The 144,179-nt window shown below is 45.7% G+C and overlaps 1 protein-coding gene and 1 long non-coding RNA gene across 13 annotated transcripts; one reads left to right on the top strand and one right to left on the bottom strand.

Annotated features, from left to right (window-relative positions):
- Positions 1 to 70,055: 70,055 nt before the first annotated feature.
- LOC140196514 (uncharacterized) lies at positions 70,056 to 83,432 on the bottom strand. 8 transcript variants are annotated; one of them, XR_011885733.1, is made up of 5 exons: positions 79,277 to 80,851; positions 77,437 to 77,632; positions 75,376 to 75,460; positions 74,034 to 74,382; positions 70,056 to 70,949 (listed from the first exon to the last, which is right to left on the bottom strand). It is a non-coding gene; the product is annotated as an uncharacterized lncRNA (long non-coding RNA). The 8 variants fall into 8 exon arrangements; XR_011885735.1 differs by lacking the exon at positions 70,056 to 70,949 and adding an exon at positions 70,956 to 71,493; XR_011885738.1 differs by lacking the exons at positions 74,034 to 74,382; positions 79,277 to 80,851 and adding an exon at positions 83,226 to 83,432.
- amotl2a (angiomotin like 2a) lies at positions 83,077 to 130,185 on the top strand. 5 transcript variants are annotated; one of them, XM_072255835.1, is made up of 12 exons: positions 83,079 to 83,200; positions 88,440 to 89,254; positions 95,597 to 95,837; positions 99,658 to 99,802; positions 100,648 to 100,740; positions 119,151 to 119,296; positions 119,400 to 119,549; positions 122,528 to 122,718; positions 123,896 to 124,033; positions 124,797 to 124,990; positions 127,463 to 127,666; positions 127,974 to 130,185. In XM_072255835.1, the coding sequence occupies exons 2-12, from the start codon at positions 88,464 to 88,466 to the stop codon at positions 128,060 to 128,062; spliced, it is 2,382 nt and encodes a 793-aa protein (XP_072111936.1). In that variant the 5' UTR covers positions 83,079 to 83,200; positions 88,440 to 88,463; the 3' UTR covers positions 128,063 to 130,185. The 5 variants fall into 5 exon arrangements, with proteins under 5 accessions (XP_072111941.1, XP_072111936.1, XP_072111938.1 ...); XM_072255837.1 differs by having other exon boundaries at positions 83,079 to 83,317; XM_072255836.1 differs by having other exon boundaries at positions 83,079 to 83,639.
- The last annotated feature ends 13,994 nt before the right edge of the window (positions 130,186 to 144,179 follow it).

The raw sequence follows: 144,179 nt of genomic DNA, 5'->3' as shown, positions 1-144,179 counted from the left end.
CACAATGTCAAGTTCTTCTTCAGTTGCCTCTATCTCCAAGCCCTCTTTTTTGGCAAGGATTCTCCCATCTTCAACCCTCCTCCTCTTCTTGGAAACCCCTCTCTGGTTCTCTGCCTGCTTGGGATCTTTTCTTAATAGACAATAGACAATAGACAATAGGTGCAGGAGTAGGCCATATGGCCCTTCGAGCCAGCACCGCCATTCACTGTGAACGTGTCTGATCATCCACTATCAGTATCCAGTTCCTGCCTTATCCCCATAACGCTATCTTTAAGAGCTCTATCCATCTCTTTTTTGAAAGCATCCAGAGACTTGGCCTCCACAGGCTTCTGGGGCAGAGCATTCCATATATCCACCACTCTCAGGGTGAAAAGGTTTTTCCTCAACTCCGTTCTAAATGGCCTACCCCTAATTCTTAAACTGTGGCCTCTGGTTCTGGACTCACCCATCAGCAGGAACATGCTTCCTGCCTGCAGCGTGTCCAATCCCTTAATAATCTTATATGTTTCAATAAGATGCACTCTCAGCCTTCTAAATTGCAGAGTATACAAGCCCAGTCGCTCCAATCTTTCGACATACGACAGTCCCACCATCCCGGGAATTAACGTTGTGAACCTACACTGCACTCCCTCAATAGCATGAATGTCCTTCCTCAAATTTGGAGACCAAAACTGCACACAGTACTCCAGGTGTGGTCTCACCAGGGCCCTGTACAGCTGCAGAAGGACCTCTTTGCTCTTATACTCAATTCACCTTGTTATGAAGGCCAGCATACCATTAGCTTTCTTCACAGCCTGCTGTACTTGCATGCTTGCTTTCAGTGACTGATGTACAAAAACACCTAGATCTCGTTGTGCTTCCCCTTTTCCTAACTTGACTTCATTTAGATAATAATCTGCCTTCCTGTTTTTACCACTAAAGTGGATAACCTCACATTTATCCACATTAATCTGCAGCTGCCATGCATCTGCCCACTCACCCAGCCTGTCCAAGTCACCCTGCATTCTCATAATATCCTCCTCACATTTCACACTGCCACCCAGCTTTGTGTCATCGGCAAATTTGCTAACGTTACTTTTAATTCCCTCATCTAAATCATTAATATATATTGTAAACAGCTGTGGTCCCAGTACTGAACCCTGCGGTAACCCACTGGTCACCGCCTATCATTCTGAAAGGGACCCGTTAATCACTACTCTTTGTTTTCTGTCAGCCAGCCAATTTTCAATCCACGTCAGTACTTGGCCCCTAATAGCATGTGCCCTAATTTTGTCCACTAATCTCCAAGTGGGACTTTATCAAAGGCTTTCTGAAAGTCCAGGTACACTACATCGACTGTCTCTCCCTTGTCCATTTTCATAGTTACATCCTCAAAAAATTCCAGAAGATTAGTCAAGCACAATTTCTCCTTCGTAAATCCATGCTGACTCAGACCAATCCTGTTACTACTATCCAGATGTGTCGTAATTTCATCTTTTGTAATTGACTCCAGCATCTTTCCCACCACCGACGTCAGGCTAACCGGTCTACAATTCCCTGTTTTCTCTCTTCCTCCCTTCTTGAAGAGAGGGACAACACTAGCCACCCTCCAATCCACAGGAACTGATCCTGAATCTATAGAACATTGGAAAATGATTACCAATGCGTCCACCTCCTTAAGTACTCTGGGATGCAGACCATCAGGTCCCGGGGACTTATCAGCCTTCAGACCCAACAGCCTATCCAACACCATTTACTGCCTAGTATAAATTTCCTTCAATTCATCCATTACCCTAGGTCCTTTGGCCACTATTACATCTGGGAAATTGTTTGTGTCTTCCCTAGTGAAGACAGATCCAAAGTACCTGTTCAACTCGTCTGCCATTTCCTTGTTCCCCATAATAAATTCACCCGCTTCTGTCTCCAAGGGCCCAATTTTGGTCTTAACTATTTTTTTCTTTTTCACATACCTAAAGAAGCTTTTACTATCCTCCCTTATATTCTTGGCTAGTTTACCTAGATTTTTTCTCCGCGTATTGCCTTTTTAGCTACCTTCTGTTGCTCTTTAAAAGTTTCCCAATCCTCCGGCTTCCCACTCGTCTTTGCTAAGTTGTACTTCTTCTCTTTTTTTTATACTGTCCATTACTTCCCTTGTCAGCCATGGCCTCCCCTTACTCCCCTTAGGACCTTTCTTCCTCTTTGGAACGAACTGATCCTGCACCTTCCCCATTATTCCCAGAAACACTTGCCATTGCTGTTCCACTGTCATCCCTGCTAGGGTATTGTTCCATTGAACTTTGGCCAGCTCCTCCCTCATAGCACCATAGTTCCCCTTGTTCAACTGTAATACTGACACTTCCGAGTTTCCCTTCTCCCTCTCAAATTGTAGATTAAAACTTATCATATTATGGTCACTACCTCCTCATGGCTCCTTTACCTCGAGGTCCCTGATCAAATCCGGTTCATTACACAACACTAAATCTAGAATTGCGTTCTCTCTGGTTCGCTCCAGTACAAGCTGTTCTAAGAATCCATCTCGGAGGGACTCCACAAACTCCCTTTCTTGGGGTCCAGTACCAACCTGATTCCTCCAGTGTACCTGCATGTTGAAGTCCCCCATAACAACTGTAGCATTACCTTTGTGACATACCAATTTTAACTCCTGATTCAACTTACACCCTACATCCAGACTTCTGTTTGGGGGCCTGTAGATAACTCCCATAAGGGTCTTTCTACCCTTAGAATTTCTCAGTTCTATCCATACTGACTCTACGTCTCCTGATTCTATGTTCCCCCTCGCAAGGGACTGAATATCATTCCTCACCAACAGAGCCACCCCATCCCCTCTGCCCATCAGTCTGTCCTTTCGATAGGACGTATACTCTTGAATATTCATTTCCCAGGCCCTGTCTACTTGAAGCCATGTCTCTGTTATTCCAAAACAACATACTTACCAATTTCCAGCTTTGCCTCAAGCTCATCTACTTTATTTCTTATACTCCGTGCATTCATATATAGTACTTTTAATTCATTGCTCCCCTCACCTCCCATATCAATTCCTATTTCACTTGGCCATACTGTACGATCCCTTCTTGAGCTTTCTGCTCTGTTGATTCTGCTGTCATTCTTAACTTTTCTTATTCTCACTTTCCCTTTATCTCCATCCTTATGTTTCCAGTTCGTCCCCTCCCCCCCCCCACTACTTAGTTTAAACACACCCGTGTTGCAGAGGCAAACCTGCCTGCCAGAATGCTGGTGCCCCACTTATTAAGGTGCAACCCGTCCCTTTTGTACAATTCATCCTCACCAATTTGAGATTCAATCTTCGCAAATTGCAAATGAGATCAACCTGCTCAACTTCAGTACTCCTCTCTCCTCCTTGAAATTTAATCCTGTGACCCCACCGCCCTCCAAACCATCCACATCTATCCCAACCTTACCACCAAACCCATAGACACAAAGGGTGCTGTTGTAATGAGGCCAGGCCACCTCCTTACCCTAACCCTTGTAGACCCCACTCGAGACTATCCAAAAACTGTCACCAACATCATCACTGACCTCATCAATACTGGAGAACTACCATCCACTGCCACCAAGCTTATAGTTCCCTTATCCCACACCGTTCGCTTCTACCTCCTACCCAAGGTTCAAAAGCCAGACTGTTCGGGGAGGCCCATTGTCCCTGCCTGCTCCTGCCCAACTAAACACATGTCATCAAACCTCAACACCAACCTATCCCCCTTCCCACCTACATCAACAACTCTTATGATGCTCTTGATTTCCTCAGTAACTTTCAATTCCCTGGCCCTGTCTTCCTCATTCTCACCATGGATGTTCATGCCCTATACACTTCTATCCCCCATCAAGAAGGCCTCAATGTTCTCCACTTCTTTCTCAATAAAAGAACCAACCAGTTCCCCTCCACCACCACCCTCCTTCATCTGGTAGAACTGGTCCTCTCCCTCAACAATTTTTCTTTCAATTCCTCCCAGTCGAGGGGCAGCTCCATTCAGGGTCCCAAACAGTCCTTCCAGGTGAGGTAGCACTTCACTTGCAAATCTATTGTGTCCAGTGCTCCCACTCCATCCACAACAAGCAGAGCTTCCAAGAGGCCAAACACTTTAATTCAGATTCATATTCCCATTCTGACATGTCAGTCTATGGCCTCCTCTTTTGCCACGATGGGTGGAAGAATGACACCTTATATTCCGCCTGGGTAGCCTCCAACCTGATAGAATGAATATCAATTTTTCCTTCCAGGATAAAAGGTTCCCCCCTCTCTCTATTCCCCATGCTGACCTTTTACCTCTTCTCACCAGCGTATCACTTTCCCCAGGTCCCCCCCTCGTTCCCTTTCTCCTATTGTCCACCTTCCTCTCCTATCAGATTCCTTCCTCTACATCCCTACACCCCCCCCCCCGCAACTTTTTATTCTGGTGTCTTCCTCCTTCCTCCTCAGTCCTGAAGAAGGCTCTCGGCCCAAAATGTTGACTGTTTATTCATTTCCATAGATGCTGCCTGACCTGCTGAGTTCCTCCAGAATTCTGCGTACATTGTAGCCATTAGTTAGACTTGGTTGTAGGGGGGGCAGGACTGGCAGCTCAATGTTCCAGGGTTCTGTTGTTTTAGATGTGATAGAGCAAGAAGGATTAAAGAAGTACCATTACTAGTCAGGGAAAATGTCACGGCAATATTCAGTCAGGGCAGGCTGAGGGCTCATCTAGTGAGCTTTTATGGGTAGAAATGAGAATAAGAAAGGTATGAACACATGAACAGGATTATATTACAGGCCTCCTGCAGTCCGCGAGATTTGGAGGAGCAAATTTGTAGAGAATCTGCAGACTATTGCACCTATCACCTTCCACCTTGTACTTCCAGCTGGGAAAATGGGCTGAAAACTGGCAGATGGAATTCAATGCAGACAAGTGCAAGGAGGACCAACCAGGATAGGTCTTACACAGTGAACAGTAGAGTACTGAGGAGAGTACTACTACTCTCTTGTGTCTCCATTTTGCCAACACAGTTCCTCTCCACTCAGACAACAAAAAATTTCAGCAACCCCCATCTCCACCAGAACCTTGCTACTCAGTCCTTGACCTGGGTGTGACCTCCAGCAACTTCACACACAGTACATCGTGGCATTGACTTTATCCTTCAGGCACTGTCTGTTTCCTTAGCATTCTGGTCTCTGCTCCTGAACTCACAGTTTGCTGATCTCTGCTGCATAAAGGAGGTAACCAATCCCTCTACTCAGGGAGAGGAGACCTTATCCACCTCCAGCCCACAGAAGCAGTCACAGTCAACACAGCCATATCTTGTGTAGTAGCTTCCCCCCTAATGCAGGTGTTCAAAGACTGTTCTCAGAGTCCTAGTCCACCCTGGCAACCCTTTGGAGTGGTCCATGGCAGCAAACAGGCTGTGTCATTAGTGATATGTCACATTGAATTGTCCGCTGTTTCCAAGATGTTATGTAGCCCAGGTCTTTGTGATCTTTTGATCCATTCCTGTGGAGTTCACTCTCTCGCACTGTTTCTCCACCAATGTTTTATGGCTGTTAAGTTCACTTGATCTGTCTCACTTCATGGCCTGACATTGCCAGACCATCCGTGGCCACGATTTGCAATGTGCAGGCAGCTCCCCCATTTAAACCAATTTCCGTGACTTCAAAGAGCACTGAGATCAGACCTGAATAACTGAGGCCAGGACAGTAGTAGAATAAAGTAATCCAATTTCAACTGGGCCACCTTGGGAAAATGCACCTTCCTCATCAATCAGGACACCCAGAGATCTGGCTGTTGGCGGCACGCCTCCCTCTCGACATCACACATGCACACACTATAATACAGACCTTAAAACTGCATCATTTTGTGTTCAACATTTTCTTATTACTGGTGTAAAACTGGATACAAGTTACCACCTTTTAATTCATTAAAAATGTTTTAAACATAGAAAACCTACAGCACAATACAGGCCCTTCGGCCCACAAAGTCCCAGGACCTTACTGTTTGGTATACATATTAATGATTTGGTTATGAATGTCAGAGGTCTGATCAGTAATCTTGCAGGTGATCTTAATCCCAAGGAAGATAGTTGAATCAGGGATTAATACAGCACGGAAACAAACCACTGAGTCTCTGACAACCAGCAAGCACCAGTTTACACTCAATCCATCTTACACTCCTCCACATTGCCAACAACTACCTGGAAATTCAGATAAAAGGTCAGCGGGAGGAGGTGATAGCAGCGCGCCGCGCGTGCGCAACCCTCCGGTGAAAAATGATATCATATCTGTTAAATAGGGGCCGTGGACAATTCTGATTTGATGGAGAGGGACATGAAAGCACAGAGGAACATCTGGAGAAATTTCTGAAACGCTCGTTCACAGCTGTCATTACTGCGTGGTCGGGAATCTTCCGGAGAGTAGGCCTCAAAATCCCTGGCTTTGCCTGCTGTTGGCGACCCAGATTGAGGTCGAATCGTTCGGACAGAGATGGCGCTCAGTACTCGGTGTTGGAGAGCTGATTCGGAGGCTCGAAGTTTTTGGATGACTCAGAGATGGATTGTGGTAGGACATGGCAGGGAGAGTTTTTCTTCCTTCTCCCGTCTGTGTGAGATGTGGGACATTTGAGAGACTTTGAACTTTTACTGTACTCACGGACTTCTTCATCAAGTTATGGTATTGTTGCTCTGTTGTAACTATATGTTATAATTATGTGGTTTTGTCAGTTTTTTCAGTCTTGGTCTGTCCTGTGTTTTATGATATCACACTGGAGGAAATATTGTATCGTTTCTTAATGCATGCATTACTAAATGACAATAAAAGAGGACTGCGTGTCTTCATAATCTAAAAATTTACCGCAGTCAGTAAACTTACCAGCCCTCTTGTGGGAGAAACCGGATCAACCAGAGGAAATGCGTGCAGGGACAGGGAGAACATGCCATCAGCATTGGAGGCCAGGACTGAACACAGGTTACTGGAGCTGTTAAGCAGCATGCTGTCCTCATGTGAAACTCATCATTAGCACAACTATTGTAGATGGAATTTAAACCAGATAAGTATGAAGAGCTGCACTTCGAGAGAACTGATAGGAGTAGGACATTCACAAGGAGTGATAGAGTCTTGGAGTACACTGAGGGCAAAGGGATGTCAATGTACAAGTCAGCACATACAGTAGAGAAGATGAGCAAAAATGGTGTTAGCAATATCTGCCTTCATTAGCTTGGCCACCAAATGTAAGAACAGTATCATTATGGTACAGCTCTCTAGGACCATAGATAGGATGCAGCTGCTTAACACAACGATGTGATTGAATTGGAGAAGAGGCAGAGAAGATTCATCAAGATGTTGTCTAGGCTAGAGCACTTCAGTTATGAGGAGAGACTAGAAAAGCTGGTACTGTTATCCCTGGAGCAAGGCAGGCTGAGGAGGAACCTGATTGAGTTGTACAAAATTTTAAAGGCATAGATAAGGTAAATTATTAAAAACCTTACCCCATTGCAGAGGTGTCTAAACTGGAAGGCATAGCTTTACAGTAAGGGGCAAAAGGTTTGAGGGCAACTGAGAAAGAACTTTTTCACCCAAGGAGTGGTTGGAATCTCTGACAGACTTGAGAGATTCAAGGATTCTCACATTATTCAAGAAGTATCTGGACAGACACTTGAATTGCCATGTTACAGAAGCCAGGAGCGGTAAATGAGATTAGTATAGATGGGCACTTGAAAATTGGCAAGGATACAGTGGTTGAACTGCCTTTTTCAATGTTGATTGACTCTCTGACTGCTCACTCATGCTCAAAGGCTGTAACTGGTTTTGTGGCAGGTTTTTCACACTGATTTCTATCGCAGTGTGATTATCCAAGTGCTGGTTTATGTTGGGTTTTTCACACTGATTTCTACCGCAGTGTGCCTAGTAGGAAGTTGTCAGAAAATCTAAACTGGGGACTGACCTCCACAGACTCACATCGTGCTGGCAGTTCCTGCCTAAGGGACTCAGCTTCAAACATCAGCTGTACTCTTTTCCATAAATGTTGTCTGGTCTGCTGAGTTACTCCAACATAGAAAACAAAGAAAACCTTCAGCACAATACAGGCCCTTCGGCCCACAAAGCTATGCCGAACATGTCCTTACTTTAGAAATTACCTGGGGTTACCCATAGCCCTTTATTTTTCTGAGCTCCATGCACCTGTCCAGGAGTCTCGTAAAAGGCCCTATCATTTCTGCCTCCACCACTGTCACCGGCAGCCCACTCCATGCATTCATCACTCTCTGCATAAAAATCTTACCCCGACATCTCCTCTGTACCTACTTCCAAGCATCTTAAAACTGTGTCCTCTCATGCTAGCCATTTCGGCGCTGGGAAAAAACCTCTGATTATCCACACGATCAATGCCTCTCATCATCTTATACACCTCTATCAGGTCACCTCTTATCCTCTGTCGCTCCAAGGAAATAAGACCGAGTTCACTCAACCTATTCCCATAAGGCATGCTCCCCAATCCAGGAAACATCCTTGTAAGTCTTCTCTGCACGCTTTCTATGGTTTCCATATCCTTCCTGTAGTGAGCACAGTACTCCAAGTGGGGTCTGAGCAGGGTCCTATATAGCTGTAACGTTACCTCTCGGCTTCTAAACTCAATCCCACGATTGATGAAGACCAATGCATTGCATGCTTTCTTAACCACAGAGTCAACCTGCGCAGTAGCTTTGAGTATCCTATGGACTCTGACCCCAAGATCCCTCTGATCCTCCACACTGCTAAGAGTCTTACTATTGATACTATACTCTGTCATCATATTTGACCTACCAAAATGAACCACCTCACACTTATCTGGGTTGAACTCCATCTGCCACTTCTCATCCCAGTTTTGCATCCTATCAATGTCCCACTGTAACCTCTGACAGCCCTTCACACTATTCACAACACCCCCAACCTTTGTATCATCAGCAAATTTACTAACCCATCCCTCCACTTCTTCATCCAGGTCATTTATAAAAATCACAAAGAGTAGGAGTCTCAGAACAGATCCCTGAGGAACACCACTGGTCACTGACCTCCGTGCAGAATATGACCCATCTACAACCACTCTTTGCCTTCTGTGGGCAAGCCAGTTCTGGATCCACAAAGCAATGTCCCCTTGGATCCCATGCCTCCTTACTTTCTCAATAAGCCTTGCATGGGGTACCATATCAAATGTCTTGCTGAAATCCATATACCCTACATCTACCGCTCTACCTTCATCAATGTGTTTAGTCACATCCTCAAACAATTCAATCAGGCTCGTGTGGCACGATCTGCCTTTCACAAAGCCATGCTGACTATTCCTAATCATATTATGCCTCTCATTATTCCTAAACATGTTATGTGTGTTGCTCAGATTTCCAGCATCTGCAGATTTTCTCTTGTTTATGTGAGTCTTACCGAAGGGTTTCAACCTGATAAGTAGACTGTACTCTTTTCCTAGATGCTGCCTGGTGCTGAATTCCTCCAGCATTTTGTGTGTGTTGCTCAGATTTCCCACATCTGTAGATTTTCTCTTGTTTGTGTTGCTAGCAGTCCCTGTTTCTTTCCCACATATATGCGGATTTAGTTCCCATTTGGGAAACCTGTCCATGATATGTTGAAAACTAAATAATTCTCTGAGATTCTGTTATGAATCAGCTGACCATATTGCTTGGAGAGATAATAAACTGCACTCTTTCTTAATCCTTCCCCCACAGTAATATACATATGCCTTTGTTTGTTTGAGTAAGAAAATCAAACAAGTAGCAACTTTTCCATTAGAGCAAGATCATTAGATCTCTGGAACATTTTGACCTTTGGAACAGCAGCTCAACAGTACTGAGTATGTACTTGTCTCATTGCCAAGGTAAACAATTCAACTCTCTCTTGATTTACCAGTAAACAAAGCAGCAAGAATGTGCAGCTTATCGCTGTCAGTGAAAGGAATTGCACCTTGCCGAAACAGGAGCCGCTCTGGAGAATGGGTCTCACGTATAAAGCAAGTGAAGCTGGAAAGTCAGCCACATGAGGCTCATCATTTCTGCAAGGTGAAGAACCAGGAAGAGTTGTCCCTCATCCTGATGAAGTAATCAGGATTGAGGGTGACTTGCACCTCCGGGCCCTGAGGTGACTGATGAGGGTAATGTGAGCAGCACAGGCTTCTTCAGAGGAGAGACAGTTGGGGGTCAAGCAGCTGGTGTTGGTGAGGTTGTTCACCATTTCACTGTCAACTTGGGTGGCTCCCAATACCAGCCCATGTGTTACTCGTCCACTGCAAGCAGTCATGGACCAGAGATTCTCAGAAGAATGGAGATAGTACCTTTTCATGAAGGCTTTGAGCATTTTTAAAAATCGTTTTCTCTGACTGCTTGGTTAAACTTTCCCATGATAGAGCTCAGAACAGACTGCCTGTTCAGGATTCATGAAGCACAGAACCAGTCCCTTTGACCCACTTGGTCTGAGCTGTACTAATCTCTTTGACCCAGACGTGGACCATAACCCTCCCACCTACATACTCATCCAAATTCTCTTCAGTGTTGAATACACCAGTTCTGCTGCTAGTTCATTCCATACTCGCACCACCTTCTGAGGTCAAATTTCAAAGTAAAATTTATTATCAGACTACATACATGTCACCTCATACAACCCCGAGGTTCTGTTCCTGCAGGCATACTTAGCAAATATATAGAACAGTAACTGTAAATTATAAACATCAGGAACTGTTAACTGTAAATAAACTGTGCAAATGCAGATATAAATAAATAGCAATAAATAACAACCATGAAATAACAATATAACAGAGTCCTTAAATGAGTGTAGTTATCTCCTTTTGTTCAAGGGCCTGATGATAGTAACTGTTCTTGAACCTGGTGGTGTGAGTCCTGAGGCTCTTGTACCTTCTACCTGATGGCAGCAGTGAGAAAAGAGCATGGGCTGAGTGGTGAGGATCTTTGATGATGGCTGCTGCTTTTCTACGGCAATGTTTCATGTAGATGTGCTCAATGGTTAGGAGGGTTTTACCTGTGAGGAACTGGCCTGTATCCACTACTTTTTGTAGGATTTGCCACTCCAAGGCATTGGTGTTCCTATACCAGACCATAATGCAGACAGTCAGCACACATCTTATAGAAGTTTGCCTAGGTTTTTGATGACATGCCAGATCTCCGCAGACTCCTGAGGAAGTAGAGGCGCTGTCATGCTTCCTTTGCAATAATATTTATATGATGGATCCAGGACCAGTCCTCTGAGATAGTGACATCCAGGAATTTAAAGTTACTGACCCTCTCCACCTCTGATCCTCTGATGGGTATCGGCTCATGGACCTCTAGTTTCCCTCTCCTGAAGTTTACTATCATTTCCTTGGTCTTATTGACATTGAGTGAGAGGTTCTTGTTATTACACCACTCAGCCAAGTTTTCAGTCTCTTTCCTGTATATTGATTCATCACCCCTTTTGGTACAGCCCACAACAGTGGCGTTGTCAGCAAACTTGTATATGGTGTTGGATCTGTACAGTCATAGGTGTAAAGCGAGTAGAGTAGGGTGCTAAGTACACAGCCCTGTGGTGCACCTGTGTTGATGGAGATTGTGGAGGAGATTTTTTTGCCAATCCGAGCTGACTGGGGTCTGCAGTGAGGAAATCAGGATCCAATTGCACAAGTGGGTACTGAGGCTTGGAGTCTTGGAGTTTTCTGATTAGCAATGAAGGGATGATTGTATTAAATGCTGAGCTGTATTCGATAATGAGCACCCAGATGTATGTATCTTTGCTGTCCAGATGTTCGAGAGTTGTATGAAGAGCCAAAGAAACTAGCATCTGCTGTAGGCCTGTTGCCTGTAGGTGAATTAGAGTGGATCCAAGGCACCACTCAGACAGGAGCTGATACTCACCCCCTTTAATATGACACCAAATCATCACTGGTGTAGCCAATTGAATTTAGAAGTCACATAATTAGTTAAATGGAGATCATCTGTGTACAGTCAAAGTGTTTTAATTGATTGTGGTAAAAATACACCTGTATCTGGAAGGTGCAACTGCTGGTGAGTCAGTATCCTGGCAAAAACTACACCATGAAGACAAAAGAACACTCCAAGAGACTTCACAAAAAAGTTATTGAAAAGCACAAGTCAGGAGATGAATGCAAGAAAATTTCCAAGTCACTGATTATCCCTTGGAGTACAGTTAAGTCAATCATCAAGAAATGGAAAGAATATGACACAGTTGTAAACTGCCTACAGCAGTTTTGGAGAGAAGAATGGTGAAAAACTGAAGTGTCCAGATGTGCAAAGCTGATAGAGACCTATCCACGCAGACTCAAGGCTGTAATTGCTCCTAAAGGTGCATCTACAAAATACTGACTTGAAGGGGGTGAACATTTATGCAATCAATTGTTTTATGTTTTGTATTTGTAATTAATTTGGATCACTTTGTAGAGATCTATTTTCAGTTTGGCACAAAAAAGTCTTCTTCTGTTGATCAGAGTCCTAAAGAAAAGCCAAGTTAAATCCACTGTGATTCAAAACAATAAACCATGAAAACTTCTTATACTTTTTATGGGCATTATATGTCACCATATACAATCCTGAGATTCATTTTCTTGTAGGAATACAGTACACAGTAAATCTAAGAATCATAATAGAAAGACAGTACCCACCAGGACAGACAATGAAAGTGAGTCAATGAAAGTGAAGGTTGTGGGAACAGTTCAGTGGTAGGCGAGTGAAGTTATCCCACCTGGTTCAAGAACCTGATGGTTGAGGAGCCTTAACTGTTTATAAACCTGTTGGTGTGAGTTCTGCATCTCCTGTACCTTCTTCCTTTCAAGGAATTATGGATTTGTATTCCCAGATCCCTCTGTTCTAATGCACTCCACAGTGCCCTACCGTTCACAGTGTAAGTCTTGTCCTGGTTTGTCATCCAAAGATGCAACATCTCACACGGTATCATCAGCAAATTTACTCATCCACATCATTAATACAGATAACAAACAAATGTGACGATCCTGCAGCTCACTACTACTCATTAATATAGAGACAAACAACAGCAGTGATCCGGCAGCTCATCACTACTCATTAATATAGAGACAAACAATATCAGCGATCCTGCAGCTCACTACTACTCATTAATATAGAGACAAACAATATCAGCGATCCTGCAGCTCACTACTACTCATTAATATAGATGACAAACAATATCAGCGATCCTGCAGCTCACTACTACTCATTAATATAGAGACAAACAACAGCAGTGATCCGGCAGCACATCACTACTCATTAATATAGAGACAAACAACAGCAGTGATCCGGCAGCTCATCACTACTCATTAATATAGAGACAAACAATATCAGCGATCCTGCAGCTCACCACTACTCATTAATATAGATGACAAACAACAGCAACGATCCTGCAGCTCACCACTACTCATTAATATAGATGACAAACAACAGCAACGATCCTGCAGCTCACTACTACTCATTAATATAGAGACAAACAACAGTAGTGATCCGGCAGCTCATCACTACTCGTTAATATAGATCAGGGGTCCCCAACTTTTTTTGCACTGCGGACTGGTTTAATATTGACAATATTCTTGCAGGCCGGTTGACCGGGGGCTGGGGTTGGGGGTGGTGTTAATCTCGCCAAAATATAAATGATAAGTCAACTATAAGTCACTTATAAATGGCTAATATATTCAATTTCATTTCTAAAAGGGTTTATCTAACAAATTTAATATTAAACACACAGCGCATATTTTCCTCGCATGAATATAGTGATAAGGGACTTATAATTCAGTGGTCCCCAACTTCCGGGTCACGAACTGATACATTGCCGCGAAGAATGCAGTGGTGCAATCTGATCTGGGCCGACATTTACGTGCCGGGCGGCACCTAATTAATTAGCTTGTTGATTTCGGCTTTTTTCTTAAAGATGTGCAGCATTCATTCCGGCCACCGCTGCACCGCTGCATTCTTCGCGACAATGTATCGGTCCGCAGCCCGGAGGTTGGGGACCACTGAATAATAAGTCACTTATAAGTCAATAGCACCATAACATTTTAAGTAATGTTTGGCTATTAAACACACAGCGCATATTTTCCCCGTATGAACATATAAAATCATTGCAACACACCAATATCGCTGAATTGGGAGCCCTGGGCTTGTTTCCCTGCAACAAGACAGTCCCATCGAGGGGTGATGGGAGACAGTGATACTCGAAGGGGATTCCTTGTGTCCAGTCTATTCCGCAATTTAGTTTTCGTTGCATTATTTGCAGAATATTCCGCTTCACAGCGATATAATGTTGGAAATGGAAGCAACGTTTTCAGTGCTTTCGTGGCTATCTCAGAATATTCAGCCTTGACTTTGGTCCAGAATGCCGGCAGAGATGTTATGTCAAACATAATTTTCAGCCCACCGTCATTTGTAAGCTCAAGGAGTTGATCTTCTTCCCACGCTGACATGGATGATTCACCGGGGACACTCACAATGGGTCACGGACCCATTCCTTTGCATGTCTTGGGTCACTGATGACCTCACGTGCGTTCAAGTTCAACAGTGGGCATGACAGGGAATGAGGAAAGGTGCAGCTGACTCACATCGCCAAATCGTATTGTTTCCTCACAGCCTGGTAGCACATGCTTTGCGGCCCGGCACTGGTCCATGGCCCGGTGGTTGGGGACCACTGATATAGATGACAAACAACAACAACGATCCTGCAGTGCACCACTACTCATGAGGTTCCAGGCAAGGAGGCAACCCTCTGCTGTCACTCTCTGGCTTTTGCCACTAAGCCAATGTTGAATCCAAATTATTACTTCATCCTGAATGCCAAGCAATTAAACCTTCTGGGCCGGTCTCCCATGTGGGACTTCAGCACAGGCCTTGCTGAAGTCCGCATAGACAACATCCATTGCCTTTCCTTCAAAACGCAAACAACCTGCGAATGGAGCGAGTTCAGTATGATAAGCTGCCCTCCAAGACACACAGCATTCTGACTCAAAAATGTAAATCTGTTTCTCCACCATCACTAGGTCTAAACCCTGGAACTCACTCCCTAACAACATGGTTGTACCCACATCTCAAGGACTGTAGCAGTTCAAGAGGCATCTCAAGGGAAACTCAGGATGTGCAATTGAATGTTAGCTCACCCCACATTCCTTGAATGAACATATATAAAAAGTAAGGAGCTATGTGTACCTCAATCAGGTCACACCCTTAACCCAGAGAATAAAATCTTTGTCTCTGCAGCCACTCTGTCTAACTTGAGTCCTTAAGTCCAAACAACATCATGGTAAATCCTTTTCACACTCTTTTTAATTTAATGACATCTTTCCCATATCAGGATGACCAACACTGTGCACAGTACTCCAAGTGCACCATTAGGCACATCTAAAGGAGCACTGCCACAAAAGAGCAACATATGTCATCAAGGACCCCACCATCCAGGCCATGCTCCCTTCAGCAAGCAGGTGCGGCAGTCTTAGGTCCCACACCAACAGGTTCAGGAACAGCTATTACCCTTCAAACATAAGACTCCTGAACCAGCATGCATAACTTCACTTTCTTCAACACTGAACTGATTCCACAACTTTTGCACTCACATTTTGTTCTCAATTAATTAAAAAATTCCTGAAAGAAAAAGAATCTCAGGATAGTATGTGGTGACATATATGTACTTTGATAATAAATTTACTTCGAACTTTGAACTTTGAAGTGCAGACTCACCAGCATCTTATACACTGCAACAGAAATTCCCACTGTTATGCTCACTGTCCTGAGTAATGAAGACCAGCATGTTAGAGAGTTTCTTCACCACCCTATCTATCTGTGATGCCACTTTTAGCGAACTATACTCTTGCACTCTTACCTCCCTCTGTTCGGTAACACTCTACTGGACCTCTCATTCACTATGTGAAGTCCTACCCTGGTATAGTCTCCCAAAATGCAGTACCTCACATTCATCTGGATTCAAAGCCATTTGCCGTTCCTCAGCCTACCTACCCAGGTGATCAAAAGCCCATGCCTTCTGCACTGTCGACTGCACCTCCATCTGCACCTCCAGTGGCAAATGAAAGGGCAAGCTTAGCAGAAAAAATTGAAGTCCTTCCAATATGTCGATCTCATTCACACACTGATAGAAGTCTTCCTGACTGAGAGGCGTGTCAAAGTTATTTCTTGTGCAACTCTCGTTGTGTCTAAGAGGCCAGGGTGGAGCCCTGGTACCTGGGCTAGTGAAGTGGTAACTCTGAATTGTGAGCTTCCCTTTCTCACTGGCTCAGTTCCATATTTTACTCATAGTTTTTAAAACATTTGACAGTGGCCACCAATTCCTAGAACTCCAGTGACATGACTCATGTAGTCAGCAAGGCTGATTCCATCCTGACTGCCAGACAGGCAGAGGAATGCAAATACATGACACATAAAGCAAACCAGGTCTGCTCACTATCCCAGAGACCTTGCATCAGGAAGCAGGATGTTAAAAAGCAGCTCTTCATGTGGAACCCCCTGAGAAACTGGAGAAGTTGGCGTCTGCTGCATCATTCATTCACGTCGAGTGGATCGTTTCTCTCAGGACCTTTCTCCTCCACCCATCCCATATCTCTTGATTCTTTTCAAGTGTTGAAATCTATCAACCTCTGTTTTGAATGTACTCCTGAGCATCCTAGAGTAGAGAATTATTTACTGCTTCTGGGAGAAGGAGAAAACATCCAACAGGTCCTGTAGCTCCTGTGAGAAGAGGTTGCACAAATTTAGATTGATTTCTGTGGAGCATCGAAGGCTAAGAGAAGACCTGATGGAAGTTTATAAAATTATGAGAGGCAATAATAGACTGCCGATATCTTTGTTTCACAGAGTGGAAGTGTCCAATATTTGAGGGCATAGAATTAAGGTGAGAGTGAGGAAGGTCACATGACAATAGTTTATACAGTGAGTGAGAGGTACCTGGTATGTGCTGTGGCAGGAAGTGGAGAAAACAGATACGACAACAAAATTTAAGAAGCATTTATAGAGGCACACACACAGGCAGAGAATGGAAGGATATAGACCATTTGTGAGCAGAGATGCAGTTTGAATTAGTGTCATGGTCAACAGAGACATTGTGAAACTGTGCTGTTCTATGTTCTATTTTCCAACCACATCCTAAAGGTATGGAAGTTGTTCAGTTAATAGCCTGCAGGAAAACTGTCCTTCATGTATAGGTGAGTGGTAGAGTCTGGGTAGTCGTGATGATTATCTCCTCCTTCTAAAAGTTGTATCATTCGGCAAGCTGGACCAACAATAAAGTAATAATCTTTCCTGATCATAATTGGCCATTAACATTTCATAAGGATCTTTTTCTCAGCTTCAAGGCTGCATCACTTGTGACTCTCGACTTCCTGATTGTGGACCCATCACACAGAGCTGACTGAAAACTCCCAAGAGGTGGATCCTCGGGCCTGCTGTACCTGGCTGAGCTGTACATATTAGCACTGGTTATTCTGGCAAAGCCAGTAGTCTGATTCTGAGCAGATCTACAGGTAAATTCCAGATAGAGTTATTGCTTTGCCTCTGTTGAAAACTAATAGAAGGTGATGATGAGCAGTGATGTAAGCACAGATCATAAACAAAATAAAAGGTGTGTTTGCTGCAGAAAATTCTTCTCTGGTAAAATCACATCATCTGTGATTGTAGGACAACTGCTAATCCCTTGATTTTAGAACATAAACATGATCATTGAAAGATCCTCTGGAACAATGCAGTGAGAATGAGGAGCTGGTACATTGACACAATGAATGTTTCTGAAAAATTGCTGACGATGGTATGTAGTTAAAGATTTACCCCATACTTTATATTTCTAATCCGTGTTCAGGGAATGGTTGGCAGAATGCCTTGAATCCTAAAGATAGCTTTGTATTTCATGACATATTTTGTGTTCCAGTTACCATGGATAGCCTTTGGCATTCATAGACTATAAATCAAAGGAAAAGTTTTTTTCTTCCCCAAAGTAACAGCAGAGTGGAATGTGGCTGTTCCTGTCTGATCTAAATTACACATGTCGTTATGACTCAAGCACCAGTTGTAAATGGGTGTATTCGAAGGAACATTTCAATAATGCTTTCATTGTCTGACATTTAAGATGGATGGCTGGCAGGAGAGGTAACTGCTGTTATGAGTTGTGACAGAATATGTCCCATACTCAAGCTGACACGATAAGGTGAGGAGGGCAGTGGTAATATTAAACCTTACCTACAAACTATTTTTTGTACTTTTTTCACAACCCTCAGCAAAGTGGTGGAATGTGTCAGAAAGCAGCACTTACCCATTAATGTCCTCTCTGGGTATCACCAATGTCAAAATCAAAGTCAAAATAAAATATATTCTCAAAGTACGTATATGTTTATTAATACCACCTCTTGATTCATTACCTGGCAGGCAAATAAAGAAATACAATAGAATTTATGAAAAACTATATATAAAGATTCATAAGCAAATGATGTACAGAAAAAAGACAATCTGTGAAAATAAAAAAAAACTGAGAATTCTTAGAAGTTTGCAAAGATTCAGCATGTCGTCTAAAACTTTGACAAATTTCCATAGATGCGCAGTGGGGAGTATACTGACTGGTTGTATCATGTCCCAGTATGGAAATACCAACACCCTTGAAAGGAAAAGCCTACAAAATGTAATGCATACAACCCAGTCCATCACGAGTAAAGCCCTCCTCACCAGCGAGCATATCATGCACCTTTTCTTCATTATACATGTTTCATCATGCACCTTTCATCATGCATCTTTCACTATGCATTTTCTTCTTTCAACTTTAATTATGAATCTTTCATCATGCACCTTTCAACATGCAACTTCCATCATCCTTCTTTTATCACGCATCTTTCTTTCAACCTGCATCTTTCATCGTGCATTTTTCATCATGCCTCTTTCATTTTCCATCTATCATCGTTTCTTTCCTTCATCCTGCATCTTTCATCATGTATCTTTCTTTCATCATACATCTTACCTTTATCATGCCTCTTTCTTTCATCATACATCTCAAACAGATAAATAGAGGGATAGCTCAAGCAAAGCGGCCAGTGCGTGAGTGGGCCAGTGAAGGAGTGGAGCTTTAAGGCTTTGACTCGAGAGATTCCGGCAGTTTTGGCAGTTGGTCTGTGCAATCAAGTCAATCAAGATTTGAATAGATCAGCAGAAAGCCGTTGATTAGACAATCAAGATTTGAATAGCTCAGACTCAGCAGAAAGCAGCTGATTGGGCAGTCGAGGTCAGGTGACCAAACATTTTGAAAAGCTCAAACAGATAAATAGAGGGATAGCTCAAGCGAAGCGGCCAGTGCGTGAGTGGGCCAGTGAAGGAGTGGAGCTTTGAGGCTTTGACTCGAAGAGGCGGAGGACAAGCTAGCTCGCAGTTAGTTTTTACAATGTCTCCTGAGACGGTGATGTGCCTCTCATGTGAGATGTGGCAGTCTCGGGGGAACTCCCCTCTCCCGCAGAGTCACATCTGCCAGAAGTGCATACGGCTGGGCGATCTGGAAGACCGTGTAAGGAATCTGGAGCAGCAGCTGGATGACCTTCGACTCATAAGGGAGAAAGAGACAGTCATAGATGAGAGCTACAGGAAGGTAGTCACACCTAGGCTGTCGGAAGCAGGTCATTGGGTGACAGTCAGAGGGGGGAAAGCAAAGGTGAGCAGACAGGTAGTGCAGAGTACCCCTGTAGCCATTCCCCTGAATAATAAGTTTACCGTCCTGGATACTGTTGGCGGGGATGACAGACCAGGTGTGAGCCACGGTGGCAGGGCCTCCGGCACTGAGTCTGACCCTGTGGTGCAGAAGAGTGGGACGGGGAAGAGGAGAGCTGTCATCATTGGGGACTCTATAGTCAGGGGAACAGACAGGAGATTTTGTGGACGCGAGAAGGACACCCGCATGGTTTGTTGCCTCCCGGGTGCCAGGGTCCAGGATGTCTCTGACCAGGTGCACGACATCTTGGTACGAGAGGGGAAGCAACCAGAAGTCGTGATACATGTTGGGACCAACGACATAGGCAGGAAGAGGGATAAGGTCCTGAGGTGTGAGTTTCGGGAATTAGGCAGAAGGCTGAAGAACAGGACCTCAAGGGAGACGTTCTCAGGATTGCTGCCAGTGCTACGTGACAGAGATGGTAAGAATTGGAGGAGATGGCAGTTGAATGCGTGGCTGAGGAGTTGGTGCAGGGAACAGGGTTTTAGATTTTTAGATCATTGGGATCTCTTCTGGGGAAGGTGGAACCTGTACAGATTGGATGGGTTGCACCTGAACTCGAGGGGGAGTAATTACTAGGTAATGAACCAGGTCAGGTCACAGATCTCTCAGTGGGTGAGCATCTGGGGGACAGTGACCACCGCTCCCTGGCCTTTATAATTATCATGGAAACTGATAGAATCAAAGAGGACAGGAAAATTTTTAATTGGGAAAAGGCAAATTATGAGGCTATAAGGCTAGAACTTGCGGGTGTGAATTGGGATGATGTTTTTGCAGGGAAATGTACTATGGACATGTGGTCAATGTTTAGAGATCTCTTGCGGGATGTAAGGGATAAATTTGTCCCGGTGAGGAAGATAAAGAATGGTAGGGTGAAGGAACCATGGGTGACAAGTGAGGTGGAAAATCTAGTCAGGTGGAAGAAGGTAGCATACATGAGGTTTAGGAAGCAAGGATCAGATGGGTCTATTGAGGAATATAGGGAAGCAAGAAAGGAGCTTAAGAAGGGGCTGAGAAGAGCAAGAAGGGGGCATGAGAAGGCCTTGGCGAGTAGGGTAGAGGAAAACCCCAAGGCATTCTTCAATTACGTGAAGAAAAAAAGGATGACAGGAGTGAAGGTAGGACCGATTAGAGATAAAGGTGGGAAGATGTGCCTAGAGGCTGTGGAAGTGAGCGAGGTCCTCAATGAATACTTCTCTTTGGTATTCACCAATGAGAGGGAACTTGATGATGGTGAGGACAATATGAGTGAGGTTGATGTTCTGGAGCATGTTGCTATTAAGGGAGAGGAGGTGATGGAGTTGTTAAAATACATTAGGACAGATAAGTCCCCGGGGCCTGATGGAATATTTCCCAGGCTGCTCCACGAGGCGAGGGAAGAGATTGCTGAGCCTCTGGCTAGGATCTTTATGTCCTCGTTGTCCACGGGAATTGTACCGGAGGATTGGAGGGAGGCAAATGTTGTTCCCTTGTTCAAAAAAGGTAGTAGGGATAGTCTGGGTAATTATAGACCAGTGAGCCTTACGTCTGTGGTGGGAAAGCTGTTGGAAAAGATTCTTAGAGATAGAATCTATAGGCATTTAGAGAATCATGGTCTGATCAGGGACAGTCAGCATGGCTTTGTGAAGGGCAGATCATATCTAACAAGCCTGATAGAGTTCTTTGAGGAGGTGACCAGGCATATAGATGAGGGTAGTGCAGTGGATGTGATCTATATGGATTTTAGTAAGGCATTTGACAAGGTTCCACACGGTAGGCTTATTCAGAAAGTTAGAAGACATGGGATCCAGGGAAGTTTGGCCAGGTGGATTCAGAATTGGCTTGCCTGCAGAAGGCAGAGGGTGGTGGTGGAGGGAGTACATTCAGATTGGAGGATTGTGACTAGTGGTGTCCCACAAGGATCTGTTCTGGGACCTCTGCTTTTCGTGATTTTTATTAACGACCTGGATGTGGGGGTAGCAGGATGGGTTGGCAAGTTTGCAGATGACACAAAGGTTGGTGGTGTTGTAGATAGTGTAGAGGATTGTCAAAGATTGCAGAGAGACATTGATAGGATGCAGAAGTGGGCTGAGAAGTGGCAGATGGAGTTCAACCTGGAGAAGTGTGAGGTGGTACACTTTGGAAGGACAAACTCCAAGGCAGAGTACAAAGTAAATGACAGGATACTTGGTTCTGTGGAGGAGCAGAGGGATCTTGGGGTACATGCCCACAGATCCCTGAAAGTTGCCTTACAGGTGGATAGGGTAGTTAAGAAAGCTTATGGGGTGTTAGCTTTCATAAGTCAAGGGATAGAGTTTAAGAGTCGCGATGTAATGATGCAGCTCTATGAAACTCTGGTTAGACCACACTTGGAGTACTGTGTCCAGTTCTGGTCACCTCACTATAGGAAGGATGTGGAAGCATTGGAAAGGGTGCAGAGGAGATTTACCAGGATGCTGCCTGGTTTAGAGAGTATGCATTATGATCAGAGATTAAGGGAGCTAGGGCTTTACTCTTTGGAGAGAAGGAGGATGAGAGGAGACATGATAGAGGTGTAAAAGATAATAAGAGGAATAGATAGAGTGGATAGCCAGCGCCTCTTCCCCAGGGCACCACTGCTCAATACAAGAGGACATGGCTTTAAGGTAAGGGGTGGGAAGTTCAAGGGGAATATTAGAGGAAGGTTTTTTACTCAGAGAGTGGTTGGTGCGTGGAATGCACTGCCTGAGTCAGTGGTGGAGGCAGATACGCTCGTGAAGTTTAAGAGACTACTAGACAGGTATATGGAGGAATCTAAGGTGGGGCTTATATGGGAGGCAGGGTTTGAGGGTCGGCACAACATTGTGTGCCGAAGGGCCTGTACTGTGCTGTACTATTCTATGTTCTATGTTCTATGTTCTATGTTCTATCTTACCTTTATCATGCCTCTTTCATCTTGTATCTATCATCATGCACCTTTGTTTCATCATGCATTATTCTTTCACTATGAATCATTCATCATACCTCTTTCATCTTGCATCAATCACCATTCATCTTCCATCATACACCTTTCCTTCGTTATGCATCTTTCATTCTGCACCTTTCATCATGCATCTTTCTTTCAACCTGCATCTTTCATAATGCATTGTTTTTCATCATGCACTTCTGATCATGCCTCTTTCATCTACCGTCTATCTTCATGTTTCTTTCCTTCATCTTTCTTTTATCATACATCTTACCTTCATCATGCCTCTTTCATCTTGCATCTATCATCATGCATCTTTCTTTCATCATGCATCATTCTTTCATTATGAATCATTCATCATGCATCTTTCATCAAGATGAACGAATTAGTTGTTGATTTCAGAAGGAGTAGCAGACCGCACAACCCCATTTATATCGGTGGTGCCCAAGTGGAACAGGGAACATCTTTTTAACAGCTTTTTAATTGTTAACAGCTTTAAGTTCCTCAGGGTCAATATCACAAATGACCTGACTTGGTCCAACCAAGCAGAGTCCACTGCCAAGAAGGTCCACCAGCGCCTTTACTTCCTGAGAAAACTAAAGAAATTTGGCCTCACTAATTTTTTTAGATGCACCATAGAAAGCATTCTTCTAGGGTGCATCACAACCTGGTATGGAAGTTGTTCTGTCCAAGACCAGAAGAAGCTGCAGAAGATCGTGAACACGGCGCAGCACATCACACAAACCAATCTTCCATCCTTGCACTCACTTCACACTTCACGCTGTCGGAGCAGTGCTGCCAGGATAATCAAGGACACGACCCACCCAGCCAACACACTATTCGTTCCTCTTCCCTCCGGGAGAAGGCTCAGGAGCTTAAAGACTCTTACGGCCAGATTTGGGAACAGCTTTTTTCCAACTGTGATAAGACTGCTGAACGGATCCTGACCCGATCTGGCCATACCCTCCAAATATCCGGACCTGCCTCTCGGTTTTTTTTGTACTACCTTACTTTCCATTTTTCTATTTTCTATTTATGATTTATAATTTAAATTTTTAATATTTACTATCGATTTGTACTCCAGGGAGCAGGAAGCGCAGAATCAAATATCGCTGTGATGACTGTACGTTCTAGTATCAATTGTTTGGTGACAATAAAGTATAAAGTAAAGTAAAGGTCATCTTGCATCTTTCTTTAAACCTGCTTCTTTCATCATGCAAGCAACACAACACACATCAAAGTTGCTGGAGAACGCAGCAGGCCAGGCAAAATCTCTAGGAAGAGGTACAGTCGACGTTTTGGGCCAAGACCCTTCGTCAGGACTAACTGAAGAAAGAGTTAGTAAGAGATTTGAAAGTGGGAGGGGGAGGGGGAGATCCAAAATGATAGGAGAAGACAGGAGGGGGAGGGATGGAGCCAAGAGCTGGACAGGTGATTGGTAAAAAGGATATGAGAGGATCATGGGACAGGAGGCCCAGGGAGAAGGAAAAGGGGGAGGATGGTAAAAACCCAGAGGATGAGCAAGGGGTATAGTCAGAGGGACAGAGGGACAAAAAGGAGAGAGAGAGAAAGAATGTGTGTATATAAATAAATAACGGATGGGGTACGAGGGGGAGGTGGGGCAATAGCGGAAGTTAGAGAAGTCAGTGTTCATGCCATCAGGTTGGAGGCTACTCAGACGGAATACAAGGTGTTGTTCCTCCAACCTGAGTGTGGTTTCATCTTCACAGTAGAGGAGGCCGTGGATAGATATATCAGAATGGGAATGAGATGTGAAATTAAAATGTGTGGCCACTGGGAGATCCTGCTTTCTCTGGCGGACAGATCGTTTCAGCAAAACGACCTCCCAGTCTGCTTCAGGTCTCGCCAATATATAGAAGGCCACACCGGGAGCACGGGACGCAGTATATTACCCCAGCCGACTCACAGGTGAAGTGTCGCCTCACCTGGAAGGACTGTCTGGGGCCCTGAATGGTGGTAAGGGAGGAAGTGTAAGGGCATATGTAGCACTTGTTCCACTTACAAGGGTAAGTGCCAGGAGGGAGATCGGTGGGAAGGGATGGGGGGGAACGAATGGACAAGGGAATCGCGTAGGGAGCGATCCCTGTGGAAAGCAGGCGGGGGAGGGAAAGATGTGCTTAGTGGTGGGATCCCGTTGGAGGTGGCGGAAGTTACGGAGAGTAATATGTTGGACCTGGAGGCTGGTGGGGTGGCAGGTGAGGACCAGGGGATCCCTATTCCTAGTGGGGTGACGGGTGGATGGAGTGAGAGCAGATGTGCATGAAATGGGGGAGATGCATTTGAGGGCAGAGTTGATGGTGGAGAAGCCACACTCAGGTTGGAGGAACAACACCTTATATTCCGTCTGGGTAGCCTCCAACCTGATGGCATGAACATTGACTTCTCTTACTTCCGCTAATGCCCCACCTCCCCCTCGTACTCCATCCATTATTTATTTATATACACACATTCTTTCCTCTCTCTCCTTTTTCTCCCTCTGTCCCTCTGACTATACCCCTTGCCCATCCTCTAGGTTCCCCCCCCCCCCCACTTTCCTTCTCCCTGGGCCTCCTGTCCCATGATCCTCTCATATCCCTTTTGCCAATCTCCGGTCCAGCTCTTGGCTCCATCCCTCCAACTCCTGTCTTCTCCTATCATTTTGGATCTCCCCCTCCCCCTCCCACTTTCAAATCTCTCACTAGCTCTTCCTTCAGTTAGTCCTGACGAAGGGTCTCAGCCCAAAACGTCGACTGTACCTCTTCCTAGAGATGCTGCCTGGTCTGTTGCGTTCACCAGCATCTTTGATGTGTGTTGCTTGAATTTCCAGCATCTGCAGAATTCCTCGTGTTTACGTCTTTCATCATGCATCTTTCTTTCAAAGGTTTCAAAGGTACATTTAATATCAGAGAAATGTATACAATATACATCCTGAAATTCTTTTCCTTCACAGACCTCCACAAAAACAGAGGAGTGCCCCAAAGAATGAATGACAGTTAAACCCTAAAGCCCACCTCACCTCCCCCTCCCACGCACAAGCAGCAGCAAGCAACGACCCCCTCTCCCCAGCGAAAAAGCATCAGCACTCTCCACCAAGCATTCAAGTGTGCAGCAAAGCATCAATAAAGACACAGACTTGCAGTACCCCAAAGACTACTCATTCACCCGATAATTCAACATACCACAGTCTCTCTCTCTCCCTAATGAGGGAAAAAGAGGTGTCCCCATTTCACAGTGAGAGGGGAGACATAACAAACAACTCACTGATTTACCATGTTAAAAATCTGTTGCGTCGCTTATTCCTAGCTCTGCACCAAAGAACCTGGGTCTCTGGGCACACAGCTAGCAGCCAGCTTGCTGCTTTTGATCTTCCATCTCCTACATTATACCAGTTTCCTGCAGCGGCACCGTCCTCAAGTCTACCTACCTCCAGAGCCACGAAATCCCAGAAACCTGGAGGTGTGCTAGTCTTCTAGGCCGTGTCCTTGGCATATTGAAAAGCGGCCAGTCATGAGACCCCAAGAGCAGGTCCCATTTACGCAAAAACCAGAAGTCAGCGTGTTCTCAGAAGAACCTTGAAAGGGAAAAATAGAGATATTAAAGATAGAAAGAGCTGTTTCTGAAGATACAAGCAAAGGAGTCGCTGCATCTTGCATCTTTCATCATGCCTCCTTCATCTTGCTTTTATCATCATGCATCATTATTTGATGAAAGATGAATAATGAGAAATGCAGGATGAAAGATGCATAATGAAAGATTCATTACGAAAGATGCAATGAAAAGTGTATGTTGAAATGTGCATGGTGAAAGATGCATGATGCATCATTATTTCATTATGAAACATTCATTATGCATCTTTCTCCTTGCTTCTTTCATCATGCATATGTAACACCCTGGGAAAGGTTCCAATGCTAATGTAGTGGTTTCCCTATAGCAGCCGTGTGTTTGGCTTATGACTAGTGATAATGGGGGCTTTGGAATGTGCAGTGTGCAATGCGGGGAGTGTTTTTCTTTCTTGTGTGCCCGAGAGCGAGGGACTTGTGGGCTTCTGTTCGGCGGAAGATGGAGACAGAAGAGGCCAGAATGGAGAGGTCGTAGACTGCAGGACAGAGTGGACTTGGAATGGGGTCAGGAGTCGACGATGCCCGGGAGGAAATTGATGGAGAACAAATGAACGGGAAAACTGTGAGCTCCAAAATGTACATTAGACCAGGGGTCCCCAACCTTTTTTTGCACTGTGGACCGGTTTAATATTGACAATATTCTTGCGGACCGGCCAACCCAGGGGTGGGGGTGGGGGGGTTAGGGCTGCCAACGGACAAAAGTAGCAGTCAAATACGTTGTGTTTACCCCAAGAAAGACTACAATGACCATGAAGCCTTGCGTGGGCACCAGTGCGCATGTGTGTACCTGCCGATTTTTTTCTACAAATCGTTTTTGGCGATTCTGTTCGGTGGGGGGGGGGGTGTTAATCATGACCGGAATATAGCTGATAAATGGCTAATACACTCAATTTCATTTCTCAAAGAGTTTATCTTACAAATTTAATATTAAGCACACAGCACATATTTTCCTTGCATGAATATAGGGGAGGACAGGGGAGCTTGAAGTAAGTGTTGAACGAACTTCCAGTAGAAGTGGCAGAGGCAGATTCGATGTTATCATTTAAAGAAAAATTGGATAGGTATATGGACAGGAAACGAATGGAGGGTTATGGGCTTAGTACAGGTCGATGGGACTAGGTGAGAGTAGCATTCGGCACGGACTAGAAGGGCCGAGATCACCTGTTTCCGTGCTGTAATTGTTATATAGTTATATAAGTCACTTATCAGTCAATAGCATCATAACATTTTAAGTAACATTTGGATATTAAACACACAGCGCATATTTTCCCTGTATGAACATATAAAATCATTGAAACGCACCAATATCGCTGAATCAGTGGGAGCCCTGGGCTTGTTTCCCTGCAACGAGACAGGCTTATCGAGGGGCGATGGGAGACAGCGATACTCAAAGGGAGTTCCTTATGTCCAGTCTATTCTGCAATTTAATTTTCATTGTATTCATTGCAGAGATATGTTGCAAATGGAAGCAACGTTTTCAGTGCTTTCATGGCTATCTCAGGATATTTAGCCTTGACTTTGATCCAGAATGCCGGCAGAGATGTTATGTCAAACATATTTTTCAGCCCGCCGTCATTTGCAAGCTCGAGGAATTGATCTCCTTCCCGCACTGACATGGATGACGCGCGGGTAATGACTTCGCGTGCATTGAAGCTCAACAGTACACATGATAGTGAATGAGGAGAGGTACAGCTGACTCATATCCCCAAATCACATTGTTTCCTCGTGGCCCGGTAGCGCATGCTCTGCGGCCCAGTACCTGTCCGCTGCCCGGTGGTTGGGGATTGCTGCATTAGACTTTTTCCTTAAAATGGGCCTTTTCTTTTTGTTTTTCTTTACTAACCCTATAGTCAAATTAAGATTTATAAAGCTTAGTTGGTTAATTGTACTGTTTGTTATTTCATGATACTGATTTGTAACTGGGGAAAATATTATGCAGCATCCATACAAATGAAATTTCACATGTTTAGCGGAGCCAGAGACTGTCTTCACTAGACTAACGTCGCAGTTGAACCTGAGGGTTACAATTGTGGGGGTTTGTCCCGGATTGATTTTATTGGATGCTATGTGATTGCCCTGAGCATTGAACCAGTGGGTTGTGTGTTTTAAGTCTGGGCTAGCATGGATGCTGCCAGGGTGGAGCCTTGGTGTTCATCTACGGGTGTTACCAGTAACTGATGCATGTGTATTGACTGGGGTAGGTATTTGTAGTCTGGATGAATTGTTAAGTTGCCTGTTAAGTACTGTTAAAGTTGTTGGCAAGGTTACGATTGTGTGGTGAAGGTTTCATAAAATGGCGGCCACAACTCTCGTATTTATGCAGACTAGCGCTGATGTAGCAGCCACAGAGTGGGCCATATCACAAGTTGAGTTTCCTGTAGCTGGGGGTGGAGACTTCAAAGACAGGGTTCTATCATGTCTGAGGAGTGAGGGGAAGGGTGGTCTGATTTTGGATGTCTAATTAGTCCCCATCCCCCAAGGAAGAGTGAGAATTCTGAGGTAGTATCCACCCTTAGCTCTCTGGCAAATAAATGGTAAAATGCCCAGGTCAAAAGTCCCTGCTATGGTAGGCTCCACCCATTCTCTGGAATAATGCACACCCCTAAAGGGGAGGAGGAATATGAGACTTGGACAGAGCTCTCAGTTGTTAGATGAGTGGCAGTGTTCTGATGACGTAAAGCAACAGTGATTGGTTGAAAGTTTGAGGGGACGGATTGCTGATGTTGTGAGAGTCATGAGGTTCCACTACCCCCTAGCTAAAGCTGTCAATTACATTGGAGCATTGGAATATGCATTTGGCATGACAGGGAGCCCAATGGAGCTCATGGCGGGATTTCAGAAGATGCATCAGGAGAAGGGGGAGAAGCTTTCTGCCTACATCTTTCAGCTAGAGAGGCAGCTAAATTGCTTGAGCTGCAGAGGGGCCAATCAGGCAGCTGAGGTGGATCAGTTAAGAAAGGACCAGATAGCAAAGGGTGCCCAGTCCCAGGACCTGATCACTTGGGGTCTCCAACTGTCTCGGAAGACGTATCCCTCTCCTTTGTATGTTGAGCTGATCAGAGAAGTACAAGATGAGGAGAATGCATCAGAGGTGCTGGAGGCCCCCGTCAGCAGGGTACAATCCTCGGCAGTGGTCCCTGCAGTGAAGTGACCATGGATAGCCTGCCCGGAGAGTGGTAGAGGAGATTGTGGCAGTGTTGAGAACTGAGATGTCTTGGTTGTTATCAGCGGGTGTGACTCCCCCATATGATGGAGCTGATAGGGAGGTGGATCTTCTAAGGGGACGGACCATGCAGAGGGCTGTTAGCAAGTGGTGTCACGCGAGAAGGGGAGCAGTCGGTATTGTCTGTTATAACGGTGGTGAAGAGGGACACCAGATGGGAGTGTGAATGATGGGAAAACCTTCGGAAAGTGAACCCCTGGGTACCTCAGCAAAGAGAGTCGTGGGGAAAACTTAAAAGAGACCCAGTGAAGGGATGCCTGGTGTATTGGGTGGAACACATTCCCAGCAATATATCAAGGAACACCCCAAAGCAAAAAACCCTATTCCTGACGGCTTAGTAGGGCCAAGCTCCAGTGTATTGCCCTAGATAGAGGGTACTTATGCTCAAGCCATACTTAACACAGATCGCAGGTCGCTTTGCTGAACCATTCATTTTACAACCAGTATTTGACGTATTTACCATTGACACCACTCAGTGCACTAGAGATCTGGCGTCTAAGTGCGGGTGATTATCCGTATGATGGTTATTTGTCAGTGAAGCTGGAGTCTTTGGAGGCCGATGGGGAATGGCTGAAGCCCTTGATACATTAGCACTAGTTTGTCCGGACCCCATTGAGAGGGGTGGAGTTTCAATTCTTGTGGGGACAAATACTCCTATTGTGAGGAGGCTCATGGGAGCTTGCAAGGAGAAAACTGGAGAGAGCTTTCTGAAAACATTGTCTGTTCACCCGGTGTTTCAAGCTGCTTTTGAGGAAGTGTGTGGCTGCATTGGGCCGGATAACGAGTTTAGGCAAAGGACTGTGTGGTTCACCCAGTTCAAGCCAATCATGTTACAGCCTAGGGAAGTAGCGAGAGTGATGGGAAACCCCAAATTTCCTGGAATGCCCGAGGGTGAAGCCCCCTTGGTGGATTCTCTGGAAGACCATGAAGAGGAGTCGGGAGTGCCCGCTGGGGTACTGGTGAGGCCTGAATTGCAGAAGCCCTCGGTTGTGCAGATGAACAGGAAGGCGGTGATTGTCAGGAACACTACAAAGAGGGAGGTCACCTTCAAGTGGGGGATGGCCCTGGCGCATCTATTCCCAGTGACGGTAATGTCTAGTGCCCCTGTGAGACAAGTCAGGGAGAAACTATTGGAAAAGCGGGGAAGCTGCTGCTGAGTCATTCAACTTCAGGGACTCCCCGGTTCCTGTGGGTTGGAAAAGAAGGCTGGTAGAGAAGTTGTTGAAGCTGGAAGGTGTCTTTTCCATTGATGGATTTGATGTGGCTTGTTCCAAGAGCATGTGTCACACTATCCGGGTGACTGAGGATACCTTGTTCGGAGAAAGGGAGCAGCAACTGGCCCCTGCAGAGGTGGAGGACACTCGGCAGCACTTGTGTAAATTGAAGGAAGCTGGGATCATTGCTGAGTCCCGAAGCTCCTATGCGTTCCCAGTAGTAGTAGCCCAGTAGATGTACCTTCTTGCAGAGGGATCTGGACCAACTGGAAAAATGGGCCAGAAAATGGCAGATGGAATTTAATGCAGACAAGTGTGAGGTGCTGCATTTTGGAAGGACAAATCAAGGGAGGACATACACAGTAAATGGTAGGGCACTGAGGAGTGTGGGAACAAAGGGATCTGGAGTTCAGATACATAATTCCCTGAAGGTGGCATCACAGGTAGACAGGGTTGAAAAGAAGGCTTTTGGCATCCTGACATTCATAAATCAAAGTATTGAGTATAGGAGTTGGGATGTTATGGTGAGGTTGTCTAAGACATTGGTGAGGCCAAATTTGGAGTATTGTGTGCAATTCTGGTCACCTAACTGTAGGAAGGATATCAGTAAAATTGAAAGAATGCAGAGAAGATTTACTAGGATGTTGCTAGATCTTCAGGAGTTGAGTTACAGGGAAAGATTGAACAAGTTAGGACTTTATTCCTTGGAGCGTTGAAGAATAAGGGGAGATTTGATAGAGGTTTACAAAATTATGAGGGGTATAGACAGAGTAAATGCGAGTAGGCTCTTTCCACTTAGATTAGGAGAGATAAATACAAGAGGACATGGCTTTAGGGTGAAAGGGGAATGGTTTACAGGGAATATTAGGGGAACTTCTCCACGAAGAGAGTGGTGGGAGTGTGGAACGAGCTGCCATCTGACGTGATAAATGCGGGCTCACTCTTAAGTTTTAAGAATAAATTGGATAGATACATGGATGGGAAAGGTCTGGAGGGTTATGGACTGGGTGCGGGTCAATGGGACTAGTGGAATAAAGTTTCGGCACAGACTAGAAGGGCCGAATGGCCTGCTTTCTGTGCTGTAGTGTTCTATGGTTCTATGGTTCTATGTGTGTGGACTATAGGACTCTGAACAGGCGTACCATCCCCGACCAATATATGGTCCCAAGGATCGAAGACACACTGGCCTGCCTCAGTCATGCAAAGTGTGCTGGACTTGAGGAGTGGATATTACCAGATCCCCATAATATGTCCACTGGGATTTTTCCAGTTCGAAAGGATGCCCCAGGGCATATCAGGAGCCCCTACAACCTTCCAGCGTGTCACGGAGAAAACCATGGGGGATATGAACTTGCTTGAGGTTTTGGTGTATTTGGATGACCTCATAATGTGGGGTCCACCTTGGAAGAACATGAAATGAGGCTACTGAAGATGCTGGGCCACCTGAAAGCTGAAGGTTTAAAACTTTCCCTGGACAAGTACCAGTTCTGCAAGACGTCTGTTAGCTATGTTGGGTACATAGTCTCATGGAATGGAGTAGCTCCGATTCGTCTAAGATAGAAACATGGACCACATGGCCAAGGCCCCAGACTCTGAGCGCTCTGTGCTCGGTCCTCGGGTTCTGTGGTTACTATCGGAGGTTCATGAAGGGCTACGTGAAAGTGAGTCACTCATTGAATCAGCTTCTGTGTGGTTATCCTCCCTTGGGGAAGAGATGGGGAGAAAAGGAGAGGAGAGTAAAGAGTATCTTAGACCTCAGAACCTTTTGGAGCAAGGTGGGATGTGAAATGTGAAAAGACCCTTCAGTAGCTGAAGGAGCTGCTGACAAAAGCACCTGTGTTGGTTTTTGCAGACCCTCGATTGCCATATGTACTGCATACAGATGCCAGCAGAGAGGGCTTAGGGGGTGTCCTGTTTCAGGATCAGGGCACTGGGTTGTGAGCCATTGTGTTTGTCAGCTGGAGTCTGTCGCCCTCTGTGAAAAACTATCCCATGCACAAGTTGGAATTTCTGGCGTTGAAATGGGCTGTGGTGGATAAGCTGAGTGACCACCTCTATGGTGGCAAGTTTGAGGTGAGGATGGACAACTTGGAGTATTGTGCTCATTTCTGGTCGCCTCAGGACAGGAAGGATGTGGAAACCATAGAAAGGGTGCAGAGGAGATTTACAAGAATGTTGCCTGGATTGGGGAGCATGCCTGCCTTATGAAAACAGGTTGAGTGAACTCTGCCTTTTCTCCTTGGAGCAACGGAGGATGAGAGGTGACCTGATAGAGGTGTATAAGATGGTGAGAAGCATTGATTGTGTGGATAGTCAGAGGTTTTTTCCCAGCCTTGAAATGGCTGCCACAAGAGGGCACATGTTTAAGGTGCTGGGGAGTAGGTACAGAGGAAATGTCAGGGGTAAGTCTTTTACTCAGAGGGTGGTGAGTGCGTGGAATGGGCTGCCGGCAATGGTGGTAGAGGCGAATACAATAGGGTCTTTTAAGAGATTTTTGAATAGGTACATGGAGAAGAATAGAGGGCTATGGGTAACCCTGGTAATTTCTAAGGTAGGGACATGTTCAATACAACTTTGTGGACCGAAGGACCTGTATTGTGCTGTAGGTTTTCTATGTTTCTATGTTTCTAACAATCCCCTAATTTATATCCTGACCTTGGCGAAATTGGATGCCACAGGCCATCACAGGTGGCGTTGTCTACCTATGGTTTCAGCCTGAAGTAAGAACATTGATGCTGATGCTTTGTCCCAACATGCGCATGAGGGACTAAGAGTGGGAGAGCGTTCCTGCCCCGAGGGTGAAGGCCATGTGTCAGTGTGCCATCACGGTGAAGGCAGACGGAAAGCAAGGGCAGAATCGAGTGGTAGAACAATTGGGATCTTCAGATGACACCATTCCACAAGTTTACTGTAACCAGATTACTCTAAAGACAAACCAACTACTGGAATTGAGTTCTGGGGAAGTGGCAGCTGCTCAGCGAGACAACCTGGGCATCGGTACCATTTGGTCAGCGGTCAAAAATGGAGACATGGCCCAAGCTGAGATGAAACATGCGTCAGTGCCTCCATTTCTGAGAGAATGGCCCAGGTTGGAGTTGACAAACCAGATCCTATATTGGGTCATGTCACCTACAGACTGACCTCGGCGTTCCCAGCTGGTCCTGCCAGAGAAGTATCGAAGGATTGTACTGAAGTCACTTCATGATTATTCTGGACATTTGGGGGTTGAAAAGACGTATGGATTGTTCAGAGATTGGTTCTACTTGCCTCAAATGAAGCTGGACATCAAAGAATTCTGCAAGTTGTGCATTTGATGCATATGGAGGAAGACGCTGCCTACGAGGGCCACTCCCTTGTCCCACTTGTAGAGTGCGGGACCCCTGGACCTGGTGTGTATGGATTTCCTGTCAATAGAACCTGATGCCAGCAACATGGTGAATGGCTTAGTCATCATGTATCACTACACCAGATATGCACAAGCTTTCCCTACCAAGGACCAGAGGGCGTCCACGGCAGCCAAAGTGTTAAGAGAGAAGTATTTCATTTATTATGGCCTTCCCAGGCAGATACATGGTGATCAGGGACGAGATTTCAAGAGTAGGCTCATACATGAGCATGCTCGGAGTCGAGAAGTCAAGGACTACTCCTTATCACCCGCAAGGTGATCCCTAGCTCGAGAGATTTAATCGGACTTTGTTAGACATGCTCGGAACCTTGGAGATCAGCTAGAAGAGCAGGTGGAGTCAACATATTGGACATCTGGTCCACTGTTACAACTGTACCCGAAATGAAGCTACTGGGTACTCACCATATTATGTGATGTTTGGGCACGAGGCGAGGTTGCCCATCGACCTTTGTTTGGGGACCGACAAGGACAACCTACCACCGAAGACTCATCTGAAGTATGTGTCTGATATGAGAAGGGAGCTGAAAAGGGCTTATGAGTTAGCTGAGGTCGTGGCTGCCAAGCAGAATCAAGGAAATAAGAGGAGGTATGATCAAAAGGTGAGGTTCCCCCAACTCCTGCCAGGAGACCAGGTCCTCATAAGGCATTTGGGGCTACCTAGGAAGCATAAGTTGGTGGACCGCTGGGTGGCTACACCCTATGTGGTGGAGAGTCAGATGCCAAACGTACCAATTTTCCAGGTGAAACCAGAGGATGGGAATGGGCCTGTATGTCCTTCAACTTGTTACAATGTTACAACACTCACCCAACCGCACCAGCTTCCAGAGTTTAGATACTCTAACTCTCCAGAATATGGGTAGCTGACATGGTCCTTTAAGGATTCAGGACCATCTCACTAATTGGCAGCTATGTTTTGGAGCCAAGATTTCAATACTTAAGGAGCACCTGTATGGAGGTTCCATGCTCAGCCATCGGCTCTACTTGGATTATCGTCTAGTGCAGTGATTCTCAACCGTTTTTTGTCCACGGCCCCCTTAGGAGCTCTTCTCAGGTTCCGGGGCCCCGCCTTCAAAGCGTCCAGAAGTCTTCATCATTTTCTTCACACAGCTGCTGGAAAAGATGATCCTGAAGGATTTGATGAAGTTTACAGCCTTTCTGACAACTGAAAACGAAAGACTGAGACGTCCTAAGTATTTAGCTACTAGGTGCTCCCTGTGAATGACGTAATGAATAGTAAAGACAGAAGGTATAACTCTTTTTAGATGGGCGATGTATCCTCTGTATCGACCAACCATAGCAGTGGCACCATCAGTTGCACAAGCAATTATATTCTCCAGTGGAATATTGTTCTCACTTAGGTAACTTTTGACTTTTTCAAAAATGCAGTCCCGTAGTATCTGTCTTAATCTTCCTGGCAAACAACATCTCTTCCATCAGTTCGTTTCTGTTCCAGAATCTCACATAAGCCATGAGAAGAGCGTTGTTATCTTGTAAAGTAGTTTCATCTAATTGTAAAGACAATTCCTTGGATTTTTATGAACTGACCAATCCCTTTTCAATGTCCCGTGCCATCTCATGGATTCTTCTGGCAACAGTAGAATTACTCAAAGGAATTGCCTGAATTGTTTCTTTGGTACTCAAATTCATGACAGTGTAGCGATGTGCTACACACAGAGCTAGAAATAACGACACACAGTCTATAAGTTGCACTCAAGACTAGTTTGTTCAAACTTCGCGAGACTGGCTTTTACGCAGTTCCGTTCCTGCCCTCTCTGGGCGGAAATGGAGTCAGAAGTGCATCACCAAAGTCTCTTCCCGCACGTGGGCTTTCTCCCCTTGCTGGTGAAGAAGAAGGCCCAACGCCATTTTGGGGCTGGCCTCTCTGCCGACGCCCGCGCCATTTTGTGAGTCGGTTCGCCTGCGTAGAAAGTGGGTCGCCACATAAACCCCCCTCCCAGAACCGGCGATACAACCCCCCAATGTCCACAGTCTGGATTAGTCTCTGTTTTGGGTGGTCTGCCTCTGCGCCGCGGTGCCTGAACCTCGGCCGGCTGTGCCAAGTCCACATGGGCCGGTTTGAGTCGGTCCATCGTAAAAACCTCCTCTTTCCCCCCAATGTCCAGAACGTACGTGGACCCATTGTTCCTGATCACCTTGAATGGCTCCTCGTACAGCCGCTGTAGCGGTGCCCGGTGCGCTTCTTCGTACAAATACAAACTTACAGTTCTGCAGGTCTTTGGGTACGTGGGTCGGGATCTGTCCGTGCTGTGAAGTCGGTACGGGGGCCAGGTTGCCGAGCCTTTCGCGTAGTCTGTCCAGGACTGCTGCGGGTTCTTCCTCTTGCCCCCTTGGGGCTGGTATGAGCTCTCCTGGGACGATCAGGGGTGCGCCATACACCAGCTCGGCCAACGAGGTGTGCAGATCCTCTTTGGGTGCTGTGCGGATTCCAAGCAGGACCCAGGGAAGCTTGTCCACCCAGTTAGACCCTTTCAGGCGGGCAATGAGAGCCGACTTTAAGTGACGGTGGAAGCGTTCCACTAGTCCGTTCGACTGTGGGTGGTAGGCAGTTGTCTGGTGTAGCTGTGTTCCCAACAGGCTGGCCACAGGAGACCACAGGCTGGAGGTGAACTGGACGCTTCTGTCGGAGGTAATGTGGGCCGGTATCCCGAAGCATGCTACCCAGGTTGCAATCAGAACTCGGGCGCAGGAATGGGCGGTGGTGTCGGTGAGCGGGACCACCTCTGGCCATCTCGTGAACCAGTCTACCATAGTTAGGAGGTACCGCGCTCCTTGCAACACTGGCAGGGGCCCCACGATATCCACATGAATGTGGTCGAACCTCCGGTGGGTGGGTTCGAACTGCTGCAGCGGGGCTTTGGTGTGCCAATGCACCTTGGCTGTTTGGCACTGCGTGCGCGTTTTGGCCCATTTGCTGACCTGTTCGTGAAGTCCGTGCCACACGAACTTGCTGGAGACCATCCGGATGGTTGTCCTGATAGATGGGTGCGCCAAGCCGTGTATGGAGTTGAAAACTCGCCACCGCCAGGCTGCCGGGATGATGGGGCGAGGTTGGCCGGTAGCCACGTCACACAGGAGGGTCCTCTCACTTGGGCCTACGAGGAAGTTTTACAGCTGCAAACCCGAGACTACGGTTCTGTAGCTGGGCATCTCATCATCCGCCTGCTGAGCCTCTGCCAGTGCTGCATAGTCCATCCCCTGGGACAGGACCTGGATAGCTGGTCTGGAGAGTGTGTCCGCCACAATGTTGTCCTTTCCCGAGACATGCTGGATGTCTGTCGTGTACTCGGAGACTTCGTGAATGTGAAGATCAATAGTTTGTGGTCCGTGAACTCGGTGAACGCGCCTTCTAAGAAGTTCCTGAAATGCTGAATTGCCAGATATAGTGCCAACAGCTCCCGGTCGAAGGCACTGTACTTGAATTTGGGTGGCCGTAGGTGCCTGCTGAAGAACGCCAGGGGTTGCCAGCGCCCCTCGATGAGTTGCTCCAGCACCCCACTGACTGCAGTGTTGGATGTGTTGTTGGAACGTCCGTTCTGGGGTGCAAGAGCATTGCGGCGTCTGCCAAGGCTTCCTTGGCTTTAACGAAAGTGGCCGCGGCCTCTTCATCCCAAGTAATGTCCTTGCCTTTACCTGACATCAGGGTGAACAAAGGGCGCATGATACGGGCTGCTGAGGGGAGGAAGTGGTGGTGGAAGTTCACCATATCAACGAACTCCTGCAGGCCTTTGACTGTGTTGGGCCGGGTGAAGTGACGGATCGTGTCTACCTTGGCGGGCAGAGGTGTTGCCCCATCTTTGGTAATCCTGTGGCCCAGGAATTCGATGGTGTCGAGTCTGAACTGGCATTTGGCCGGGTTGATCGTGAGGCCGAAATCATTCAGGCGGGAGTAGAGCTGGCGGAGGTGGGACAGATGCTCCTGACGACTGCTGCTGGCTATGAGAGTGTCGTCCAAATAGATGAACACAAAGTCCAGGTTGCGTCCCACTGCATCCATTAGCCACTGGAACATCTGTGCGGCATTCTTCAAGCTGAACGACATTCAGAGGAATTCGAACAGGCCAAACGGGGTGATGAGTGCTGTTTTCGGGATGTCTTCAGGGTGTACCAGGATTTGATGGTATCCCCAGACGAGGTCTACTTTGGAAAAGATGATTGCCCCGTGCAGGTTTGCTGCAAAGTCCTGTATGTGCGGCACGGGGTAGCGGTCTGGAGTTGTAGCCTCGTTCAGTCTGTGGTAGTCGCCGCATGGTCTCCAGCCCCCGGCTGCTTTGGGCACCATGTGCAAGGGGGAGGCCCATGGGCTGTCGGACTGCCGTACGATCCCCAATTCCTCCATCCTCTTGAACTCTTCCTTCGCCAGGCGGAGCTTGTCCGGGGGGAGCCTTCGTGCGCGGGTGTGGAAGGGTGGTCCCTGGGTCGGAACGTGATGCTGTACTCCGTGTCTGGGCATGGCTGCCATGAACTGCAGTGCCAGAACCGATGGAAAGTGCTCCAGGATTCTGGTGAATTCTTTGTCAGACAGCGTGATGGAGTCCAGGTGTGGGGCTGGCAACTTGGCTTCACCTAAGGAGAAGGTCTGGAAAGTCTTGGCATGGAGCAGTCTTTTCCCTTGCAAGTCGACCACCAGGCTGTGAGCTCGCAAGAAGTCCGTCCCCAGGAGTGGTTGGGCCACGGCGGCCAGTGTGAAGTCCCACGTGAACTGGCTGGCGCCAAACTGCAGCTGCACTGTGCGAGTGCCATAGGTCCGTATCGTGCTGCTGTTTGCGGCCTTCAGGGTGGGTCACAGCTCCCTGCTGAGGGTGTTGTACCTCTTCGGGGGTAAGGCGCTGATTTCCGCTTTGGTGTCGACAAAGAAGCAGCGTCCCGACTGTTTGTCCCAGACGTACAAGAGGCTGTCCTGGTGGCCAGCCACCGTAGCCATTAGCGGCGGCTGGCCCTGGCGTTTTCCGGGAACTTGCAGGGCGGGCAACAACGGCGGGCTTTTGTGCCCCACCGCTGGTGGTAGAAACACCACTGTTCATTGGCCTCCTCACTCTTGCCTCTGGGTTGTGTGCACTCCATTGCCGGGCCTGGTCTGGCCTGCTGTTGGGCACGTGGCTTGGTAATCTGTCCGACAGATGCCCCGCTCTCCCTCTTGGCTTTCCACAGCACGTCTGCCCGGGCCGCCACCTTCTGGCCAGCAGCAGATGTATGTCCTCGGGCAGTTGCTCTAGGAGCACCTGCTCAAACATGAGACAGGGCTTGTGTCCTTCAGCCAGGGCCAGCATCTCATTCATTAATGCTGACGGCGGCCTGTCTCCCAAACCATCCAGGTGCAGCAAGCGGGCACCTCATTCACGCTGTGAGAGGCCGAAGGTCCCTATGAGCAGCGCTTTGAATGCTGCATATTTGCCTCTTTCCAGGAGTGACTGTATGAAGTCCTCAACCTGGGCGGCTGTCTCCTGGTCAAGGGAGCTCATCGCGTAATAGTAACGCGTGGAATCAGAAGATATCTGCTGAGTCTGGAACTGAGCTTCTGCTTGGTCAAACCACACGCGTGTTCGCAGCGTCCAGAAAGTTGGCAGTTTTAGTGAAACTGCGTGAGCAGATGAAGAGTCGATCATCTTTGGTCCAAATCCCGTTTGGACCGTCGGGGTCACCAATGTAGCAATGTGCTACACACAGAGCTAGAAATAACAACACGTAGTCTGTAAGTTGTACTCGAGACTAGTTTACTCAAACTTCATGGCACTGGCTTTTACGCAGTTCCGTTCCCGCCCTCTCCGGGCGGAAATGACGTCAGAGGTGCATTACAAAAGTCTCTTCCCGCGCGTGGGCTCTCTCCCTTTGCAGGTGAGGAAGAAGGCCCAGCGCCATTTTGGGGCTGGCCTCTCTGCCAACGTGCACGCCATTTTGTGAGCCAGTTCGCCTGTGTAGAAAGTGGGTCGCCACAACATCAGATATTATTATGGACACTGAAGGCAGGATAAGCGACTTACCAATGTTGTGAGCATTTCCAGTTTTAGCAATCAGTTTATTAATTTTGTATAATGCAACAAGACCCTTCTCTAATTTCTGTGACATTTGAGTAAGCATTCGTTTCAGCGTTAGCCTTCTCTTGAAATTATCTCGAATGTTTTTGAAGTAATCTAAGTGTTTATCCTTCTCTGGATGGGAGGTATTCAAATGTTTTTTCAATTTGCTTGGCCTCATGCTTTCATTTGACAATGTAGTCATGCAGTTCAAACACATGGGCAAAGGTGGGTTTTGCGGAGATGCAATGAATCCATATGATAAGTATTCCACTGAATACTGCCGGCATTTCTTTTCGCCAAGGAACTCATGGGTAGAATTATTTCTGAAAATAATAAGCGCGCGAAATAGAGATACATTACTGACAAAAAATGCTGTCACCCGGAGCCAGGGTTTTTTTTCGGTGACTTCATATGCAGAAATAAACACTTTTAACAACCTACCTTAACATATAATATATCCAAACACATATACTTTAAAGTTAGTAGGCTAAAAAAGGCCTAGCAAGACACGCTGATTTTCGGAGAATGAAGTATGGCAATAATGGATGCTAGAACCGTTGAATGAATACGTTGACCCGGTACAGTCTGGTTCGTGACTGACTCTGAAGTGAGGCTGTGTGGGAGGAGCTTAAGCAATGAATTTACCAGGTGCGCCGAATTCAAACGGTGTGTTGGAAAGATATTATAAATGGGAGGGAAATTATTGACCCCAATGAAGGTTGCTGCTTGGGTATTTCATCGGTTCAGTTACCAGGGCCCCCATAATCTCTTGGGGCTCCCCTTCTCACAGTTTTCAGTCGGTGGCCCCTTTCAAATGTGCCAGGGCCCCCAAGGGGGCTATATGGCCCCCACTGAGAATGAGTGGTCTAGTGTCTAGTTTAGTATACTCTTCCCGTTTCAGTCTCACATCATGTCTCGATTCCATCCTCGGATACTCCGGCACTTGGGTGCAAACCATTCTCATCAAGGTCTCTTGACACAGTACAATTGAGCCAGACATGGACCCAGCTGGGTATCCGAGTCTTTAATCCACTGTGGCCAGCCACAGCGAGAGCATATCTAGACAGAGCCTGGAGATTCACGACTTCCAGGCCGCCGTGTGCCGAATTTCACAAGGAGGAAGTCAGAATCCCTCAGGTGAGGCTGTTGGTCGCTCTCTGGAGCCAGGACATCTTTCAACCCCAGAGAGGTTCGACGGTGACTCAGGTTCTTACCACTGATTCCTCATTCAATATTCATCAGTGTTCGAATTCCAGCCATCCGAGTTTCCTTCAGAGCATGAAAAGGTGACCTTCTGATCTCCCTCCTGACCAGGAGAGCCCTTGTCTGGGCCACCGCGCATGGGAAACAAAGATCAGAGATTGGCTCAGATTTGGAGGAATTCATAGCGGCCATTTAAGGGAAATGTTCCATCATCCTATTGGAGCAAACAGAGTCGTGGACCATCTGATGAAGGTGCATCAGGGTTGTCTGTCAGCAGCCGACTATGCTATCAGGTTTTGGACTTTGGCCCAAGAGAGTGGCTGGAACAGGGAAGTCTTGGCCACTATACCGCCCCAGACTCTGAGACGAACTAAAGGCTTGGGAGAGCTAGCAGAGGACTGAGAGGGACTGATCAACTGGTCCATCCATCTCATCAATCATTTGGTGGTGCAAAAGTGGGACTATTTCAAAAGGTCAAAGAGGGCAAGCCCAAGCCAACCTCAACACATCGTAGTTCCGCTCCCCGACCTTAGACAATGACCAGCCCATCTACTGCTCAGGATCCTATTGAGCCTATGCAAATCAGCTACACAAGACTCTCCGCGAGTGGAAGGTCCCACCATCAGAGTCAAGGTTTCTGCTATTACTGCGGGCAAGCAGGTCACATGCAGGCCAAATGTCTGAAGCTGCAGCTGTTGGGACATCTGCTTTTATCTTCTAATCCTCCTAAAATGAATGCATTTGCCTTCCTCACCATTGAATCAACCTGCAAATTAACTTTTGGGGAATCCTGCACGAGGACTACCAAAACCCTTTGCACCTCGGATTCTTGAATTTTCTTCCCATTTAGAAAATAGTCTATACTTCTACTGAACACACTTTTCGACACTGTATTCCATTCGCCATTCTCCTAATCTGTCCAAGTTCTCCTGCAACCTCCCTGCTTTCTCAACATTACCAGCACCTCTACCTATCTTTGTATCATTCAAAGTTGGAGACAAAGCCATCAATTCCATCGTCCAAGTCATTGACATATAATGTGAAAAGAAGCGGCCCCAATACCTACCTCTGTGGAACACTACTAGTCACTGGCAGCCAACCAGAATCGGCCCCCATTATTCCAATTTCTATCCATGCTAGAATATTTCCTGTAATGCCATAGGCTCATAGCTTGCTTAAACAGCCTCATGTGTAGCACCCTGTCAAAGGCCTTTTGAAAATCCAAGTACACACTGATTCTCCTGTCTCTATCCTGCTTGTTATTTCCCCAAAGAATTCCAATAGAATTGTTAGACTAGATTTCCCCTTAAGGAAACCGTACTGACTTTGGCCTACTTTAACAAGTGCCACCAAATACCCAGAAACCTCATCCTTAATAATGGACTCCATCATCTTCCCAACCACTGAGGTCAGACTAACTGGCCTAGCGTTTCCTTTTTTCTGCCTCTCTTGCTCCTTGAAGAATGGAGTGACATTTGCAATTTTCTAGTCCTTCAGAACCATTCCAGAATCCAGTAATCCTTGAAAAATCATTACTAATGCCTACACAACCTTTTTCAGAATCCTGTACTGTTCTCTAAAGGACGGGTTACACTTGAATCCTAGGGGGACCAATATCCTGGCAGGGAGATTAGCAGGGGCTACTGAGGTGACTTTAAACTAGAATGGTTGGGGGGTGGGAATCAAATTAAAGAGGCTAGGCGTGAGGAGGTTAGTTCACAACAGGGGGATGGGAACCAGTGCAGAGAGACAGAGGGGTGTAAAGTGAGGGTAGAAGCAAAAAGTACTAAGGAGAAAAGTAAAAGTGGCAGGCCGACAAATCCAGGGCAAGCATTAAAAAGGGCCACTTTTCAACATAATTGTATAAGAGCTAAGAGAGTTGTAAAAGAGCGCCTGAAGGCTTTGTGTGTCAATGCAAGGAGCAGTCGTAATAAGGTGGATAAGTTGGAAGTGCAGATTGTTATTAATGATTATGATATAGTTGGGATCACAGAGACATGGCTCCAGGGTGACCAGGGATGGGAGCTTAACGTTCAGGGATATTCAATATTCAGGAGGGATAGACATGAAGGAAGGGGAGGTGGGGTGGCGTTGCTGGTTAAAGAAGAGATTAACACAATAGAAAGGAAGGACATAAGCCGGGAAGATGTGGAATCGATATGGGTAGAGCTGCGTAACACTAAGGGGCAGAAGACGCTGGTGGGAGTTGTGTACAGGCCACCTAACAGTAGTAGTGAGGTCGGAGATGGTATTAAACAGGAAATTAGAAATGTGTGCAATAAAGGAACAGCAGTTATAATGGGTGACTTCAATCTACATGTAGATTGGGTGAACCAAATTGGTAAAGGTGCTGAGGAAGAGGATTTCTTGGAATGTATGTGGGATGGTTTTTTGAACCAACATGTCGAGGAACCAACTAGAGAGCAGGCTATTCTAGACTGGGTTTTGAGCAATGAGGAAGGGTTAATTAGCGATCTTGTCGTGAGAGGTCCCTTGGGTAAGAGTGACCATAATATGGTGGAATTCTTCATTAAGATGGAGAGTGACATAGTTAATTCAGAAACAAAGGTTCTGAACTTAAAGAGGGGTAACTTTGAAGGTATGAGACGTGAATTAGCTAAGATAGACTGGCAAATGACACTTAAAGGATTGACGGTGGATATGCAATGGCAAGCATTTAAAGGTTGCATGGATGAACTTCAACAATTGTTCATCCCAGTTTGGCAAAAGAATAAATCAAGGAAGGTAGTGCACCCGTGGCTGACAAGAGAAATTAGGGATAGTATCAATTCCAAAGAAGAAGCATACAAATTAGCCAGAGAAAGCAGCTCACCTGAGGACTGGGAGAAATTCAGAGTTCAGCAGAGGAGGACAAAGGGCTTAATTAGGAAGGGGAAAAAGATTATGAGAGAAAACTGGCAGGGAACATAAAAACGGACTGTAAAAGCTTTTATAGATATGTAAAAAGGAAAAGACTGGTAAAGACAAATGTAGGTCCCCTGCAGACAGAAACAGGTGAATTGATTATGGGGACCAAGGACATGGCAGACCAATTGAATAATTACTTTGGTTCTGTCTTCACTAAGGAGGACATAAATAATCTTCCAGAAATAGTAGGGGACAGAGGGTCCAGTGAGATGGAGGAATAGAGCAAAATACATGTTAGTAGGGAAGTGGTGTTAGGTAAATTGAAGGGATTGAAGGCAGATAAATCCCCAGGGCCAGGTGGTCTGCATCCCAGAGTGCTTAAGGAAGTAGCCCAAGAAATAGTGGATGCATTAGTGATAATTTTTCAAAACTCGTTAGATTCTGGACTAGTTCCTGAGGATTGGAGGGTGGCTAATGTAACTCCACTTTTTAAAAAAGGAGGGAGAGAGAAACCAGGGAATTATAGACCGGTTAGCCTAACGTCGGTGGTGGGGAAACTACTGGAGTCAGTTATCAAGGATGTGATAACAGCACATTTGGAAAGCGGTGAAATCATCGGACAAAGTCAGCATGGATTTGTGAAAGGAAAATCATGTCTGACGAATCTCATAGAATTTTTTGAGGATGTAACTAGTAGAGTGGATAGGGGAGAACCAGTGGATGTGGTATATTTGGATTTTCAAAAGGCTTTTGACAAGGTCCCACACAGGAGATTAGTGTGCAAACTTAAAGCACACGGTATTGGGGGTAAGGTATTGGTGTGGGTGGAGAATTGGTTAGCAGACAGGAAGCAAAGAGTGGGAATAAACAGGACCTTTTCAGAATGGCAGGCGGTGACTAGTGGGGTACCGCAAGGCTCAGTGCTGGGACCCCAGTTGTTTACAATATATATTAATGACTTGGATGAGGGAATTAAATGCAGCATCTCCAAGTTTGCGGATGACACGAAGCTGGGTGGCAGTGTTAGCTGTGAGGAGGATGCTAAGAGGATGCAGGGTGACTTGGATAGGTTGGGTGAGTGGGCAAATTCATGGCAGATGCAATTTAATGTGGATAAATGTGAAGTTATCCACTTTGGTGGCAAAAATAGGAAAACAGATTATTATCTGAATGGTGGCCGATTAGGAAAAGGGGAGGTGCAACGAGACCTGGGTGTCATTATACACCAGTCATTGAAAGTCGGCATGCAGGTACAGCAGGCGGTGAAAAAGGCGAATGGTATGCTGGCATTTATAGCAAGAGGATTCGAGTACAGGAGCAGGGAGGTACTACTGCAGTTGTACAAGGCCTTGGTGAGACCACACCTGGAGTATTGTGTGCAGTTTTGGTCCCCTAATCTGAGGAAAGACAACCTTGCCATAGAGGGAGTACAAAGAAGGTTCACCAGATTGATTCCTGGGATGGCAGGACTTTCATGTGAAGAAAGACTGGATGAACTGGGCTTGTACCCGGTGGAATTTAGAAGATTGAGGGGGGATCTGATTGAAATGTATAAAATCCTAAAGGGATTGGACAGGCTAGATGCAGGCAGATTGTTCCCGATGTTGGGGAAGTCCAGAACGAGGGGCCACAGTTTGAGGATAGAGGGGAAGCCTTTTAGGACCGAGATTAGGAAAAACTTCTTCACACAGAGAGTGGTGAATCTGTGGAATTCTCTGCCACAGGAAACAGTTGAGGCCAGTTCATTTGCTATATTTAAGAGGGAGTTAGATATGGCCCTTGTGGCTACGGGGATCAGGGGGTATGAAGGGAAGGCTGGGGTGGGGTTCTGATTTGGATGATCAGCCATGATCATAATAAATGGTGGTGCAGGCTCGAAGGGCCGAATGGCCTACTCCTGCACCTATTTTCTATGTTTCTATGTTTCTATCTAGTCCAGGTGATTTATCCACCTTCAGACCTTTCAGTTCCCTGAGCACCTTCTCCCTAGTTATAGCAACTAACCTCACTCCTGCCCCCTGACACTGTCAAATTACTGGAATTCTGCTGGATAATCAGAATCAGAATCAGGTCTAATATCACCACCATATGTCATGAAACTTGTTTTGCAGCAGCAGTACCTTGCAATACATATGTAACGCTCAGCTATATTGGCTCGTATATGTCTAGGGGAAATCCCGCCCAGCACCGGCCTGAACGCTTCCCGTTGAGTCGGTTGCTGTACCACTGCCACCCAAATCAATCCCAAACATCAATCATCAGCCAGCACACACAGTACGTTTCACCAGGTACACTTTATAGATATTACTAAGTCTATGAAATTCATATAAGTTCGATACAGAAAAGGAAGTAATGGGAAAAAAAAGTGCCAGACTTATCAAAGTCCAAGTTCTTCGTGCACAAGTTGGAGCTCAGAAATTCCTGACGACCACCCGGACCCTGTCGACTCGCGGCTCGGGACCACCCGGACCCTGTCGACTCACGGCTCAGGACCACCCGGACCCTGTCGACTCGCGACTCGGGACCACCCGGACCCTGTCAATTCGCGGCTCGGGACCACCCGGACCCTGTCGACTCGCGGCTCAGGACCACCCGGAGTGATCGATCGGAGCCTTTCCACACGTCCGCCGTCCTCTCCGTCTCTCCTCTGCCTCCCCGCCAAAAACCCCCATTCCCAGTCATATGAGACAGCATTATCACCGGAAGAACGATAACATGAATACCCATTGGCTAATAGCACCCTGCTGTCTGTATTAACCTAAGCAAATGTCTAGGGAGAGACTTTCTCAGCATTTAACATAACATAGAAGCCATTTTAATCCACATACGCAGCAATTTAAAGATTAACATAACAAAGAAGCCATTTTAAACTTAACATACAAAAAAAAGAGACCCCGTACACTCTCCCCCCACCAAATAAAAGTGATGCTCTCATGACGTTAACAGGGTTCACCAGTACTCTTTGCAAAACACAAAACCCAACCCAGGTGCATAAAGCAGTGACATAACTTCCCAGGGCTGTAGAGATTACACCCTGTTCTCCCGGCGCTGTATAAGTCATCCTCTCCAGGGGGTGCCTATTCCTCTGAGACCTCTGTACTTCCTCTGCTGACTCTTCTGGTTCAGACACCCCAGGTTACACCCTGGGCCTACCTGTGTCATAGGGTGGTGGCTGTGATCGGGCCCAAGTGCAAGACACAGGCACTGAAGTATTAGGGACAGGTCTAGGATACAGGGTGAGGGCGAGGACATGGACATGAAAACCGGGAACCCGGAACAGGACTAGACAAGAGAGCTAGGAGCCCTGGGTGGACTCCGAGCCAGAGACTGGACAAGGACCCAGTACCTGGGTCTTGCCTCTGGCTTGGACCCCAGAACTAGGCAAGGACAAGGCTTGGCTGGCAGGCAGGATGAAGCTGGAGTCTTCAGGCTTGAGGCTGGGGACTTGAGGCGAAGCTTGGCAGGAGGCTGAAGTCTTCAGGCTTGAGGCTAGAGGCTAGAGACTTGAGGCGAAGCTTGGCAGGAGGCTGAAGTCTTCAGGCTTGAGGCTAGAGGCTAGAGACTTGAGGCGGGGCTTGGCAGGAGGCTGGAGCCTGGAGACTTGAGGCAAGGCTTGGCAGGAGGCTGGAGGCTAAAGACTCCTCCTGGGCAGGGCGCAGCTCACCACCCAACAGAGGCAAGGGACAGGAAGGGACAGAACCAATCGCAGGTAATGTCAAGACGGCCTGGCTTCCCCGACAGAGGCTAGGGACAGGAAGGGAGCTAGGTACGGGGTGGCTCCAGGACAAGACTGAAGGTGAGACGAGGCGAGAGTTACCAGCAAGACCAGGCAAGGCTACAGGCAATGCAAGGCGAAACGAGAACTTCAGGCGAGGCGAGAGTTACCGCAAGACAAGGCAAGGCTTCAGGTGAGGAAACAGAAGGCAGGGGAAGGGATACAAGGAGTAAGGACAAGAACAATCCAGCAGCCACGCCCTGGTCTCTGCAGCCAGCCTCAACGAGCATCAGCTACCTCAGTTAGAGCTCAGCAAGAACAGAAACAGGGTAGACAGGAAAACCTGGAGCAAGGGTCGATGGACCGGACCATGAACCGGAATACGGAATTCACGGACCGGACCATGACAGTATCCCCGCCTCTACCAGAGCCTCCTGGCGACCAAACAGGGTATCCAGACTATGGACAACCCGAGTGGGTGGGAGGGTATTTAACAGAAAGGAACCCCGGGTGGCAAGAGGAAAACGACAGTGTCTGTGTCGCTGGGTCCATGGTTGGCTGGATTGTTCTGTCATAAGGAGGTGCCTAGGAACGGACCCAAGTGCAAGACACAGACACTGAAGTACTAGGGACAGGACTAGGATACAGGGTGAGGGCAAGGACATGGACACGAAAACCGGAAACCTAGAATAGGATTGGACAAGAGAGCTAGGAGCCCTGGCTTGGACTCCGAGCCAGAGACTGGACAAGGACCCAGAACCTGGGTCTTGCCTCTGGCTCGGACCCCAGAACTAGGCAAGGACGAGGCTAGACTGGCAGGCAGGACGAGGCTGGAGTCTTAAGGCTTGAGGCTAGAGGCGAGGCTTTGCAAGAGGCTGGAGGCTGGAGACTCCTCCTGGGCAGGGCGCAGATCACCACCTGACGGAGGCAAGGGACAGGAAGGGACAGAAATTCCGCAGGTAACGGCAAGATGTCCTGGCTTACCCAACGGAGGCAAGGGACAGGAAGGGACAGAACCAACCATAGGTAACGGCAATACGGCCTGGCTTACCCAGCAGAGGCAAGGGACAGGAAGGGAGCTAGGTACAGGGTGGCTCCAGGACAAGACTGAAGGTGAGATGAGGCAAGAGTTACCAGCAAGACCAGGCAAGGCTTTAGGCAATGCAAGGCGAAACGAGAACCTCAGGCGAGGCGAGAGTTACCAGCAAGACAAGACAAGGCTTCAGGCAAGGAAACAAAAGGCAGAGGAAGGGATACAAGGAGTAAGGACAAGAACAATTCAGCAGTCACGCCCTGGTCTCTGAAGGTATTTATGCAGCCAGCCCCAACGAGCATCAGCTGCCTCAATTAGAGCTCAGCAAGAACAGAAACAGGGTAGACAAAAAAACCTGGAGCAAGGGTCGATGGACCGGACCGTGAACCGGAATACGGACCGGACCATGACAACCTGTCGGACCTTCACACGGGGCACCACCCTCACAGGAACCCCTCAGTACCTGTGAGCCCTCTGCCTCAGGTTCTGGCTCCACTCTCTCCTCCCCCAATTCCGGCTGTATTACAGGTGGCTCTGCAACACCCTCCCTCTTCTCCCCTAACACTGTGAAGGAAAGGCCAGGAGCCTGTTCTCCCGGCACCGGGGAATCAGCGAACGGAAGCAGATACCACATGTCCAAATCATCATCTTCCGATGACGTATCCCTTTTCTAGGTGGGGACCAGCCCCGTCTCTTTCGCAGTGGGCTCTTCCCTGGCCCCGCACCGTCGCATTCGGGCTCTGGATCCATCTTCACCTTTTGACCCAGACGCAACAGGTGGTTCCGATGGAGTACCTTGACTGGCCCCTTCCCATCCTCGGGTCTCACCTGGTAAACAGGGAGATTCGGCATCTGACTCTCCGCCACATAGGAGGAGGCTGCCCAACGATCCGCCAACTTGTGCTTACCAGGTAGTCCTAAATTCCGGATAAGGACTCGGTCTCCCAGCAATAGCTGAACGAACTTTACTTTCTGATCATACCTCTTCTTATTCCGCTGATTCTGCTTGATGGCCGCCGCCTCAGCCAACTCGTACGCCCTTTTTAGAGATTGGAATGCCCCTTCACATTGAGCATCCCACTTCGAACCAAAAGGCTTCCCCGGGGTTCAAGTATCCTCCTACCTCTGGCCCTCGGTCTCCCTTCCTTTTCTCCCCCACAGGTGGATAACCACACAACAGCTGGTTCAATGGGTGACTCATTTTCGCATATCCTTTCACGAATCTCCAGTAATACCCACAGAACCTCAAAAACGAGTGTAAGGCGCTCACCTTCTGGGGTCTCAGCCAGGTGTTACTGCAGCTATTTTAGCCAGATCAGTGGCCACTCCATTTTGCAAGATTATATGCCCGACATAGCTGACCGACGTCTTACAGAACTGACATTTATCCAGAAAAAGTTTTAACCCTTCCTCCTTCAGCCGACTCAGCACCTTCAGCAGCCGCTCCTTGTGTTCCTGCAACGTAGATCCAAACACTATCAGGTCGTCCAGGTACACCAATACCTCCAGCAGGTTCATATCCCCCACTGTCCTCTCCATGAGCCGCTGGAAGGTGGCTGGGGCCCCTGATATGCCTTGGGGCATTCGTTCGAACTGGAAAAATCCCAGGAGGCAGATAAAGGCCGTCTTCTCTTTATCGGCCTCACTCATCGGAATCTGGTAATACCCACTCCGCAAATCCAATACACTAAACCACTGCGCCCCACTTAAACAGGCCAAGGCATCTTCCACCCTTGGGACCGTATATTGGTCGGGAACAGTGAGCCGGTTCAGGGTCCTATAGTCCACGCACATGCGTACCTTCCCATTTTCCTTCCCCGCCACCACTATGCATAGGGGCTTCGGGACTCCTCGATAATCCCTGCATCTTTCAACTGCCGCACATCTTCCACATCTGCTGGGGCCAACCGCCACGACCTTTCTCTAAACGAGGTGTCATTTGTCACCCAGATAGTGTGCCGAGTGCTCTTGGAACATCCCACATCAAACTCACCCTGAGAAAAGGCATCCTCTAGCTTCAGCATCTTCTCCACCAGCCTGCTCTTATACTCCGGCGGTACAGGGAAGTCTTTAAAATTAAAGGCTTCCTCGGTCAGCCCCCTGTTCTCCAATAGTTTTCCTCCAGTGGGCTTCACGGGGGCGCTGGACATCACCGTCACCAGGAACAAGTGCGCAAGGGGCATCTCGTGCTTAAAGGTGATCTCCCTCTCCGTTATGTTCCTTACCATCACCCCCATCCGGTGTGCCTGTACAGCTGAGGGCCTCTGCAATTCAGGTCTCACCAGCGCCCCAGCCGGGAACCGGGACTCCCCTTCCAGGTCGTCTGGGGCGTCTACCAGCAGGGCCTTGCCCGCCGGTACTCCGGGGAATCTGGGGATCCCCATCACTAATGCCACCTCCCCTGGCCGTATTCCACCAATCGCTGTCTCTTTTCCTCATCCAAACCTGACCACGCCTCTGCAACTGGGACGTGTTCTCAATCCAGGCCTCATATTCGTCCTCCCCTTCCGGGGTGGGCCTGGCTCCAGAGAAAATTCTCAGCTTCATGCGGGGCCCCTCAACCCTTCTCACCAGGGAGGTAATGGCAGCCGCTAACTCGGAGGTCTCACCACTAAGTGGGGGATGGGGCCTGGCCAAGCCTTCCCACTCCACACCTCCACCTCTTGCTACTGGCACCCGGCCGGGGGCCTCATCTAGCTCCTCCTCCGGCACCTCCTCACTTTCGTCCTCCGGGAAGGTGTGGAGACCCCATGGCCCCGCCTCCCCCTGGACGTGGACTGTTGCTGGTAGTTCCAACGTCATGACGTCAGCACTCGTCCGCACCAACATCCAGCTGGACTCCAGTTCTTTCCCACCCCTTCCAGCTATAAGTTCTACCTGCCCAATACCTTTAATCAAACTCAACCCTCGCACCAGTACATCTGCTGGAATGCGATAATCGACCCCACTTAGCACGCATGCATGATTCACTGGTACCTCCTCCAATTCACACCAACTTACAATCTTATCTCGATCCATCTTCACACTACTTAATGCGACGACTATTACAGCTTTACCGAAAATCCAAATCCAGGACGGTAGCCCCCACGTGTAACACTCACCTACATTGGCTCGTATATGTCTAGGGGAAATCCCGCCCAGCACCGGCCTGAACGCTTCCCGCTGAGTCGGTTGCTGTACCACTGCCACCCAAATCAATCCCAAACATCAATCATCAGCCAGCACACACAGTACGTTTCACCAGGTACACTTTATAGATATTACTAAGTCTATGAAATTCATATAAGTTCGATACAGAAAAGGAAGTAAAGGGAAAGAAAAGGTGCCAGACTTATCAAAGTCCAAGTTCTTTGTGCACAAATTGGAGCTCAGAAATTCCTGAAGACCACCCGGACCCTGTCGACTCGCGGCTCGGGACCACCCGGACCCTGTCGACTCACGGTTCGGGACCACCCGGACCCTGTCGACTCGCGGCTCGGGACCACCCGGACCCTGTCGACTCGCCGCTCGGGACCACCCGGACCCTGTCGACTCGCGGCTCAGGACCACCCGGAGTGATCGATTGGAGCCTGTCCGCACGTCCGCCGTCCTCTCTGTCTCTCCTCCGACTCCCCGCCAAAAACCCCCGTTCCCAGTTATATGAGACAGCATTATCACCGGAAGAACGATAACATGAATACCCATTGGCTAATAGTACCCTGCTGTCTGTATTAACCCAAGCAAATGTCTAGGGAGAGACTTTCTCAGCATTTAACATAACATAGAAGCCATTTTAATCCACACACGCAGCAATTTAAAAGATTAACATAACAAAGAAGCCATTTTAAATTTAACATACAAAAAAACTATAAATTACAATAAGATGTCTAGGTTGATTACCCTTATCTGAGATGCTCTGAGCCGGAAGTGTTTTGGATTTTGGATTTTTTCAAATTTTGGAATATATAATGAGATAGCTTGGGATCGACGTCATTTCTAACTCTGAATTTATGTGCTACCAGTATGCAGTCTTTGTCTTACACTTGTTCATCACACAGATGTACTTAACAGTAAAAGTGATTAAATCCCATTAAGAAAATAAATATAAAATGTGTGCAGGGTAACAAGAGCAGCACAGCAGAATCGGGATAATACCTGAATCAGCTGTGAACAATGGCAGGCTTTCAGCCTCCACCTACCATGCCATGTTTAGATTAAAAAGTTGCACTAACTGCAATTTATACTGTATTTTTATGTAAAAAAAAATCATATAAGGAATGAAAGCAGATAGCATTGTAAATTTGCACTGGTGTTAGATTTTCATCAATAACTATCTTGGCAAACTCATCAATGAATTTCTCTTCTGTTTTTGTGATGAGCAAATCCTTTATTTTTAAATTGTTTTAATTATTAAAAATTTAATGTCATCCCTTTTCTTAAGTTTCTGCAATGGGCCTGATGAATATTCACGATTACCTTTGATTTTCAGTACATCGTGATAGATCTTTGCTTGTTTCATGGTCAGCATACCATAAAGCGGAATTTGTTCAATCCAACACTGACGAATCCAGTCTTTCAATAAACGATTGAGATCTTTTTTTTTCACTTTATACAGTGTTTTTTCTATTTTTCATTAACTTCTGCTCATAACATATGTGAGGTCACTTCTCGGAACTGTCTGTGATGCACAAAGACCTGTGAATCACCTGGGAACCTTCCCAGATCCGAGAGGAATTTTCCATTTGTGATATCATGTCAGCACTCAAAAGAAGTTTGGATTTCAGAGGTTTTCAGATTTTGGATTTTTGGATAGGGAGTATTCGACTAGTATATATAAAAAATAAATTAATAAGTAGTGCAAAAAGAGAGGCAAAAATACTGAGGAAGTGTTCATGGGTTCATTATCCATTCAGAAATCTGATGGCAAAGGAGAAGAAGGGTTCCTGAAACATTGAGTGTGTCTTCATGCTCTTGTGTTTTTATCAGACTTATTTATTTAGTAATTAGAGGTATGCATCTAGGATTAGTGTTATGCTTGGAGTGCCAGATGTGGGGACCCTGGGAGATTCCCAACCTCCCCAAGGATTACATCTGCACCAGGTGCATTGAGATGAAGCTCCTTAAGGACCGTGTAGGGATCTGAAGCTGCAACTTGATGACCTTCAGCTAATTAGGGAAAGTGAGGAGGTGATTGATAATACCTATAGAGAGATAGTGGACAGCACTATAGATGGGAGCTTAGTGTCTAAGGATAAACATTATATCAAAAGGGTAAGCAAGCAGGGAGATGGGGTGGCATTACTGGCAGGAAGTGAAGCTGTTCAGGAGGCAGAGGCGAGGCTGCGTCACAGGAGGCTGATGGGAGTGGTCACACAAGGCCGAGCTGGGCTAGGATCCTTTCCAACTCCCCAAATGGACACCAGAGGGAAGGAAAGGCGTCATCTAGTTCAGGAGGAGGTGAGAGCAGTAGTGGAGGAGATGAGAGCCTGCAAGGCGGTGGGAATGAAGCAACAGGGTGCTTGGACAAGATGGGAGAATGCCATTGAGAGGAAAGTGACCTGGACTGATCTCTGGAAAGCCGAACCACACCGCATCCAATTTCTCATCCAGACAGTGTACAATGTGCTTCCAAGCCCATCAAACCTGCACACATGGGGCAAGGCAGAGTCATCTGCGTGCCCACTGTGCTCCAAGCGAGGAACCCTGGAGCACATCCTCAGCGGCTGTGCAAGGGCACTTGGTGAGGGACGGTACAGGTGGAGGCATGATCAGGTCCTGAAGACCATCACTGAAGCCGTCAGCGCAGGAGTTGAGTGGGCGAAGTGGTCCCGACACTCCAAGCAGACCATTGCCTTTGTCAGAGCTGGGGAGCAGCCAATACCTGCCAAAAGAACATCTGCAGGCATTCTGACCTCTGCAAGGGACTGGCAGCTGTTGGTGGACCTCGAAGGGCAGCTGAAGTTCCCCAACCATATCGCAGCCACCACCCTGTGACCAGACATTGTCCTAGTGTCTGAGTCTACTAAGCAAGTGTTGCTGCTGGAGCTGACAGTCCCATGGGAAGATAGCTTGGAGGAGGCCTTTGAAAGGAAGCTCTCCAAGTATGCAGGACTGGTCAGCAACTGTCAGCAGGCTGGATGGAGAGCGAGGTGTCTCCCAGTGGAGGTTGGTTGTAGGGGATTTGCAGCCCGTTCTTTAGTTAGAGCCTTCAGCATTTTGGGCATCGAGGGAGAGAGGAAGAAGAGAGCCATCCGCAGTATCACCGATGCGACAGAGAGGGCCTCAAGATGGCTGTGGCCCAAAAGAGGGGAGCCATGGAGTCATAAGTAGATAAGTAGATAAGTAGATAAGATAGAAAATGCATGCTGAAAGGGCAATGTTACCGAAATGAATCACTTCATACTTATCTGGGTTGAACTCCATCTGCCACTTCTCAGCCCAGTTCTGCATCCTAGCAATGTCATGCTATAACCTCTGACAACCCTCCAGACTATCCACAGCACCCCCAACTTTTGTGTCATCTGCAAACTTACCAACCCACCCTTCTACTTCTTCATCCAGGTCATTTATAAAAATCACAAAGAGGAGGGGTCCCAGAACAGATCCCTGAGGAATACCACTGGTCACCGTCCTCTATGCAGAATACAAACCATCTACAACCACCCTTCACCTTCTGTGTGCAAGCCAATTCTGCATCCACAAAGCAAGATTTCCTTGGATCCCATGCCTCATTAATTTCTGAATGAGCTTGCGTGGAGAATTTTATCAAATCCCATTCACCTGGCTTTCCCGATCATAGAAACATAGAAACATAGAAAATAGGTGCAGGAGTAGGCCATTTGGCCCTTCGAGCCTGCATCGCCATTTATTATGATCATGACTGATCATCTTCTAGCTTGTACTCCATCCCCCTACTCCACCCTCCTCCAACTTCTTATTCTGCCTTCTTCCCCCTTCCCTTGCAGCCCTGATGAAGGGTCTTGGCCTGAAACATCCATAGATGTTGCCTGACCTGCTGAGTTACTCCAACTATCACCTAACCATATCAACCCACCTCTACATTACAACAGCCTGATGCGTCTAAGGATGACATGTGAGACCTCTTAATGTCCCTGCGACCTTGTCACTGTGCTTAGCGGACAGGATGTAAAATAAAGATTCAAAACATTTCGTGCAACATACTGCGGTGTAGGCAATACTGTGGTGAGTCCCACTTCATAAAATTAAAATGTTCTGTCCTATCAAACCACTTTAAGTGCTGTGTACCGCTGTGATCCGCATACACCACCTACATGGTTCTGGATAGACTTCCTTAATTGAATTCTAGGCAGATATTGTAAAGCAGCTATTGTGTCTCTGTAGCAATGACTGATGACTGGCATCTGCTATTAGGTCATATTGAATTACATGCCTCCCACTTTCCCTGAGCAGATGTCACGTTAATGCCTGAGATTTAAAACTCCTTGTTTTTAGGCAATCCCACTCTCTGCTCATTTAGATCTATTGTAATTACCAAATGCTCAAAATGTAAATTAGTCTGACACCTCCTAACCATCAGCTGCTGTGAAATTGACTGGTCAGTCACCCTGCACTTCCACTTCCTTCACAACCCCTTCGCCAACATCCAGCCACCTGGCAGGAGGCAGCATGTCAGTGTGAACAGAACTGAGCATGACTTCGAACTGGAGTGCCACGTATGACCAGAACACAAGTACATTCACCTACTCGCATGTCAAAGAGGTCTGGAAAACTATGCCAGTAATCCTTGTCAAGGGGAAAATCATCAAGTCAGGAACTCTAGTCTCTCTGAAATTTGTTGCTCTCACAGTACAAGACAGCCACAAATTCGGGGTTGCAGGAGTATATGCTGAAGGACGCACTGACGCTCAGTGCAACCAGCATTCTGTGGGAAGGACCACAAGCTATAGTCCTTTTGCCACTGGATACTGGTGCAATGTAACAGCTTCTCATGGCTGCATTATGTAGCGAGGAAGCATGAGTGACTTTCTATCAGTTTGATAGTAGAATGAAAGGAGAAATATGTGGATGGATTATAGTTACTATATATTATGACTAAAACATTTTTGAATAAAGACACAATTGCTGAACTGCTCAGAGACTGTGTGTAGTTTGCAATCTTATGCAATTTTGATCCATCTTCTATGACTATCTTGCACGGCTTTGCCACTGTGACTGTCCATGAACTGTTTGTTGTTTACACTCTTGCCTTGTTAGTACTGGCAAGAGGCTGACATGGGATAACCAAGGAGGAATAAACAAGACATTGTGAATTGAGTGGTTGTGGCTACTGGGGTTAGAAATTAGGACCCCAAAAGTTTGCAATCTGCATTAATAATCAGAGCGGAGAGGAGTGAAGAGCACTTTGTTTGGCATCGCAGAATTGGACCAAAGGCTGATGGGCCTGCTTCCATATTGTAAAACTCAATGATTCGATTCCAATATTTCCAGGTTTGCTAATGATACAATGTGGGGAACAGAGAGTGTTTTGAGATGAATGCAGAGAGCTATTGGGACAGGCTGTGAATGAGTAAGGACAAGGCAGATAGAATATAACATGTGTCATCCACTTTGGTAAAACATACTATAATATTCTCAGATGGTTAAGTGTTGAAGAGTGTCGGCATTACCTGGGACTTTGGTGTCCTTGTATATGATTCACTGAAAGTTCATGAACTTGGCCAGTGAACAATCTGGAACACAACTGCTCCATGGTATATCAGTAGTAATTCGCTAGAGTCTTTAGTTGTCACATGATCGGCAACAATGAATATCAATTGCGTCAGGTTTTACAAAAACAAACAGACATTTATTGCTCAACAATAGCGAAAAATATTCAAATGACTAATTTAACCAGAAGTTAACTGCTATACGGCAACTCTGAAACAGTTCTTAAGAGGGTAAATGTGAAGACAGTTCTTAAAGTGGTAAATTCGAACACAGTTCTTAGAATGGTAAATTCGGAAGTCCAAGAGATTTATATTGTCAATTAGGAGAGACTTTCCTGAAGTAAAGAATTCCTCGAAGACGTGACGTTACCCGCTGATCCTAGCCAGAACCTGCCTTGTCCGCAGGATTCACGACGACAGAAATAAAACGGTTTAAAGGAACTGACCTTTTCTCCTGGAGAAAAGACACTGCACAATCCTTCCTGCTTTAGCAGAGGATATCTCAAAATGCAGGTCACTATTTCTTGAACGAATATTCAATGAAGGTCGATCCTCTCCAAAACCGCTGAACGATATCAGCTTAACTTGACTCGGTGAATTCCTGTACTTTGGTAAGGTCTTCACTCTCCAATATTACTTACAATAGAAAGTAGAACTCCACTTTAAAACAAAACTGCATCATAAGACGAATATGCAGCATAACAGAGTATCTGACAAATTAATTTTTTTTCTCCAAAAATATTTTATTCAGAAGTATTACAAAATAAAGTTATATACATATAAAAAAACCTTCATTGACCCTGAGTCCTTATTCGATAAATAAAGTTATTTACAATAAAATTATGCGTTGAATCTCTGTTCATATACAAATGAAAGATGTTTACAATAAATCATTCATTTACTCTCAACCCTTGGTCAATAAAATTATCAACAATAAAGGCAGGCATTGGCTCTAATTCCTTTTCCAAATTAACAATTCCACCCACTCCTGGGGCACCATGTTGATTCATCTATCCACACCACTGATGAGGGTTATTCTCCTCCCCACCCGACCCCTCCCACTCCCATGGGTGATGAACCTTAAACTGTGGTCCTTCCCCACCGGGCCTTTGCAGTGGCCGCACCAAGCCTGAGTCCCTCAGCACGTACTCCTGCAGGTGTGAGTGAGCCAGTCGGCAGCATTCAGTCACAGACATCTCCATGTGCTGGCAGACCACCAAGTTTCGGGCAGACCAAAGCGCGTCTTTCACCGATTTGATGATCTGCCAGCAGCACCGGATGTTTGTCTCCGTATGTGTCCCCAGGAACAGCCCGTAGATCACGGAGTCCTCGGTAACGCAGCTGCTGGGCATGAATCTTTGCACTGTCCCTTCCATTCTCCTCCACACCTTCTTTGCGAACCCACAGTGTGCAAAGAGGTGAGCCACCGATTCCTCCTCACTGCAGTCCTCCCGGGGGCAGTGGGGTGCAGAGACGACATTCCGGACGTACAGGAGGGATCTGACTGGGAGGGCCCCTCTCACCGCCAGCCAGGCGAGATCTTTGTGCCTGTTGGTGAGGTCTGGCAATGAGGCATTTTCCAGATGAACTGGACGGTCTGCTCAGAGAACCACCCCACTGTGTCCACCACGTCCTTCTCCTGCAGTGGCTGCAGGACACTACGTGCCGACCACTGTCTAATTGCCTTGTGGTCAAATGCGTCGGCCTTGAAGAATTTTTCCACGAAGGACAGGTATGGAGGCAATGACCAGCTGACAGGGGTGTTGCGCGAGAAAGAGGCCAGCCCCATCCTTAAAGCCAGTGCAACAGGTAGAACCTGGCACATAGTGGTACTTTGTGCCCACGTATCTGGGATCCACACACAGCCTGATGCAGCCACACATGAAGCTGGCCATCAGGGTGACGTTTTTGCCCCCATTGTCCAGGGACTTGTGCATGATGGTCCGTCTCACCCGGTCCATCTTGGATCCCCAGACGAATCTGAAGACGGCTCGGGTGATTTCCGAGCTGCAGGAGCGGGGTCGGGCCACACCCGCGCCAAGTACAGCAGCCCTGAGAGCACCTCACACCTGATGACCAGGTTCTTGCCCATTATCGACAGGGAGCGCCCTTCCCACAGTCCCAGTTTCCGTTTCACCCTGGCAGTCCGCTCCTGCCAGTTCTTGTTGCCTCAGCCCCTCCAAACCAGATCCCCAACACCTTCACGTGGTCAGACCTGATGGTGAAGGGGACGCTGGGTTGGTCGTGCCAGTTGCCAAAGAGCATGGCTTCGCTCTTCGAGCGGTTGACCCTGGCCCCCGGCACTAGCTCGAACTGTTCGCAGATGCCAATCAACCTGCGAACTGACCTTGGATCAGAGCAGAAGACGGTGACGTTGTCCATGTACATTAAATAACGAACTAAACTTAAAACTCAACTGGAAAAACTAACCGTGTCACACCAGGGGTCTCCCCTTAAATACCTGGTGAGAACATGTCATCACGTGACCTCACACTGGTGGGAAAATTACATCACCTCACCATCACATGATCATTACCTCATGCTCATAAGATACTCAACTACATCATGGTCATAAGACAGTCACAAGATATCCATGAGGTATGTAACAGGTGACATACCAAATCTCCTCAAACTCCAGATGGAAGATAGCCACTTGCATACCCTCTTCATAAAGCCACCAATATGTTGGATCCAGGATAGATCTTTAGAGATGTTGACATCCAGGAAATTGAACCTGCTCTCTTTTCACTTTGCCAAGAACAATCATGGTCATGGAAAGACCATGATCGCCTGCATCATATGACAAAACAGATAACAAATGAACATGCACCTGATCCTCACTGAGGACTGGAGTGTGTTCTCCTGACTTCTCCTTTCTGAAGTCCAAAATCAATTTTCTTAATCTTATTGACATTAAGTGCAAAGTTATTGTTGAGACACCAGTCAACCAGCCAATCAATCACACTCCTGTTCGCCCCCTCGTCACTGTCGGAGATGCTACCAACAATGGTTATGTCCTCTGCAAATTTATAGATATCCCTTCAGCTGGCCTAGCCGCACAGTCAGGAGTGTAGAGAGAATAGATCTCTGGGCTAAGCACATAGCCTTGAGGTATGTGTATGTTGATCGTCAGGAAGATCGCGATATTATTTCTGATCCACACTAACTGTGGTCTCCCGTTGCAGAAGTCAAGGATCCAGTTGCTTGTGGAAGTACAGAGCCCCAGGATTGCAGCTTCTTGATTAGTCCTGAGAGGATTATGGTGTAGAAAGCTGAGCTGTAATCAATAAACAGACTGATGTAGGTATTGTTGTTGTCCTGGTGCTCCAAGGCTGAGTAAAGAGCCACGGAGATTGCATGCACTGCAGACTTATTCTGCTGGTTGGAAAATTGCAGCAGGTCTCTACTTAAGTCGGGTAGATTTGTGATCAAAGGAGTGCAGAGAAGGTTCATCAACCCAGAATGACCGTCTCAATGTAAGGCATGACCATTCACAACTCAGGTAATCTTAGAAAATCTGTATTGACGAGGACTCTGGAAATTCAGTTGCTGAGTATACTCAAACAGATCAATAGGTGACTGGGTATGGGAGGGGGGAGTGGTGGTCAAGAGACACAGGGTTACTGCAGTGAGCAGCAATCAGATAGCAGATCAGTCCTGAACTTTTTGAATGGCAGACAGAGGTACAAGGTACCAAATGGCCCACACCTTCTGTGTTTCTTAGAGTGATGTGGAAAGCTTGTGGGTGTGTTTGTGGGGGGGGGGGGGGGGAGGTGGTGTGTGTGTGTGTGTGTGTGTATGTGTCTGTTCTCATGACTTATACAAATTTGAAGAATGGGCAAAAAAGTGGCACATGGAATACAGTGCTGGGAAATGTTTGATAATGCATTTTGAAAAAGGAACAATAGCGCAAACTATTATCTAAATGGGGCGGAGGTTCAAACATCAGAGGTGCAAAGGGACTTAGGAGTCCTTGTGCAAGACTTCCAGAAGGTTAATTTACAGGTTGAGTTTGTGGTAAAGAAGGCAAATGCAATGTTGGCATTTATTTCAAGGAGAATAGAATATAAAAGCAAGGAGATAATGCTGAGGCTTGATAAGACACTAATCAGGCCGCATTTGGAGTATTGACAACAGTTCTGGGCCCCACATCTCAGGGAAGGATGCGTTGTCATTGGAAAGAGTCCAGGGGAGGTTCACAAGGATGATTCCAGGAACGAAGGGTAAACATATGAGAAGCGTTTGGCAGCTTTGGGCCTGTACTCACTGGAATTTAGAAGAATCTCATTGAAACCTACCGAATGTTAAAAAGGACTAGATAGGGTAGATGTGGAGAGGATGTTTCCTTTGGTGGGGGTATCCAGAACTATAGGACACAGCTACAAAATTGATGGGCAACCTTTTAGAACAGAGGTAAGGAGGATCTTTTTTAAGCCAGAGAGTAGTGAATCTGTGAAATATTCTGCCCAGACTTCAGTGGAGGCCAAGTCCATGGGTATATTTAAGGTGGAAGTTGATAGTTTCCTGATCAATCAGGGCATCAAAGGATATGGTGAGAAGGCTGGTGTATGGGGTTGAGTGGGATCCAGGATCAGCCATGATGGAATGTCAGAGAAAACTCGATGGGCTAATTGGCTTAATTCTACTCCTATGTCTTATGGTCTTACAGAAGGATTTAGACAAATTCGGAAAATGGGCAGAGAAGTGGCAGATGAAATACAGTGTTGGTAAGTGTATGGTCATGCACTTTGTTAGAAGAAATAAAAGCATAGACTATTTTCTAATTGGAGAGAAAATTCAAAAATCTGAGAGGCAAAGGGACTTGGAAGTCCTTGTGCAGGATTTCCCAAAGGTTAATTTGCAGGATGAATTTTGTGGTGAGGAAGGCAAATGAGATATTAGTATTCATTTCAAGAGGATTGGAATATAAGAACAAGGATGTAATGTCAACTTTATAAAGCACTGGTGAGGCCTCACTTGGAGTATTGTGAGCAGTTCTGGGCCTCTACTTAAGAATGGATGTGCTGATATTAGAGAGGGTTTAAAGGAGTTCATGAAAATGAGTCCTGACGATGGGTCTCAGCCTGAAACGTCGACTGTACCTCTTCCTTTAGATGCTGCCTGGCCTGCTGCGTTCACCAGCAACTTTGATGTGTGTATCATGAAAATGATACCAGGATTGAAAGAGTTGTCATATGAGGAACATTTGATGGCTCAAGGCCTCTACTCCCTTGAATTCAGAAGAATGAGGGATGACCCCATTGAAACATATTGAATGTTGAAGGGGCTCGAAAGAGTGGATCGGACAGGATGTTTCTTATGGTGGAGTGTCTAAGACCAGAGGACACAGCCTCAGAATAGAGGGACACCCTCTTAGAACGGAGATAAAGAGGAATTTCTTAAGCCAAACAGTGGTGAATCTGTGGAGTTCATTGCCACAGGCTGCTAGGGCAGCCAAGAAATTTGGTATATTTAAGGCAGAGATTGATAGATTCTTGATTAGTGAGGACATGAAGGGATACAGGGAGAAGGCAGGAGATTGAGGTCGAGAGGGCAAATGGATCAGCCATGATGAAATGTTGGAGCAGTCTCGACGGGCCAAATGGTCTTATTCTGCTCGTATATAACCATATAACCAGGTAACAATTACAGCACAGAAACAGGCTATCTCGGCCCTTCTAGTCCATGCCGAACTCATACTCTCACCTAGTCCCACCGACCTGCACTCAGCCCATAACCTATATACTTTATGGTGTTATGAATGGATGGAATGGACCACAATCATGCCAGAAACAAGGAGCTCTCTCAAGACTCAGAGGCAAGACGTGTGCATCACAGATCTCAGAGGACATGGGCAGTCCCAGCAGGGTCTGATGGTTCAGGATTAAGGCCCTTAGTCCCCTTACCGCAAATCAAACTTCCTCTGTTTGTCAGTGCTGTAATCTGGGTCAAACACCTACTGTAGTTCCCAATGCAATTTCAACACACATTGATGCCTCTCAACCAGCTCACACAGAGACTGCCGAACCTCACCATTCGAAACTAAAGTTTTAGCAATGAAGGGGACTGTGAGTACTGAGAATCTGCAAGCAGATTGACTTTTCAAGATGTCCTAGCAGCTGGCAGCTGGTCTGAGGTTACCATGGGATGAAACAGAAATGCTGTGACATGCTATGATCTGTTTTTGTTTGATTTTCAGCATCCGCAGGTTTCTTTTTATTTTCATTTAACATTGGGATGTCTGAGATTTAGTTGGAAAGAAGCAGTGCATCTGCCAACAAGCTATCCTGCACACTTTGAATGAAGGTCAGAAGACTGCAGCTGAAGGCTGACAGAACTAATCTCCTGTCAAAAGTACAAATATACAAAAGTACAACTTAACTCTTCACTTACGGAATCCTGCACAGTGTTCTCACCAAGTAGAAGCCTTCAAAGATAATTCAATTTGCAACACAAACAGTATACAAAATAAGCCACAGGCAGAGTTCTGATGAAGGGTCTCGACCCAAAACTTCAACTATACTCTTTTCCTCCCAGTTCCTCCCTCCCCATCGGGAGCTCCCCAGGGCTGCATGGTGAACCCACTACTGTACACTCTTCTCACACGTCACTGCACAGACAAAACCCCAGTGATCATGTTGTTAAGTTCACCAACAACATGCCAGTGGTGGGGCTCATCACCAACAACGAAGAGACCGCCTACAGAGAGGAGGTGGAAAAGCTCGAGGCCTGGTGCCAAGGAAATAACTTCTTCTTCTATGTCAACAAGGCAAAGGAGATGATTTGAGAAGAATTTATTCCACTCACACCCCTCTTTAAATCGGCGTCACAACAGTGGAAGCTGCAAGCAGATTCAAACTCCTGCAAGTGCACATCTGGCACAACCAGAACACATCCTACATTATCAGGAAAGCCACCAACACCTCTACTTTCTGAGGAGGCTGACGCACATCTACACTCGCATCCTTCTGCAGAAAGCATCGTGACAAGCTGTGTCACTGCATGGTACAGAAACTGCACTGTGGGGGTCAAGAAGGCTCTAAAATGAGTTGACGAAACTGGCCAATGCATCACGGACACCAGCCCACTCACTATCAAGGACATATATACTGAAATGTGCCAGAAAAGGGCCAATAGTATCATGAAGGATCCTACCCACCCACCCTGCTCATAGTTTGTCCCACTCCCATCAGGGAGGTGGCTCTGTAGGATCTACACCAGAACCATCAAACTCAAAACCAGTTACGTTCCCCAAAAAGCAAGGCTGATCAACACCTAACCCATCCCTCCACACACCAATGAATTTATCATTTCCTGTCAGAGTCACCATAAGTATAACATTCCTGTGTCAAGCATCACTTTATGAACATACAATCATTTAGCAGTCTTGCGTATTTATAGTTATTGCGTTTTATTTATTCTCGTTGTTTAACTTGTTGTGGTTTTTGCGTGGCATCGAATCCAGAGTACCAATTGTTTTGTTCTTCTTTACACTTGTGTATTGCAAATGACATGAAACAATTCTGGATTGACGAGATGAACAACTGTAGTAGAAATACTCTGGCTAATCATTTCCCTGAGTCGGTGGGATCAATGCTTATTCTGTGTTGAACTTTTTTTGTAATTCCAAATTTGGCAAGTGTTATCACAACCTCCAACAAATCATATTCAAAAGAACAGAGCATTCAAAGATTGTGTTCAGTTGAAATGAACGACACAACCCTTGGGTTACGGAGGTGTTGCTAAATTCTGCAAACGTGTGCGGCTGTTTGTGCACCTGCGGCAGACTTAGAGCGAGTTCTTTTTACCATCTGCTCCTTCTGTTGTCTGTGAAGAAATTAAAGTCATTAACAATTCAGTTAATCCCCGTACACGGACTGTTCAAATAGAAGCTGCGGCCCAGGGACAGATCAGGTGACACACCTGGGCCAGGCTAATAATTCCGGACCACACAACACCAGCTCCCTAAACACCCAGCTCTCCAAACAGCAAGAACGCAAGAACCCAAGAAAATCTGAAGATGCAGGAAATCCAAAGCAACACACACAAAATTCGGGAGGAACTCAGAACCAGAATCAGATCTAGGGAAAAGAGTAAACAATTGGCGTCACAGCTCAAAGCATCGACTGTATACTTTTTTCCAGAGATGTTGCCTGGCCTGCAGAGTCCCTCCAGCAATTTGTGTGTGTTGCTCCGCAAATTTCTGTCCCTGTCCTGCCACCATTCTCCAATTTCTCTCATAGCATAGAGGTGCAAACAGCAGAGCTACTGCCTCATACTACCAGAGTTTAATCCAGGCCTAGAGTGCTGTCCGTGCGGAGTTTGTATGCTCTCCCTGTGACTGGATGGATTTCCTTGGGTTCTCTGATTTCCACCTACATTCAAAAAAGATGCAGTTTACTGGGTTAGTGTAAATGAGTGATGGTGTCTGAGAGAGATGGAGTGATGGTGTCTGAGGGGAGTTGATGAGTGATGGTATCTAAGTGGAGCTGGATCGATGGTATCTGAGGGGACCTGGATCGATGGTATCTGAGGCGACCTGGATTGATGGTATCTGAGGGGAGCTGGATTGGTGGTATCTGAGGGGAGTTGGAGTGATGGCTTCTGAGGGGAGTTGGAGTGATGGCTTCTGAGGGGAGTTGGAGTGATGGTATCTGAGGGGAGTTGGAGTGATGGTATCTGAGGAGAGCTGATGAGTGATGGAGTCTGAGGGCAGTTGGTGTGATGGTAACTGAGGGGAGTTGGAGTGATAGCATCTGAGGGGAGTTGGAGTGATGGTATCTGAGGAGAGCTGATGAGTGATGGAGTCTGAGGGCAGTTGGTGTGATGGTAACTGAGGGGAGTTGGAGTGATAGCATCTGAGGGGAGTTGGAGTGATGGTATCTGAGGAGAGCTGATGAGTGATGGAGTCTGAGGGCAGTTGGTGTGATGGTAACTGAGGGGAGTTGGATTGATGGTGACTGAGAGGAGTCGAAGTGATGATATCTGAGGAGAGTTGGAGTGATGGTATCTGACGGGAGTTGGAGCGATGATATCTGAGGAGAGCTAAAGTTTGATTGTACATGAAGGGAGTTGGAGTGATGTAACCTGAGGGGAGTTGTAGTGTTGTTATCTAAGGAGGGTTCATGAGTGATTGTCTCTTAGGGAAGTTCATGAGTGATCGTCCCTTGGGGAGCTCACGAGTGATGGTATCTGAGGGGAATTGGAGTGATAGTTTCTGAGGGTAGTTTGAGTGATGGTATCTGTGGGGAGTTGGAGTGATGGTAACTGTGGTTAGTTTGAGTGTTGATGTCTGAGGGGAGTTGAATTGATGGTAACTGAGGGTAGATGGAGTGATGGTAACTGAGGGTAGTTGGAGTGATGGTATCTGAGGGGAGCTGGAGTGATGGTATCTGAGGGGAGCTGGAGTGATGGTATCTGAGGGGATTTGGAGTGATGGTGTCTGAGGGGAGTTGGAGTGATGGTATTTGAGGGGATTTGGAGTGATGGTATCTGATGGGAGTTGGAGTGTTGGTGTCTGAGAGGAGTTGGAGTTATGGTGTCTGAGGGGAGTTGGAGTTATGGTGTCTGAGGGGAATTGGAGTGATGGTGTCTGAGGGGAGTTGGAGTGATGGTATCTCAGGGGAGTTGGAGTGATGGTATCTGAGGGGAATTGGAGTGATGGTATCTGAGAGTAGCTGATGTTTGATGGTATTTGAGGCGTGTTGGAGTGATGCTATCTGTGGGCAGTTGGTGTGAATGTCTCTTTGGGGAGCTGATGATTGATGGTATTTGAGGGGAGTTGATGAGTGATGGTATCTGAGGAGAGTTGGAGTGCTAGTGTCTGAGTGTAGTTGCAGTGTTGAAGTCTGAGGGGAGTTGGAGCGATGGAACATCACATAATTGGAATCACAAAGAAAGAATGGCAGCACCTCTTCTTTTTCAGAAGTTTTCATAGATTCAGCAGGTCACTAAAACTTTGACAAACTTCTGTAGATGCTCTGTGGAGAGTATCCTATCTGATTGCATCACAGCCTGGTATGAAAACAGCAATGCTCAAGAAATGAAATCTTACAGAATGTATGATACAGCCCACTCCATCACAGCCAAAACCCTCCACACCATTAAGTACCACAAGAAAACAACATTCATGTTCCAAGACCACCAACATCCAGGTCATGCCTTCTTCTTGCTACTACCATCGGGCAGGAAGTACCACTGGGCCTCAGGTCCCACACCACCAGCTTCAGGAAAAGCTATTACCCTACAACCATCAGGCTCCTGAACTGGTATGGATAATTTCACAAACAAGAGAAAATCTGCAGATGCTGGAAATCCAAGCAACACACACAAAATGCTGGAGGAACTCAGCCGGGCAAGCAGCATCTATGGAACAGAGTAAACAGTCGATGTTTTGGGCTGAAACCCTTCGGCAGGACTGAAGAAAAATAGCTGGAGCAGATTTAAAAGGTGGGGGGAGCTATGAGAGAACCACCAGGCGATTGGTGAAACTTGGAGGGGGAGGGATGAAGTAAAGAGCTAGTGAGAGACAGAAAAAAGGATGGGAAATGGAGGGGGGCGGTGAGGGAGGTATTACCAGAAGTTTGAGAAATCGATGTTCTTGCCATCAGGTTAGAGGCTCCCAAACGGAATATAAAATGTTGTTCCTTCAACCTAAGTGAGGCCTCATCACAACAGTGGAGGAGGCCATGGACTGACATATCAGAATGGGAATGGAAAGTGGAATTACAATGGGTGGCCACTGGGAGATCCTGCTTGATCTGACAGATGGAGTGTAGATGCTCAGCGAAGCGGTCTCCCAATCTACCTCAGGTCTCACTGATATACGGGAGGCCACACCGGGAGCACCGAACACAGTAAGTGACCCCAACAGACTCACAGGTGAAGTGTCGCCTCATCTGGAAGGACTATTTAGGGTCCTGAATGATAGTGAGGGAGGAGGTGTAGGGGCAGCTAAAGCACTTGTTCCACTTCCAAGGATAAGTGCCAGGAGGGAGTTCAATGGGGAGGGTCAAATGGACAAGAGAGTCGCGTAGGGAGTGATCCCTGTGGAAGGCAGAAAGTGGGGGGAGGGAAAAGCGTGTCTGGTGGTGGGATCCCATTGGAGATGGCAGAAGTTTCGTTCCACCACCACAACTCTCAGCTGAAGCTATGACTTATAAACTCAATTTCAAGGACACTTTGCAACTAATATTCCCAATAATATTTTAATTTTGCACAATTTGTCTTCCTTTGCACATTGCTGCTTGTTAGTCTTTGCCCATGTATACCGTAGTTGTTGTAAAATTCTATTGTATTTCTTTTTCCCCCTAAATGCCTACAAGAAAATGAATCTCAGGGTAGTATATAGGAACATATATGTACTTCGATCGTGCCAAAGCTTCAGCACGTACAAAATCATTCCACTTACTCCTCAAGACTCTCCCAGTGCACAGCCCTCTGGTGAAAAATGATATTTTATCTGTTAAATAGGGGCCATGGACAATTCTGATTTGATGGAGACAAACATGAAAGCACAGAGAAACATCTGGAGAAATTTCTGAAACATCAGTTCGCTGCTGTTGTTACTGCATGATCGAGAATCTTCCGGAGGGAAGGCCTCAAAATCCCCGGCTTTGCCTGCTGTTGGCGACCGAGATTGAGGTCGAATCGCTCAGATAGAGATGGTGCTCAGTACTCGTGTCGGAGAGCTGATCGGAGGCTCGAAGTTTTTGGACGACTCGGAGTTGGACTGTGGTCAGGCATGGCAGGGAGAGTTTTTCTTCCTTCTCCCGTCTGCGTGAGATGTGGGACATTTGAGAGACTTATAACTTTTTACTGTGCTCATGGACTGTTCTTCATCAAGTTATGTTATTGCTGCACTGTTGTAACTATATGTTATAATTGTGTGGTTTTGTTAGTTTTTTCAGTCCTGTGTTTGTGATATCACACCAGAGGAAATGCTGTATCATTTCTTAATGCATGCATTACTAAATGACAATAAAAGAGGACTGCGTGTCTTCATAACCTAAAAATGGCTGCTCCAAGATGGCTGCTTCACTTACAGCCTGCTTTCCTTTTGTAGCTGCAGGAAGCAACTGAACCAATAGGCTCTTAACTGAAAAGCAGCTTTCAAGAAACACTTAGCATGAAACCCTTTGCAGCATTGGAGTCCGGCATATCACCAGCCTAGTGACCGAGGTGACACAACAACAACTCAATGCCTGTGCTCTACTTATCTCAAGCAATTGCAAGTTTGGAATCAGGCTATCAGTGGATATGCATGGATTGTTAAAGCAGCATGGATGAGCATTGATTCGAGGTGACATTCATTCAAGTAGCGGCTTTGGAGTCATCGATCTTAAAATACAGTAACGAGACAGCTGGTCAATCTCTCAGCATATGATATGCCAACATCAGAGACAGAGCTTAGATAGATAGATAGATAGATAGATAGATATACTTTATTGATCCCGAGGGAAATTGGGTTCGTTACAGCCGCACCAACCAAGAATAGAGCATAAATATAGCAATACACAAACCACAAACAATCAAACAACAATATGAAAACTATGCCAGATGGAAATAAGTCCAGGACCAGCCTATTGGCTCAGGGTGTCTGACCCTCCACGGGAGGAGCTGTAAAGTTCGATGGCCACAGGCAGGAACAACCTCCCATGACGCCCAGTGTTGTACCTTGGTGGAATATGGCCGAAGTCCAACAGCAGAAAGTTCAATATCCGGTCTACAAACACGTTCCTCGATTGTAATATGACCAGGATTGTACCATCCGTTGTTAACCAGAACAGCAAGCCCCCAACTCCTTTACGCTTACCGCTCTCAGTGCACTTCCGGTCAGCCCAAACGGTCTGGAAGCTCTCCATGGAAAAGTTTTGATCGGGTATGTCCTCGTGCAGCCCCGTTCCAGTGAAACACATCACACTGCACTCCCGAAATGTTCTCCGACGCCTGGCTAGCGCCGTCAACTCATCCATTTTATTACCCACTGAATGGATGCCTTCTTGATAACAGAACTGGTTCACAGTCACCAATCCTAGCTGTAGCATTAACATGGGATGGAGCTTATTGAAATATTTAGCATTTTCTTCAGCCAGAACTGTTGCTCTGTGGTTTATACACCAGCCATTAAAAATCCACAGAGCCTTAGTTGAACATTGTACTGAAAGGCAGTACTGTCTGCAACACAGCATTCCCTCAGTACAGAGCTGAACACCTTCAGAGATTTAACGCACAGTTCTGTGAATCTGACGAGTCCCCAGATTCAAGGGGGAGAACCTCCATCACTGGAGAATAAAACTGACTGCCAGTAATGCTCAGCAGGTCAAGCAGCATCTGTGGAGAGAGGATCAAAGTTAGTGTTCACTTTCCCCAGATTCCAGAAACTGCTCAATTCTGTGTCCCGAAACACCAAGTTTATTCCAGAGATGCTGCCTGATCTGCTGAGTTCCTCCAGCATTTTCTATGTGTTACTCTGGATTTCCAGCATCTGCAGAATCTCTTGTGTTTATTTTGTTTCATATAGTCCCAGCATTATCTTCCTTTTGCACCCCCCCCCCACCATTCTCATCCATCTCACTTTACTTGCACCTGTAGGAAGATCAGTTTCCCCACCCTCTCTCAGCCACCTCCACATGTGCTCATCAGCACCTCACATACAAGCCTATCAACCTGTTACTCCCTCCATAGATACTGCCTAACCAGATGAATCTCCAGCATTCTTGACGCTTATTTCACTTGCCAAAGCTTCGTGCCTTTCAATGCACTGAGCCACGGTGACAGCCCATGGATTCTGCTGCTGTTACCACCTCAAAACGAAAGGTTAGATCAGAAGAAGCGAAAGTAAGAAAAGTTGACATGACTTGCACTTGGTGTATGGCTGTGGAAGGAAAGTAATTTAGTTTCAGCCTTTTGCAACTGTTCAGAATCCCCTCTCCTATTATGCAGAAAGAGGGGCATAAGCCATTCAGTATCAGGTTAAAATAAAAGGAGAAAACAGTATAACACTCTTTGGAATTGCTTTAATTAGCAAGCAAAATGGCTAAATAAATAAACCCATTGAATAGCATTCCTTTTCCTCCCTGCCCCTGCCAGGCTGCTACCCGTGTATTCAAATGAAGGGATGTCTGGCCAGAGTTTTATTTTCTTCTCCTGCGTTAAATAGCTCTGACATTCCTGTCTTTGTGCTGAGGATGATCTGGACTGAACAGATGTCCCAGTCTTTGTGTTGACAACACAATGGTCACTCTTCTCTTGGTAACAGATCTGCTGCATGCAAAGACTGTGTGCATGCAGCTGGCAGCCTGCTCCTCCAGCTCCCAAACACACTCCCAGCAATCAGCACACTTCAGTTATTCAAATATTTGAAAGTTAGATGTGGCCAAATGGTTCCTTAAATCCTTGCGTTTTTCAATGTCTTGCAAGATTTGTCAACTGCCCATTGCAGCTGAGCTCCAGTTGCTGCTTTGTTTCAGTCAACAGAATTCTTTTTTGGAATGTTCCAAGGAGGATTTTATCAGCCTCGATGATGTTACTGATCTTTAATTTAAACGAGACTTGGGACTATTACTGCCTATCGGTGGCTCAAAACTTGAAGGCAGACTTGTATTTTGTACCTTCTCAAGTCTGCTATTTCAAGGCCAATGGGATAGTTTTAGTTCTTCTCACTGGCCTCCCACGGACTCTGACACCAACATGACCACTCACTGCTCTGTACACACCCCTCAATGCTGCAGAATAATGCTAAGACATTAGCCGGAAGTTACTGAAATGGATGAGGCAAGTGGGAGGAAAGATGGAGTTTAATGTCTCAATGTGTTAGACTTTTTGAATGATTGAGCAGGTGAGAAGGATAGAGTGCTTCACCTCTGGTCACCATATAACCGGAAGGATGGCATTAAATTAGAGAAGGTGTAGAAACGATTCACGGGGATATTGCTGGGCCTGAAATATAAGGAGAGGCTAGCTCTGATCCTGGAGTGGAGGGATAAGGGTCATAGATCAGGTGAATGATCACAGTCTTTTCCTTAAGGTAGGGAAGGCTAAAACCACAGGGCACACGTTTAAGGTAAGAGGGGAAAGATTTAATAAGAAACTGAAAGACAATTTTTCACTAATGGAAATATGGAAGATAGAGCATTGAACAGTACAAAACAGGGAAAGAGAACAGGGAAACAGAACAGGGAACAGTGCTTGGGCTGAATATGACATGAATCTTTTCTGCCTCCATTCCTGTATGTTCATAAGTCTATTTAACTGTCTCTTCAATGCTATCATATCTGCTTCCACCATCATCCCAGGCAGCCGTGCCAGGCACCCACCACTCTGTGTTAAAATTAAATTTGCCTTGCATGTCTCTTTAAAACCTTCCCCCCTCACCTTAAATACATGTCCTCCAGTGTTTGATATTTTTACCCTGGGGAAAAAAGTTATAGGACAAGCTGCCAGAAGAATGGTTAGAGGTAGGTATAATTAAAATATTTAAAGGACATTTAGACAGGTGCAAGGATAAGAAAGGTTAGAGGAATTCCAGATAAAGGGCCTCAACCCAAAACATCAACTGCCCATTTCCCCCCATAGATCTTCCCTGATCCATTATCCTCCAGCACTTTTTTTTTTGCTCCAGATTTAGAGAGACACAGGTAGGCACAGGGCAGCTGGATCAATGGGGCAATTCCCATGCTGTTTAACTCTGTGACTCTAATGTAAAATGCATCCGTGAAGCTAACTGAGTTTGCCGTGTGGCAGTTCGGAACAGGTATGAGAGCTGATTAGTAGCATTGAATTTTTCCTCTGAAGGATGAAAAAGGAAAAATCCAACCAATCCTGTTAATCGAAGTTTTGACACTTTAAAGCCTTCCAGATGTTGGCTGCAATAATTTGTTTGAAATAAACTATAAATAAGTACTGTGGGCTATTTAGTGGTAAACATTTACTCATTTTCCCCAGAGTTCTACTATTGTCATATAAAATATTTATCTGCAAAGTGGCGTCTGGGTGTGATAATGGATTGTTAGATCCCAGTGGCTGAAAACAAAGGTTAGAAAGGACCTTCATTTAAAAGGAACTAGTGGCTGGGCTTGGGCCTGGTGATTTATATGTTTAGTTTTTTATTTGGCTTGGGTATTGTAGAATGGGATATGTAGGTATCATCTTGATTCCAGTGCTTGCTAACACAATCCCTCTAGCTATTGAGTGCATGAAGTGCGCTTTATATACCTTGAAAAAAATCCATTCACTATCCTACAAACTCCCTCAAAATGGTTTCCCTGGCAGAAGAGAGTTCTTGGCAATCTGGTTCATTCCATGCTCACAATATGACCAGAGCTTACAATTACAGAAAGATATACAGCAGGAGGAGATTCAGCCCACTATGTCTGAAGTTGCGCTTTGAAAGTGATATTCAATGTGTCCACTTACCCTCATCCCCTGTAATCAATAATCCTTTCAGGTTGCTTTTGAGTTTGCATTGCAAGCCATACAAGTTCTGGTTTAAGGAGTGGTGGCTGCCGCGGGTGAGATACAAGGAGGACTGGGTGTTTGACTGGTAATTGGGTATTTGATGAAATACTGGAAATTCAATGTAGGAACAGTGATACCAGGAGTAGAGTGTTGCCTTGCGAATGAAGAGAGACAGGTTCAGTGCTGATGTCTTTGTGGAGCTTACACGTTCTCTCCTAGCAACACGCTGGAGGAACTCAGCAGGTTGGGCAGCATCCGTGATCCGTGTTCTCTCCCAGGTGCTCCAGTTTGTTCCCACATCTCAAATCTGTGAAGAACAGTAGTTTAATTGGCCAATGTAATTTGCACCTAATGTGTAGGTGAGTGGTAGAATGTGGGATAATAACATGTAATTAGAGCAGGGATTGTAAGTGTATGTCTGACAGCGAGATGACGGGTCTACAGTATAAACCTGAAATAAAACCTAGCGGTGGTTGAAACAGTCTGCATATGGCAGTGTCCCAGGTGCTGCCTGATCTGCTGAATGGTTCTGGCATTCTCTGTTTGTGTCTTACTATCTAGAGACTGCGGCCATTAGTCCAGAGACAGATCTAGAAGCCCTATGGTAGCTGGGGAATTTAAACTCAAATACTTAAGTAAAGCTCCATTGAAGCCTAATATTCATCTTGTGACCAGGAAGCTGACATGTTGCAGCAAAAATCAATTCACTTTATTATTCTCAGCAGCAATGAAAATCTATCAACTTTGACAGGACTATGTGAGACCTGCTCAGCTGTGCAGTCATATTTAATAAGGGATGGGAGAAGTGCTGGATATATCCTGGAAATAATAACAAAAATTATCTGAGGCAAATAGCAGAGGAAAGCTGCCCTCCTGGCTCAAGCTCCTGATTGTATGGATCCCTTTGAGATCAGACATTTGCTTACACTCTGACTCATTGAAAGATGACCCCTAATAGAATGCATATTTGACACCTGCATTTCTGAAGGGATTCAGATTTCTGTTATCACAAAGGTTGCTCAGCTTCAATCATAGAGAGGGTACTATACCATCCTTGCAAAGTACCACCTCAAATCCCATCTTTGCTTCTGGCTCCAAACACCACTTCCCAACTCCATGCCCGTCTTTCCAGCAGCTAATCCCAAGTAGTTATCTACCATTGTCACAGTAGCAGCCTTTACCAGGATCACAGTGACATTCTATAGAACCAGAATTAAAGTTAATTATCTAGTTCCCTCTTAATTTTCAGCCCATGTTCAATTGACCACACCAATCAACTCAATATTTTCAAGACCATTACCTTAGTGTGGGACTCTTGCAAATTGTACAGATGTACAGTACTGTGGAGAGCATTCACCGTCTGGTCTAGGGTTGAGGGCGGAGCACTGCACAGGATCAGAAAAAGCTGCAGTAAGTTGAAAACTCAGCCAGCTCCATCATGGGTACTAGCCTCCCCAGCAATGAGGACATCGTCACAAGTGGACGCCTCAAAAAGGCAGCATCCATCATCCAGGACATGCTGTCTTCTCATTGCTACCATTAAGAAGGAGTTACAAGTGCCTGAAGACACCATTAAACATTTTAGAATAGCTTCTTACCCTCCACCATCAGATTTCCAAATAGACAATGAACACTACCCCACTATTTTTGTTTCTTTCTTTGCCCTCCTTTGCACTACTTACTTAATTTGTTTTCTATGCATATTTTTATTATAATTTATTGGTATCTATTGAAAAGCACTACTGCTGCAAAATAACAAATTTCACGACATATGCCAGTGATATTAGACCTGATTCTGACCTTCCTCACCAGCAGATGGTCATAGATATAGACAAACATCTTCCTGCACCTACATCACCTTTCCAACCTCACTCAGAGATTAATAATTGGCTCTTCCTGCAATACATCTACATTTTAACACCCCCATCAGACATTAGGTTCTGCCACAACCCATCACTGCTCCCTCCAAGTCTCTATGTCTCTACATTATCAGAACATTTGTCTAACATTCCAAAACTGTATCAGGAGGAATTTTCTCCAACTCCACATTATCAATGCCAGATTGATGTTTATCAAGTTATTAGGGACTTCCTGGAATTCAGCTACAAAGGACCAAAATATTACTAAGTGAAAATAGAATTTCAGAAAAATCTAATAAGAATTATACAACCAGCACTTATGAATGAAATGAATAAGATCAAGATGGCACCTGAGTACAATACTCCTTTAGTCGCCATCTTCTAAATAGATCATGAAACTATATATTTCACTTCTTTTATGTCTTTCACATTTTATTTCCATTTTGAATGTGACTCTGGCACTGTTGGAGCCTGTGATTTGCAGTTTGGATATTGTTTGGGTGTTTCAGTGCTCTGCAGTCTCCAGGTGGCAGAGGCAGCATGCGGACCATGTGGCAAGAAGACTGTGAGATGTTGTTCGACCCCATTTTGCCCATTAAAGCTGCCATTGTGTATTGATTAAAGCAACTAGGGAGATGGAACATTGAGGCAAATGTGGAAGGTGAGCACTGGCTGCCTGCCTTTTTATCACTGGATAATCGCTCTACTGCCAGAGAGGGGAGACTGCCTTCTGATCACTGGTGGGATCGCTCTGCTACAGGAGAGGGGAGACTGCCTTTTGATCACTGGGGGCTCGTTCTGCTGCCGGAGAGAGAAAGGCATGCCTCTGTGCCCAGAGAATGTTACCCAGGTATTCTGTGTTTTGGATATGGACTTGAACTATAGACTTTTTTCCAGTCTTATAGTTTTTTATATTCTGTGTTTTTTGCCCGATCTTTCTAGTATGTTTGTTTGTGGAGAAGGAGGATTTGGAGTCAATGCGCCTGTTCTGTTTTTGTTTGTTTATTTGTGTGGGGAGGAGGGATTTGGAGGTTGGTGACTGTGCTGCCATTCTTTTCTTTCTTGGCTTCGTGGCTATCTGGAGAAGAATAACTTCAGAGCTGTATACTTTGTTAATAAATGAATCTTTGAATAGCATGAGCAAATGTTTTTATGGAATGTCCCTTATGGAATGTCCCTTACAAACTGAGACAGGAGAATTATACAAGAGAATGAGGATGTGGCACAGAAGTTAAACAAATATTTTGTGTTTTTCTTCATGTAGAAATACAGAGAAATTAATGAGTCTGGAAGTTAATTAATCCTCAGGACTCAATAAAAAGGTGTGCATAATGTAGTGGGAGAAAGTGTCCACATATTGTGGAACAGTTTCCAGAGATGAAATTATAGCAAATCCAGTGAAAAATAAAAGGAGTGAAAACAAGACCACTCCCATCTAGAAGGACGAGAACAACAGATACCGGGAACACCACCACTTGGAAATCCCCCTCCAAATCACTCACCATCCTGACTTGGAAACATATCGCTGTTCCTTCATTGTCGCTGGGTCAAAATCATGGAAATTCTCTCTCTAACAGCACTGTGGGTGTACCTACACCTCACGGACTGCATCGGTTCGAGAAGGCAGCTCATCACCACCGTATCGAAGGCAGCTAGGAATGGGGCATAAACGCTGGCATAGCTGGTGACACTCACATCCTGTAAAATGAATAAATTTTAAAAAACACACATAAGTTAACTCCCTATCAGTAGTAGAAAAAAAGACTAGAATCTATAATTAAGGATATGATGAGTCCCTCAGAGGTAAGGAATCTTTGGAGATAATTCTTAGGAATAGGATTTATGAGCATTTTAAAAAATCAAGGCCTAAATAGTGACAGACAATATAGCTTTGGCCAGGTAGGTCATGTCTTAGTAGCTTGATTGAGTTTTTCAAAGAGGTTACCGGGGTGATCAGTGAAGATAGAGCAGCTGATGTTGTCTACACAGATTTCAGTAAGGCATTCAAGATCCATCTAGAACATTAAGATGTGTGAAATCTATGGTGATTGACCATTTGGATTCAGAACTGGGTTGCCCATCGAAGACAGAGGGTAGTGGTCAATGGGTCTTACTCTGATTGGAGGTCCGTGACTTGTGGAGTTCTGCAGGGATCTGTACAGGGACCTCTGCTATTTCTCAGATATGTACATGACTTGGATGAAAACCTGGGTGGATAGATTTGCAACCCAAAAATTGCTGATATTCTAGATGGTGTAGATGATTGCCAAAGGATAAAATGGGATATAGATCAGATGTAGATATAGCAGATGGAGTTTAATCCTGACAAGTGTCAGTTGTTGCACATTGGTAGATCAATTGTAAAGAAACAGATCCCTGTCAATGGCAATGTCTTTAACAATGTACATGTACAGAGAAGCTTTGGAATCCAAGTCCATAGCTCCTGAATATGACTGCATAGCTTCATAGAATGGTTAACACTTGCCTTTGTTTCTTGAAGCATTGAATTCAAGAGTATGGAAATATGTCACAATGGGGGCACTGGTAGCGGACCCAAATGCAAGGCACAGACACTGAAGTACAAGGTACAGGACTTGACGAGAGTAGGGACGTGACAAGATACAGACAAGGAGCAGGGACAAGAACACAGACTTGGGTTTGGACCCTGAGCCAGAGACTGGACAAGGACCCAGAACCTGGGTCTTGCCTTGGGCTCAGGGCCCAGAACTAGGCAAGGACATGACATGGCAGCAGGACTGGAGGCTGGGGTCTTGAGGCTTGAGCTTGGAGACAGGCTTGGGGTCTTGAGGTTTGAGCTTGGAGACAGGCTTGGGGTCTTGAGGCTTCAGCTTGGAGACAGGCTTGGGGTCTTGAGGCTTCAGCTTGGAGACAGGCTTGGGGTCTTGAGGCTTGAGCTTGGAGACAGGCTTGGGGTCTTCGGTCTTGGGTCTAGGGTACTTCAAGGCTTGGGTATGGACTCCAAGTCAGAGACTGGGCAAGGACCCAGAACCTGGGACTTGACTCGGACTCGGACTCCAGAACTAGGCGAGGACAAGACGAGGCTACAGGACTGGACATGGCTTGGGTGTGGAACTCCTGGGTAGGGCGAGACACAAGGACAGGTAAAGGCACATGAACAGGACTGGGATAGGTCTGGACTAGGCACAGACTGGACGAGGGCCTTCAGGAACACGGAGCCTTGAACTAGAAGAGACAGGAGCACGGAACACAGAGCCAGGTCCCCTCCTTGGGAACAGGACTTAGGGCCGGGACTCACACACAGAACACTGAACATGAAGAGACGGATCCCAACACAAGGTGGTGGCAAGCGGCTGGACCTACCTAGCGAAGGCATGGACACAGAGAGTCAATTCCACATAACGAAAGACAGTCCTTATCTTGACCTAACAAGGCTCCGGTCTTGCTCCAGCAGTAAGACTCCAGCGATACAGGCAGGGTATACAGGCGGGGTATCCAGGCTAGGTGAGCAGGCAGAGAGTTAGGCGAGGTATCCAGGCAGTGAGTCAGGCGAGGGGGGAAAAGACAGGGAGGGAAACAGGACAGTCCAGCAGGGAATCCCTGGTTTGCAGAAGTATTTATGTCTCAGCCCCAAAACAAGAAACATGTGCCCAAACAGAAACTAGGAAAAACCAGAAACCCCAGAACAAGGAACTATGAACTGGACCTTGAACCGGAACACGGACTTCACGGACTGGACCATGACAAAATAATGTTATACGTTTATAAACTCTGGTTAGGCCACACCTGGAGTATTGAATTCGGTTTTGTTCACCCCATTCTAAAAATGATCTGGAGGCATTAGAGAGGGGGCAGAAGAGGATTGTCAGAATGCTACCTGGATGAGAGGTTGGGCAAATCAGTATTATTTTCTCTGGACAGTGGAGACTATGGAGAGACCCGATAGAAGGATATAAAATGTTGAGAGGCATAGGTAGAGTAGAAAACTGGTATCTTTTTCCCATTGTTCAAATGTTTAATACTAACATTGAAAGGAGATTTGTGGGACAAACATTTTACTCAGAGAGTGACAGCTGCCTTGAATTCACTGTAGGAGTGGTTGTGGAGGCAAATATGACACATCGGTGTGGGAAGAGTCTGCATGGATTTAGAATCATGTTTGACAGATCTGTATTTTTTTAACATATAGAGTACCTGGGGAAACTAATCAATGCAAAATTCTTCAAAAAGATTGCGCATCAGAATTGTAAATCAAAATTAATGCAAATGGAATGCAGAATAATCTATTGATAATTATTAACAGACAATTAAAAAGAGAACAGGATTAAGTGGGTTATTCTCAGTTTGTAAAGCGGTGATCAGTTAGGGTTTGTAGGGGCCTTAGTTGTTTGCTCCCGAAGTCATTGATTTGGATGAGGAAACCAACGTTGTTAATGATGGTGGAATGAATTGTGGCGAGAATGCAGAGAGGCTTCGGAGGTTGTGGACGGGCCAATTCACTGGAAGAAATCTTGGCCGAAGGAATATAAGATCTGAAATCTTCCATTTTCTCGGAAGTGTAGAAAGGCAGAGTTCTTTGTCTTGGCGAGAGATTTTAAAATCTTGATGTTCAGAGGCTGATGGGTGTTCTTCCACTCAGATCACAGTTCCTAGCTTCGGAGATAGTATTCCATCAGAGGATTAATCAGCAACTCCAAAAACGTTCTCCTCCTACCAAGTTGAAAGGTTTTTTTCCGCCCAAAGTTCCACAAACGTTGCCCAAGTTTGTACGGTCGCTACCTTCCAGACCTTGTTAGACCTCTCATTGCAAAGAACAGAGGAAGAGGGTTTGGTTTTCGGAGGCAACAGGAATTCTGCAGATGCTGGAAATTCAAGCAACACACACAAAAGTTGCTGGTGAACGCAGCAGGCCAGACAGCATCTCTAGGAAGAGGTGCAGTCGACGTTTCAGGCCGAGACCCTTCGTCAGGACTAACTGAAGGAAGAGTGAGCAAGGGATTTGAAAGTTGGAGGGGGAGGAGGAGGTCCAAAATGATAGGAGAAGACAGGAGGGGGAGGGATGGAGCCAAGAGCTGGACAAGTGATAGGCAAAAGGGATACGACAGGATCATGGGACAGGAGGTCAGGGAAGAAAGACAGGGGGGGGGAACCCAGAGGATGGGCAAGGGGTATATTCATAGGGACAGAGGGAGAAAAAGGAGAGTGAGAGAAAGAATGTGTGTATAAAAATAAGTAACAGATGGGGTACGAGGGGGAGGTGGGGCATTAGCGGAAGTTAGAGAAGTCCATGTTCATGCCATCAGGTTGGAGGCTACCCAGACGGAATATAAGGTGTTGTTCCTCCAACCTGAGTGTGGCTTCATCTTTACAGTAGAGGAGGCCGTGGATAGACATGTCAGAATGGGAATGGGATGTGGAATTAAAATGTGTGGCCACTGGGAGATCCTGCTTTCTCTGGTGGACAGAGCGTAGGTGTTCAGCAAAGCGGTCTCCCAGTCTGCGTCGGGTCTCGCCAATATATAAAAGGCCACATGGGGAGCACCAGACGCAGTATATCACCCCAGCCGACTCACAGGTGAAGTGTTGCCTCACCTGGAAGGACTGTTCGGCGCCCTGACTGGTGGTAAGGGAGGAAGTGTAAGGGCATGTGTAGCACTTGTTCCGCTTACGCGGATAAGTGCCAGGAGGGAGATCAGTGGGGAGGGATGGGGGGGATGAATGGACAAGGGAGTCACGTAGGGAGCGATCCCTGCGGAATGCGGGGGGGGGTAGGGAAAGATGTGCTTAGTGGTGGAATCCCGTTGGAGGTGGCGGAAGTTACGGAGAATAATATTTTGGACCCGGAGGCTGGTGGGGTGGTAGGTGAGGACCAGGGGAACCCTATTCCTAGTGGAGTGGCGGGAGGATGGAGTGAGAGCAGATGTACGTGAAATGGGGGAGATGCGTTTAAGAGCAGAGTTGATAGTGGAGAAAGGAAAGTCCTTTTCTTTAAAAAAGGAAGACATCTCTCTCGTCCTAGAATGAAAAGCCTCATCCCGAGAGCAGATGCGGCGGAGACGGAGGAATTGCGAGAAGGGGATGGCATTTTTGCAAGACACAGGGTGAGAAGAGGAATAGTCCAGATAGCTGTGAGGGTCAGTAGGTTTATAGTAGACATCAGTGGATAAGCTGTCTCCAGAGACAGAGACAGAAAGGTCTAGAAAGGGGAGGGAGGTGTTGGAAATGGACCAGGTAAACTTGAGGGCAGGGTGAAAGTTGGAGGCAAAATTAATAAAGTCAACGAGCTCTGCATGTGTGCAGGAAGCAGCGCCAATGCAGTCGTCAATGTCGCGAAGGAAAAGTGGGGGACAGATACCAGAATAGGCACAGAACAGATTGTTCCACAAAGCCAACAAAAAGGCAGGCATAGCAGCTACACCTTTAGTTTGGAGGAAGTGTGAGGAGCCAAAGGAGAAATTATTAAGAGTAAGGACTAATTCCGCTAGACGGAGCAGAGTGGTGGTAGAGGGGAATTGATTAGGTCTGGAATCCAAAAAGAAGCGTAGAGCTTTGAGACCTTCCTGATGGGGGATGGAAGTATATAGGAACTGGACATCCATGGTGAAAATAAAGCGGTGGGGGCCAGGGAATTTAAAATCATCGAAAAGTTCAAGGGCGTGAGAAGTGTCACGAACATAGGTAGGAAGGGATTGAACAAGGGGGGATAAAACCGTGTCGAGGTATGCAGAAACGAGTTCGGTGGGGCAGGAGCCTTTTGCCTATCACCTGTCCAGCTCTTGGCTCCATCCCTCCCCCTCCTGTCTTCTCCTATTATTTTGGATCTCCCCCTCCCCCTCCCCCTCCAACTTTCAAATCCCTTACTCACTCTTCCTTCAGTTAGTCCTGACGAAGGGTCTCGGCCTGAAACGTCGACTGCACCTCTTCCTAAAGATGCTGCTTGGCCTGCTGCGTTCACCAGCAACTTTTATGTGTGTTGCTTGGTTTTCGGAGGCTCAGGCTGCCTCTGTGGGGAACTTCCCGAACCATGCACAACCTGTGGAGAGACTTTCCAATCGCCCTCTCGCCCGGGTTCTCTTCTGCCGTAGTGCGGCGTGTGCCCCCTGCAGGTTCAGCCCCGCCCGCTTTGATAGACCGAGGAACACGTAGCTCCGCATTCCTCGCATTCCAGCTGCGCCTCACTCCCCGGCACACGTCGGAACGCAGTTATTCTTCAGCTGGAAAGCGCTCAGTTAGTGCGCTCCCTCCTTGCTGTTTTCTCCTTTCCGTTCCCTACGCTACAGTTACAAGGTGAGACAGAACTTGTGTTCGTTACCGTGATCGGATTCCTCCGCTGAACAACGTCCGAGACCAACTTTACTGGACTGCACAAGCTACTTGGGGAAGTTTTACAGATTGTCCCCGCGGGTAATCAGGCTTTTGATAAAGGAGTCCCCCGGGAACCGCGAAAATGGGTACATGTTGGAACCGAGTGATTCTTCTCCCGGTGTCTTTTCCCCGCACATTTTCCGCTCTGCGCTTTTTCTCGCTGGCAAATGATGTCAGAGGACAAAAATGTACCAAGTGAAAGCGGCGGCTGGAGGAATTACTGAAAGGGATCGGGAAGGCTGCAGACTCTAATGTGCGCCGACCGAACGGGGAGCGATTCTAGATCCTTAAATTTTGCAAGTTATAAAATTTAACAGCGTGTTGGCAAAGATTGCATACTGTAGCTAATTTCTCTTGAAACGTAAGTTACAAAACAGTCAAACGTAGTAGTAACTTGGAAATTGGAAAGAGAGTAATCGTGGAAAGCGGCATTGCAGGTGGAAGGGCGGTGAAAACGGTGTTCAGCACGCTGCCTTTATCAGCCAGAAGAACGAGAATTGGAGTTGGGACATTATTTTGTATAATCACTAATGAGGCCATACGGAGTACTTTGTGCAGTTTTTGTCACGATGTTGTAGAAAAGATTGAATACTGCCAGGACTGCGGAGTCTGAGATATAGGGAGCGGTTGGCCAGTCTAGTTCTTCATTCCTTGGAAGGAGGGAGAATGACGGGCGATCTTATAGAAATGTTCAAATTTACGAGAGGCACAGATAAGATGCACTGTAACAGTGCCTTCCCCAAGTAGCGGAATGCCAATATAGGGGACATGGATTTAGGGTGAGAGGGGAATGATTTAAAAGGGACCCGAAGGACAAGTTTTACACACAGAGAGTGGTGAGTGCTTGGAACAAACTGCCAAAATGTCTTACTGGGGGAGGGGGGAGCCTGGAGGGATATGGGGTAAACACAACATTCGGACTAGCTAGGTGGATTTGTTGGGCTGAAGACCCTTTATCTGTGTTGTGTTACTCTATGACTACATCCATTAATATAGTTTCAGCAAAATGGTGCGGATTAGGAAATATTAACAATATTGCTGACGTTACCCGATAGCAAATTGTCTCCCATTTTAACCATGCTTTATAACAAACGTAGACTAGATTATAGGTCCTGACGAAGGGTCTCGGCCCGAAACGTCGACTGTAACTCTTCCTAGAGATGCTGCCTGGCCTGCTGCATTCACCAGCAACTTTGACGTGTGTTGCTTGAATTTCCAGCATCTGCAGATTTCCTCGTGTTTGGGATTATAAACTAGATATTCTCATTGTAACTGCTAAAGTTAGAGATGTTAGTGGTGATATTAAGTATTCACACTGAACTTGCATGTTAGTTGAGGATTATGGAAAATTAAACTAATAATGAATCTTGCTTAAAAGAAACTCACAGAGAATGTAATATGATTTGTCCTTTTACTTAATGACTTAATCCTCATGGTATTGAAGGCACAGAAATTCTGTGATGTTCATCTGAAGAATGTTTACTCATGTGCAGATCTAGAATTCTTTGTGGAATAGATAGGAAGAAGATATTTTAAATCCAAAGATGGCTATTTTGGCTGGCTGGCAGGTAATCAGGCTCCAGAGCAGTAGACTGAGGTGTTTTTATGTTGCATTGGAATGTGTGGCCTGCCATGGGATTCTGCTGGAAGGTGAATGAGCCTTTGTTTTGGAAACCTTCAGGAATGTATCTCCTTTCTTAAGTCTTCTGTTTTTTTCAGTGGCAATATTCAGGGTAATCAGACTCAACTGAGAAGGAATGTTTCCCAGTGGAGGGGATTTGTGTAACCACATAATGATGGACAGATTTACATCACTCTACCAATAAATGTATTTTGGGAGCAATAGCTTTTCCTGTGAATGTATATTCAAGTTGTTAGAAATGGTAATTAATTAGAATCTACTTACACATTGGGTACTTTTTGCAGCTAAGAATGCAAAGGGAAAATGCTATAAAAATGTATAAAATCAGACCCCAGATCCAGCAGAGAAGTAAAGGTTGGGCTCCTTTCACTCCTAAGCATCCCAAGTTAATGGTTTCACTGGTAAATTCTATGTTACACCCGTCCTTTCAAAAATCAAGATATTTGCATTCAAATGTTGCAATTGCTTTGATCCTCTTTCTAGCTGGTGGTGGCTGAACAAAAAACAACATAAGGTGTTGTGAGGGAAAGCTTTTAACAATAGAAAAAGTTAGGAAGATAAAATGCAGATGGTTTTCATTGTTGAAACTAGTAGAGAAAAAATTGTGCGATTTGGTTCTCATTCTTTGCATTTTATAGTTGGAATTTCCTGGAGGGTATTCAGACTAATGTTTGCTCAGTCTCCCTTCAGTCTAATTCCTTCAGCTCTTCCTTCACCATCCACTGGCTTAATGCCTTGCATTCCTCAAATTCATGTCATTATCTGATGATGATAAAACAACTAGCCCAAGCATGGAGGTGGAGACTCGAGGGAGAGGCAACTTCCAGGGAGGTTCTTATGTGCGGCAATGAATTGGCAGAGATTTAGGAATGTACGGTGACATGTCTGGTGCTGCTAAATTTTATTGTGGCTTTTTTCTTGGACGAAAGAATGTAAAACAACCTGGAACAGTGCAGCCCAGCGCACAATGTTTGAGCCAATAATAATTCCAATTTAAACTGCTCATTGTTCTTATCTTCCTATTCCCTGCCTGTTTCCATTTCTGTCAAACTGTGATCTATACATGCAGCCTGAGACCTAGTGAAATATTGTCCACTGTAGATATCCTGTGGCGGTGGACAAATTGCTGTGGGTCCAGGTCCTTGCTCAGGCAGGAGTTAATTATGGACATAACCAATGTTTCGAAGCACTCCATTACAGTAAATTTGAGTACTAGTTTTTGATAGTTTTTCTTGCAACTTTTCCTGCTTGACTGGCTACCATTATGAGCGCTGCCCTTTTGAAATGGGTGGGTGGGAACATTAGACTGCAGCAGTGAAGATTGAAGATGTCTTTGAACACTCCTGTTAGTTAATCAGCTCAGGTTTGCAGTACTTAGCTAGGTACATTATCAGGGCCTGATGCTTTGCAAGGGTCCATCCACTTGCAGCACATTTTGACATCGTTCTCCAGGACAGAGGTCATAGGGTCAATGGATGTTCGCACAGATGTAGTTACTCTCTGTTTCAAAGCTTGTATCAAGGGCATTGAGCTCATTAAGCATCACTGCCATACATGCCATTAGGTTCCACCATAAAGGAAGTAAAGGCCGCAATCCCTGCCACATCTATTGTGCATCCAATTCTGCCTGTGATTTCACACAGAATTTTCTTTTCACTCTCACAATGGCCTTCCATAGTCTATACTTGGACCTTTTGTAGGTTGTCCAGTGTTGTGTAACATGTACCCTGAACTCAGGTGCAATTTCACAACTGTTCTAGTCACTCTCAGAATTAAATTCCTATGGTTAACTTTATAAAGCAACCATTGCTGTAGATGTCATCGTTAAATACAGAGGAGTAATGGTCTTGGATTGTTCCATTACGAGGAACACTTGGACTGGCTGGGGCTCTTGAAGAAAAGTTGAGAAAAATTTAATAACAAGTAATGAAAGGTTTTGATGGAGTGAATAAGAAGCTGTTTCCTTGCAGGGAGCGGGGTGGATGACCATAAACTAGCGGAATCAGATCATCGGTGAAAGAAGTGCTTCTTTATTCCTTGAGGTGTGCTCTTGAATGCTTGGTCTGAAAAGGCTGATGAAATGGATTGAATAGTAATATTCAACAGGCATGAACATTGAGATTTAGAATCAGGATGTTTGCAAGACTCTTGGAAAGAAAATCAGAACATGAGAAGCAGAAGGAGGTCATTCATAAACACAAAATTATCTGCAGATGCTGGGATCAAAGCAACACTCACAACACGCTGGAGGAACTCAGCAGGTCGGGCAGCATCTGTGGAAACGTCAACTCATCGTTTCCACGGATGTTGCCCGACCTGCTGAGTTCCTCCAGTGTGTTGTGAGTGTTGAAGAGGTCATTCATCTTTCCCTCCTCCAACAATTGCCTCTTATTTTCTGAAGCCACGAACTCCACACCTCTTGATTCCCTCAGTAATTAAAACATTGGTTGATCTCTGCTTTGTCACTGAGCTTCTATATCCATTGTGGACTCTTATCTTTCATGAGTAGCCAAGCTAGAGCCTGGACTTAGCAGTGGTAAAGAACATCTCTGTAAGGTCCTTAAAAACCTTACTTCATAGAGATCACCTCTCATTAGGTTCCCTTTTGCTTGACCTCTCCTTGCAAGACAATCTGGAAATGCATGGTTCATACTGGTGAACCTTCCTTGCACTCCCTCCTTTGTAAGATTACCGTAGGTAATGAGAACAGATGATATACCAGATAGCATAATTGAAGTAAGTTACCTCTATTCTTCTCCCTAAACCAGGAGAAATTGGGAGAGTGGCTCATTCAGGGCTTTCACTGCCTCAGCGGTGAATACAGAGTGCTGATCTTATGGTTCTATGAAACAAACCCTGAAATAAAAATAAACTGGCCTTTGAGACAATTGGACAGATACTTACAACCCTGATCCCCTGAATAGGGAAAGGTTGAGGCTGGCTGACCTCAGCGATGTTTAGAAGAATCTGGAGGACTTACTGAGTGGATTGTCAAGTGGGATGGTGAGAGATATATCATTGAAACAGGCCATTGACTATCAAACACAATTTTACACTAATCCTCCCCAAACCATTTTATTATCCTTACATTGTCCTCTGGCTGAAGAGACACATGTTCAGACCTAGAAGTTAGAGCTAACTACAGGGTAATTGTCCCCTGGTAGAAGTATTGTAAATCTGGAATCGCTTGTCTCCTGCAGGAATGTAGTTGCTCACTCTTTGAATATATTTGTTAATATTGACAGAATTTGCACACTGGTAGAAGAGCCTGAGTTGCCCCTATCGCCATTAAGTGCAGAGCACAGGCTGACTCATCCTTAGATCCTCAGAGTAAAGTGGCCATCTGTGTATTGGGGCCTGTGTGCAGTGATATCTCTGTGTGGGGCCTGTGTGCAGTGATATCTCTGTGTGGGGCCTACATGCACCGATATCTCTGTGTGGGGCCTGCGTGCCATTGTCCACGGGTAAGGTCCCTGTGCAAGTGGTCCATGAACCTCATTGGCCTGTTTTGTCTTTCAGAATCGATTCCAGAGCTGAGGCAGGATGCGGACTGCAGAAGGCTCATCAGGTACGGTGCTCCATCGGCTCATCCAGGAGCAGCTGCGCTATGGCAACCTGACGGACAACCGGACACTGCTGGCCATCCAGCAGCAGGCGATGAGGGGTGGGACAGGCAGTCCCCGCTCTTCACTGGAGAGTCTTACACAAGAGGAGTGTCACATCGTTCAGCACTCTACACGACAGGAGCCACAGGGTCAGGAGCACCAGGGAGACTTCACACACTCGGAGAACCTCCTTCATCGGCTACAGCAGATGCAGCTAAATGGGGAGGCACTGCCATCCTATGAGGAGGCAAAAGCCCAGTCCCAGCTCCTGGCCGGGCACAGGAGGCAGCAGCTGCCCACTGACTCAGGCCCTAACCTGGCCACTGAAACACACCCAGCCTTGACCCAAGGCAGAGCCCACCAGGACCTTCACAGCGACACCCTCAAAGATCTGAAACACGAGCACGTGCGCTCCCTCAGCGAGAGGCTGATGCAGCTTTCTCTGGAGAGGAATGGGCCCAAAACTCCAACCACCATGAGCTCTTCACACAGTTTTCCCCAGCTTTCGAAACGCCACAAGCTGCCAGTGGTGACGGGGTGCCAAGGACACATCCAGTCTGTGGAGCACCGTGGGCCTCCTCCAGAATACCCCTTTCATGCAAAGCCAGCTGCTCCCATATACCCTCATTCCCAGCATCACCTCAGTGATGAAGGCCCCACTCCATGCTCTGACAGACAGCACCTCAACACCAACAGGGGTGGCTACAGCACTCAAGAACAGTCTCCCAGGTAACCACATTGTAAATTTCATCACTAAAATCAGTCTCTGAACCAGTGGAGGTGGGATGGTTGGAATCACATCACAGAGTGCCCAAGGTCTCTGATGTCATCCCAGCTCCATGCTGGGTTAGCAGCTGATGAAAATGGCCTTGCAGTGTTACATGGCAGGGAGATGCAAAGGAGCAGGCCTCAGCTCCAGTTACTATCCAGAGAGATTGGAAGGAAAGGTATAGGTGTCCAGCAAGACCAAATTAGCCTTTATGTGTGAGGGCTTTCTCCAAAACCCTGACTCCAGGGTCAAAACATGGGGATGTAATGCTGAGGGGTGCAAAAAGAAGGAAAGGAGATGCCAAGTTATTCAAAGTTCGAGGTTCAAAGTAAATTTTATTATCAAACTGCATATATGTCACCATGTACAACCCTGAGATTCATGTTCCTGAGTGCATACTCTTGCAAATCTATAGAATAGTAACTGTAACAGGATCAATGAAAGATCAACTAGAGTGCAGAAGACAACAAGCTGTGCAAATGCAAATTTAAATAATTTGTAATAATAAGGAGATAACAAGATAAAGAGTCATTAGAATGTGATCCTTGGTTGTGGCAACATCTCAATGGATGAGCAAGTGAGTGTAGTTATCAAGTTTTGTTCAAGAGCTTGATAGTTGAGGGGTAGTAACTGTTCTTAAACCTGGTAGTGCAAGCCCTGAGACTTTTGTACCTTCTCCCTCATGGCAATAGTGAGAAAAGAGCAAGGCCTGAGTGATGGGGATCTCTGATGATGTTTCATGTTGATGTACTCAATGGTTGGAAGGACTTTACCTGTGATATACTGAGCCAAATCCACTACTGTTTGTAGGATTTTTTGTACAAAGGCATTGGTGTTTCCATCCCAGGCCATGATGCAGCCAGTCAATACACTCTCCAATACACATCTATAGAAGTTTGTCAAAGTTTTGGATGTCATGCTGAAGCTCTGCAGATTTCTGAGGAAATAGAGGCATTGCTGTGCTTTCTTCACAATTGCACTTGCATGCTGGGAACAGGACAGATGCTAACCCTCTCCAGCTCTGATCCTTTGATGAGGAATGGCTCATGGACCTCTGGTTTCCTTCTCCAGAAATCTACAATCCATTCCTCGGTCTTGTTGACATTGAGTGGGAGGTTGTTGTTATGGCTCCGCAGCCGGATTTTCAGTCTTCCTCCTGTATGCTGATTCATCACCACCTTTGATTCTGCCCACAACAGTGGTGTCATCAGCAAACTTATATATGGTGTTGGAGCTGTGCTTAGCTGTGTAAAGGGAGTAGAGCAGGGGGCTAAGTACACAGCCCAGTGGTGCTCCTGTGCTGATGGAGATTGTGGAGGAGATGTTGTTGCCAATCTGAAATGACTGGGTCTGCAAGTGAGGAAGCCCAGGAACTATTGAGCCCAAGGTCTTGGAGCTTATTGATTAATTTTGAGGGGATGATGGTATTAAATGCTGAGTTGTAATTGATAAAGAACATCCTGATGTATGCATCTTTACTATCCAGATGTTCTCGGATTGAGTGAAGAGCCAAAGAGACAGCATCTGCTGTGGATCTGTTGCTCCAGTAGGCAAATTGCAGCAGATTTAAGTCACCTCTCAGAAAGGACCTGGTATGTTTCATCATCAACCTCTCAAAACACTTCATCACTGTGGATGTAAGTGCCACTGGGCGATGGTCATTGAGGCATGTCACCACACCCTCCTTGGGCACCAATACGATTGAAGCCTGCTTGAAGCAGGTAGGTACCACACACTGCCAAAGTGAGAGGTTAAAGATCTCAGTGAACGCACCAGCCAGTTGATCAGCACAGGTCTTTGGTACTTGGCCAGGTACCCCACCCTGTCTGGATGCTTTCCTTGGATTCACTCTCCCGACGGCAGCCCACATGTCAGCTTCAGATACTGAGATCAAAGGATCGTCGAGAGATGGGGAGATTTGCGATGGTTCCTCCATGATCTTTCAGTCAAAGCAAGCATAGAGGGCATTGAGTCAACCGGAAGCGAAACCCTGCTGCCTCCCATGTCATTTGATTTTACTTTGAGGGGGGTGATACCTTTCAAACCCTGCCACAGCAGTGAGCATCTCTTGTTGATTCAAGTGTGGTCTGGAATCTCCACTTCGCCCACATGATGGCTTTCTGGAGATCGTACCTGCACCTCTTGTAGCTTTCTTGGTCTCCAGACTTGAATGCTTCTGATCTGGTCCTCAGCAAAGTTCAGATCTCATGGTTCATCCAGGACTTCTGACTGGGGAAGGCTCTGAATGATTTAGTGGGGACACACTCATCTACAGCTGTTTTAATAAAATCCATTACATCTCTGCTTTATTCATTCAGATCTCTAGATGACCCCGGCCTAGTCTACTGTCTCAAAGCAATCCTATAATCGTTCCTCTGCCTCTGAGCTCTGGAGCCTTGGTTTTTAGCCTCTGCCTGTTTGCAGGTAGGAGGAGGACAGCCAGTTTGCCAAAATATGATCTGGACAAGGAATTAGATTAGATTATGAGAACACTCAGTCCTCTTTTATTGTCATTTAGAAATGCTTACATGCATTAAGAAATGATACAATGTTTTTCCAGAGTGATATCACAGAAAATAAGACAGACCAAAGACTAACACTGACAAAATCACATAATTATAACATATAGTTACAGCAGTGCAAAGCAATACCATAATTTGATAAAGAACAGACCATAGGCACTGTAAAAAAAAGTTCTCAAAGTCCCGAGTCGATCGACTCCCGAGTCCTCGATAGCGGCGGCGAAAGGGAGAAACTCCCTGCCATAAACCTCCAGGCACCGTCAACTTGCCGATACCTTGGAAGCAGCCAACCCCTGAGTCCATCCGTCCGAAAACTCCGAGCTTCCGAGCAGCCTCTCCGATACAGCCGTCCGAGTGCCATCCTCTGCTGAGCGCCTTTGACCTCACCCCAGCCGGTGAAACATGCAAAGCGGAGGATTTCGGGGCCTTCAGCTCTGGAGATTCCGGTTACTACACAGTAGCAGCGGTAGCAAAGCAGTCATTTCAGATGTTTTCCAGATGTTCCGCTGTGCTCTCACGTCTGTCTCCATCAAATCAGGATTGTACACGATCCCCTACTTGACAAATAACAGATATTCATCACCGAAGTGGCCGCATGTGCTGTTGCCGCGCCGCCATTTTCTCCCCCCGCCTGGGAGGATTGGTAAGTATTCCTCATCCTAGTTATATATGGCGTCCCCTGGTGCTGCAGCTTATATGCTGGTGATAATTAGGCAGCATTTTCTTCAAACAGGCTTGGTTGAAGTCTCCATCTGTAATTTGAAATATGTCGGGACGGGCGGCTCCTCATTTGGAGACGATATCGTGAGCATTGTGAGAGCTTGCTTATAGTCCGCCACCGTCAGGATCTTGGCTAAGAACTCCCGAGTCAAATACAACAGACGGCTTTTGACTATTAGGTGTGCCGGGGGAGCACGAGTTCAACAAAACTACCACGTCAGAGCACCAACGGAATTAATTATGAAACACACACCTCCTCCTTTTGCCTTACCAGAGTCCGCAGTTTGGTCCATTCTGAAAATCGTAAATCCATTTGGTCTGACTGCTGTGTCCGCAGATAACCAAGTCTTGATATAGCAAATAATTGAGATGCTTCTCATCTGCCTCTGATACAACTGTCTTGTCCTCAGATCATCGATTTTATTCTCCAGTGACTGCACATTCGCTGGGTAGACAAAGCCTCATTCCCTCTGCGTTTCAGCCTGGCTTGTAGTCACCCCTCCTGCTTCGCTTTCAGCCATGGTGATGTGCCTTAAAGACACTGCGCCTGACTGGTCCAGATTTTTCAGTCCATTGTGAGATCGTTGATGTGATTTAAAACTCTGTTGTTAAGAGGAAATTTCCAGGCTGCAGATTACAGCAAAAGCAATTCAAAAGTATATTAAAGAAGAATTTTGGAACAATTTTTTGCAGCCCACAGAAAGCTGCTGCTGATCACCGACTTCATCTTGAATATCACCCATCAGGACCTGGAATAAAAGCACACTCACTATAATCCTTCGGTGTGTCTGCTGTGGCAGGATCCATCTCCCAATTCTTTTTTTTTGCTGTGTTGCATTCAGAACAAAGGGAATAGCTGGGAATATTTTCACCAACAGGTAATCAAGGAGGAGGTACTGGAGGTTAGATAGATGAGTGAACAATTACCATTACTGGACAATGCCTCAAGAATGTGTGCTGCTGTTTCAGTTTACTATTATTGATAGTTATGGATTGATTGCTAACTTTCTGTCTGGCCTCAGCCAACTTGCAAGAGCAAGGTGTTATGCAGGGGGCAGGGGTTATTTCTAATATTTGTTCTCACTCTCAACATCCATAAAGGAGTCATTAACTGTCACATTGGTAGTCTCTCCTAACTGGCCCATCTAAGTAATCATGTAGTTCAAAAAGTTTCTTTAAGGTAGTGATTTTCCTTTCACTCATCTGCTTTCTGCCATGCCTTCTGTATTTTGGTTACTAAATGGTAGTTTGGATGAATACAAAAAAGTGAAGTAGTGTGGAAGTTGAGCCTTGCACCAAGTGGAAAAAAAAGGTAAATGAAGCATAAAGACAGCTGGACCTCCCAATGAAATGAGCAGATGGGCTGAGTTTTATGCTCCGCAGATCATCTTAGGTATTCTGTGTGGGTTTTAGAAGGTGCTTAAGTTGAGTTCCTCTTTCGATGTCAATGGAAGCCATTTAAGAAATAGAAACAAAATCTTACTTGTTTATTGAAGACATAGGGTCTGTGCTTCATATGAACCATTGCTGACCTGTCCAAAGATCTATTCTACTGAAGACAAAAACATTATCAGTTACAATAGCTACAGAGTCATTCTGCCTGTGTGCACGCGGTAATGATTTAATTAAAATAAGTTCACCAAAGTCCTCTGTAAACAATGATAGTGTGTCAGTGGGATCGCAGGACTGTTACAGTACAACAAACCACACTGATGTGTACCTGGTCATATTCTGCTGAGGTGTGTAACTTACATCTTCCTCACTGGCAGGAAACAATGAATAGGAGATCTAATCAGTAAGAGAGGGGCTGCAAATGCATGTTACCTTTTGTTTTCTGTGTCAGGCAATGCCATTTGCAAGTCTCTCTCGCTCTCTTGTCCTCAGGCTATAAGTCAGCATTCACTTGTTCTGTGGTGCTATAGTAATTGGTAACCCTAGGAAATCTGGCATGTGCACTGTGTTTATCGGAGAACCATCTGCTGTTGGACAAATAAAAGTCTGTTGTAGCTGTGCGACCTCTTACAGCTGGGAGCTAAACCAGGCTCAGGACCTTGTAGCTCTGTCAATATAACAAACTGCTCAGTGCTTCACAAAAGTATATCAATGACATGGAGGCAGATAACTACTTCCATTTATTTAGAGTGTAATGGACTATCAGCACAAGGTCACAGCTAGTGGAGCCACTGTCTCACAGCTCTGGCAACCGTGGCTCAATCTTGACTTCAAGCACTGTGTGGAGTTTGCACATTCTCCGAGTGACTATGTGGGTTTCAATCCACTTCCCTAAGATGTGTGAGTCAGTGGGGTAATTGGTCAGTGTAAATGGCCCCTGGTACGTAGATGAGTGTTAGAATCGAGAGGTTTATGGGGATGTGGAAGGAATATAAGGGTGCCTCGGTAGGATAGAGGTATTTGTGATGGTGAAGAGCTTTGAGGTGGACACATCAGTAGGAGGTTGAGAGGAAACCACAGTCTGTGATGTTAAAGGCACACTGGCCTTTATGTCACCAACAAAAGGAAGATTTTAAAGGCTGGGACAGCATGATCCTCTTGCTTGACTTCATCTCAAAAGAATGCCCTGTACTTGAGGACTCTGCTTACATCTTTAAAGAGCTAATGTTGCATATTCTTCTCAAGACTAAATTGCTTTAATTTTGCAAAGTGGTTAACCATCTTGCACAAACATTGATGCCAAAGATTTAAGGATAACGCTGGTTATCTGGTTGGGAATATTTTTACGTTGTTCGGTGGTTTTCGAGTGTTCTCCCTTTCCACTGTCATTATTCAATAACATTTACAATTTTGCTTTGCCACTGTCAGGTTCTTACTGTTCTGGTTTCACTACTTGGGTTACTTAAAGAATGCAATCCAGTGTATTAATTCAGTCAAGGATGTTGTTTCAAATGAAACCTGTGTTGTTGAGCTAGAGGTACTTTAAAAGCCCTGAGCTAAACACTGAAGCAAACAAGGAAGCTGAGGCCATGGAATGCAGAGTGACATTCCAGAGAAATGAACCCATTGTGACATGACATTGTGTGTTTGCGTCATTGTTTTACGCAGGGTGACTCAGTTTGAGGTATCGCATCCCACCCAGCAGCAGAAACACAGCCTCTTGGCCTCAACACAGATGAAGGATGTGTCTTTCACTGAAGTTCCATGTGACAGCACCCACATTGTATCAGTGGACCATGTGGCACTGATCAACCGTGCCCAGCAAATGGTGGAGATGTTGCTGAAGGAAAACGAAAACTTACGGAAGGAGCTGGATGGACATACTGAAAAGTCAATCAAAATCCAGAAGGTAAGAAGGAATGTTTGTACTCCTGCTTGGCATTGGGTCCTGGGACATGAAGCATTGTTTGAATAGTTGTGGGTTTTAGTTATAGGGTCCTTGTCTGGCTGAGGAAACAGGTCTGGATTCACAAGCACACTAGAATTTGTGCATTTGGAGTCAGAAGGTGAGATGGTGAGAACACCCACCATCTTTTAGGATTTTACCTGTGACCTGGACAAGGAAGTTTGTTGAAAAGTGGTCCCCCCTTGCCCTGGGCCATATGTGTGTGACATTGGCATTGGCTGTCTTGATGTTTGGTTGAAGTCATGCTGTTTACTTCTACCATCCCTTTCTTAATTGGGGACTTGAGTATTCAGCATCTGGTATATACTCCCAGTGCCCACTCCCCTTCAATAGATGCTGGATAATCAAGGCCACGATACCTAAGAGGGTGGCATTTATTAGATCACCATAATAGCGCCGTAATCCTCCAGATTTATTGGTGTAAAGAAGGGTGGTTTTGTCTGTTGAGGAAAGGTGGAAGGGTTCTCACTGCTGCCATTGTTGGACCAGTCCTGATGGTAGTCGGTAACAAGGCCAATGGATGTCCCACAAGCCTTATGGATAGTTGTTCAACTCTTCCCAAACTTGCCATAAGAAGGAATGTGTTCACTGAGGGGCTCCATTTTGAAATGTAATCCTGCTCCTCCAGTAGCCCCTTCAGGTTGAGGATGAGGGCTTCCACTCCGTTTCTAAGCAGTGGGAAGTGCTTGTTCATCAACTATTCTCAGGTGGGAAGGCCAGTATACAGCAGTTGTCACACATGGTCAAATGAGCAAAGTCACAGTCCAATGAGAAGAAGGCCCCAAACAGTTAGAGACCAGGCATTGTAACATGGGTGGGTGTGTGTGTGTGTGTGTGTGTGTGTGAGAGAGAGAGAGAGAGAGACACTTACCATTGTTCTTGATAAACGATATGCACTAACTCAGACAAAATTGTTTCAGCTACTCTATAATAAATGTGACAACTGTAACTATAATTTTGCAGTTATGCTGACAACCTTAAACTTCTGTTGCTGGCTTTGGCTATAATGCTTAAGTAATAAACGATACTGGGATTTGAGGAGGGTTTCAGCAGTTGTTGCTTTTCACATGAATAAGCCTCTTTCATTTGCGTTTACATCAGGTACAAGGAGACTTGTTGAGGGCCTGGCTCCATGTGAATGTTCACATACTTCTGCCTTTGGAATGTTTGGAGTTCCTTTGTAGATTATGGGAAATAGACAAGTTTCAGCATGTTCAGTTGGGTCTTAGCAGCAAGTCTCTGATTAACACAGACACTAGCAACCCAGCTGATGTTGGTTGGAGTAATGGAAGGCTTCTTCTGAATTCAATGCCAGTGAGTCTGAAAACCAATTGGTGTTCTTCATTTTAGATGTTGAATTAACAATGAAAGTTATTCCCCAAACTGTAGAACCAGTGCTTCACTTTTTATTCTGATTTCTTGCCTGCGTGTGTGCAATCTGTAAAATAGTGGAGTACACGTCAAGCTTTGACTTTGGCTTATAACCCCTGTTTAACTGTATCATTTGAAGCACTTTTGTTTCTTGTTTTTACTGATGGTTTACTATAACTATTGTAAGCAAAAGGTTTTGTAATGTTGGCTGTGAAACAACCATTCACATCCTTGTCTGGGTCAATTCAGCCAATTATTTCCTGTTTGGTATTAATTGCAAATGCTGATATTGATCTTAGATTAGAAGTGGTAAACATCATGCATACTTTATCATAATCAAATAACTTTCTTGTAACAATATAGGTATCCATGTGACCACTAGGTTGATGGTGTCTAAGAATCAATAGAAGAGGCAGAGAAAATTCAGAGAGACGAGTCCATGCCTTGTAGTTCCTGTGGTGTGTGCCCCTGCTGGGGGACATGACCATTTTCAATGATTGCTTTGATTTTAAGTTTATTAGATTAGATTAGATTCAATTTTATTGTCATAGTGCTGAGTACAGATACAAAGCCAATAAAATGCAGTTAGCATCTGAGCAGAAATGCAAAGAATAGTGTTATTTACAAAATAATTGTGAATAAAAAGTAAGTGCTACAGCACACAAACATAAAAGTACTGAGACAGTACAATATGGGTGCAATACTGCTTAGTGCTGTGATGTGGGGTTCAGCAGGGTCACAGCCTCAGGGAAGAAGCTCTTCCTGTGCCTGCTGGTGCGGGAGCGGAGGCTCCTGTAGCGCCTACCAGATGGGAGGAGAGTAAAAAGTCCATGGTTAGGGTGAGATGCATCCTTGATAATGCTTTTTGCCCTGCCCAGGCGGTGTTTATGGTAGATGTTCTCAATGGTGGGCAATTGGGTGCTGATAATCCACTGGGCAGTTTTCACCACACGCTGGAGTGCTTTGCAATCCGATACGGGACAATTGCCATACCACACTGAGATGCAGTTGGTGAGTATGTTCTCAATGGTACAGCGGTAAAAGTCCGTCAGTATCCTGGGACAGAGGTGTGCTTTCTTGATCCTTTTAGACAAGCAACCAATAGGAGCATCCAGCCACTGTTCAGGGTAGGGGTGGGAGGGTGGGGTTTCATTCATCTCAATTGTAACAAAGTTCAGCCAGAAGTGTGAAGTACCTGAACTATCTCGACTTCCTTCTGGAATCCCATCACCATAGTCTTCGGTCACTGCGTGTGATAAACAAGGAAAAATGGGGATACTAGGAACTGCAAAGGCAATGGTTCCAGACTACATCCTGTTAATTACTGTTCAAACATCATCAAAGTGACAGCAGATGCTATCACCAATAACCTCTTCACCAGTATCCATGTTGGGTTCTGCTAGGATCGCTCGGCTTCAGACCTCACACAGCCTTTGTCCCAACATGGACCTAAGAGGTGAATTCTAGCGGTGAGGTGAGAGTCACTGCCCTTGACATCAAGGCTTTTAAAAGTAATGTTCAGGAGCCCAAGTGAAACTGGTCAATGGGCAGAGACACCAGTAGTCAAGAGTCATACCCCACACAACAGGAGTTGGTTGTCGAGGTCCATCATCCCTGGGCATAGTGGTTAGCGTAATACCTTACAGCATTAATTCCTGCTGCTGCCTGTAAGGAGTTCATACGGTCTCTCCATGACCTTAATCTGTGCCTTATAAGGCCTGTATCAGGCCTCTCATAGTCTGAGTCGACGTTCCCTCCCTCCATGACCATGTAGGTTTCCTCTGGGTGCTCCAGTTTCCTCCCAAATTCCAAAGATGTGTGGGTTAGGGTTAGTGAGTTGTGGGTATGCAATGTGGCACCGGAGGCATGGCAACACTTGCAGGCTGCCAGCACATCCTCAATGCAAACAAGGCATTTCACTGTATGTTTCAATATACATGTGACAAATAAAGCCAATTTAGCTCTTATAATCCTATTCCAGGACATCTGCAGGCAGTGTCCCAACCCCAGCCATCCTCAGCATAAGACCAGAAGTGGGGACATTTACTGATAATTGGATATCCACCTCCTCTTGACATTTCACGGCATTGCCATCACTAATTCCTCCACCATCAATCTACTAGGCAACAATAATGTTGATCAGAAACTTGTCTGGACCAGCAACGTAAATGTCTTTACTTCTCAATTCTTGTGGAGTGAACATCACCCATTTCCTTCCTCACAGGTGACTGTCACTTCTCCCCTCCCTTGCAGGTAATTATCACCAGTTTCCTCCCCCGAAGATGGTCATTGTCTGCCTGCTGCCCTCCCTGTCTGTTAACAGGGAAGTCTTCATTCTATACTGTTAATTTATTACCTTTCACTCATCAACCTTCCTATGGTTACTCTACAGTTGGAGAGAGAGATCCAGAGGATTTCAGAAGCCTATGAAAACCTCATGAAGGCATCAGCCAAACGTGAGACACTGGAAAAAACAATGAGGAACAAAATGGAGGGAGAAATTCGACGGCTTCATGACTTCAATCGCGACCTCAGAGGTAGGGTTTGGGTCTTGCTAATATGACCTGAAATTATATGTTATCATTTAAACCATTCACAAGGGTAAAGATAGCAACAAATGCAATCAAAACATTTAGGGGGAGTAATTAGAAGAATTACGTTAGTATTATCAAAAAATGAGACAATAAAGAAGTTAATTGAGTTAATTCCTTAAACATTATGTAGGCTGCTCTATAATATGTCCAAAAGGTATAACGCACATGAGCCAGACTAGCCTGTCTGCTGTGCTTTGGAGTCCAAATGGTGGTGTGGTTGACTCTACCAAACTGGTCAGTTTGTTCCTGCGCCTGGCCAAGGTGACCAATAATGGGTCTCGGTAGTGGGGAGTCAAGTGTTCTGCCAGGTTGATTGCCTGTCCTCTTCCAGGGTTACATCTGTGTCCATGTGTTCTTGGAAGAGGAGCACATGGTATCTACGGTACAATAGTGGTACAACGGGGGATCGAATGTATAGAGATGACTGTGTTAAATCTTGCAGCTATTAACTATAAAGGGTGTGAATTGTGGAATACTGTAGTATTGTAATTAGATGATGCTATAATCACTAAATACATTGATGTTAAAGAAGGGGAACTAACTGAAGGTTGCTGAAAGAATCAATGGGAGAAAAAATCTGGCATTTTAACAAAGAACACGACCTAAAGGAGAATACTGACTGATGTTTTACTTTGACTGTAACACTAATAAGGCAAACGTAGTGAGTGGAGGGCGTCTCAGTTAAAGGAGCTGTATGATTACCCTGAAATAGCTTGCAAGTGATTTGTGCAACTTGCTGCTTGTGTTTCTTAATTCAATGCTCTTCATGTTTTGTGTTTCCAATGTAGAGAAGTTGGGTTCTGCCAACAAACTGCTGACCAGCAAGGAGTGTGAGGTCTCAGAGGATGGACAAAGCATTCTCAGCAAGTTGATCGCTCAAAGTAAGATGATCTTATTTAATACTCAGTTAACCTTGTAACTGTATGTGGGGAAGCCAGTGCCCATGCTGGAGCTGACTAAGTTCATACCTTTCCGCAGCTTAATTTGATCCTGTGCATCAGGAACTCCTCCCATACCAGACAATAATGCAACCAGTTAGAATGTTCACTGTGGTACATCTGTCGAAATTTACAATAGTCTTTGGTGACAGAGCAAGACTTTTCAAACTCCTAATGAAATATAGCTGCTGTTGTGCCTTCTTTTTAGCTGCATCGAAATGAGGGGCCCAGGGTAGATCATCAGAGATGTTGACACTCAAGAACTTGAAATTGCTCACTGTCTCCACTTCTGATCCCTTGTTGAGGACTGGTGTGTGTGCCCTCATCTTACCCTTTTTGAAATCCACAATCAGTTCTTTGGTCTTACCGACACTGAGTGCAAGGTTGTTGCTGCAACACCACTCAACCAGCTGATCTATCTTGCTTCTGTACGCCTCCTCATCACTATCTGAAATTCTGCCAATGGTAGTTGTGTCATTAGCAAATTTATAGATGGCATTTAAGCTGTGCCTAGCCACACAGTCATGGGTGTGGAGAGAGTAGAGCAGTGGGTTAAGCACACATCCTTGAGGTGCGTCAATGTTGACTGACTATCAGTGAGGTGGAGATGTTACTTCTGATCCACACAGACTATCATCTTCTAGTGAGGAGGTTGAGGATCCAGTTGCAGAGAGAGGTACAGAGGCCAGGTTTTGGAGCTATTTGATCAGAACAGTAGGAATTATTGTGTTAAACACTGAACTACAGTCAATGAGCAGCAGCCTGACATAAGTATTAGTATTGTGCAGGTAATCAAAGGCTGTATGAAAAGCTAATGAGATTGCATCCACTGTAGACCTATTGTGGTGATTGGCAAATTGCAGTGGGTTCAGGTCCTTTCTGAGACAGGAGTTGATTCTAGCCATAACCAGCCTCTCAGAGCACTTCATCACCGTTGATATCTGTACTAGAGGTGGAAGCTCCATAAGAGCTTTGAGCAGTAGCCATTCGGAGAGATCGGAAGCTTGAGAGGACATATGCATTCCTATTCGCTGATTGCGTATTAAAAGCAGCGACTCGTGTTTTCTTGGAGTTATGAGCAGTGGCCAATTGGCATCTGGGATTGATTAGCAAGAAAAGAATTGAAGTAAGAGGGGACACGTGGAGTGGCCACTGTTGGAGTGGACAGACTTAGAGTGGAGATTTTGAAGCTTTAGCTCTTCGAGGCTTCAGTCAGAAAAAGCAAAAAACAAAAAGCTGTAGGTAGAGTTTTTCCCCTTCTTTACATTAGCTCAGTAAATGTAAAGAAAGAACAGTAGGAATGCCAGGCAGGATAGTGGAATGCTCCTGAAAAACTACACCTACCAGAAGTGCATTCAGCTGCAACATCTAACACTCCACGTTCAGGGGTTAGAGCTGGAACTGGATGAACTTCAGACTATTCGGGAAGCTGAGGGGATGATGGATAGGACATATAGACAGGTAGTTGCACGCAAGGTCCAGGACACAGGAAACTGGGTGACAGTCAGGAAGGGGAGAGGGAAAACAGCCAGTGCAGACTCTACCCCTGTGGCTATCTCCCTCAACAACAGGTATATCACTTTGAATATGGTTTGGGGGGGGGGGCATGACCTAACAGAGGAAGGTCACAGTGATCATGTCTCTGCTACTGAGTCTGGTTCTCTGACTCAAAAAGGAAGCGGGGAGAAGAGGCACGTTGTGGTGACGGGATTCATTAAGGGAACAGACAGGAGGTTCTGTGAGTGAGAATGAGATTCTCAGATGGTGTGTTGCCTCATGGGTGCCAGGGACATCTCAGATCGAGTCCTCAGCATTCTTTAAGTTGGAAGGTGAACAGCAAGAGGTTGTGGTCCATGTAGGTACCAATGACGTGGGTAGGCTGAGTGACGAGGTTCTGCATAGGGAGTTCAGGGTGTTAAGTTCTAAGTTAAAAGGCAGGACCTCCTGGGTTGTGATCTCAGGATCGCTATCTGTGCCACGTGCCAGTGAGGCCAGAAATAGGAAGATTATACAGGAAGATAATACATGGCTAAGGAGTTGGTGTAGGAAGGAGGCCGTGAGATTTTTGGATCAGGAATCAACAGGTTGAGCATGGTGTAACTAGTCTCCTGAGCTGCATATATTTCAATGCAAGAAGTATCACAGGAAAAGCGGATGAGCTCAGGGCATGGATCAGCACCTGGAATTACAATGTTGTAGCCATTCCTGAGACTTGGTTGCAGGAGGGGCAGGGCTGGCAGCTCAATATTCCAGGGTTCTGCTGTTTTAGACGTGATAGCAGGAGGGATTAAAGGAGGAGGGGTGTCGTTGCTAGTCAGGGAAAATGTCACGGCAGTGCCCTGTCAGGACAGACTGCAGAACTTGACTGGTGAGAACTTATGGGTGGAACTGAGAAACAAGAAAGATATGGACATGTTAATGGGGCTATATTACAGACCACTCAACTGTCCAAGGGATTTAGAGGAACAGATTTGTAGAGAGATCACAGGCTGTTATACCAGGTGATTTTAACTTTCCAGATATTGACTGGGAATCTCATACAGCAAAAGAACTAGAGGGAATAGAGTTTGTCAAATATGTACATAGAAGTCCCAACGAGGGAGAGTGCGATACTTGATCTGTTATTATGGAATGAGAAAGGTTGCATAGGGGAATACTTTGCATCTAGTCCTGATGAAGGGTCTCAGCCTGAAACATCAACTGTTTACTCTTTTTCATAGATTTCTTCATGGGGCTGCTGAGTTCCTCTGACATTTACTGCGTATTACTTTCCATCTAGTGATCATGATGTCATAAGTTTCAGATTAAGTATGCAAAATGATAGGTCTGGTTTGTGGGTTGAGATGCTGAATTCGAGGAAGGCCAATCTTGGTGGTATTAGAAATGATCTGGCAAGTGTAGATTGGGACAGGCTGTTTTCTGGCAAAGCCTTCAAAAGCGAAATTTTGAGAGTACAAATATTGTAAGTGCTTGTCAGAATAAAAGGTAAAGATAATAAATGTAGGGAAGCTTGATTTTCAAGAGATATCGAGGCCTTGGTTAGAGAAAAAAAAGAGATACACAGCAGGTAGGAACAAACGAGGTGCTTATAAGAAATGCAAGGGAACACTTAAGAAAGAAATGAGGAAGGCTAAAAGGAGGTATGAGGTTGCCCTAGCAGACAAGGTGAAGGAGAATTTTAAGGGACTCTACAGATATGTTAAGAGCAAAAGGATTGCAAGGGACGAAAGTTGTCTTCTGGAGTGTGCAGTCATAACAGACGGGAAATCTTAAATAATTTTTTTGCATCTGTATTTACTCAGGAGTCTGTAGAAGTGAGGCAAAGTAGAATAAACTTCATTCCCTGTAAAGATTACAGAGGAGGAGGAGGTGTTTGCTGTCTTGAGGCAAATCAGGGTGGGCCTGAAAAAGTGTTTCCTCAGACACTGTGGGAGGCAAGTGCAAGATTGCTGGGTCCCTAGCAGAGATATTTATAAATCATCCTTAGCGACAGGAGAGGTGCAAAATGATTGGTGGATAGCCAATATTGTTCCGCTGTTTAAGAAAGTTGAGTTGAGGGCCTCGGTCAGTCAGAATTGACCATGGATCCTAGCGGTCTAGAAACACAAGCCTGAGCTATACGATATGGAGGTCCTTCTCTAGATGAGCTGCCAACCACAGCTGATGAGCCTCATCTGCCTGAAGTGACTGATTTTAAGGTGCAAGTAACGTGCCTTTGCCTCTTCCTTCTGTCAATAGAAATGGTTCTGCTGGGCTTAGTAACTAAGCACACGTGAAGCCCAGGAGGTAGACTTAGTTGCCAGAGGCTATTTGAGACAGACACCATTGGGAGCATTTAATATATAGTGGGAGCTTGTCCCCATTAACACTATGATCAGATAAATAGAGGGATAGCTCAAGCAAAGCGGCCAGTGCGTGAGTGGGCCAGTGAAGGAGTGGAGCTTTGAGGCTTTGACTCGAGAGACTTCGACGAGAAGAGGTGGAGGACAAGCTTGATTGCAGTTAGTTTTTTCAATGTTTCCTGAGACGGTGATGTGCCTCTCATGTGAGGTGTGGCAGTCTTGGGGGAACTCCCCTCTCCCGCAGAGTCACATCTGCCAGAAGTGCATACGGCTGGGTGATCTGGAAGACTGTGTAAGGAATCTGGAGCAGCAGCTGGATGACCTTCGACTCATAAGGGAGAATGAGGCAATCATAGATGAGAGCTACAGGGAGGTAGTCACACCTAGGCTGTCGGAAGCAGGTCGTTTGGGTGACAGTCAGAGGGGGGAAAGCGAAGGTGAGCAGACAGGTAGTGCAGAGCACCCCTGTAGCCATTCCCCTGAATAATAAGTTTACCGTCCTGGATACTGTTGGTGGGGATGAGTGACAAGGTGTGAGCCATGGTGGCAGGGCCTCTGGCACTGAGTCTGACCCTGTGGTGCAGAAGGGTGGGACGGAGAAGAGGAGAGCTGTCGTCATTGGAGACTCTATAGTCAGGGGAGCAGACAGGAGATTTTGTGGACGTGAGAAAGACACCCGCACGGTTTGTTGCCTCCCGGGTGCCAGGGTCCAGGATGTCTCTGACCAGGTGCACGACATCCTGGTAGGAGAGGGAAAGCAACCAGAAGTCATGATACATGTTGGGACCAATGACATAGGCAGAAAGAGGGATGAGGTCCTGAAGTGTGAGTTTCGGGAACTAGGCAGAAGGCTGAAGAACAGGACCTCAAGGGTGGCGTTCTCAGGATTGCTGCCAGTGCTACGTGACAGTGATGGTAAGAATTGGAGGAGATGGCAGTTGAGGAGTTGGTGCAGGGAGCAGGGTTTTAGATTTTTAGATCATTGGGATCTCTTCTGGGGAAGGTGGGACCTGTACAGATTGGATGGGTTGCACCTGAACTCGACGGGGAGCAATATCCTTGCAAGTAGGTTTGCTAGCATGGTTCGGGAGGGTTTAAACTAAATTGTGAGGGGGATGGGACCCAGAACGATAGAGCAGTGAAAGAAGTGCATGGAGTAAAGCCAGATCTAACATACAGAGAGGCTTTGAGGAAAGAGAAGCAGAATAAATGGTGTAAGGGCAGTAAGGTAGAAGGGCTCAAATGTGTGTACCTCAATGCAAGAAGCATCAGGAACAAAGGTGATGAACTGAGAGCTTGGATACATACATGGAATTATGATGTAGTGGCCATTACAGAGACTTGGCTGGCACCAGGGCAGGAATGGATTCTCAATATTCCTGGACTTCAGTGCTTTAAAAGGGATAGAGCAGGCAGAAAAAAGGGAGGAGGGGTGGCATTACTGGTCAGGGATACTATTACAGCTACAGAAGGGTGGGTAATGTAGCAGGAACCTCTTTTGAGTCAATATGGGTGGAAGTCAGGAACAGGAAGGGAGCAGTTACCCTTTGGGGGTACTCTATAGGCCCCCTGATAGCAGCAGAGATACAGAGGAGCAGATTGGGAGGCAGATTTTGGAAAGGTGAAAAAATAACAGGGTTGTTATCATGGGTGACTTTAACTTCCCGTTCCAAGGGTTTAGATGGGGCAGAGTTTGTTAAGTGTGTCCAGGAGGGATTCCTGTCACAGTATGTGGACAGGCCGACCGGGGGAATGCCATACTAGATCTAGTACTAGGTAATGAACTGGGTCGGGTCACAGATCTGTCGGTGGGTGAGCATCTGGGGGACAGTGACCACCGCTCCCTGGCCTTTAGCATTATCATGGAAAAGGATAGAATCAGAGAGGACAGGAAAATTTTTAATTGGGGAAAGGCAAGTTATGAGGCTATAAGGCTAGAACTTGCAGGTGTGAATTGGGATGATGTTTTTGCAGGGAAATGTACTATGGACATGTGGTCGATGTTTAGAGATCTCTTGCGGGATGTTAGGGATAAATTTGTCCTGGTGAGGAAGATAAAGAATGGTAGGGTGAAGGAACCATGGGTGACGAGGTGGAAAATCTAGTCAGGTGGAAAAAGGCAGCATACGTGAGGTTTAGGAAGCAAGAATCAGATGGGTCTATTGATGAATATAGGGAAGCAAGAAAGGAGCTTAAGAAGGGGCTGAGAAGAGCAAGAAGGGGGCATGAGAAGGCCTTGGCGAGTAGGGTAAAGGAAAACCCCAAGGCATTCTTCAATTACGTGAAGAAAAAAAGGATGACAGGAGTGAAGGTAGGACCGATTAGTGATAAAGGTGGGAAGATGTGCCTGGAGGCTGTGGAAGTGAGGGAGGTCCTCAATGAATACTTCTCTTCGGTATTCACCAATGAGAGGGAACTTGATGATGATGGTGAGGACAATATGAGTGAGGTTGATGTTCTGGAGCATGTTGATATTAGAGAGAGGAGGTGTTGGAGTTATTAAAATACATTAGGACAGATAAGTTCGCGGGGCCTGACGGAATATTCCCCAGGCTGCTCCACGAGGCAAGAGAAGAGATTGCTGAGCCTCTGGCTAGGATCTTTATGTCCGCGTTGTCCACGGGAATGGTACCGGAGGATTGGAGGGAGGCGAATGTTGTTCCCTTGTTCAAAAAAGGTAGTAGGGATAGTCCAGGTAATTATAGACCAGTGAGCCTTACGTCTGTGGAGGGAAAGCTGTTGGAAAAGATTCTTAGAGATAGGATCAGTAGGCATTTAGAGAATCATGGTCTGATCAGGGACAGTCAGCATGGCTTTGTGAAGGGCAGATCGTGCCTAACAAGCCTGATAGAGTTCTTTGAGGAGGTGACCAGGCATATAGATGAGGGTAGTGCAGTGGATGTGATCTATATGGATTTTAGTAAGGCATTTGACAAGGTTCCACACGGTAGGCTTATTCAGAAAGTTAAAAGGCATGGGATCTAGGGAAGTTTGGCTAGGTGGATTCAGAATTGGCTTGCCTGCAGAAGGCAGAGGGTGGTGGTGGAGGGAGTACATTTGGATTGGAGGATTGTGACCAGTGGTGTCCCACAGAGATCTGTTCTGGGACCTCTACTTTTCGTGATTTAACGACCTGGGTGTAGGGGTAGAAGGGTGGGTTGGCAAGTTTGCAGATGACACAAAGGTTGGTGGTGTTGTAGATAGTGTAGAAGATTGTCAACGATTGCAGAGAGACATTGATAGGTTGCAGAAGTGGGCTGAGAAGTGGTAGATGGAGTTCAACCCGGAGAAGTGTGAGGTGGTACATTTTGGAAGGACAAACTCCAAGGCAGAGTACAAAGTAAAAGGCAGGATACTTGGTAGTATGGAGGAGCAGAGGGATCTCGGGGTACATGTCCACAGATCCCTGAAAGTTGCCTTACAGGTGGATAGGGTAGTTAAGAAAGCTTATGGGGTGTTAGCTTTCATAAGTCGAGGGATAGAGTTTAAGAGTCGCGATGTAATGATGCAGCTGTATAAAACCCTGGTTAGGCCACACTTGGAGTGCTGTGTCCAGTTCTGGTCACCTCACTATAGGAAGGATGTGAAAGCATTGGAAAGGGTACAGAAGGAGATTTACCAGGATGCTGCCTGGTTTAGAAAGTATGCATTATGATCAGAGATTAAGGGAGCTAGGGCTTTACTCTTTGGAGAGAAGGAGGATGAGAGGAGACATGATAGAGGTGTACAAGATAATAAGAGGAATAGATAGAGTGGATAGCCAGCGCCTCTTCCCCAGGGCACCACTGCTCAATATAAGAGGACATGGCTTTAAGGTAAGGGGTGGGAAGTTCAAGGGGGATATTAGAGGAAGGTTTTTTACTCAGAGTGTGGTTCGTGCGTGGAATGCACTGCCTGAGTCAGTGGTGGAGGCAGATACACTAGTGAAGTTTAAGAGACTACTAGACAGGTATATGGAGGAATTTAAGTTGGGGGCATATATGGGAGGCAGGGTTTGAGGGCCGGCACAACATTGTGGGCCGAAGGGTCTGTACTGTGCTGTACTATTCTATGTTCTATCACTATGATGACCTTAAGGAACCTTAAGAAAGACTCTAAACATAAAACAGGAAATTATAGGCCAGTGAGTCTGACGTCCATGGTGGAAAAGTTATTGGACGGTTCTCTGAGGGACTGGATATGTAAGTATTTGGATAGATATGGACTGATTGTCAGCATGGCTTTGTGGGTGGTAGGTCATTTTTAACCATTTTTCGAGAAAGTTACCAGGAAAGTGGATGTAGACGAGGCAGGGTATTTGACAAGGTCCCACATGGGAAGTAGGTCAGAAAGGTTCAGTCGCTCAGAATTTCAAGATGAGGTAGTAAATTGAATTAGACATTGGCTTTGTCGGAGAAGCCAGAGAATGGTAGTATATTGTTGCCTTTCTGACTGGAGGCCTATGACAACTGGTGTGCCTCAGGGATCAATACTAGGCCCTTTGTTGTTTGTCATTTATATCAATGATCTGGATGATAATGTGGTTGACTGGGTCAGCAATCTTGCAGATGATACCAAGATTGGGTGTATAAAGGGCAGTGAGGAAGGCTATCATGGCTTGCAGAGGGATCTGCATCACCTGGTAAACTGGGCTGAAAAAAGGCAGATGGAATTTAATACAGAGAAATGTGAGGTGTTGCACTTCGGTAGGACTATTCGGGGTAAGTCTTCAACAGTGAACAGTAGGGCAATGAGGAGTGTGGTAGAATAACAGAATCTGGGAATACAGGTCCCTAAATTAGTGTCACAGGTAGATGGTGTTGTAAAGAAAGCTTTTGGCACGTTGGCCTTCAGCAATCAATGTGCTGAGTACAGGAGATGGGATGTTATGTTGAAGTTGTATAAGACGTTGGTGAGGCCTAATTTGGAGTGCAGTTTTGGTCACCTACCTACAAGAAAGATATAAACAAGGTTCAAAGAGTACAGAGAAAATTCACAAGAATGTTGCTGGGTCTGGAAGAACTGATTTATAAGGAAAGATTGAATAAGTTAGGACTTTATTCCTTAGAAAGTAGAAGATTGAGAAGATATTTGATAGAGATGTACGAAAGTTATGAGGCAAATGCAAACAGGCTTTTTCTACCGAGGCTGGCTGGGAATACAACCATAGGTTATGGGTTGTGTAAGGTGACAAGTTCAAGGGGAATATGAGGGGAAATTTCTTCACTCAGAGGTTTGTGAGTGTGTGGAACGAGCTGCCAGCACAAGTGGTGCATGCGAGCTCAATTTCAGCATTTAAGTGGAATCTGGATAGGTACATAGATAGTAGGGATATGGAAGGCTATGGTCCCAGTGCAGGCCATTGGGAGTAGCAGTTTAAGTAGTTTTGGCATGGACTAGATGGGCCAAAGGACCTGTTCCTGTGCTGTATTTCTCTATGACTCTATGAGAAGATGCGCATGCAATCCCTTGAAGAGGCTTTCCTTCCCCTCCTGCCATCACTGAGCACTCTAACCTTGTGCATTTGTACTGCTCCTACAGTCCAATCTGGCGTTTCTTAATGTAACTAAATACAGGCTAAAAATGCATCCCTGTGGTCCCAGGGGATGGTAGTGTTCTTGTATAATGAGAGATTAACTCAATAGGTCTGTGTTCTCTAAAGATCCAGAAGAATGAGAAAAGATTTCAGCAAAACCGACAATTTGTTAAAGCTACATGCATCAAAGTTGCTGGTGAACGCAGCAGGCCAGGCAGCATCTCTAGGAAGAGGTACAGTCGACGTTTCGGGCCGAGACCCTTCGTCAGAACCCATTTGTTAAAGCTCTTCACAGCCAAGAAGAAACCTCCCTGTAACCATTGAAGCTGAGACTGGAGACAGAGTTGGAGAATGAGGAATAGGCATTTGGGATTTAGGTGTGGAGGTACTTTCTTGTGCAGAGATGGTGAACCTTTGAAATTCTCTCTCCTAGAGGGATGTGTAGGCTCAGTCACTAAATTCATTGAAAAGAGGCTGGGGATGATTAGAGGTAATAGTTGAGGGACATAGGGTTGAGGGAGGAGGTCAGCCATGACCTTGATTAACAGTTCAGCAGGCTGGAACACTCCTTCAGTTTCAGACCTTGTGTGTGATGTGGCGCTTTGTTTGGTTCAACACAGTTGTAAGCCTGTGTTAAACAGCTCTTGGCACTTCAGCACACCCTGTGTGATAAATAATAGCAGTGTAGATTCCTTGTACACCTTGGGTGACTTGGCCTGCCACTGCTGATCCTTACCCACCAACCATTTGCTCTGAAGGAAGGTGGCAGAGTTCTGTGCAGAAGAATTAGCTTAGCGCTTAGACGTGACATACCTTGAGCAGGGTTACTAATGTGTCCTTAAGAAGTCAGACAGAAAGCAGTGAGCAGGCACTGCCCTGTGGGCGTATGGTGCTCTGTTGAAAGCTGCCAGTCTGCAGTTTGATCTTCAGCTTTGAGACTGTCCAAAAACAACAAGGGAAAGTAGAAGCCTAAGAAACTGGGGTGGAAAACCTGCAAGCCAATGGCTAAGCATTAAATTCCACTGGCATTTTACATCCCTTGTACAGGTTATTGGTTGACGCAAACACATTAGCATTTCTGGCTCTGGAGCTGGTTAGTTACTGATGAGTTATGATAATTAGAAATGAGCATTTGACCAGAAACTGTTCCTTGTGGGATGTACAAGGTCTTTTGGTCTGAGGCACATGAGGACTTTGGTTCCTGCATCAGCCTCTTACATAACATGGTTTGCACCCCCCCCCCCAATACACATCACCCTCAACCCCTGTACACATCACCACGCTGTCCACACCCCCTCCTGTACGCACCCCCCCGTACGCACCACCACCCCCGTACACACCACCCACCATACACACCATCCCCCCGTACACACCATCCCCCCGTACACACCATCCCCCCGTACACACCATCCCCCCCGTACACACCGTCCCCCCCGTACACACCGTCCCTCCGTACACACCATCACCCCCGTACACACCATCCCACCGTACACATCACTCCCCTTATCCACACCATCCCCCCGTACACATCACCACGCTGTCCACACCATCCCACTGTACACACCACCCACCATACACACCATCCCCCCGTACACACCTTCCCCCGTACACACCTTCCCCCCGTACACACCTTCCCCCCGTACACACCTTTCCCCCGTACACACCGTTCCCCTGTACACACCGTATCCCAGTACACACCATCCCCCATACACACCATCCCACCGTACACATCACCACGCTGTCCACACCATCCCCCCATGCACACCATCCCACTGTACACACCACCCACCATACACACCATCCCCCCGTACACATCACTCCCCTTATCCACACCATCCCCCCCATACACACCATCCCACCATACACACCATCCCTCCCCTGTACACACCATCCCCCCCGTACACACCGTCCCCCCCGTACACACCACCCCCCCCATACACATCACACCCCCGTACACACTGTCCCCCCATACACACCACCCCCTGTACTTATCACCCCCCTGTCCACACCACCCTCACCGCCGCCCCTCCCCGTACACACCACCAGCATCAATTCTACTTGCAAAATCCTTCTCACTTCCAGAAAATCATCCTCTACACTGAGACTGAGCAATGCTTAGCCACAAAGACAGAGAATTATACAACACTCCCTAAAGCCCAACCTGTCCATGCTGGCCAAGGTACCTTCCTGAGCTGGTCCCATCTTCTTCAGTTTGAACCATATCTCTCTAGACTGCTTATGTACTTACTTACTTAATCGATCACCCCTAGTGGGGACTTTGGCCACCTGCAGTATCTTGCTGGTGTCCTCTGTCCTGGGCCAGTCTTTTAATGTGTCCCTGGGTGCAGCTTATCTTCGAAGATCATTCCTTTCCCAGGGATGAGGTCTTTGGAGCTTCTGTAGATGTTTCCGTAGCTCTGTGTTTTATACTGTACAGGATGGAGTTGCTAGCCCTATGCCTTACCCACCTCCTTTCACTTCTGGCCTTAGGACAGTCCATGGTGGGGTCGTTCTATTCACCCATCGCCCTCTGTGTGGAAAATTTGCCTCTTGGGTTCCTTCTAAATCCCCCCTATCATCTCTCATATCAAATCTATGCCCTCTAGTTTTACACGACCTCATAGGAAAGGCCTCTGGCCTTGTCTATGCCTTTCATGATTTTATAAAACTACTTTTATAAAACTACTTAAGTCCACCACTTAACAGTCCCAGCCTATCCAGTTTTTTATTGTAACTCAAACCTCCAATCTAGTCACATCCTTGTGGCTCTTTTGCACCCTCCCTGTTTTAGAGTCACAGGATAGAGTACTGAACCAGGCCGCTCCGCTCACCATGCATCTGCTGGACCATGTACCAGTTAGACAAATTCCATTTACTTGTACTTGGTCTGTAGTATCCTACGCATTGCTCTGACTCCATCACCCACCTGCTGCACTCAGAATTCCAGCCACCCTCTGGAGAGAAAGGTTCTCCACATTTTAGCCCCCTCCATCATTGACAGGTGAAATGATTTTCAATCATTTGAGTTGCTGTCTGAGTGTTCACTAGCAGGTAGCTGTCCCACATATACGGAACCTGGAGCCAGTTGGCTCAAAACCCATCAAGCCCATGACTGTTTCAAAATCTGAATTCAGTTCAAGGCATTTGATATAAATGAGTAGAATTACTACAAGTGAGAATGAAGCTGCGGCATTGTCCTCGCTCTCAACGATTGAACCAGTGCCCCTGTGTGAAGGCAGCCTGTGGTCTGGCCCCTCCTGGATGGTAATGAAACACTGAATATAGTAGTGAGGTACAGAGTTTGTGATTGAGGCTTCATGAGGCTTCACAATCAAGGGACTGATTAGTGAGTGAGCACTGTGTGCTTGTTGCTTTGAGTTCTAATAGACACATTTTGAAATAGGTGGTGAAGTATGTGGCTTATGGCGAAATTTTCTTATCACTTTCTCTAGATGTTGGGAAGTGGCGGTGGGGACAGATGTTGGGAAGTGGCAGTGGGGACAGATGGTGGGAAGTGGGGCGGGGACAGATGTTGGGAAGTGGCGGTGAGGACAGATGTTGGGAAGTGGCAGTTGGGACAGATGTTGGGAAGTGGCAGGGTGGCAGTTGCTGGCCCTTCCTGCACTCAGTCCTGCCAGTGATCAGTTGAACACATCACTACCTAATTTACAGGAGTCATAACAAATTCCCATGTCTCCGCTAGTCCTCAGGGACAAGACCCATCTAGATTCATGTTTTCCCCCCAATAAGATACCTCCCTCACTGAACTGAGCAAGCCCAGCCCCTGGAACCCTGCTAGTGTGTGACTGGGCTGTCAGTTGACAGTTGTGCATTAGAAAAACAGATTCTTGCTAGTCACAGATGAGCAAGTGTCATGCTCAACAAGTCCAACATAAAGGGAATGTTTTCTGTTAACCCTGATCCAGCCACATTCATTTCTTACAAGCACCCTAGGAATGAACAAGCACAGCTGTTCCTGCAAATAATTTGACCAGTCTGAGTGTGAGTGTCTGTGTGTGTGTGGTGTGAGTGTGTGTGTGTGTGTGTGTGTGTGTGTGGTGTGTGTGTGTGTGTGTAAGGTGTGTGTGTGTGTGAGGTGTGTGTATGTGTGGTGTGCGTGTGTGTGTGTGGGGTGTGTGTGTCTGTGGTGTGTGTGTGGTGTCTGTGTGTGTGAGGTGTGTGTGTGGTGTGGTGTCTGTGTGTGTGTGTGAGAGAGAGGTGTGTGTATGTGTAGTGTGTGTGTGATGTGTGGGGTGTGCGTGTGGTGTGTGTGTGTGTGTGAGAGAGAGGTGGAATAACAGAGTCATAGTTGTAAAGCTCAGAAATTGGGCCCTTTGAGCCACAGCATCCTTGTAGGCATTTTTCTGTCTACACTAACCCTATTTGACCATATTAGGACCCTATCTTTCAATGCCTTGCCTATTGTAAATGTCTCCTGAACACAGCAATTGTGTCTGATTTCTCCCAGCCTCCTCTGGCAATGTGTTAACGATATCAACCACTAATCAGTCCCAGAAAGGCAAAGAATTTCTCAAAAAGCCAAACTATTTACTCATTGCATTCCCAACCCCCTTCCAGCTTCATTCCATTCCTGCTTTAGTGTTTCTTTCCCCTTTGAGCCAGTACAGATCTGAACAATGGGCACCAAAGTGTTAACCAGGGTTTGCTCTGCAATGTAGTGGTGTGGTATGCATTTGGTTGTAAGGTATGTAGGTCAGAGGAATGTTGGTTTGTCCCATGACTTTCATCAACAGCTCAACTTCCCCTGCCCTCCCCCTCCCTCTGCTTCAAGCACATTCTTTGTTCAGTGCAGAACTTTGCAGCAGGAAGTTAGGAGCCTATCAAGGTCATTAAGTCATTCCCTTGGGAGCAGGGGAGGAAGGTGGAGCTGAATGTGGAATGCTGCTTTCTACTGACATTAATACAGTGAATTTTTACTGGAAGTGTTTGGTTAAACAAAAGAGCAGAGACAGGATTTCTGAAGCTTTTGCACAATTATTTGTACTCTGTATGGAAAAGTGCTCTATAAATAAAGTTATTAATTTTAAAGTTGCCAAAGAGCGTCGCAGTACGAAGCTGTGCCTTCACCCTCTCTTGAATTGCTTTGTGTGTTGCCAGCATCACATGGTAATTATCGCTGCAGAAGTCAATGTTATTTCCTATTTATTGCTCAAAGGAATGCAATCTGGGGAGCCAAGGTCCTTGATTTGTTTTTTTCTCTTTGGCTTCCCCCTGTGAATCTCAGTGAAAAACAGCATCCAGCGAGGGGTGATTTCATAGCAGGACAACAGTTGAAGGACTGATTCAGAGAAAGGCTCATTCTTCAGAGCCATTGTCTCAATGACATGACATCAGGAGCATTGGAGATGGTGTAGTGCTTAGTACAACACTTAACAGTACAGATGACCCGTATTCAATTCCCACTGCTGCCTGGGAGGAGTTTGTATGTTCTCCCCATGACCGCATAGGTTTCCTCCAGGTACTCCAGTTTCCTCCCACAGCCCAAAGATGTACTGGCTAGTTGGCTAATTGGTCATTGTAAATTGTCCTGTGATTAGGCTGGGATTAAATCAGAGGTTTGCTAGGAGGCGTGGCTCAAAGGCCGGAAGGGCCTATTCTGTTCTGTATCTAAATAAATAAATATTCCTTTTTGTAATCTCAGAGCTATAGAACAACAACCTTGCATTAGTCGACCATTTTGAATGTTGGAGACAATCTCAAGGTATTCATTCCACAGGAGTGTTATTTCCAAAGATCAGCAGCAAGCCAAATAGAGATTTTGGGAGCCGATGGCTCTCAGGCATAATTTGAAGATGGGGCAGAGACAGGAAGAGTTTATGCAGAGAACCTCAGGGCTTTGGACATTCACGGCTAGAAACAGGGCATCAGGCAGAATGAGGACATGGATGTGACAGCCACTGAGGTTGGTGTCACAAAGGTACTCAACAGAAACGTTTGAGGAATATTCACTCTCAGAGATGCTAGAAAATTCAGAATGTCAGTTAGAATCTGTGAAAGAGAAGCAGTTAACATTTCAGGTCTGGAAAAGTCTGCCAGTTCTCATGAAGGGTCTTCAACTGAGGTCTTAACTGTTTCACTTTCCACAAGTATTTCCAGCTTTTTCTGTTATTATTTCAGATTTCTAGTTATGTACAGGTGTTCCGCAGGGGTCGGTGTTGGGAGCAGTTCTTTCTCTGCTGTATATCAATGATTGAGATGATGAAATAGATGGCTTTGTTGCAAAGTTTGCAGGTTATACAAAGATTGGTGGAGGGGCAGGTAGTGTTGAGGAAACAGGTAGGATGCAGAAGGACTTAGACAGATTAGGAGAAGGGGCAAGAAAGTGGCAACTGAAATACAATGTTGGAAAATGGTAGAAGAAATAAATGTGGGGACTATTTTCTAAATGGGGAGAAAATCCAAAAACCTGAGATGCAAAGGGACTTGGGAGTTCTTGTAGAGAACACCCTAAAGGTCGAGTTGGTGGTGAGGAAGGCAAATGCCATGTTAGCACTCATTTCAAGAGGTCTAGAATACAAGAGCAAGCATGTGATGCTGAGGCTTTATAAGGCACTAGTGAGGCCTCACCATGAGTATAGTGAACAGTTTTGGGCCCCTCATCTTAGAAAAGATGAGGGTCCAGAGGAGGTTCACATGAATGATTCCAGGAATGAAAATGTTAACATATGAGGAACGTTTGATGGCTCTGGGTCTGTACTCACTGGAATTCAGAAAGGTGAGGTGGGATTTCATTGAAACCTTTCGAATGTTGAAAGGCCTAGACAGTAGATGTGGAAAGGATGTTTCCCCTGGTGGGAGAGACTAGGACAAGGGGGCACAGCCTCAGGATAGAGGGGCGCCCTTTCAAAACAGAGATGTGGAAAAATTTCTTTAGCCAGTGGGTGGTGAATTTGTGGAATTTGTTGCCACATGCAGCTGGGGAAGTCAGGACGTTGGGTGTATTTAAGGCAGAGATTGATAGGTTCTTGATTGGATATGGCATCAAAGGTTACGGGGAGAAGGCCAGGAACTGGGATTGAGGAGGAGGCAAAAAAGGATCAGCCATGATTGAATGGTGGAGCAGACTTGATGGGCCAGTTAGCCTAATTCTGCTCCTATGTCTTATGGTACAGGACTAAAATGCTATGGTAGATTTTCTGTGCCTGTACATGAGTACAAAAGAATATTGATAAACTGCAAATTAAATGTGTGTGGTTTACAATGTTACAGTAACAGAGAACTAATTAAAATGTGGGCAGTAAGGGGTTTTAAAAATTTCTGGATATAATGTGATCAGGAAAGACAGGGGAAGGAAGATAGAAAGGGGATGTGGCAGTGCTGATTAGCAGTTTTAGAGCGAGAGAATGGCCTGGGATGATCAAGGAGAGAATGTTTGCTCAGAATTACAATGAAGGTGTGAAGATCAGGGAAGATCAAATGTAAGTAATCTGGCAAAAGAGCCAAAAGAGTGGATGAGAAAATTGTCTTCTTGGTTGGATTTTGTTGGAGTGGTGAAGACAGATTTTGTTGTAGATTTAGATGGAGCTGGTTAAGTATCTGAAAGGAAGGGTGGTTCAGTGATGTGGAGCATGTGGAGAGAGGTTGGGAGAGTGGGACAGGATGGATTGCTCTAGCACGGAGTGGGTACAGATTAAACTAAAACTGCAGTTGATCTGTGACTCTGAGAAAGACACAGCCTAATGCTTGTCCACAGCACTGCCTGGTGGCCAGAGGAGGAAGTACAATAGTGGTGAGAGTAGCATTCATTGAACCATGGTAACCTGCAGCTTTCTGCTCCTTGTCCTAAGATACTGCAGTCAGTCGCAGTGAACCTTGTCTAACAACTGCCGAGTACCATCCCCCACCCTAATCATTCACTCTATTCACCACCATGGCTGCTGCATTACAGTTACTCACCCAGGCTATTGCAAAAGCACATCGTTCTGTCACCCAGGAGGACAGGTACAGTCAGCACCACGTGGAGTCACCTTCCTGACTATATCATTGTTCTGGGGCATGCTCTTTACATTCTCGGTGGGTTTTTTTTGCCACTGAGTCTCAATGCAGGAGCAGATAACAATCCTCTCCCACCTTTATCTCAAGACTTGGAGTGGTCTATGAATTCAGCCACCATCTCACAGACAGTTGTTGTGGTCTCTTGATCACATGCTGTTGTGCATTTCATCAACAGGAGGAACGAAAGAACAAATTACTTAGTGGAGCAAAGTGCTCTTGCTTACCAAAAGTATTAAACCATTCAAATTAAATTAACTAGAGAAGAAGGAACACTTCGTAAAGTGGCATAATTAATAGGGCTGCCTCCTCGTAGCGACGCAGTCAAGTCAAGTCTATTTATAAAGCACATTTAAAAACAACTCATGTTGACCAAAATGCTGTACAATCCATAATAGGTAGCTAAAGTCACAAATACAAGAAACACAGATATAGACAACAAGGCACACAGCTTATAGGCACAAAATAAAAAACACATGAGCCTAAGCACAAGTCAAAAATCAGCCACGTCAGGAAGATTCAAACGCTAGTGAATAAAGGTAAGTTTTGAGCCTGGACTTAAAAGAGTCAATGGAGGGGGCAGATCTGATAGGGAGGGGAATGCTGTTCCACAGTCTAGGGTTACAACAGCAAAGACTCAGGTTCAATCCGACCTTGCATCATGTGGAGTTTGCACACTCTCCACGTGAGTACAGGTATTCCTCAACATGCTCCATTTTCCTCCCACATGGCAAAGGCATACAGGTTGATGAGTTAAATGCCACTATGAATTGCTACGGGGGGGGGGTGTTGTTTATAGGAGTACAGGGAGAATTAAATGGATTGTAGAGGATGATATCCATGAATGGTTGATGATGAGTATTGACTTAGCTGAAGGCTTTAGGCTGTGTGACTAAATGTGTGATTTCCATCCTTGTCAGTAATTAGGTTGCTGTATTGTTGTTGGTGAAAGATAACTTTACTGGATTCTGTATGCTTTACAGACAGGGAACAGCAGCAAGAGAAGGAGCAGCTTCGGAGGGAGTTACGCCTCTCGTGCAGCAGGTATGAAGATCAGCAGAGGCGGGTGCAGCTTCTTGACCACGCACTCAACAGCACACAGTCCAAAGTAGTGAGGCTTGAGGACGAGGTATGTTCAATTCCACTCCGATTCCTTAACTCGAGGCTGCCACAGAATAGTCAGGGTTCTGAAGCCAGGCATTTCTCTCTCTCTCTCTCTCTCTCTCTCTCAGTTGCGGAAAAAGCGAGCCTACGTGCAGAGAGTGGAGAAGTTGCAGCATGCTCTAAGCCAGCTGCAGGCTGCGTGTGAGAAACGGGAGCAGCTGGAGCTGCGACTGAGGAAACGCCTGGAGCAGGAACTGAAGAGTCTGCGGACGCAGCAGGTAAGTCAATAACCTGCCAGCTGTCTCAAAATACCATGCCAAGGGCAATCCCATTTTGTTAGAAAGGCTAATGTTGTTCAAACCAATGGAGTCTGGGTAGTAACGTGTTTGGGTCCACCCCGATGACTATCTTATTGAATAACAGATGTTATGTCTTTGTCCTGAATCCAGTGGTCTGTGTAGAGATCAACTGTAATAAAGGACGTTTGACCCAAGATTACCAGGAAGGACCTGGGCATAAAAGGCTTGAATGCAAGCCCCACAAGGATTCTTCAGAAAATAGACAATAGGTGCAGTAGTAGGCCAATCGGCCCTTTGAGCCAACACCGCCATTCACTGTGATCATGGCTGATCATCCACAATCAGTATCCAGTTCCTGCCTTATCCCCATTACCTTTGATTCTGCTATCTTTAAGAGCTCTATCCATCTCTTTCTTGAAAGCATCCAGAGACTTGGCCTCCACAGCCTTCAGGGGCAGAGCATTCCATATACCCACCACTCTCTGGGTGAAAAAGTTTTTCCTCAACTCCGTTCTAAATGGCCTACCCCTTATTCTTAAACTGTGGCCTCTGGTTCTGGACTCACCCATCAGCGGGAACATGCTTCCTGCCTCCAGCGTGTCCAGTCTCTTAATAATCTTACATGTTTCAATAAGATCCCCTCTCAGCCTTCTAATTTCCAGAGTATACAAGCCCAGTTGCTCCAATCTTTCGACATATGACAGTCCCGCCATCCCGGGAATTAACCTTGTGAACCTATGCTGCACTCCCTCAATAGCAAGAATGTCCTTCCTCAAATTTGGAGACCAAAACTGCACACAGTACTCCAGGTGTGGTCTAACCAGAGCCCTGTACAGCTGCAGAAGGACCTCTTTGCTCTTATACTCAATTCCCCTTGTTATGAAGGCCAACATGCCATTAGCTTTCTTCACTACCTGCTGTACTTGCATGATTGCTTTCAGTGACTGATGTACAAGAACACCTAGATCTCATTGTACTTCCCCTTTTCCTAACTTGACTCCATTTAGATAATAATCTGCCTTTCTGTTCTTACCACCAAAGTGGATAACCTCACATTTATCCACATTAAACTGCATCTGCCCACTCACCCAGCCTGTCCAAGTCACCCTGCATTCTCATAACATCCTCCTCACATTTCACACTGCCACCCAGCTTTGTGTCATCTGCAAATTTGCTAATGTTACTTTTAATCCGTTCATCTAAATCATTAATGTATATTGTAAGTAGCTGCGGTCCCCGCACCGAGCCTTGCAGTACTGCACTAGTCACTGCCTGCCATTCTGAAAAGGACCCATTAATCCCTACTCTTTGTTTCCTGTCAGCCAGTCAATTTTCAATCCATGTCAGTACTCTGCCCCCAATACCATGTGCCCTAATTTTGCCCACTAATCTCCTATGTGGGACCTTATCAAAGGCTTTCTGAAAGCCCAGGTACACTACATCCACTGGCTCTCCCTTGTCCATTTCCATAGTTACATTCTCAAAAAATTCCAGAAGATTAGTCTAGCACAATTTCCCCTTCATAAATCCATGCTGACTCAGACCAATCCTGTTACTGCTATCCAGATGTGTCATAATTCCATCTTTTATAATTGACTCCAGCATCTTTCCCACCACCGACGTCAGTCTAACCGGTCTATAATTCCCTGTTTTCTCTCTTCCTCCCTTCTTGAAGAAAGGGACAACACTAGCCACCCTCCAATCCACAGGAACTGATCCTGAATCTATAGAACATTGGAAAATGATTACCAATGTGTCCACAATTTCTAAAGCCACTTCCTTAAGTACCCTGGGATGCAGACCATCAGGTCCTGGGAACTTATCAGCCTTCAGACCCAACAGTCTATCCAACACCATTTCCTGCCTAATATAAATTTCCTTCAGTTCATCCATTACCCTAGGTCCTTTGGCCACTATTATATCTGGGAGATTGTGTCTTCCCTCGTGAAGACGGATCCAAAGTACCTGTTCAACTCGTCTGCCATTTCCTTGTTCCCCATAATAAATTCACCCGTTTCTGTCTTCAAGGGCCCAATTTTGGTCTTAACTATTTTTTTCCTTTTCACATACCTAAAGAAGCTTTTACTATCCTCCTTTATATTTTAGGCTAGTTTACCTTCGTACCTCATTTTTTCTCTACGTATTGCCTTTTTAGTTACCTTCTGTTGCTCTTTAAAAGTTTCCCAATCCACCGGCTTCCCACTCATCTTTGCTATGTTGTACTTCTTCTCTTTTATTTTTATACTGTCCATTACTTCCCTTGTCAGCCACGGCCTCCCCTTACTCCTCTTAGGATCTTTCTTCCTCTTTGGAATGAACTGATCCTGCACCTTCTGCATTATTCCCAGAAACACTTGCCATTGCTGTTCCACTGTCATCCCTGCTAGGGTATTGTTCCATTGAACTTTGGCCAGCTCCTCCCTCATAGCATCATAGTTCCCTTTGTTCAACTGTAATACTGACACTTCCGAGTTTCACTTCTCCCTCCCAAATTGTAGATTAAAACTTATCTTATTATGGTCATTTGATTTTGTCACACGGACACCAAAGGGAAAGAACTTGCATTTATGTACTGCTCTTCGTATCATTACGACAGCCCAAATTGCTTCACTGCAGCGTACTGAAAGTCTGATCACTGGGGCAATATGGGAAACAGAAGCACCAGTTGTGCAGTGTGTGAGGAGAATACCAGCTCTGTCAGGTTAAATGACCCAGATAGGATAAGTAAGGCCAGGGACATAACCAAAGTCTCCAAGGTTATGCACATTTTCAATGGAGGGAGCATTAAGAGAATGTTTCTCCCTTGTGACTTGACACCTTTCCACTTAGCCAGGTCTGAGGGTATATTCGGCATTTAACAAGGGTGACAAGGAACGTCCTGCAAAGTGCTAACACTGTGCTCTCGCCACATTGCCTGTTTCTCTGTGAGACACGCTAACACTGGATTCTCCCCACAGCGCCAAGCAACAGCTCAGGGCCCTGGATCTTCAGAGTACAGTGTGCCAGCATTGATGGAGCTGCTCCGTGAGAAGGAGGAGAGGATTCTAGCTCTGGAAGCTGACATGACAAAATGGGAACAGAAGTATCTGGAGGAGAGCACTATGCGGCAGTTTGCAATGGATGCTGCTGCTACAGCAGCTACCCAGAGGTGTGTCCCTGCATGTCCAGGTGTTTGTTTCCATTCCACACTCTAGGTCAGATACATTAAAGGATGTACTGGACATATCCTTCCTCCTTAGTACTCACCACCCCTACTCTTGCATCCCGTCTTAGATTTTTCTCTCCATTTAGGAGCAGAATTAGGCCATTTGGGCCATCAAGTCTGCTGTGCCTTTCCATCATGGCAGATCCAATTCTCCACTCAGCCCCAATCTCCTGCCTTCCCCCATATCCCTTCATGCCCTGACTAATGAAGAATCTATCAACCCCTGCCTTAAATATACATAAAAACTTGGCCTCCACAGCCACCTGTGGCAAAGAATTCCACAGATTCACCAATATCTGGCTAAAGAAATTCCTCCTCATCTCCATTCTAAAATGACACCCCTCTATTAAGAGGTTGTGTCCTCTGGTCTTAAACTCTCCCACCAGAGGAAACATCCTATCCACACCCACTCTATCAAGGCCTTTCACCATTTGATAGGTTTCAATGAGGTCACCACTCAGTCTTCTGAATTCGAGTGAATCCAGGCCCAGAGCCATCAGACACTCTTCGTATGACAAGCCACTCAATCCTGGAAACATTTTGTGAACCTCCTTTGAACCCTCTCCAGTGTCAGCACATATTCTACCTCACATTCCCAACAATTCTCTCCAATTCTGACCACCCATCTCCACATGTGGATCAAATTCTGGCAGCTAGTTAGCCTATCTACTGGTTTTGGGTGTGGGAGGAAACTGGAGCACCTGTAGCAAAGAAAACTGCAATCGCCACACAGACAGCACCAGCGGTTAGCAGTGGTGCCTGGAAAAGTGAGGTAGCAACCCCACTAGGTTGCACCATTCTAGTTCATGGTCGTTGTGGAGCCTCCCACCTATCATAATTTGTGTACCTGCTAGCCGGCTGGTGGTGTAGTGGCATCAGCACTGGACTTCAAGGCAGATGGTCCCGAGTTCAAACCCAGCCAGGTCCCAACCTAAGCAGCAGCAGTATCTGCGCGGAAGGAAGGCCTGGCAATCTACTTTTGTATTTTGCCATGAAAACACTAAGGACCCTATGGTTCATGAGATCATGAAGAGTCAGACTCGACTAAACAACCAAACAACAATAGCCAGCTTCAGCTTCTCTCTTCAGGGGAACTGAATAGTTTTCTTTATTTCCGCAGAGACACCACTATAATCAATCATTCCCCTCACCATTCACCCAACAACAGCTTCAATGGGAGCTCTCTGGAGAAATGTGTTTACTACGAGAACGGCGAGGTTATTGTGACCAATCATCGGCACCAAGAGATGGAGAACAGGTACTGATTTACATAGCAGCAACAGGAAGAGTGGAGCTGAACTTGGGGACGGGGATTCCAATGGATTTGGGCTTTGTAATGGAGCCTGGACTAGTGAAGCATGTTCCAATAGGAAGAGGTTAGATGTGAGGCAGTGTTCAGGGTGGTGGTGACATAGCAGTGCTCCTGGGTACAGTTTGGCCACAATACTCTGAGGATAATTGTGGTCCTATACCAGGCAATCAGACATCTCCCCTGGCTCCCTGCTACTGTTTACATGCAGGAATTGACCAGCGAGGGAATCTGCTGGTGCTATGGTTCTGGGAATATCTGGAGCCACAGCTACCTCAGGATGGTGTAACCCAATTGAACTGTTGACAGCAACCATTCTGTGCCCTTGTCCTGCTCTGCCTGTCTCAGCCAAGTCTGATTGTCCCAAAGCCAGTGACCATTACTGACTGAGGAACACACATAAAAGTTGCTGGTGAACGCAGCAGGCCAGGCAGCATCTCTAGGAAGAGGTGCAGTCGACGTTTCAGGCCGAGACCCTTCCCTCTCTTGCTGTCTGACCCATCTCCACAGCCTGACCTTCTGTGTTACTTTGCTGAATCTGTAAATCACTCTGGGTTATCAGCGTCGAGAAGATGTGGGAGGGATTTTACTTTGAGCAACTGGTCATGAATTGATAGCAGGAATAGGCAGCCATCGGTGAAGGTGTCTGTGTTAGTGCAGACCTCTGGTTTGGTCAAGAGAGCTGTGAGTAATGACCTCTTCTTGCACTCAGGATTAAAGCCCTGCATGCACAGATCCTGGAGAAGGATGCCATCATCAAGGTCCTCCAACAGCGCTCCAGAAAAGACCAGATGAAGCCTGAGCAACTGGCACTGCGACCAGCTCGGTCAGTGCCCTCCATTGCCCTGTCCACAGGGATATCCCTGACCAGTGACAGGGATGACAAGGCGATCCATGGCAGCTCAGGTAAATTACCACCAGGTAACTTTGGTTACTTCACTTGAGGCATTTTGTAATGGATCAATGTCAGGTTGTGTGTCTGAACCCCAAGCCACAGATACTGGAGCTCCGAGTTCTGATCAGGGCAGTTCTGCATTGTTGTTTTAGTCAGCTTCACTGAACTGATCTGTTTGGCAAGTCAGTCACTGCCTTAAGATTAGATTAGATTCAACTTTATTGTCATTGTGCTGAGTACAGATACAAAGCCAATGAAGTGCAGTTAGCATCTGACCAGAAATGCAAAGAATAGTGTTATTTACAAAATAACTGCAAATAAAAAGTAAGTGCTACAGCACACAAATATAAAAATACTGAGATAGTACAATATGGGTGTAATACTGCTTAGCACTGTGATGTGAGGTTCAGCAGGGTCACAGCCTCAGGGAAGAAGCTCTTCCTGTGCCTGCTGGTGTGGGAGCAGAGGCTCCTGTAGTGCCTACCAGATGAGAGGAGAGTAAGAAGTTCATGGTTAGGGTGAGATGCATCCTTGACAATGCTTTTCGCCCTGCCCAGGCGGTGTTTATGGTAGATGTTCTCAATGGTGGGCAATTGGTTGCCGATAATCAGCTAAGCAGTTTTCACCACATGCTGGAGTGCTTGGCGGTGCGATACGGGGGAATTGCCATACCACACTGAGATGCAGTTGGTGAGTATGTTCTCAATGGTACAGCGGTAAAAGTCCATCAGTATCCTGGGACAGAGGTGAGCTTTCTTCATGCTCCGCAGGGAATAAAGGCACTGTTGTGCCTTTTTTGATCAGGATGGGGGAGTTCAGGGACCAGGTGAGATCCTCGGAACTGTGGACACCAAAGAATTTGAAGCTTGATATGTGCACCACTACAGCTCCGTTGATGTAGGTGGGGACATGAGTGTGGCTCCTAGCATGCCTGAAGTCCACAATGATCTCCTTGGTCTTCTGGGTGTTATGGGCCAGGTTGTTGTCGGCACACCAAGCGGTCAGGTGCTGGACCTCATCCCTGTAGGCCGTCTTGTCATCCCCTCTGATCAGACCAACCACCATGGTGTCGTCTGCGAACTTGACTATGGAGTTAGAACCATGTACAGGAATGCAGTCATAGCTGAAAAGGGAGTACAGAAGAGGGCTCAGCACACAGCCTTGTGGCATGCCAGTGTTCAGGGTGAGAGTGGAGGAGGAGAGGTTGTCTAACTTAACTGATTTGGGTCTGTTAGTCAGAAAGTCCAGGGTCCAATTGCAGAGGGGTTAGCTGATACCAAGCTGGCAAAGTTTGGCCATCAGCTTGGAGGGAGTCACAATATTGAATGCCGAAGTAAAGTCAATGAACAGCATTCTGACGTAAGAGTTGGGGCTGTCCAGGTGGGTCGGGGCAGAATGAAGTGCCGTGGAGATGGCATCCTCTGTTGACCTGTTGGTGCAATAGGCAAATTGATGGGGGTCCAGGGTAGTGGGCAGACAAGATTTCACATGTGCTAGAACCAATCCTCAAAGTACTTTGCAATGATGGGGGTGAGTATAACTGGGCGGAAGTCTAAGTTTGTCTTCTCTGAAGACTGACCAAGTTCCCCAGTCACTGACAACATTTTAGGGAGGATAACAGGGAGTTTGCACTGAGTGGAGTGGATATCTTACACTAATTCCATTTATCACCAGAATCTGGACATTGACCAGCCCATTGGTTTGAAAGGTACTGAAGCTTTGGCAAATGAATGATGTGCAATGTAAGGGCTTGATGCCTCTGCAGACCTGCCAGTTTGACTGAGGTTCACTGTCTCTCAAACAAGTCAGCTTCAGAGCACCTTACAAATCTGACCAATTGGGTCATAAGCCCATACTTCTCAGATTTCAAATGGTGACCAACCATTTAATTCCAACCCCATTCCCATTCCAACACGTTGGTCCGTGGCCTCTTCTCCTGCAACAAAGAGGCTACTCTCAGGTTGAAGGACTAAAACCTCATATTCCATCTGGGTAGCCTCCAGCCTGATGACATGAACATCAGTTTCTCTATCTTCCAGTAAGTTTTCACTCCCCCCACCTTCTCTTTTTTCCCATTCCCCACTGTGGCTCCCATCTTACCTCTTCTCCTCACCTGCCTATCACACGGTGCTCCTCCCCTTTCCCTTTCCCCCATGGTCCACTCTCCTCTCCTCCTATCAGACTCCATCATTGGTCCTTGGCCTTTTCCACTTATCACCTTTTAGTTCATTCCCCCTCCTCCACCCACCTGGCTTCACCTATCACATTTTTGCTTGTACTCCTTAACCACCCCCCCCCCGCCCCACTGCATTCTAGATTCATCTCCCTTCCTTTCATATCTATAGATGCTGCCTGGCCTGCCTCATCCCTCCAACGTATTTTGTGTGACCTGTAAACACCACGGGAACACAAAGCGTAAGCCTTGCATTTTGCAAATGCTGAAGTAAAGGACTCAATATTCAGCAGACCTTTCCATCTTTCAGGTGCTGTAAACAAAGGCTGCATCGAGGATCAGAGTGTGGCTTCAGACTCTCATCCTCCAATGTCACACACTAAACATGGGAGCAGAGACGGCAGCACACAGACTGAGAAAATGGCCGAAGCAATACAGTCAGCCCCGGGAGGCTCACAGGACAACGAGAGCTCAGGCAGCTCACGGGCTAACAAACCTATGACCAGTTCAGTAGGTGAGTATGTGTGGTTTTCAGCGAACAGGGAGAGGAGAGAAGGGAAGGCTAGTGTTTCAGTGATATGAGGAATCTGGCAGGTGACTCATTGTTTCTGTAGAATCTCTTTAAACTGGAGAGTGCCGATTGCCATTTCTCACTCTTCACATTATCCCAAGTAATTCCAGCTCACTGGTTTAGGTGGGATGCAGGGGATCCAGAAAGCTGTGATGATGAAGGGAAGGGAATTCATAGAACTAATAAATTAATTTTTAAAAGGCACTGACACCACTGACACGTATTCATCCTGTGCATTTGATATCCGTAGATCTGCTGCAGACACCAAACCAGGTGAGTCTCAGCACTGTTAAAAGCCAAGATTCATCAGACAACGAGATGGTGGAAATCCTCATATGAGAACGACATCTACCAGATGATGGCGGACCTCTGTGTAATATAAAGGCCTTCAGGTTTCGCAAACCTTTAACTCCTTACTGCCAATGTGGAACCAGGACAAAACCAAGGAAAATGTGAACAATTCCTGCATAAAGTATGGAGTCAGAATATGATTTTTATGAAAAAAGGGAAATGTGGCCTTGAATGCATCATATCCATAAGCTGCTATAACATTTGAAGGTTATACACACAAGAAGAGCTGAGCTAGTCTTTGTGCCGTGTGTGAAGCTTCCCTGAGTGGCAGGAGACACTCTCAAATTAATCCAGACTATCTAAAGTGTTGTGAAGTTCCATTCTGGGATGGGCACATTGGTGTTATAGAAGGCAGTATTTTTACACAACTGCCAAGCATAAAAGCTTCACAGCAGCATTAATAAATATAATTACAAATATCTAGCACTAGACCGTATAATATATACTGTACATAATGCTGTAAATTATTCTTTATTTTAACAAGTTCTGTTTCAGCTTTAAACTTTGTGCAATTTAACTAAATCTTTGCTATGACTAAAAATGTCTCTTGAACTTCCCTTGTCATTTCTGCCAGCAAGGGATGTGATTTCTGTGTCGCCATCCTCCACGTTTATGTCTCATTTCCCTCCTTCAGTACCTCCTGTGCATTTTTTGATCAATGTGTATATAGCTTTCCTCGTGACTGACAACTTCTTCCAACCAAACCTTGAATTGGAGCTGACTTGGAGAAAACCCCTCACCGTAGCTTCACTACCCCAGGCCTTAGCATTCTGTCAAGATTCCACAACACATTGAAAGGATGCTCTGTTGACAATTGAGGCTTTGTGTGTTCAGAGGGGGATGTTATCAGCAGTTCTGCAATATTATCTACACCTTCCTGAGTGAAAGCATTCTTAAAAAGGACTAAAGTGCTTGTGGTCCACTAGTGCAGGACACCACAGAATCTACCACAGAGTGCTCCTCCCCAAGCAAAATACCCCATAACAGAAGATCACCACCTCCAACTGCACAGTGAGAAATGAACCATTTTGTGCCTCTGCAAGTCTGGCCTCCTGATTTAGGCAGTCCAGTGGGAGGGGGAAGGGTGGATGGTATGGTTCCACTGTTCCCTGGTCATTTCCCCATTGCCCAACCCCAGCCCAGATTTGGAATAGGGATTCTGCCTGCATCAGTGAGAATCTGTGTGGTCATGGCATCTGTCCATCCCTCCCTGAACAGTTGCCAATCCATTCCTGGACTCAGCAGGAGCAGGACTGACAAGTAGCTGTATTCTGCAGTCACATATTCACAGTGGGTCTGGTCCCCTGAGCATTGCCACACAAGGGGTGCTGAGCTTAGGGCGTGGGGCAGACTGGCAGCTGGTTTCTGCCACAATGACACATTTCCAAGTAACGAAATGAGGACGGATAGGGTTACATCCAAGTTTCGAACCTACAGCTGTCCCTTCATTCACTTTTGGGTCTAAGCATGGACCAACTACACTCCACTGAGGTATCCTGGGTACAGATACAGGTTGGGAATGGCCCTGTGATGTCATTGCGTCGGTGGCCCAAATTATTAGGGAAACCCATCCCGGAAAGGCGCATGAGCTGGGATCAGTGTCTCACATTCCACCCTGCCATGAGAGCAGTCACAGGAGAGTGAATTCTGTGAGCAGCCAAGTGAAGGACAGAGGGCAACTTGTTAATCCTACATATTGACCTGTCCAGCTGGTTACAAGGTGATGTCTTCCATGTAATGTGCTTGCTGGCCATTGCCTTCTCTCTATGACAGCATTCACACCTACTTTGTTTACAAAAATATTGTGAAGCAAAAAAAACAAAAAAAATTAATATATTTTGTACGAATATTTGTATCTGACATGGCTGTATTTTAGTGCCACTGAACCTCATGCCAAAGATGATAAACTGCATTATTATTAAATAACTTATGTAAGTATTTAATGATGAAGTCAGGGTTGTATGGAAAGGCACCAAACCCTGGGATTGCTGCAGCGTTCTGTATGGTATATAGTTATTTCAAATTAATGATGTGAATCTTAGACATCGGATTTTTATATTGGAATATCACCACACATTTCAGTAATAAAATCAAAAATTAATTTTAAAAAATACCGCTTCAGCATTTTCTACTTTGAATCTTGTATACCACTAGAAAGACTAAACTTTTGTAGACTGACATCACCAGCTCATTCATCAGCCTCACAGCCTCTGGAGCTCAGTGAACTGACAGCAGGAGGAAAAGGATGTTGACCTGTTAACTCCTCAGCAGTTCCGAGATAAAATGCTCTTATTACTCCCACTCCTCTATAGATTTCCCCATTTTCCTATTTCATCTAATTCCTTTTCCCTGGAATGGGTAGATGATTGCCTACATTACCTCTGGTTCTTTGTCCAATCAAATCAATGTCTTCTTCTTACCTGTCCTTGTGCTGATCATACCTCAGCACCTTCATAAGACCATAAGATATTGGAGCACAATTAGGCCATTTGGCCCATCGGTTCTGCTCCACTATTTCATCATGACTGACTCAATTTTCTTCTCAGCCCCCATCTCCTGCCTTCTCCCCGTGTCCCTTCCTGCCCTGACCCATCAAGATTCTATCATCTTCTGCCTTAAATATATGTATAGGCTTGGCCTCCACAGCCACTTCACTTTTAAGCAATGCCCGTCATCCCTTATTCCATCTTTGCAACCTCCATACAATGTTGCAAGGAAGAGAAGAGTCTGAGCAAACCTTGATCCTCCCATTACCTGAACTGGCCTCTAATAGAGCTGGAAGAAGTGTGTAGACTTTGGGTGTTGCCATGATTGGACAGTGTGATCTACAGCAATGAGCCCCACTAGGCAGGAGGTTGAAGGACATCGTTAACTCATGCACAGACTTAGTCATGGAGCAGTACAGCAGGGATACAAGCTCTTTGCCCAACAAGTCCACTACAGCAAAATTGTCCACAAAGCTACTCCCAAAACCTTGCTTTTGCCCTATAACCCTTCAGGCCCCTCTGCCTGTGTTCCTGTCCAAGTGCTTCTTAAATGATACCAATGTACCTGCCTCAGCCACTTCCTCTGGCAGCTCATTCCATTTGCACATCGCCCTCCGCATGAAAAAGTTGCCTCTCAGATCACTTTTAAATCTTACCCTTCTCACCCTCAATCTATGTGGCCAGTTTTGGACTCCACGATAGCTGGGGAAAAGAATGTCCCTGCCATCACTCTTATGGCTCTCATAATTTGATAAACTTCGATAAAGTCACCTCTCACCTGGCCACACACATCAAAGTTGCCGGTGAACGCAGCAGGCCAGGCAGCATCTCTAGGAAGAGGTACAGTCGACATTTTGGGCCGAGACCCTTCATCAGGACTGATGCTGCCTGGCCTGCTGCATTCACCAGCAACTTTGATGTGTGTTGCTTGAATTTCCAGCATCTGCAGAATTCCTGGTGTTTACGTTAATCTCACCTGGCCAACCTCTCCCTATAACACATGGCCTCCAGTCCTGGCAACATCCTCATAAGTCTTTTCTGCACTCGTTCCATTTTATCCACATCTTTCCTGTAACAGAGAAAACTACACAGTACTCCAAATGCAGCCTCACCTGTGAAAACATAATGTCTTAACTCCAGTACACAATGCCCTGACTGATACACCACTTAGAATGAACTCTGCACTTGGGATCCTAAATAACTCTGTTCACTTTCAGTCCCTGGTGTTGTACCAATCATAGTCCATCCAACTCTGGTTTGACTTTCCAAATTACACCACTTCATACTTATCTGTATTGAAATCCATTAATCTTTGCTCTATGATTTCAGATAATCTACAAACTTGCTGATCAAGCCTTGTGCATTCACATTCAATTCAATTATATGTATGTATATACCGTATTTATTCAGATACAGCATAGAATAGGATCTTCAAGCCACACTGTCCAGCAATTCTTGATATAACCCTAGTCTAATTGCTGCACAATTTTACATTAGCTAATTAACTTACCATTATATCTTTGGACTGGGAGGAAACCAGAGCACCAAAGAAAGCCCATGCATTTCACAGAGAGGATTGTATGGACACCTTACAGATGATATCAGTATTGAACTCCAAACTCCAATGCCCCAAGCTGTAATAGAGTGTGCTAAATGCTAAGTACTGTGGCATCCATTTAAATAACTAATAACAAGTGGTCCAAAACCGAATCCTGAAGCATACCACTAGTCACAGATCTCCATTGCAAGAAACAACCTTCAACCAACAGCCCTTGTTTCCTAGCTTCTAGCCAATTTTGAATCCAGCAAACTAGCTCTCCTTGGATTCCATGAGACCTAACCTACCAGAAGAGCCTGCTATTTAGGACCTTTTCAAAGGCCTTGTGAAAATTCAAACAGATAACACCTACTGTCCTACTGTCATCTGCCTTTTTGGTTAAATCTTCAGGTAATTGGTAACCAAGATTTGATAAACACTCACAAAATGCTGGAGGAACTCAGGAAGCATCTGAAGGATTTTGGCCCAAAACATCAACTACTTTTTTTCTATAGATGCTGCCTAGTCTGCTGAGTTCCTCCAGCATTTTGTGGGTGTCGCTTGGATTTCCAGCATCTGTAGATTTTCTTGGTTTTGGTAAACATTACCTTCCACACACAAAGCCTTGTCAATTACTTCTAATCAGGCTCTGTCTATCCAAATACTGGTAAAACCCGTCCATCAGAATACCTTCCAGTACCTTCCCTACCACTGATGTCAAGCAGACTGGCTTGTCCTTATTACCCTTCCTAGCACAATGACATTAGCTACTTTCAGCTTTCAGGTAGTGTTACAGTGGAGAACAATGAAGCAAATATCTCTGCAGTTTCTGCTTGAGCTTTCCACAGAGTCTGAGCATGAGTCTGTCAGGGCCTGATGATGTAGACTCCTTAATGTAATGTTGCAAATACAGTAACACTCTATGGTAATATGAATGTTCTCCAAAACATCTACATGTGTTTCCCTTATCTCTTAAGAAACCAGATTTTCTCCTCAGTAAACATTGAGTAGAAATATTCATTAAAAATCCCACCCATTACCTACTAATCTCTAACTACTCTCTCCCTAACCACCTTAATATAGCTATAGCGCCTCTTAGTGTTCTCCTTAAGCTTAGCTGCCAGATCCATCTCATACCATCTCTTGGTCTTCTTGATTTCCCTCTTAAGAGTACTCTGCATCTGTTTTATACTTATGTAGGAATTCACTTGTTCCTGATTTCCTCAATCCAATAAGTCCTTCCTTCTTTCTCTTGACCACAACTTCAATATCTCTCCTCAGGTAGATACCCTAAACCGTCCAGGTTTAACGTTCGCCTTAAACAGAACCATGCTGTTCCGGACTCTTAAAAGTCTCCCACTTGCTATTTGTCCCTTTCCCTTTACACAGGCTCTCCCAATTGATCTCTGCTAGATCCTGTTCAATTTGCTCAAAATGAGCCCTGCTTTAGTTTAGGACCATAAACTATCTGTGGACCTGTCTACCTGCCTTATCCTTTTCCATCACTATCCTGGCCCAGCATATCGATGAATTGCGCAACAGCAGTTGCTTATATTTCATTAGGAGTTTGAGGAAAATTGGTATGTCACCAAAGACACTCACAATGTACCTTCATTCTAACTGGCTACATCACCATCTGGTATGTGGGGGTGGGGGGTCACTGCACAGAATTGAAATTAGGTGCAGAAAGTTGTAAACTCAGTCAGCTCCATCATGGGTACTACCCTCCCCAGCATCAAGAACATCTCAATATTCCTGGATTTCAGTGCTTTAAAAGGGATGGTGGGGGCAAGGGGAGGAGGGGTGGCATTATTGGTCAGGGATGCTATTACAGCTACAGAAAGGGTGGGTAATGTAGCAGGTCCTCTTTTGTGTCAGTATAAGTGGAAGTCAGGAACAGGAAGGGAGCAGTTACTCTATTGGGAGTATTCTATAGGCCCCCTGGTAGCAGCAGAGATACCAAGGAGCAGATTGGGAGGCAGATTTTGGAAAGGTGCAAAAATAACAGGGTTGTTATCATGGGTGACTTTAACTTCTCTAATATTGATTGGCACCTGATTAGTTTCAATGGTTTAGACGGGGCAGAGTTTGTTAAGTGTGTCCTGGGCGGATTCCTGTCACAGTATGTTGACAGGCCAACTAGGGGGAATACCATACTAGATCCAGTATTAGGTAATGAACCGGGTCAGGTCACAGATTTCTCAGCAGGTGAGCATCTGGGGGACAGTGACAACCGCTCCCTGGCCTTTAGCATTATCATGGAAAACGATAGAATCAGAGTGGACATGAACATTTTTAATTGGGGAGGGCAAATTATGAGGCTATAAGGCTAAAACTTGCAGGTGTGAATTGGGATGATGTTTTTGCTAGGAAATGTACTATGGACATGTGGTCGATGTTTAGAGATCTCTTGCTGGATGTTAGGGATAAATTTGTCCTGGTGAGGAAGATAATGAATGGTAGGGTGAAGGAACCATGGGTGACAAGTGAAGTGGAAAATCTAGTCAGGTGGAAGAAGGCATCATACATGAGGTTTAGGAAGCAAGGATCAGATGGGTCTATTGAGGAATATAGGGTAGCAAAAAAGGAGCTTAAGAAGGGGCTGAGGAGAGCAAGAAGGGGGCATGAGAAGCCCTTGGCGAGTAGGGTAAAGGAAAACCCCAAGGCATTCTTCAATTATGTGAAGAACAAAAGGATGACAGGAGTGAAGGTAGGACTAATTAGAGATAAAGGTGGAAAGATGTGCCTGGATGCTGTGGAAGTGAGTGAGGCCCTCAATGAATACTTCTCTTTGGTATTCACCAATGAGAGGGAACTTGATGATGGTGAGGGCAATATGAGTAAGGTTGATGTTCTGGAGCATGTTGATATTAAGGGAGAGGAGGTGTTGGAGTTGTTAAAATACATTAGGACAGATAAGTCCCCGGGGCCTGACGGAATATTCCCCAGGCTGCTCCACGAGGCGAGGGAAGAGATTGCTGAGCCTCTGGCTAGGATCTTTATGTCCTCGTTATCCATGGGAATGTACCGTAGGATTGGAGGGAGGCGAATGTTGTTCCCTTGTTCAAAAAAGGTAGTAGGGATAGTCCGGGTAATTATAGACCAGTGAGTCCTACGTCTGTGTTGGGAAAGCTGTTGGAAAAGATTCTTAGAGATAGGATCTATGGGCATTTAGAGAATCATGGTCTGCTCAGGGACAAGTAGCATGGCTTTGTGAAGGGCAGATCATGTTTAACAAGCCTGATAGAGTTCTTTGAGGAGGTGACCAGGCATATAGATGAGGGTAGTGCAGTGGATGTGATCTACATGGATTTTAATAAGGCATTTGACAAGGTTCCACATGGTGGGCTTATCCAGAAAGTCAGAAGGCATGGGATCCAGGGAAGTTTGGCCAGGTGGATTCAGAATTGCCTTGCCTGCAGAAGGCAGAGGGTCATGGTGGAGGGAGTACATTCGGATTGGAGGGTTCTGACTAGTGGTGTCCCACAAGGATCGGTTCTGGGACCTCTACTTTTTGTGATTTTTATTAACGACCTAGATGTGGGGGTAGAAGGGTGGGTCGGCAAGTTTGCAGATGACAGAAATGTTGGTGGTGTTGTTGATAGTGTAGAGGATTGTCAAAGATTGCAGAGAGACATCGATAGGATGCAGAAGTGGGCTGAGAAGTGACAAATGGAGTTCAACCCGGAGAAGTGTGAGGCGGTACACTTTGGAAGGACAAATTCCAAGGCAGAGTACAAAGTAAATGGCAGGATACTTGGTAGTGTGGAGGAGCAGAGGGACCTGGGGGTACATGTCCACAGATCCCTGAAAGTTGCCTCACAGGTAGATAGGGTAGAAAGCTTATGGGGTGTTAGCTTTCATAAGTCGTGGTATAGAGTTTAAGAGTCACAAGGTAATGATGCAACTCTATAAATCTCTGGTTAGGCCACACTTGGAGTACTGTGTCCAGTTCTGGTCGCCTCACTATAGGAAGGATGTGGAAGCATTGGAAAGGGTACAGAGGAGATTTACCAGGATGCTGCCTGGTTTAGAGAGTATGGATTATGATCAGAGATTAAGGGCGCTAGGGCTTTACTCTTTGGAGAGAAGGAGGATGAGAGGAGACATGATAGAGGTGTACAAGATATTAAGAGGAATAGATAGAGTGGATAGCCAGCGCCTCTTCCCCAGGGCACCACTGCTCAATACAAGAGGACATGGCTGTAAGGTAAGGGGTGGGAAGTTCAAGGGGGATATTAGAGGAAGGTTTTTTTACTCAGAGAGTGGTTGGTGTGTGCAATGCACTGCCTAAGTCAGTGGTGGAGGCAGATACACTAGTGAAATTTAAGAGACCACTAGACAGGTACATGGAGGAATTTAAGGTGGTGGGGGGGTATATCGGAGGCAGGGTTTGAGGGTCGGCACAACATTGTGGGCCAAAGGGCCTGTACTGTGCGGTACTATTCTATGTTCTATGGTCTATGTTCTATGAGTGATGCCTCAAAAAGGCAGTATCCATTATTTAAGGACTCTCATCACCAGGGACATGCCCTCTTCTCATTGCTACCATCAGAGAGGAGGTACAGGAGCATGAAGACACACTCAGTGTTTCAGGAACCCTTCTTCTCCTTCACCATCAGGTTTCTGAATGGACAATGAACCCATGAAGACTTCTTCAGTAATTTTGTCTAATATTTAATTTATTTTTATATATATTGGTTGAATGCCTTTTATCGAAAAATGCAAAATCTGAAATCCAAACTTTTTTTGAGCACTGACATAATATCACAAATGGACTGCAGACTCGGGTTCTGAGTGCGGTTCCCCTCTAAGAAATAGGAAGAGGTGTCAGTGTGCTGGTTTACAGGTACGGTTGAAATGCTGAGGCTTTAGACCCCCACTTCTTGTTTTTATGCTGGTGAATGTAGTCTCTGGAAAATAAAATTGAAGACCTCAGAGCAGTATTACAGTTGCAGAGAGACATCAGGGACTGTTGTGTACTTTGCTTCACAGAATCATGGCTCACAGCCACCATTTTGGTATAAGGTTGTATCTCGATGGCTTCACCATTCTGCACAAAGGTTAGCCAAGTCTTTTAAAGGTAGAGGAGGTGGAGGATGTTTTATGATGAACTCATTGTGATGTAAAGTTATGGCTGTCTTGCTCATCTGACCTAGAAGATCTAATGGACATGTACCATACATTTTATCTGCCGAGGCAGTTTTCAGCCATCATCCTGGTAGTGGTATAAATTCCACCTCAGACCAATGTGAGACAGGGTCTGGAGCAGCTGAGTGCCATAATCAGCAGTTACCAAACAACACAAACTGATGCCTACCCTATCATCGAGGGGTACTTCAGCCAGGCCAGCTTGAAGTCCCTAAAACAACTACCACTATCCTATCACCTATGCAACCAGAGGAGCAAACATATTTGACCACTGTTATACCACTATCAATACCAGCCACACTTTGAAAGGTACAGACACCTGGCTGTATTTCTATTCCCGGCATGTAGGTAGACCATAGCACCTGTGGTGAGGACCAAGAAGGTATAGTCAAGGGAGGTGGAGGAGCACTTACAGGTCTGCTTTGTCCAGTCAGTGGGCTGCACGACATTTGGGAGTTCAACTTTGAATCTGAAAGGTTACTCCAGAGTTGTCATCGACTTCATCAACACCTGCTTGGATGAGTTGAAGAAAATACTGGACATACCCAAACCAGAATCCATGGATGAGCAGATTTCTTGTCTGTGACATTCAAGACCATTGATCCATTATGATACAAGGTCCAAGTACAACCTATGGAAGGTTATTTTAAGGGTGAAAGAAGAATTCCAACTGAGGTTAGAAACAAAATCAAATTCACATCAGCTCTGACAGAGAGTGCCAGCCATTATTTCCTATAAAATGCAACCTAATATCCTGAATGGCTGTGATGCTTCACTGCCTGATGAGTTCAATGCCTCTTATGCACATGTAACCCTCTCACTGGGCTCGTATACAAACTTAGCTCAATAACTAACTCTGCTAACAGCCACATGACAGTGGTGAGGAGGCCACCTTCGATAACAATGTACGTCTAGGGTCCGTATGATTGGGGTTCAACCAAGCAGGAAAGTTGGGACGTTCCGATTAACAGAATCACGATTTGAGCAAATGCTATGTAAATACTGCCCATAGATGATGGCAAGAAATAACAGATCGTACACTGCATAAATATAATGGAAGTTTATTTACCTATTTCAGCTTTATCAAACAGTTATTAAGAGAAAGAAAATTTAAAAAATAATAAAAGGGCTCACTTCAGTTAAACCAGTCTAAATATGTCCATGATGTTGGGGCTTGTCTCTTCCAAATGCTAGGAATAACCGTTACTCACGGTGCTGAATTCTCATCACCGATCACCAGTAGAATTTCCCATCTTGGACTCTTTCATCTCACGAAGCACTCCTTGCAATCACGTCTTCCTGTCGGATTGAATCCCACGGGCATCTCTCTGGGCTTCCCTTTGCCACATCTCACGCCAAAAGACCATGAACCAGACTACAATGATTCAGAAAACTCTTTGCTACAGCTCTCTAGAAACTTCTCTCACATCCCACAATCCTGAATGGGTGGATTGGACAATATGAGCACTTACTCAAAGTCAAAGCACATTTTCCAGCATGGCACACTGCTTTTAGAGAAAACTGCGAATACAAACTACCCCACAGCATAGCAGTGGAAATCTTAACCAGGGCATTACACGTGCATTAAAAGGGAGAATATATATTAAAAAGGGAATGTTCAAGGACATCTTCAAACTTTCACTGCTGCTGTCAGAGTTTCCCACTTGCTTTAAAAAGACAGCAATCATGCCAGTGCCCAAGAAGAGCAGGATGATCTTCCTCTTTTTTGGTAATTTATTTTTTATTGAAGTTCATCATCAAACAAAACTTTCCATAAGATGTATTTCAGATACTGTACATATATATCATATATATCATTTGTCACAAATCTCCACATAATATTTATCTGAGGTACTTACTTACTTTATACTTTATTGTCGCCAAACAATTGATACTAGAACGTACAATCATCACAGCAATATTTGATTCTGCAGTTCGCACTCCCTGGAGTACAAATTGATAGTAAATATTAAAAATTTAAATTATAAATCATAAATAGAAAATAGAAAAATGGAAAGTAAGGTAGTGCAAAAAAAACCGAGAGGCAAGTCTGGATATTTGGAGGGTACGGCCCAGATCCAGGTCAGGATCTGTTCAGCAGTCTTATCACAGTTGGAAAGAAGCTGTTCCCAAATCTGGCCGTATGAGTCTTCAAGCTCATGAGCCTTCTCCCGGAGGGAAGAGGGATGAAAAGTGTGTTGGCTGGGTGGGTCGTGTCCTTGATTATCCTGGCAGCACTGCTCCAACAGCCTGCGGTGTAAAGTGAGTCTATGGACGGAAGATTGGTTTGTGTGATGTGCTGGGCTGTGTTCACAATCTTCTGCAGCTTCTTCCAGTCTTGGACAGGACAATTTCCATACCAGGTTGTGATGCACCCTAGAAGAATGCTTTCTACGGTGCATCTATAAAAATTAGTGAGGGTTTTAGGGGACAGACCAAATTTCTTTAGCTTTCTCAGGAAGTAAAGGCGCTGGTGGGAATTCCTGGCAGTGGACTCTGCTTGGTTGGACCAAGTCAGGTCATTTGTGATATTGAACCCGAGAAACTTAAAGCTTTTGACCTGTTCCACTTGCGCACCACCGATGTAAATTAGGTCGTGCAGTCCGCTACTCCTTCTGAAGTCAACAACCAATTCCTTCGTCTTGCTGACGTTGAGGGATAGGTTATTGTCTTCGCACCATGCCACCAGGTTCTTAATTTCCTCTCTGTACTCAAACTCATCATTACCTGAGATACGGCCTACAATTATGGTGTCATCAGCAAACTTATATATTGAGTTTGATAGAAACTTGGCTACACAATCATGGGTGTACAGTGAGTACAGCAGGGGGCTGAGTACACAGCCTTGTGGGGCACCGGTGCTCAGAGTGATTGTAGAGGAGAGCTTGTCCCCTACTTTTACAGCCTGGGTCCTGTCTTTGAGGAAGTTGAAGATCCAGTTGCAGATCTGAGTGCTAAGGCCCAGGTTCCGGAGCTTAGAAATCAGTTTATTTGGAATGATGGTATTAAAGGCAGAGCTGTAGTCAATGAAAAGGAGCCTTACGTATGCATCTTTATTCTCCAGGTGTTCGGAGGAGGAATGTAGGGCCAGAAAGATGCCATCTGCCGTTGACCTGTTGCTCCGGTAGGCGAATTGCAAAGCATTGAGGTTGACCGGTAGGCTGTGGTTGATGTGTGCCATAACCAATCTCTCAAAGAGCTTCATAGCAATTGTTGTCAGAGCTACAGGTCAATAGTTATTCAGGCATGCCACCTTGCTCTTCTTCGGCACCGGGATTATCATTGCCTTCTTAAAACACGAGGGGATCTTATACTGAAGCAAAGAGCAGTTGAAGATGTCAGCAAACACTCCAGCTAGCTTGCTTGCACAGGCCCGGTGAACCCGTCCCGGGACGCCATGTGCACCTATCACCTTCCTTGGATTTATCTTCAGGAAGGCCCTTCTAACGTCCTCCTCGGTGACGATGAATCTCGATGCCACCAGGTCCAGTTCATCAGGAGGAAGCAGAATGCCCTCTTCTGTTCAAATCTTGCGTAGAATACATTAAGTTCATCAGGAAGAAAAGCGCCACAGTTATTGATATTCCCAGCATTTTCTTTGCACCAGTGATCTCATTTAAACCCTGCCATAGTCTGCCAGCATCCCTTTGGTTATCCTGGGCTTCTAACTTGGCTCGATATTGCCTCTTGTCACCCTTAATGGCTTTCCAGAGTTCACGCCTGGATTCCGTGTATTGGCTGGTATCCCCGGACCTAAAAGCCGCAGCTCTAGCCTTCAAAAGGGACTTGACCTCATAATTCATCCAAGATTTCCGGTTAGGGAATACCCAAATCGTCTTGCAAGACACACAGTCTTCTGTGCATTTCCAGATATACACTTATAGAAAGGAGAGGAAAGAAAGAACAATCGAAAGAAGAAAACTATGTGCAAAGTAAGGAGTGATCTTTTTTTTTACAACATATTCATTGACTTGTGAGAATAAAATCAGGCTTATGAGGTGTTATGTAGTTCAACCATTTTTTCCAGTATGAATAAAATTGTTCCAACTTATAATTAACAGATGCTGTTATCTTCTCCATTTTGTAAGCGTCCATTGTAATTTCCATCCATACATTTAAAGTTGGGCTCTCCTGTGATAACCATTTCCTGGTAAGGGTCTTTTTACCAGCCACCAGCAATACATTTATTAAATATTTATCTCTTTTCAACCATTCTTGACGTATATACCCAAAATATATGGTCTTACTCTCTAAGGGTATTTCACATTTAAAGATGTCTTGTAGGTCATTATGTATCCCACTCCAATAGTCTTTGATAATGGGGCGTTCCCAGAAAATATGATAATAGTTTGCATTTTGATTTCCACAATTTCTCCAGCAAACAGCGGGGTTACTATCATAACGGGATTTCTGAAAGGGTGTAATAAAATATCTTATCATATTTTTCCACCTGAACTCCCTCCACTTCTGTGAACTGGTACACTTCCATTGACACCTCCATATTATTGTCCAGTCTTCCTCAGATATTATTATCCCTCCTTCCTTCTCCCATTTTGTTTTAATGTAAGAAGTCAAATGTGTTTTAAGATTTGAGAAACCCTTATACACGCTTGAAATGATTCTACTACGGTTGTCTGAATTATATGCTTTTCTAAATAGCTCTATCAGACATGTACTTGCCTTGGTTACATTTTTAACCAGGGTGATCTTTCTCAGTGGCTATTGCCCAGTTGCACACACATCTCCTGTGATTAAGTGCTTTGAGAGGTCAGTCATGGCTAGAATCAATTCCTGCAAAAACAATGACCTGGACCCACTGCAATTTGCCTGTTTGACAGACAAACAACCACAACTGAATTGAATTGAGTTGACTTTATTTCTTACATCCTTCACATACATGAGGAGTAAAAATCTTTATGTTACATCTCTGTCTAAATGTGTAATGTGCAATCATAGTAATTTATAATAAATAGAACAGTCAATGTAACATAGAATACACTCAAATCAGCATGAGTTACTCAGTCTGGTGGCCTGGTGGAAGAAGCTGCCCTGGAGCCTATCGGTCCTGGCTTTTATGCTGCGGTACTGTTTCCCAGATGGTAGCAGCCGGAATAGATTGTGGTTGGGATGATTACGGTCCCCAGTGATCCTACAGGCTCTTTTTACAAATGAAATCTCACTGGCTCTTGGGAATCAGCTTTGGATCATCTGGGCAATAGCAACACTAAGACTGGCTGCTGTTTATTGATTGCAGCACAATGTTCAACACAATCATACCCTCAGTTCTAACCAAAACCTGGGTCTCTGTACCTCTCTGCAAATGGATCCTTGACTTCAGCACTGGGAGACAACAGACAGTGCAGATCAAAAACAACATCTCCCCCTCGCTGACAATCAACACTGGCACACCCTAGACTGTGTGACGAGGCACAGTTCAAATGTAATCTATAAATTTGCTGATGACACAACTATTGTTGGCAGAATTTCAGATGGTGACAAGGAGGCTTACAGGAGCAAGATGGATCAGCTGGTTAACCTCAAAAGTCCAAAGTTCATAGTAAGTGTATTATCAAAATGCAGATGCCACCAGATACAACCATGAGATTTGTTTTTTTGTTGGCATACACAGTAAATCCAAGAAATACAACAGAATCAATGAAGTACACTCCCAACTGGATTTACAAACAACCGATGTGCAAAATACAAAATTAAAAAAAAGCAATAACTATCGAGAATATGAGATGGAGAGACCTTGAAAGTGAATCCATCAGCAAGGGAACACTTCAGGTATGGCTGAGTAAAGTTGAGTGAAGTTATTCACACTGGTTCGCAACCCTATGTTTAAGGGACACTAACTGTTCCTGAGCCTGGTGGTGAGGGTCCTGAGGCTCCAGTACCTTCATCCTGTTGGCAGCAGCCAAAAAAGAACATGGCCTCTGTGGTGGAGGTCCTTGATGATGGAGGTTGCTTTTCTGCAACAGTGCTTCTTGTAAATATGCTCAATGGAGGGGAGAGCTGGACCCATGATGGAATGGGCCATATTCACTACTTCTTGTAGGATTTTCCTTTAAGCAGCTTTGGGGTTTCCATGCCAGACCATTATGTGATCAGTCAGTACAATCCCTACCACACATCTATAAGAGTTTGTTAAAATTTTAGATGTCAGCTGAATCTTCACAAACTTCTAAGGAAGTAGAGGCACTGCAGTACTTTCTTTGTAATTGCACTTAGATGCTGGACCCAGGACAGACACCCTGAAAAAATAACACTGAGAAATTTAAAGTTACTGACCCTCTCCACCTCTGATCCTCTGATGAAGACTGGCTAATGACAGTGATGTTGTCAGCAAACATAAGTATGGTATTGGAGCTGTGCTTAGTCTCACAGTCATAAGTACAAAGTGAATAAAGCAGGGGGCTATTTATACAACCTGAGGTGCACCTGTGCTGCTGGAAATTGTGGAGATGTTGTTGCAATCCAGATTGAGGAAATAGAGGATCCAATTGCACCAAGATCTTGAAGCTTATTGATTAGTTATTAGGAGATGATGGTATTCAATGCTGAGTTGCAGTCGATAAAGGGCATCCTGATGTAAGCACCTTTGCTGTTCAGATGTTCCAGGGTTGAGTGAAGAGCCAATGAAATGGAATTTGCTGTGTACCTGTTGCTCTGGTAGGCAAATTGGAGTGGATACAAATCACTTCTAAGGCAGGAGTTGATATGCTTCATTACCAACCTCTCAAAGCACTTCATCACACTGGATGTAAGTGCTTCTGGAGGATAATCATTGATTCAGGTGACCACACTCTTCTTGGGCACAGATATAATTGAAGCCTGCTTGAAGCAGGTGGATAACTCAGAGTGCCAAAGTGAGAGTTTAAAGATATCAGGAACCACTTCAGCCAGTTGATCAGCACAGGTCTTTAGTACT

The sequence above is a fragment of the Mobula birostris genome, chromosome 4, assembly GCF_030028105.1.
Source record: "Mobula birostris isolate sMobBir1 chromosome 4, sMobBir1.hap1, whole genome shotgun sequence".
Lineage (NCBI taxonomy): Eukaryota > Metazoa > Chordata > Chondrichthyes > Myliobatiformes > Myliobatidae > Mobula > Mobula birostris.
The sequence above is the reverse complement of the archived record's forward strand: the minus strand, read 5'-3'. Positions and strand labels throughout refer to the sequence as shown.

Coding starts and splice junctions, on each gene's coding strand:
- amotl2a (XM_072255835.1), top strand. CDS start 88,464: ATGCGGACTGCAGAAGGCTCATCAGGTACGGTGCTCCATCGGCTCATC. Junction 124,034..124,796: donor CACCAAGAGATGGAGAACAG/GTACTGATTTAC, acceptor TCTTGCACTCAG/GATTAAAGCCCTGCATGCAC. Junction 124,991..127,462: donor GGCGATCCATGGCAGCTCAG/GTAAATTACCAC, acceptor TCCATCTTTCAG/GTGCTGTAAACAAAGGCTGC.